The sequence below is a fragment of the Rattus rattus genome, chromosome 10 (genome assembly GCF_011064425.1).
Source record: "Rattus rattus isolate New Zealand chromosome 10, Rrattus_CSIRO_v1, whole genome shotgun sequence".
Lineage (NCBI taxonomy): Eukaryota > Metazoa > Chordata > Mammalia > Rodentia > Muridae > Rattus > Rattus rattus.
Window position 1 is genome coordinate 3,836,431 of NC_046163.1, and position 120,446 is coordinate 3,956,876.

At 45.8% G+C, this 120,446-nt stretch overlaps 3 protein-coding genes and 1 pseudogene across 4 annotated transcripts; 1 reads left to right on the forward strand and 3 right to left on the reverse strand.

The window, feature by feature from the left end:
• Nucleotides 1–21,637: 21,637 nt before the first annotated feature.
• Slc45a3 (solute carrier family 45 member 3) lies at nucleotides 21,638–30,609 on the reverse strand. Its single transcript, XM_032915400.1, has 5 exons — nucleotides 30,451–30,609; nucleotides 27,663–28,051; nucleotides 26,237–27,022; nucleotides 25,459–25,724; nucleotides 21,638–23,361 (listed from the first exon to the last, which is right to left on the reverse strand). Exons 2-5 carry the CDS (start codon nucleotides 27,865–27,867, stop codon nucleotides 22,924–22,926), a joined length of 1,695 nt encoding a protein of 564 aa, XP_032771291.1. The 5' UTR covers nucleotides 27,868–28,051; nucleotides 30,451–30,609; the 3' UTR covers nucleotides 21,638–22,923.
• A 34,880-nt stretch (nucleotides 30,610–65,489) lies between these two features.
• Nucleotides 65,490–66,896, reverse strand: LOC116911547 (annotated as a pseudogene).
• Nucleotides 66,897–71,682: 4,786 nt separating this feature from the next.
• Nucks1 (nuclear casein kinase and cyclin dependent kinase substrate 1) lies at nucleotides 71,683–100,331 on the reverse strand. 2 transcript variants are annotated; one of them, XM_032914695.1, is made up of 7 exons: nucleotides 100,066–100,331; nucleotides 89,588–89,637; nucleotides 86,807–86,912; nucleotides 84,377–84,432; nucleotides 80,831–80,983; nucleotides 77,754–77,900; nucleotides 71,683–76,742 (listed from the first exon to the last, which is right to left on the reverse strand). In XM_032914695.1, the coding sequence occupies exons 1-7, from the start codon at nucleotides 100,080–100,082 to the stop codon at nucleotides 76,543–76,545; spliced, it is 729 nt and encodes a 242-aa protein (XP_032770586.1). In that variant the 5' UTR covers nucleotides 100,083–100,331; the 3' UTR covers nucleotides 71,683–76,542. The 2 variants fall into 2 exon arrangements, with proteins under 2 accessions (XP_032770586.1, XP_032770584.1); XM_032914693.1 differs by having other exon boundaries at nucleotides 77,754–77,903; nucleotides 100,066–100,327.
• Nucleotides 100,332–104,651: 4,320 nt separating this feature from the next.
• LOC116911281 (NADH dehydrogenase [ubiquinone] 1 alpha subcomplex subunit 1-like) lies at nucleotides 104,652–105,020 on the forward strand. Its single transcript, XM_032915187.1, has one exon. The coding sequence runs from the start codon at nucleotides 104,658–104,660 to the stop codon at nucleotides 104,898–104,900; it is 243 nt and encodes an 80-aa protein (XP_032771078.1). The 5' UTR covers nucleotides 104,652–104,657; the 3' UTR covers nucleotides 104,901–105,020.
• Nucleotides 105,021–120,446: the final 15,426 nt, after the last annotated feature.

Here is a 120,446-nt window from a genome sequence, read left to right on the forward strand (position 1 = left end):
TGTGAGCTCTCCAGCTGCAGGATCTTGGCCAAATTCCACTCCATCCTGTAGAGTAGAATTTCAGCCCAACCAGGAAGCAGTTGGTTGCTCCCGTAATTTCCTTGGCACTATTGTACTCATAGGTATGCCTTGCCAAGCCAGCTCTTACTGTGGCTCATGGGGTTCATATCTGGGTGTTACTTCCCCCAGAAGCCTATACAGCACCTTCCAGTATTATGAAAGGTAGTCAACAAGAAGGAAGTGTCCTGGTCAATACCTACCCAAGGAAGAGAAGAGGGTGTCAGATCCCAGATCCCCCCAAAGCTACACTTACATGCCAGCCACCCAGGAGGGTACTGAGAAGCCAGCACAGGTTCTCTGGAAGAGCACTGTGCCCTCTTAATCACCGAGTCATCTTTCTAGCACTGCATAGCTACCATGCATAAAGGACACAAGTCACACTTGGTATAGGAGAGTAATTGAACTAGCAGCCTAAGCAGCGTAGGGCCATTAGTAAACTGTGACTGCTGAACAAACCTCTGAAGAGATGGATCGACGTCTTCTGTTTAACAGGTTGCCAGGCAGGTTGCTTTCAATAAGCTGGTTAACTTCTCTGCTCTTCTTAGTTCACACATATTATCAAAAGATGATAGTGGACAGCATCGGATTCAATGCAGGACATGGCTTCTGGATGGTACAAAGTAAACAGTAAATGGTGATGTCATTTTTACTTTATTTTTTTTATCTATCCTCCCCAACAATTGACCTCTTGGTAAAATTAATTGAGCACTCGGCATGAATGCAATCCTGTTATCCCTTTGTGAACTTTTGAAACATAATCATCACTTCCTGTGTCTCTGTCCTTCCTCTTAACACAAGGTACTAAGCCTGTGAAACCACCTTGACTAAAGGCTGTCACCTTTTCAAAACTAATTTGGAGCTGAGCATGGTAGCACGTCTGTAATCCCAGCACTCAGGAGGCAGAGGCAGGAGGACAGCAAATTGGAGGATAGCCTGGTCTACATAATGAGTTCCAGATCAGCCAGGGCCACATAGGAAATCCCTGTTTCAAAACAACAACCAAAAGGAACCCAAAACCTAATTTGGGCAAGCTAGGCATGATGGTGCATGCCTGTAATCCCAGAGGCACAGGCAGAAAGACTGCAAGGCTGAAGTAACCCTGAGCTACAGAGAGCCTTCTAGGACACTCTGGGCGACAGAGCAAGTTGTCTAAACAAACCTAAAAATGAGAAAAAAAATTCCCAAAGGACATGAAGATAGTTAAATTCAGAAACAAGTGTTACGTCTGGAGTGGCAATACACAGTTGCATGGTCAATTACTTGGGAACCTGAGGCAGGAAATGTAGTTGAAACATTGTCTCAAAATAAATTTTCTCCAAAGGAAATGTAGCTCAGTGATAAAGCTCATGTTTGACAAGTGGGAGGCCCTGAATTGTTCGTGTGTGTGTGTGTGTGTGTGTGTGTGTGTGTGTGTGTGTGTGTGTGTGTGTGTGTATGTGTGTTTTACCATCTTGATCTATAGTCTGATTTTTTGCCTACAATAATTTCTTAGAAACTAAAGGGGAAAATAAGAATTATTAAGGTGGACTGTTTGGATATACCCATTGGAAACATTCACTTATAAAGAAGTTTGATTTAAGACATTTAAAGCACCATAGAAAGAGCAGTGAAGGAGTATGGAGACCTGCAGATGTTCCTGCTGTGCCCAAACCAACAGGAAACATCTGGTTCAGCCTGGGGCCAAAAGTTGTGTCACAGCCCTTTTACACTGAGCTTATAGTACTCTCAATTACAATGTATTTTTGGAAAAAGCCTGCTTTGGGAGTTCTGACATTAGTCATAGCAATTCCGTCTACTTTTAAATTGACTTTAAAAACACACACACACACACACACACACACACACACACACACACACACACACAGTACGTGTTGACAGCAGAGAAACTGGGGAAAAGTGAATTTCCAATCAGAGAAGGAGAAGCTGGGGAACTCAATAATGTGCCTGGTTTTCCCACTCAGGAGTCTGTAAATAGAAACTCTCCACAGTTCCTCAGCAGACATGTGGGTCTGCTTTTGCTAAACCTCAGGGTAATTGGTCAACCCAAACCACTGCCGTTTGGTTATCTGTTTTGGTCATTTTCCAAGACACATGTATGTTCCACCTCACCCTCTGCTGCTCAAGGCCACCTCAATTCAAACGTGGATGTTACTAGGACATTAAATGATTGCCCCATTCCTCAGCCGTCTGTCATTGCGCACTCATCCCAACCTAGGAACCAGCCCTTCATTTACATTTCCTATCCCAGAAACACCTAGTTGGCATCATTCTCAAGATGGTGTCCCTTCCCTTGGTTCTATTTCACTGCCCTGCCCTTACCCCAATTAGTTAACTTTTTCTTGATAATGACTGACAGAAATAAACATGGAGACCGGGTGTGGTGGCACACTCCCTTTAATCCTAGCACTCAGGAAGGAGAAACAGGCGGACCTCCCTGAGTTCAAGGGCAGCCTGGTCTACAGTGATCTCCAAGCTAGCCAGTCCTACACAACTACACTCAAAAAGCAAAACAATGAAGTAGCCATTTAGTCATCTGCAATGTCTCTTTAAGTCAGAGGGGTACTGACAGCGCCAGCAGAGATGTTCAAAGCAAAATAATCTCTGCATGAGCCGCCTGTAAGATTGAAAACCAGGGGGGAGGGGGGGCTGGAGAGATGGCTCAGCGGTTAAAAGCACTGACTGCTCTCCCAGAGGTCCTGAGTTCAATTCCCAGCAGCCACATGGTGGCTCACAACCATCTGTAAAGAGATCCGATTCCCTCTTCTGGTGTGTCTGAAGACAGCTACAGTGTACTTATATATAATAAATGAATAAATCTAATGAAAGAAAGAAAGAAAGAAAGAAAGAAAGAAAGAAAGAAAGAAAGAAAGCCAGAGGGGTTGGGGATTTAGCTCAGTGGTGGAGCACTTGCCTAGCAAGCACAAGGCCCTGGGTTCGGTCCCCAGCTCTGAAGAAAAAAATAAAAAAGATTGAAAAGCAGAGATCCCTGGTCTCCTCTGGGGCTCTCTACATTCAGAGGGTGAACCTCCTGAGAGAATGTTTGCGATATCCCTTCTGGATAGCACTTTCAATCTCTTTAAAAAAATAAAAGAGACTCAAAACCAAGTGTGCAGGTTCAAAAATGCAATGCCAGTACTTGGGAGGTAGAGGCAGGAGGACCAGGAGTTCGAGGCCGGCATCAGCTAGATGGTGAGTTTGTGGTCAGCCTGGCCATCATAAGATCCTGAAAAGGGAAAGAAAAGGGAGAGAGAGGGGGAGGAAGGGAAGAGTCTCAAACCTTTCACTTATCGGTTGTGAAGGTTAGAGTGAAAGGGAAGTTAATCAAAGTGACCCCTTATTAAAGGACTGTGTAGATATTGATCTGTGTGAGTTAAAAAGAAAAGTCATTATTGGAAATAAATGCTGAGTGACTGTAAATTGAGCCTGGTGGGTGGCATCTGCCAAACTCCATAGCCAGGTCCAAAAGCTTGCCAAGTAAAACCAATAAAATGATGTTTAGAGATATCTTTCACCAACAATATTCCTCTGGGCAAAGATGTTTCCTCCTCGTTAAGATAATTCAGAAAGTATTCAGGGTTCAGAGAAAATCCCCATAGAAAGATCCTTTAACAAGGTACTTAATGGCCTCTAGACTATGAGGTAAGGCCAGACACCGTCTTCCAGCCCACAGTATGCATCATTCGCAGAGGACTTGACAAGACATGAGTTACCACAGTTACATGCCTGGGGCATAGCTATGACCTAAGCCTAATTGCTTCACAAACACCAGCTAGGAATAGAACATCCTAAGATGTGAATTTTGGTCTCTACACCCAGTCTGCTTACTTCTTCCACCACTGTTTTTAACAAAAAATAATTTTTGTTAGTCTGATAAATGCACTTTTCTGGGCTTATAAAAACTGATGTGGAGGCTTGGCGTCGTGACACATCCCTTTAATCTCAGCACTTAAGAGCCAAAGGCAGGGGTTGGGGATTTAGCTCAGTGGCAGCTTGCGAAGGCCCTGGGTTCTCCCCAGCTCCGGAAAAAAAAAAAAAAAAAAAAAAAAAAAAAAAAAAGAGCCAAAGGCAGGCGAATCTCTGAGCTTAAGGTTAGCCTGGTCTATTAAGCGAGTCTACAATAGACAGGGGGAAAATTACATAATTACACAGAAAAACCCTGCTCCCCCCCAAAAAAAAGTGGAAAGGGGAATTTATCAATCTGTTTCTAATTGTGCCTTGGAAAAGATGTTTCTTAATTGATAAAAACTCTTGAATTTTAATATTGGGTGACAGTTGAAGATTCTGGCTAGAGGGTACAACTCTTTGCAGAATTCATATTCCTCTGAATTTAAAGCTAGAGGGTTTTCCTTCTGTAAAACCTTTTGAAAGATTTATTTATTTTATTTTATGTGTGAGTGTTTTGCCTGCATGTATGTTCATGCACTGTATACAAAAAAAAGAGGACTGGATCCCCCGGGACTGGAGTAACAGATGGTGGTGAGCCACCTTGAGGGTGCTGAGAATTGAACCAAGGTCTTCTGTAAGAACAGCCAATTCCCTTAACCAGCTCCCTTCTTGTATATCTTTTTTTTTTTTTTTTTTTTTTTTTTTTCTTCTTCGAACCAGGGCCTTGCGCTAGGCAAGCGCTCTACCACTGAGCTAAATCCCCAACCCCTTCTTGTATATCTTAAGAGCATTGGCTATAAAGCTTTTTTTTTCTTCAATTAGAATTAATTTGAGGGGGTTGGGGATTTAGCTCAGTGGTAGAGCGCTTGCCTAGGAAGCGCAAGGCCCTGGGTTCGGTCCCCAGCTCCGGGAAAAAAAAAAAAAGAAACAAACAAGAATTAATTTGAGGGGCTAGAAAGACGGCTCAGCAGTTAAGAACAACTGCTTTTCTTCCAGAGGACCTGAGTTTAGTTCCCAGCATCCAAGCACACAACTGTCTGTAAATCCAGCTCTAAATTATCTGACAGCTCTGGCCTCCACAGCTACTTGTCCTCACATACACTTACCTACACACATACACACAATTCAAAATTAATCTAAATAAATAATTTTTAAAAATGAAAGTAATTAGAGGGAGCTGGAGAGATGGCTCAGTGGCAAGAGCACCGGCTGCTCTTCCAGAGGTCCTGAGTTCAAATCCCAGCAACCACATGGTGACTCACAACCATCTGTAAGGGAATCTGGTGCCCTCTTCTGGCCTGCAGACATTCATGCAGGCAGAATGCTGTATACATAATAAGTAATCTTTTTTTAAAAAAAAAAAAAAAGTAATTTGAGAGCCACCAAAATAGGACATTATGCTGTCATCACAGAAGACACTCAAAAGGACCAGTTCTTTTTTTTTCTAGGAATTTTCCTTCTTGGGCTAGTATCATGAGTGTGCTTTGCCAGAAACATAAGCAAACATGCTTGTGTCCTCCCACAATATCAGAATTCATTGAACAACAGTAAATTCACATGGTTTATGATCCACCTGTGTTGGCAGCCTGACTGAGGGGCATGCAGGGTCTTTTATTCCAATCTTAAATTACTAATACCAACCCCCGCATCACACAATAAATACATCTATATATCTGTATGCATGTGTATGGGTTACAGAATGAAGACAAGTATCAGAATGAAGAGGCTATGTCAGAGTTCAAAACCTTTCTGAAGTGGGCTGAAAGAGTCTGTGTTGGTGAGAAAACGAACCAGAGGGGCTGCTGCTGAAGCCAGGTTTGAGAGGTAAGCTATGGATTTCAGCTTTGAGGCAGAGTTAGGTGAGGGACAATGTCTTAGTCAGTGTACTATTGCTGTGAAAAGACACCGTGATCATGGCAACTCTTATTTAAAGAAAAATTTAATTGGTGCTGGCTTACAGTTTAAAAGTTGAGTGCATTAACATCGTGGCAGGAAGCATGGCGGCATACAGGCAGACATGATGCTGGAGAACTAGCCGAGAGTCCTACATCCAGATCCTCAGGCAGCTGGAAGAGAGAGACACTAGTAGAACCTTGAGCTTTTGAAATCCCAAGGCCCGCCACCCAGTGACATACTCTCTCCAAAAAGGCCACACCTACTTCAACAAGGCCACACCTCCTAATCCCTCTCAAATAGTGCCATTCCCTAATGACCAAACATTCAAATATGAGCTTGGGGGAGCAGGGAGAATTCTCATTCAAACCACCACAGACAGAAAACATCAGGTCAGGTCCAGGTCTAGACAAATGAATAGGTGGACAGATCAGCAGCCAGTTCAGCCGTGTCAACAGCACAGGACCTAGCTGAGCTGAAACTCCAGGGACAATTGGGGGAGTCCTAGATCCTTGGCATATAGAGATGATGTATTAGTCTGGGCTATGCCATCAGAGCGTCAGCTGTCCATCACTTTTAGGGTCCAGATGAGGGTGTTACATCCTTTCCTTGGTCCAGAATGACTATGACATTCCAGGACCTGGTATGGGGCTGCAGCTCTCCCTCTTTCTAAAAAGGGAGTCAAAAGTGTAGGTTTCCAGTATTCTCTCTTAGTCCTCCTGGCATGGGTAAAGGGTTCAGCTGGAGACTCAAAGCAGAGGAAGGGGCAAACACAGCTTGGAGCGGAAGAGTATTACTGGGAAGTAAGAGAGGGAGGGTCCTGAGAGAGGAAAATCATTGCCTCGCACTGCATTAAAGAAAATCTCCTGAAAGCGACGGTATTTGCAGCATTTGCTACTCTTAGCTCAGAATGCAGAACACTGCCCATCCCCCACTTCCCTTCTGTATCCATGCCAGGGAACGTAGCTTGTGACCCTGTACCCAGTAACACAGCCAGACCTTCCTTCTTCACACTTAAGGAAGGAATTCTGAATGCTAAGTTCGGTCTGTGTGTTAGTTGATTTTCTGCTGTGTGATAAAACACCGTGAGCAAGGCGCCTTAGGAAAGAGTTTACTTGGCCTTAGGGTTCTAGAGAGCTCGGGTCCGCGGTGGCGGGGAATGGCAGACACAGTGGCTGCCGCAGGATGCTAAGGGCTCACATCTTGAACTGCAAGCACAAGGCAAAGAATGTGAAATGGCACACATTTTGAATTCTCAAAGGCCATACACCAGGGACATACTTCCCTCAACAAGACCCCCTAAGTCTACCCAAACTGCACCAGCCACTGGGAACCAAGTGTTCAAGTGTCTAAGACTATGGGGACATTTATCATTCAAAGCACTGAACCCCAAAACCAACATAAAAGTTGACTCCATAAAGTTATGTGCTGTGGCATGTCCATGTCCATATGCAACACACACACACACTCACACACACACATTATAAATGCATAATTTTTTTAAAAAAGAAATTAACTTTATCATGGTGTCTCATTTCCCAATCCGGTGGTTTGAATATGCTTGGCTCAGGGAGTGGTGCTATTTGGAGGTGTGGCCTTGTTGGAGGACCTGTGTCACTGTGGGCATAGGCTTTAAGACCCTTGGCCCAGGGCTGGAGAGATGGCTCAGCGGTTAAGAGCACTGACTGTTCTTACAGAGGTCCTGAGTTCAATTCCCAGCAACCACCTGGTGGCTCACAACCATCTGAAATAAAATCCAATGCCCTCTTCTGGTGTGTCTGAAGCTACAGTGTACTCATATAAACAAAACAAAACAAAACAAAACAAAACAAAACAAAACACCTTTGTCCTAGCTCCTTGGAAGCCATTCTTTTCCTACTGGCCTTCAGATGAAGATGTAGAACTTTCAGCTCCTCTTGCGCTACACCTGCCTGGATGCTGCCATGCTCCTACCTCAATGATAATGGACAGAACCCCTGAACCTTTAAGCCAGCCCCAATTAAATGTTGTCCTTATAAGAATTGCTTTGGTCACGGTGCCTGTTCATAGCAGTAAAACCCTAACTAAAACACACTCTTACTGCATAAATAGAGCAATTATTTTTTTTCTCTGTGTAGTTCTGGATGTCCTGGAATTCACTCTGTAAACCAGGTTGACCTGGAACTCAGAGATCTGCCTGCCTCTGCCTCCCAAGAGCTGAGATTAAAGGCATGTGCCATCACGGCCTAGCCAATAGTGAAATTTTATGTTATCAATTAAAACCTTAAAAATGCTCTCATAATATACACAGAGGTTAAGGGAGCCTTCCTTTTGAAGGCTGAATACCCCAAGCCACGCTCTTACAGTGCACCTGCTAGTTCTGCCTAGATTTTTTTTCAGTACTGAGCTTGAACATGGGGTCTTAAGCATGAGCAGTAGTGCTCACCACTGAGCTATATCCCTAATCTGTTTCCTCTCTCACTAAATTGCCCATTTGGGCCTTGAACTTGGGAACTTCCCACATTAGCTCTTTAGCAGCTAAGACTACAGAGTTGAGCTCCCAGGCTCAGCTAGCTCTGTATAATTTGTTTTAAAACAGTAAAACTGTGTTGCCTTGGCTGGCCTGGAACTTGCTATGAAGACCATAACTCCCAGGCATTGCCTGCCTCTGCTTCTGGTGTGCGGCCATCACACCTGGCTTCTGCCTAAATTAAAAGCAAACAGAAACAACAGAAGCAGGCATGATTGATAAAATAGTAACTTCTCCAGCAGCAGCCTCCTAGTCCTACAAACTCCACCAGCTGAGCTGTCCCCACCTTCCAAAATGTTATTGTTTTAAAAATTAAATTTAGTTTTGTTTTATATGCATTGGTGCGAGGGTGTCAGGTCTCCTGGAACTGGAGTTACAGACAGTTGTGAGCTGACATGTAGGTGGTGGGGATTGAATCAAGGTCTTCTGGAAGAGCAGTCAGTCCTCCTAGCTGCTGAACCATCATTCTATCCCCCTAAAATATTATTTGTAGAAGGAGACAGATTCTAATGCAAGAAGTCTATTTCCAGAAATTTTCTGAATGATGCCCTGAGCCACATACAGCCACTTACTTCCTGAGATGTGTACAGTTTAATGTTCCAGGGATGGCAGGAACACAGACTAGCACCCAAAGAGAAAAGGAGGAGGTAATGGTTTACTCTGCTTCTCCCTAGCCCAGCTCCCACTATCTCAGGAGCCTCCTTCCTCCCTTTTCAAGGAAGCACCATGGAGTTTCCCTGTGCACCTTCTGAAACCCACTGCAGCAATGGCTGAGAAGATGGGTCTAGGTTGTGGTTCCCTCACCGACATGGTTCTTTATGGCTGGAGGTGTGGCTCTGTGGGAAAAAAAATTGTCTGGCATGTGTGGGGTTTGAAGTTCAGTGCTCAGAACTGAAAACGAACAATTCAAAGGGGAAAACACTTCATCCAGTTGTTTACGATTCCATAAAAAGCATGCCAGCCCATTATCACACAATAGTCCCACGAATGCGGGATCTGTGCATCCTCTGACCGGAGGAGACCAGAAGAGGGTGCCAGCTCTCCTGAAGCAGGTGGTTGTGAGACACCCAACATGGATGCTGGGAACCGAACTCAAGTCCTCTCCGTGGCTGGCAAGCACTCTTAACTGCTGAGCCATCCCTCCAGCCCCTACATATACAATCTTCATCTCCAAGGAAGGTAAGAGGTAAGTCTGCTCCAGAGCATCTGTAATTGAGGTGAGATTCGATTCTAGCTTTAGCATCTATGAGTTCTAGCTAACTTGGTGTTAGTAAGGACAGGGAGTGGCTACTATGTACTACCCAAGTCCTGTACTTCCTACACAGATAGGCTGCACAATCAGAGTTCGTCAGAGAAACAGAACTAGTAGGGAAGGTGTGTGTGTGTGTGTCTGTGTGTGTATATGGTGTGTGTGTGTGTGTGTGTGTGTGTGTGTGTGTGTATGTGTGGGTGTGTGTGTGGTGTGTGTCTGTGTGTATATGGTGTGTGTGTGTGTGTGTTGTGTATGTGTATGGTGTGTGTGTGTTTGGTATGTGTGTGTGTGGTATGTGTGTGTGGTGTGTGTCTGTGTGTGTATACGGTGTGTGTGTGTGTGTGTGTGTGTGTGTGTGTGTGTGTGTGTGTGTGTGTATGGGGTGTGTGTGTGTGTGTGTCTGTGTGTGTGTGTGTGTGTGTGTGTGTGTGTGTGTGTGTGTGTGTGTGTGTGTGTGTGTGTGTGTGTGTGTTGGTATGTGTGTGTGTGTGTGTGTGGTGTGTGTGTGTGTGTGTGTTGGTATGTGTGTGTGTGTGTGTGTGTGTGTGTGTGTGGTGTGTGTGTGGGTGTGTGTGTGTGTGTGTGTGTGTGTGTGTAGTGGTAGCCCCTGTCTGTTATCCCACTGCACTGAAGAGCCAAAGGAAGAGGATTGTTGCCATTTCCAGCCCCAGTGGCTACATAGTGAAACAATGTTTCAAAAACACCAACAAAGAGGAAGGGATGGAAGGAGGGAGGAAGAAAATTTACAATTAGAACTGAGGGCCAGTGGGGGTGGGGTGAGGTGGGGTGGTGAGGGGGTGGCTCAAGGGTTAAGCTTAGCCTTTGCTGCTCTTTCAGGAAACCCAGGGTTAGTTGCAGCACAACCAATTGTAACTTCAGTTCCAATGGATCTGGTGCCCTCTTCTGGCTCTCATGGGCACTGCATGCATGTAATACACAATATACATGCAGGCAGAAACACATAAAATAAAAATAAATAACTAAATTTTAGCTGGCAGTAGCATTACATGCCTTTAATCCCAGCACTCAGGAGGTAGAGAGAGGCAGAACTCTGAATTTGAGGCCAGCCTGATCTACAGATTAAGTTTAAGGACAGCCAGGGCTACCCAGAGAAACAATGAGGTTAGGGGGGATTGAAAGAAGTGGACCATTAGGGAGCCAGAAAGATGGCTTAGTTGTTGAATCGCTTGCCATGCTAGCACGAAGACCTGAGTCTATATTCAATTAGTGTGCACCAGTGTATGTCTCTAAACCCAGCACAGGAGAGCAGGGGGATAGACAGGCACATCCCGGAGTCAATGGTCATCTAGACTGGCCAATCAACGAATTCCACATTCCATGAGAGAGGCTTTTTCAAAAACTAAAATGGAGAGAAATAGATGAGAGAGAAAGACACACCCGTGTTGACCTCTGTCTATTTCACGTGCATAGGTACACACACACACACACACACACACACACACACACACACACACACAGACACATACATACGCACATTCAGAAAACAGATCACAAAATTATGAAGGCTGCCAAATCCTTGAATCTTTGTTTTTCCAATGCTGGAGCCTTGGGAGACCAGGGAGAGCAGCGGCATAGCGCCAGGGATGTCCCACAGCTTAAGACTCAAGACATCAATGACCAGCGCAAGGCAGTCATGCAGGAAGAAATCCTTTGTGTTCAGCTGAAGGCTCGGCCTTTGTGCTCCATTCATGCCTTTGCCTGATTGGCTGAGACTCACTCACATTAAGAAGGGCAATCTGCTGTACTTAGCTACTAGATAAATGTTAGTCTCGGCCAAAATTCCCTCATAGAAACAGAATTATCTTTTGACCAAATATCTGAGTATTTCATTCAGACACATAAAATGAATCATCATATTTGTGTGTGTGTGTGTGTGTGTGTGTGCCCCCGCACGTGCGTGCGTGCATGTTAGTGTGTTTATGGTGCAGACATGTGAGTCTGTGGTTTGGACACCACTGCCCCTGTGGGCTCAGTCAGAGGCCTAAGGAGAACATCAGTCGTCTTCCTCTGTGGCTCTCTACGGTCGGTCTCTCGCAATGCCTGAATTTCAGCTAACGGGCAAGGCTGGCGAACTAGTGAGTCCTTGTAATCCCCCTGTGCTGGGGTTACAGGCCTGCAAAGCTATGTCTGCCTTTCATGCCTGGGATCCATACTCAGGTCATCACACTTAGAGAGCACGTCCTCTTACACATTTTGTCGTCCCCAGCTCACCGTAATATTCTTAGAGGCAGGCAATGATCACTTAGGATCCTGGTTGAGAACAAGAGTGTTGCCAAATGGCTAAGTTCCTGGGACTCTGGGTAAGAAGTCAAGGCCGCCTCTGGTATCTGGCTGACCTATCCCAGCCCCTGTCCATATCCCATGATTTCTTTCTATCACTCTTCACAACTCTGAAATTTTATTTTCTATTAAAAATATAAGGCAGTTTCAGTACAGCATTACCCATATAATCCACAGACACATCTAAAATAAGCAGTTCTTTCTATAGTGTGCCGAAACAAAAGCCACAAATTCTTTTTCAAAAATGTGAAACCACTTAGCACTCCCACAGCACAATCATTTCCCCTTCCCCCTGGTTTCGCTCCTGTGGTTTGTTACCCACACTCACCCACAATTCAAAAATGTGAATGGGATATTCTAGTAGCAGATAATTCCTAAGAGTTTTGTCTGCTTTCCTGATGAGTGTGAAAAAGTCTTATGCTATCCTGCCCCGTCTCACCTGACACACACCTCTGTCCAGAGTTTCTACAAGGTATACGTCCCCTGCCTGTGGGAGCTGAGACCACGCCCACACAGCTTTTATTATGGGATATAGCTACAATTGTGCTATTTTATTGGTTACTTCTGTTAATGTCACTGTGCCTAACTTAGGAATTAAACTTCGCATATTATCTATTTGGGAAAAGAGTATATGTTATACTGGACTGGTTTGGTACTATCTGTAGTTTCAGGAATGCACTGGGCTTTTAGGACACATCTATTGTAAACAGGACAGCCGTTGTATTCCCGAACTCAGTTTAAAGGTCAGGAAAACCCACAATAAACTGTGTGTCATGCAAAGGCCAAGACAGCCTCGGCTTCAGTCTGGGCGGCTGATAGGAGTGGTCGTCTGAGGTTGCCTTCTTGTGCAGCATTTCCCCCTCCATTGTGTTTGCTCAATGGCGCATCCAGCCAAGCGCGCACATAGTAACACCGAGCTGGATGTGGGGCGGCACAGCAATGACTGAGAAGCAGGCTCCTCACCGGAAGAGCTTGGTAGGGAGCCAATGGCTGATTCCAGCTTGGGCTTTAGCATTATCTCCTCTAGGAAGTCTTCCTGGTACCGCACGCCATCTCAGCCTGGCCTAGATACCATCTATGCACGCAGCCACCTCGTCACGCATTCTGTAGCAGTGTCCGCGAACACCCATGGTCGCAGACATCCAAGAAGGTGGGGACTACATCCTCGTCTTCATCCTGTCACATAGTGGCCCCTTAAACAAATTTTTGTGTTAAAAATAGATGATTTTATCAGACAAATTTCTGCCTAATGTTCACGAACGCCACAGCAGTGTATGTGATAGACAGACAAAGAAGGGAGTAAACAACACTGGGGAACCAATAAACACAGCTTCTGGGGGGAAGAGATGAGGCAGAGGAGTTTCCACAGAAAGAGTGTCGTAAGTGCATAGGCAGGCACGTCCTACAATGAGCAGAATTTGCTTGAGTGGCAGGAAACAGCTCGTTGTGGTTAGGACAGGGTTTGAGTTAGGGAAGTAGGGGTGTGTGTGTGTGTGTGTGTGTGTGTGTGTGTGTGTGTGTGTGTGTGTGTGTGTGTGTGTGTGTGTGTGTGTGTGTGTGTGTGAAAGCGGTGGATGGAGCCATATGAGAAACATCTGGCTCGTGTGCTATGTGCAGAAGAGAGAGTCTCTAGCCAAGCATAATGGCGTGTGCCCGTGAGTCCCAGTACTAGAAAGGTATGGGCAGGATTAAAACTTCAAAGTCATCTTTGGCTGTGCACTGAACTTGGGACCAGCTTGGGTTAAGTGCTGTCTTAAAAGGCTAAAGGGGAGGAGTGAGGAGAGGGAGAAGAATAGTGTGAAGTCTCTCTCTCTCTCTTTTTTTAATTATTTATTCTTTTACGTTATGAGTGCACTGTCGCTGTCTTCAGACACACCAGAAGAGGGCATCAGATCCCATTACAGATGGTTGTGAGCCACCATGTGGTGCTGGGAATTGAACTCAGGACCTCTGGAAGAGCAGTCAGTGCTCTTAATCAGTGAGCTTTTTCTCCAGCCCAAGTGTGAAGTCTCTTCAAAGTTCTTGACTCACCGTGCTCAACCAGACACAAGAAGATCCTCGTGAGGGATATGGGTTTATAGAATCAAGGTCTTGTTATGTAGCCCAGGCTGGCCAGGCAGTTTTTAACTTTTATTTTCTGTGTATGGATATTCTGCTTGTATGTGTGTCTCTACACAATGTGTGTAACTGGTGCCTCGTGGAAGCCAGAAGAGGGCATCAGATGCCCTGGAACTAGGTTACAAATCACTGGGAGCCACCACGTGGGTGCTGGGAATCAAACCTGTGCCCTCTGGAAGAGCAGTGGGTGGTTTTAACATCTTGGCCCTCTCTTCAGTTCTACTGGGCAGGTAGTTTTACTGATACACGAGGGGCTGAGTGGACATCCACACTGTCAACGGAAGCACTCACAGTGTTCATAGCTTATTAAGTAGAGTTTTTTAAAAAATGCTCTAACCTTGTATCATAGTTTAGGTTTTGTTGCTCTGAAAAGGCACCGTGACCATGACAGCTCTTATACATAAAACACTTAACTGGGGCTGGCTCTAGGAGACCTCGAAGTCCTCCCCCACAGTGACATACCTATTCCTCCCAATAGTACCACTTCCCATGGGCCAAGCATGCCGATGTGTACATCTATGAGGGCCAAACCTAGTCAACCACAACTTGTTTTTATTTTTGTTGTTGTGAAACAAGGTTTCTCTCTGTAGCCCTGGCTGTCTTGGAACTTGCTCTCTAGACCAAGCTGGCTTTGAACTCAGAGATTTGCCTGCCTCTGCCTCTCAAGTGCTTGGGATCAAAGGCATGTGCCACCACCACCACCGGCAGGCTCAATTCCTAATTTCTACCCATATCAGGGTGCACAGCCAGTGAGAATTCTCACACAGCAAGAACAGCATCTTATGCTTCCCATTCTGGAGGTTGGGGATTTAGCTCAGTGGCAGAGCGCTTGCCTAGGAAGCGCAAAGCCCTGGGTTCGGTCCCCAGCTCCGGAAAAAAAAAAAACAAAACAAAAAAAACAAAAACCAAGATGCTTCCCATTCTGGAGCCCATCAGGTTCTCGGGGAGCAGCGATGGCTGGTGGAGGCTACTGCACTGTGGTCAGACTTTTAAAAAGTCCTGTGCCCTTAAAAAAAAAACTACCTTCTAAATTTTTAGTATTAGCTCTGTAGAAAAGTTATAAGATTTTACATCTGCTGGATGCTTGGGCTGACCTGGAATTCTCTATCCTCCTGCTTCTACCTCCCAAGAACTAGGATTTTGGGCATGTGCCTTGTGCCTGGCTCGTGGAGCCTCTAACCCATTCAGGATTTTACCCTCATGACTCTTCATGGCTGAGTCACCTAAAGGCCCATCTCCAGTGTACTGGCCTAGGTTTCAACAGATCACACTAGTCATTCACACTAGTCAGATGTCACTGCAATCAAATACCAAGAAATCTGTAGCTTGTAGTTTATGGGCTTACCCTTCCCAGAGTCCAGCTGCCTCCATGAACAGGAAGTTGACACTGACCAGCCCAGAGATCACAGAGGGTTCAGCCTACAGGAAGTGAGAACTGACTTAATTAAAGACTGAAATATGTGGGGGTTGTAAATTTGCTAAAGTCTATAGAGATGAAGTTGAGCTGAGCAACACTCCGTACACACACACACACACACACACACACACACACACACACACACACACACAGGCACACAGACACACACAGACACACATGCACACAGACACACACACACACACAGAGACAGACAGACACACACAGACACACACACACAGACACACAGACACACACACATACACACACACACACAGACAAAGAGACACAGACAGACACACACACACACACACACACAGACACACACACACACACTCACACACACACAGGCATCTGCACAAGGCCAAGTTCCAGCAAGAGCAGAACTGAGGTCAACCAGTATTGTTCCAGGTCATATCAAGCTCCCTCTAAATACACAGAGCGATCTGGTAACAGTATTGGGTATCTGAAAGTCACAGCTCCACACAGCCTTCTGTCAACAGAGACCAGACTGCCAGGTTACTGTAATCAACCCTCACCCTGAAAAACAAGGGCTTTCCCCACAGTGGTTGAAGGCGGGGGGTGCAGGGTAGGGGGGGTAACCGGAGGCTCTGCAGAGAGGGCAAAGGGCCAAAAAGGCCTGGAGTATATGGAAAACGAGACATCACGCACCCAGCACTACCCAAACCCCTTCTCCACTTCCCCAGGTAACTGTCCCATTTTGAAACTCAGGTGAGCCCAGACCCCATAGTCAAAAGAAGCTATGTCAGTTTGAAATTTCCTCCTCCACAAGAATCACTCTGTCCTCTAAACTCCCTCACCGACCGTCTGGCACTTCTCTGCAGTGGAGGAAGGTCAGCCTTTCCCTCCCCATCCCCATGAAACGCACCCATGGGGCCCAGGCCTACAAGTCACAGCGAAGGCCAGCTAGCTCATGTGTAAGACCACATCCTACCTTCTCTCCACAGCCCCCCTTCTTCCTAGCTCCTGCGTCAGTGCCCTTCCTGCTTCCCAGTGATTGGAAGTAAGTGTATGTTACATGAGGAATGTAGCTCAGATCTACAGAAGACCTCAGTCACCAACGGGAGAGGGTAACGTGTCCCCATTATTCAGAGCTTGTGTTGAAAATCTACTCTGTGACTGAGTTTCCTAAGGGTTCATTCTTCGTAAACCCCGCTGAGAAGGGAGATCTCCAGAGAGACGATAATTTTTGGCTGTAGGGGTCAGGTTCTGAGCTGATGGCCAAGCACAGCAATAACTGAATGACCAAGGTTCTTTTTTCTCTCACACTACCCTTAACACACTTGCACTCAAAGCCTCTGGACCAGGTTTCAGTTCTGTGTCAGTGTGGGAAAAATGAGGTTGATAGAATACATGTGTAAATGAAAGTTATTGGGGTGGAGAGATGGCTCAGTGGTTAAGAGCACTGACTGCTCTTCCAGAAGTCCTGAGTTCAAATCCCAGCAACCACATGGTGGCTCACAACCATGTGTAATGAGATCTGATGTCCTCTTCTGGTGTGTCTGAAGACAGCTACAGTGTACTTATATATAATAAATAAATAAATCTTATTTAAAAAAAAAAGAAAGTTATCATCTGAACGTGAATCAGAAGTTATGCTACATTTATGTTTAATGAAAGGTTTTTAAGGGGTACAGATATACCTCCAGGATATACTTCCCTAGCATATGAAAGATGCTGGGTTTAATCCCCAACATATATATATCTTGAGAGAGAAAGAGCTCAACAGTTAGGAGTACTGGCTGCTCTTCCAGAGGACCCGAGTTTGATTCCCAGCACCCTCAGAACAGAACACAGTTAGCTGAAACTCCACTTCCAAGAGCTCTGACACCATCTTCTGGCCTCTGCTGACACAACAGGCATATAGTGAACGGACATCCATGCATATGAGTCTTTTGTTTGTTTTTTGTTTGTTTGTCTTGAGGTAGGGTTTCTCTGTGTAGCCCTGGCTGCCCTGAAACTCACTCTGTAGTCCAGGCTGGCCTTGAACACAGTGATTTGCTTGTCTCTGCCTTCTGAGTGCTGGGATCAAAGGCGTGTGCCACCATACCTGGCCGACAAATACATCTTAAAAATAAAATTAAATATATATATATATTTTAGCCAGTCATGGTGGCTCCCACTTACAATCACAGAATTTTGGAGGTGGAGGCAAGAGGGTCAAAAGTTCAAGGGCAGGGCTCGATAAAATATATTGAGTCTCATATCTTATATATTTCCTTCTATATATCCAAATATTCTAAAATATAAAAAAAAAAAGGAAAAAGAAGAGAAATCAGAAATACTTTTGGTCCCAAGCATACCAGATAAAGGACACACAAACTACAATAATTTAAAGCGAATTTAATAATTTAAATAGTGTAAAGGTGTCTGATTATTAACATCCAACCAGAGAGACAGCCAGGCTGTAGCGCAGATACTACATGTTTCCCTTATGGGGTTGCAGGAATCAATCCGGCCTTCTCACAAAAACGAACATCTCTCTAGTCTGACGCAAACACCAGTTTTCAGATAGCACAAGGACAATAAGAACACGTAAGGACTAGAGACGTGGCTGCATCGTTAGTGCATTTGCTTAGTCCGCACAAAGCTCCAGTACTGGGTGAGCAGCTCTGCTGGCAAACATCTGCAATCCTAGCACTCAAAAGGTGGAAGCAAAAGGATCAAGGGGATCAGCAGTTCACGGCTGGGCTGGCGAAATGGCTTAGTCAGTGAGAATGTCTGCTGCAAAGTCTGAAGACCTGAGTTCAACTCCTAGGACCCATATGATAGAAGTACTGAGGCAATCCCGCCCCCCCCGCCCCCAACTCTCCTAGAATATAACCTCCCCCATTTACACAAAATTAATAAATGTAAAAAATAATTCCAAGTCTGAGACTGTCTCAAAAATAAATGAAAATGTGAATCGCTATGGGAACACAGACATCTCTAGCATAACCCTCCCAGTTTACTAACAGATTTCAAAGAAAAACAAAACAGAACAGAACAGTCGCTAACTACGGTTTATGAGACTTGGGAGACAGAACCCAGTGCAAAAGATGAGATTCACTTATGCCCTAACATGAAAGAAAAATATATAATTTTTCCCTAAGCTAAGGAGATGGCTCAGTAGCTAAGAGCCCTTGTTCTGCAAGCATGAGGTTCTGAGTTCAAATCCCTGGCACCCACATAAAATATCAGGCATGACTGTGTGTTTGTGTCTGTGAGTCCAGCACTGGGAAGTGAAGACAGGCAGATACCAGGAGTTCAATGGCCAGCCAGCCAGACCAGGCAAAATAGTGAGATTCAGGTTCAAGGAAAGACCCTACTTGAGCCAGGCAGTGGTGGCACTTACCTCTGGAGTCAGAGGCAAGCTGATCTCTGGAGTTTGAGGCCAGCCTGGTCTATAGAGTGAGTTCCCAAAAGAGAAATCCTGTCTCAAAAAAAAGCAAAGGGGGTTTCGGGGGGTAGCCACGAACCCCTGTCTGGAAAAATCAAATAAACAAACAAAAGACCCTACTTGAAGGCAATAAGGCAGAAAATGTGAATTCTAGTGGAAAACACCTGATGTATTGCTCTGGCCTCTCCATGTGAAACTATGGACGTTAGCACCTGTACACTAATGTGTATACATTACACACACACACACACACACACACACACACACACACACACACACACACACACACACACCAACAGCAAAAACAAAACCTGGGGCAGCAAGACATTATATACCTATGGAGGATGCAACAGAAAGGACCACCTGTGATACAGTCTTACCAAAATAAACCCTGAGTCTAATCAGCCTCTATCTTATTAGCAGTCTATGGGGCTGGGGGAGGACATTAGTCTGGGAGTATAGCACAGTGACAGAGCACTCACCAGAATACCGAAGGCCCTGGGTTCAATTCCCAGCGCCACCAAAAGAAAAAGAAAACCATCTTAAGCAGAACTGAGGAAACAGCCAGCCCAATATGGAGTGTGGGCAACACTGCAGGAAAAGCCCCATGCCTCTTAAATGGCAGGCTAAAAAGAGTAAAAAGGGGGTGAGGGGGCACCCAGGAATGTAGAAAACAATTTGGCAAAGCAACTGAAGGTAATGTTTATAAACTGGCACCTGCTTTAAACCAACTGTCGTGGTCAGTTGTGAAGAGACACCATGACCAAGGACAACATTTAATTGGGACTTCCTTACAGGTTCAGAGGTTCAGTCCATTATCATCATGAAGGAAGCATGGCGGTGTGCAGGGAGATGTGGTGCTGAAGGAGGAGCTGAGAGTTTTACATATGGGTCTGCAGGCAGCAGGAAGGAAACAACACTGGACCTGACTTGAGCTTTGGAAACCTCAAAGTCCTCCTCACCCCCACCCCCAGTGACACACTTGCTCCAACAAGGCCGCATCTCCTACTCCCTCTGAAGTAGTGACGACTAGGCATTCAAATATATGAGCCTAGACGGGCCACTCTTATTCGAACCACCGCACCAACCAACCGTAAGACCCACTCTCCTTTGGCATCTGTACCCGACCTGAATAATTAGTAACTATTCTATGCTTCGTTAGATAACACGGCTTATGGTCAAGTAATTTAAACAGTCTGTTTTTTTTTTTTTTTTTTTTTGTTCTTTTTTTTGGAGCTGGGGATTAGAACCCAGGGCCTTTCGCTTCCTAGGCAAGCGCTCTACCACTGAGCTAAATCCCCAACCCCTTAAACAGTCTGTTTTTAAGTCACGTGTGTGCATGTGTGCATGTGGGTGCCGGCAGAGGCAGAAAGAGGGTGATCAACTCCCCAAGCGCTGGAGTTACTGGAGCTTGTGGATGCTAGGCACAGAACTCTGATTCTCTGGAAGAGCAGTAAGTGCTCCTAGCCACTGAGCAAAGTCCTTTTCTTGGAGCCACATACCAAACTTTTACAAGTGAAGTAAAATGGCCTGGTATATAACTTTAAAAATAGCCCCTGTAAAGGAACTGAAACCACAGGGTTTGAGCTGTGAAGCTGGAGTCTGGTTATACCACCCGTGTTACCGTTTGACACTTTTCACAATAAAGTTAGATAACACAGAGAACTTCCTTGTAATATTTTATTGGCATTTGCATGTACCGGCTGGTGTTGTGTGACACAAGCTAGACTTACCATAGAGAAAGGAGCTTCCCCTGAGGAAACGCCTCCATGAGGTCCAGCTGAAAGGCATTTTCTCAATAGCGATCAAGGGTGGGAGGGCCTATTGTGGGTGGTACCGTCCCTGGGTTGGTGGTCTTGGGTTCTATAAGCAAGCAGGTTGAGCAAGCCCGGGGAAGCAAGCCAGTAAGTAACATCCCTCCATGGCCTCTGCATCAGCTCCTGCTTCCTGACCTGCTTGAGTTCCGGTCCTGACTTCCTTTGGTGATGAACAGCAATGTGGAGGTGTAAGCTGAATAAACCCTTTCCTCCCTAACTTGCCTCTTGGTCATGATGTTTTGTGCAGGAAATGTGTCTGTATGAGGAAGTCTGATGGGCATCAGATCACCTGGGACTGGAGTTAGTTTTGAGCTGCCTGATACAGGCCCTGGGAACCAGGCTTGGGTCCTCTTCGAGAAGAGTATGTGCTCCTAACCACTGAGCCATCTTCTCCAGCCCCATAGAAAACAGTTTCAAAAGTAAATGAGTCCTTTTGTGGGTATTAACTGTGCTGACCACTCTAAAATGTCAAGGGAAGGAGAGCCAGTCAGGGCGGAGAGCCCAGAGAGATGGCAAGGCAGGAAGGACTGGGCTTGACCAGAGGCTGCGGTTAAGAGTATGATGTGAGGGGTTGGGGATTTAGCTCAGTGGTAGAGCGCTTGCCTAGGAAGCGCAAGGCCCTGGGTTCGGTCCCCAGCTCCGAAAAAAAAAGAACCAAAAAAAAAAAAAAAAAAAAGAGTATGATGTGAAAGAACATTGTCACAGCACCATAATGCTGAAATCCCTCCTCCAAATGCCAGGCGCACTCCTAGCGACCTTGCTGTGAATGCTCCATCTTCTGTGACCCCCATTTGAAAAAGAAAACTGCGTGGCATTGCCCTTGACTCTTCCTGTCCTCTACCCTCAATCCCCTAGGCCTGCATGGTCCATGGCTCCATCTGCTGGCCACGCATGGGAACTGACGCTGCCAAAGCTAAGAGTCCCCTAGGAATGGTGTGAGGCTGGTTTTAGAATGGCTTCCTCCACCCACAGAAAAGGCAGACACATATCAAGTAAACATATACGAAGCTTTTAATTTCATCACCATAAACATTATACTCTGATTTATCACATACGGTATAAAATATTTACTCTGCTAAATAAATAAGACATAGATAACATTATTGCAATCAGCACTGAAATCCCCCCCAGACACGATGAGCTCACTGGCTCTGGCGGGGAGTACTCCTGAGTTTGTGTGAGATTTCCCCAGGCTGTGACAGATTTGCCCCAGAGGCTGAGATGGGCAGAGGCCTAAGGAAACACATTTGTGCTTAGGGTTCAACAAGCCCCACAGAGAGGTCCTGGAGCCAGTGGCTAGACTTGAAAGGGCAATCTCTTCATGGTCCGTTCCCATAGGGAGCAGCGAGCAATCAGGGAACCAATTGGGTCAAGAGAAAATTGGGATTTAGTAGGCTGTGGAGACCTTGGGTCCCATTCCACTTTCCCTCAATGGCCAGCCTTGAGTCCGGATATCTTATGGCTCTCAATCGGGAAGAATAGATTGCCCAAGGTACTGGGCGGTTTGGGGGACCACATCTATTACCCCGGAAGAGGAGTCTGGCAATATCTAGCACAGTGACCAGCTATTCCGGGGGAACCAGTTTTGGGGGATCCCACCCTACTCAACTCCTAGGCACAACGTTAAAAAGGCTGGGTATGAATTTCCTTCTCATTCGTTAATAAATAAGTTAAATATTTAAAGGCCCGTGTCAATGCAAGAGCCAACAAGCCGAGCCATTTCCTGAAACGAGTGGGGGTGGGGGGCTCAGCAGAAAGGCAGCGCTGTGGATCGCGAGGCTTCATCTTGCCCGCTAGGGTCCTTCCAACTTCCGCCCCGTGAAGCCCCGTGGAGCCCCGTGGAGCTCTGTAGAGCCCTGTAGAGGCCCATGGAGGAGAGTTTCCTACGAGAAACGCTCATGCAAGAGCCACAGCGGCAGGAACTGGACAAGGGACTTGAAGGGGAAGTTCATTCGGGCCCCCCATGCCCTTCCTCTGGTGACTCAGGCAGGAGGTTAGCCGTTCACTTGGAGCCTTGATAAAGCACCTATACAGACTGCATTTGCACCCCTGCAGAACTTCAGACCAACACCCAAGTGGGAAGCCGCCAGGAGGCCAGGCAGACTCTGAAGCCAGAGCCAAAAGCTCCAACCTGTGCAACTATACACCTCACTGCCTTAGGATGGCAGTGGAGAGCCACTCAGGGCAACAGAGACCTGAAAGAAGCCAGCTCTGCAGCCCTCTGGGGCTGAGAACCTGGGAGGCAGATCCTCTTTTTTGATGCCTCACAGAATTCTACAGTGAGTATTTGGCCAAGTCATTCTTGTCAAACACTACCTGTGTAGCAAAGTAAATGGCGACCAGACCCAAGCCTGCAGCTGATACCATATAGGCAGTGACAGAGTGGCTCAGCTGGACAATGGAGCCCATGAACAGGGACGGAGCCACCTGGGACAGTAGAAAGGCACTGTCCAGGATGGCAAGGTCCAGGCAAATGCCCCGTCCAGTAACAACCTTGGCTTCAGGTGGCTCACCCACTACCACTCGCATGGAGACATCACAGGCAGAGGCCCCACAGAGTGCAGGTGGGGGCACCAGGATGCTGCTGCCGCCAGGGCCCACGTGTCCATTGGGGAAGGGAGCTCCTGGCTTAGGGCCTAGCAAGAAGCTGGTTGTTTGGCTGTCCTCACTGCTACCACCTCCAGCGTCCCCTCGGTATTTGGGCAGGAACACCTGAGGGTGGGGACAAAAAAGGAAACAAAGGTGTGTGTATCCAGATGCAGGGATTCCCGGATCTGACAACAGGCCCTTCACTGCCTCTAACCAAGGGCTATATGAAACCAGGCAACTGGCTTTCAGGAAAAGAGAAAATCCAAAACCTGAGAGGAAAGGCTACTTGATGTGGATCTAAGCAGAACCCCTCCCCCCAGCCCTTCCAGCTCCCCCCTCAACATGGTTGGGGGAAAGGAACAAATTTGAAGCCTCTAGTCTATTCTAGCTTTTCTTAGACTATATAAGAAGTCAGTCAACATAAATCCACAGGTTGAGAAAAGTGTGGAACCCTCTCTAGAAAAGATAGGAAGAATGAAACAGACAGAAGGGAGACACAGAAAAGGGGGGGAGTGCCGAAAGGAGGCATTTGTGAGGTCTCCAGTTCCACACAGACTACCTCAACCCCCTGTACACACTTTCTTCACTGGGCCATAGGGAAGAAGACCTCCATAGAAGTCTTCACTGTCTGCCCCTCTAGGGTCCAGACCTGACTGGAGAAAACCATCTGACATGAGGTCACTGCCTTGGCCTCTGGCCAGGGAGAGCTCAATAATTGGGTCTGCAAAAGGGAGAGGCAGCAGGAAGATCTTTTTTGGTGACCTCTGCAGCCCAGCTGCCTGACCCTGAAATTTTTTCAGTTTCTTCCTGTAGGCTGCCTGAGACTAGAGAACACATTATCTGTCTGACCACCCCAACCCCAACCCCAAGCCCCAGCGGCCTGGGGTGTCTAACTGAAGGACAAGACAAGGCCTCAGCCCATACTGGTCCCTGTGCCAGGCAGTGTCTAGCACAGAAGGCTGACGGGGCTGGCTGCACCAGAGAAGCTCCCAGGCAATGCCAGAGAAACACACAACTTGTCAACTCATCCCGTAACTCAGGAAGTAGTAAAGGACAGTTGGACAGTATTCAGGTCCAAGCCTGTTCCCAGCTGATGCTATAGACCCCTTTTTCCTATCTGTCATCCAAGGAAAGACCAGTAAGGCTGCCTACCAACCAGAGATGTCCCTGAGGGCAGACCTGCTCCTCAGTACAGAGAGGAAGGTTAGTCCTGGCCTAACTGCTCAAGCCTCATCTTTGGACGGCAGTTTTTAAAGCCCCAGCCCAGAGCTCCATGAAAGCCAACAGGAGGGACCAGGTTCCCATTACCAGCCCAGTCCCCACCACCCTGCAAATTACTGCCCAACAAGCCAGCCTACTAGCTGCAGCCTGGGCCAGGTCGTTCCTAACTCTGAAAACTCTAGTAGGGAAGGGCTGTGGCCTCTCCCCTAATCTTCTGGTGGAGTTCTGAATCCAGGTCCTTAAGCTCAGTGAGGACAGTGCCGGAGACAGGGTGAGCATGCTGTTTAAGTCAGGACACCTCCCAAGGAAGAGGGCCTTCTGCAGGGACTGGTTAGCGTGGAGTGAACAAGATGCCAGCGCCCCCAACACCCCCCCAACACCCCCAACACCCCCCCAACACCCCCCAGTACCCCCCAACCCACAGTTTATTCCTCAGGTAAAGAAAGTCAGTATGTCAGGCTCAGATGTGCACTGAGTGGGATTGAGGAAAACGGTGGATGCAAAAGAGGAAAGCAGGGAGAGAAGAGGGACAGAGAGGGACACAGGATTAGAAGGTAAACTAGAAAGAGGGGCAGGAAGAAGCCTCCTCCATCTTGCAGCAAGGGGGACACAGATTGATCACATTGCCTCTCTGCAAGAATAGCTAAGGCCAGGCTATTCCCACCGCCACCTGCTGCAGCCACACGCCAGGGACCCACACTCCACCTCTGGATATAATAATGCAGCCCTGAATAAAGGACTTCCGTGGTATGCTTACTCTCCAGGATGCCTATCGAGGGCTGCCCTTCCTGCAATCATCCACTCAAGTGCTTTCTAGTTCTAAAGCCAGGAAGTCATTCCTAGAATCTAATCCACACTTCTTCAGTGGCCGTAGCCTCTGGCCCCAGCTGTCCTCTCTGGTCGGAGAAAGCCAAGTCTTTTCCAACGTCTCTTATCAGACACCACATTCTCAGCCGCCCCCCCTACCCCCCCCCCCCCGAACCTAGCCAATGGGAGTACCTGCTTCTCACGATGGTAGAGGGGGGCGAGCGTGTAAGGCAGGATCTGCAAGGCTGAGAAGGTGAACCCGGTGAGGGCAGCTGAGGCTGTCACTACGACCACGCTGTGGGACAGGCACGTGGCAGCGGCAGCCACGGGAAAGGTCATCACACTGGCCAGGTAGACTGACCGTGTGCCGAACTTCTGTACCAGCCTGTCCATGACCAGGGAGAAGAACAGGGAGATGGCACACTGCAGGAAGAGCCCCAGGCTGCCCATTCGAATGCCTGGGGGGGTAGGGAAGAAGTGGGGTAAGGACCCTACACAATCTGGGGGAGCTAGACACTAGTATCCAGGGGCATCCACTTCCCAGTCCCTCCCCACCTGCCTGCAAGACCGCATCTAGATTGCAATTAGCGAATGTGGCCCGGGGCTGTTGAAGGACAAGGTGCCAGATGTGTAAGGGAGGAGGGGGTGAGGATCACAAAATGGCCCCCACACTGGCTCTAAGACAGTTCTGTGGAATGCCGAACTAGAAGGCATGGTGAGGAAAGCAAGCAGAAGAGCAAAGGCCCCGTGGAACTGGAGTCACACAGACCTAGTAGCCCTAATGAGACAACAAAGAGGGCAGCTGTGCTCATGAACCACCGCACATAGATCCTTTTTCCTTTACTGACAGGAGGCTGGGGCCCAGAGAGTAGTCATCAGCCACAGTCCAGGCTGTGAGCATTTCCCAACCCTGGCCTGTCCTCTACAGGACAGCGGCCAACAGCGGTTCCCACTGGTGCCAAAGACTCACCTTCATCATAGTGTCTCCGGGCCTCGGTGCCTGGCTCTGCTCTGGGGACACCCTGGTACAGCCCCTCTCCCACGAAGTCCGTGTAGAACAGTGTGAAAGTCATAAGTGCCATCCAGCTGCACAGCTCGGCCACAAAGAGCCGGCGCAGGGTGCGAGGCATTCGGCAGCACAGCTGGTGCAGCCGGGGAAACAGGGTACCCAGATTCCGGAAAGCCAGGCCAGCATGGCATGGGCAGCACCGGCGTGACACGGAGGGGACCAACAACCCTTCTGCTGGCTCGGGTGGGCCAAGGACTGCCTCCTCGGCCACAAGCAGAGTGGCTGCCACACAGATGAGAAAAATGAGGGTGAGGAGGCCGAAGAGGCATTCTTCCTGAGTGCCTAGGTAGGGGGCCAGGGCGCTGGTGTCCCAGTCAATGGCAGGTAAGAGGTAGCCCAGGCAGCCCCCGAGGCTGATCATGAAGGCATAGACAGAGAAGGCTTGGCGGCAGTGGTCTGGGTCCCGGAAGAGGTCGGAGAGTAAGGCCTCCAGTGGGGTGAAGCACACCTGGCCGCAAAAGTCCAGTAGCCCCACTCCCAAGATGAGCAGGGCCAACTCCAGGGGCCTAGTATCTGAACACAGTAGCCCTGCCAGCCAGCCGGCCCTCGGGATGAGGAAGAGGCTTAGCAGGACACCCAGGGACAGAGCCCAGATAAAGGGTCTCCGGCGGCCATAGCGCCCACGCCACTGGTCACTGGCTGAGCCTAGGAGTGGAACAGAAACCAGGCCCAGCACTGGGCCAATACCTGCAAGGACAAACAGCACAAATCAGTAGCCGGACAAAGGGACAAGAGGGACACAGCAGGTCACATGGAGGCAAGCCCCCATCCAGCATTCACAGGGGCTCTGCTCCTCTCAGTGTGGGTATTATAAACAGCTTGTTTTCAGAGGAGGGAATGGCAGCCATGCCACACCTGAGAGGCGATATTTACGCAAAGACTTGGGTCTGCCACGGGTTAGAAGCAGGGTTTCTATAAGCAGCCAGACCCCAGAGCCTGCATCCTCATGAGCCATCCTTTCCCTGAGAGAGGAAAGCCACAGAGTAGCCACTGACCTCCTGTGGCTCTTGACAAGTTTGGTCGCAGTATCAGAAGCCTGTCCCATGCCCAGGAAAGAGAACCCTGCTTGGGAGACCGTGGTGAAGTCCCAGTTCTACTGCTCAGCAGATACAGCAGCTGGGTTAAATAAGACAAGCCTAGTCTTCCCGAAGCATCCTTTCCCATGTGTGTAGAGTGGATTGTCCTTAAGGGCTTCGGGGTGTAAATGAGAACTAGTAATGCCCTCCCCAAGCCCTGCCTTCTGAACCACTCCCTGGGCAAGAGAAATGCTGCCTACAGCCCAGCCCTGGGCACTAGAGCAAGGAAAAAGGAAGATGGAGTGACTCACCCAACACCATGGTCATGAACTTTTCCTCTACCCCTACTTCCAGCAGAAGGGGTGGCACATAGGTAATGCCAGCAGCCAGGCACACCTCCAGGCCGAAGGTTAGCAGGTTGACCAGCAGGAGCTGGGCTTTCCGATGCCTTAGCAGACGGCTGGCCCACAGCCTCTGGATCATGATGGACAGGGTGGTTAGGGGTCCGGGGGCCATTCACACACTCCACAGCTGTTTTGAGTCAGCCCTGCCGTGGCTTCTCCTCCTTGCTAGCACCAACCTCCGAGGGTGCAGCCAGGCTCCCATTTCGGCCAGCCCTGGAGTACCACTTCGGCATCTCATCCCAACACGTCACCATCTAGTGCCTTGCTTGATGGGGACACATCTCGTCAGTCGGACCCTAGAAGGGCAGGACAGTCACAGTCACATGACTCCAGGATTTGCTTCACATACTCTGAATCCTGCTCGTCTGCAGGCCTGTGATGTAGTCCTATGCCCCGGTGCCCCTGACCCGGAAGCTCTGTCAAGAGGCTCGTGTTAATATTTCGGTCTAGCATGATGTAATTAATAAGAAAAATTACATTTGAACCTCAGCACAGCCCAAGGCCAAGCAGAGGTCATTCACTCTCTTCCGAAGCATCTCTGCGACTGCCCCTTTTGGAGGAACTCAGGACTGGCTCTCAAGGTGGCCGGGGATACCCTCTGCCACGCCCAATTCATTTGCTCTGCTCTCCAACTTTCCAAGCGGAGCCACTCGACTCTTGCGTGACGCTATGAGTTTGGGTCCCCAGCAGCGTTTTGGCTGGGAATGGTAGTAATTCATTTAATCCCCATAATCCAAGGCCTGGAAGGTGGAAGCAAGGATCCCAGGAACGGCCAGCGGAATCGGGGAAGCCCAGCTTCAGCGGAAGATGGATTCTCAGAAAATGAGTTGGAGAGATGGCTACTGAAGGGGCCGTCTGATTACCAATCTCCGGCCTCTGCGCACATATATACATAGACGCATGAACTGAATGTATGGAAACATTAGATACACAGAGACAGACACACACACATGCACACACAAATATTTTCAGTCAGGGGCAGGGGCGGCTCAGTTGGCAAAGTGCCTGATACAAAAAAAAAACAAAACAAAACAAAAACGAACAAAACAAACAAACAAACAAAAAAACAAAAAAAAAACTTAAAAAAAAAAAAAGACCCCAGCACACGAAAAAGCCACTATGGCTGCACTTGTCTAACCCAGTGCCGGGGTGGAGGGGTGGAGTCTGGCAGATGGCTGTAACTCATTGGCCAGCCAGTCTAGCCAATGGGTGAGTTCCAAGCTCAGCCATAGGCCTGGTCTCAAAAACCAAAATCCAGTGTCAGGGAAGACATCCGGGAGTTGACTGCTGGCCTCTCCTCGTGTAGACAAATGCACAGAGCAGGTACACCACTGTGTGCACAGAACATTCTACAAAGGAAAACAAAGGGGTACTTCCTAGTCTCTCCTTCCTGGCCCCGAGCCATGACACACGGTAACCCCACACTCCAGGACAGAGACGAGAGGGAAGAAGGAAGGATACAGTTCCTTAAGTGGGGGTTCAACCTGTCACCGACACAGAGTTCCTCTTGGGGAGCCTAAGCCCAAGAATCTCTCCCTTGAGTTTTCCCTCAAGTTCACAGGAGGCAACACACACATATCACTTCCCAGTTGTCACAACCAGCTGGGACCATTCCTCAACCCCTGCCTTACACGGGACATGATCCAAGATCTCAACAGTTCTATATTAATTGGTGGCATCTGAGAGGATGCCAAGGAGCCCTGAGCTGGTGGGAAGCTGGCACTTCCTAGTTGACCTCTGGCCCCTACTCACACAAACAGGAACGTACAGCACAGCCTAGCCAGTTACTGGGTCTGCTGGGTAAGCAACCTCCAGGGCTTGCCTCCTGGAGATAGCACCGTTGCTGCCTGCTATGCAAACTGTGAGAGTAGGGACAAGGTGGGGTAGCCCTACAATTCCAGCACTTGTAATGCTGAAGCAGGAAATGATTCAAGGTCAGCCTGAACTACACAGTGAGCCTCTATGTTAAAGACGGGGCTCTGTGTAAAGTAGTGCCTAACATATATAAAGCCTTGGGTTCAATCCTGCACCACACACACACACACACACACACACACACACACACACACACACACACACACACACACACTTCAAATCAGCATCAAAGTGTTCTAAGAAACTGGGGGACGGAGGACAGGCCCTGTTAAGAAAAGCTTAGAGACTGCTAACCTCCATTTATCCCAAATGAAAAAGCAGGAGACCAAACTATACCCCCGGACACCTTCCTACTCCTCACTAATCAACCCTATGACTGGTGAAGAGGAGGAGGCCTGAGGAGGCTGCAGCTCCCTCTGAACATCTTCTTTCCTAGCTTCACTAGCTCAGGATAAAAGGCCCTTTTACCTTCCCTGCTAACACCAGGCCCCATGGGGTTCCTGTGCCCTTCCTGTCACAAAGCATGTCACGGGTGTTGAGCTGAGCCTCAGAGAGACCAGGCACTATGGGCCAACCTGAGTTAGACCTGTCCATTCCATATTGGCCCTGCCTCTGGGGCTAGAGAGATGGCTCAGCAGTTAAGAGCACTGGCTGCTCTTCCAGAGGTCCTGAGTTCAACTCCCAGCAACCACAGGTTGGCTCACTGAACCCCTCTGAGGCTCGGCTGCTGAAAAGACTAGGAAAAGTAGGACTAGAGATAAATCTAGGTACCAGAGAGCTCCCTCCCCAAAGTTCATAAAAAGGAAGATAAAATACTGACCCACACAGTCCTGGAGTGGAGTCAGACAGACCTCAGTGTTAACTGGGCTACTCTGGGGTTCAGTTTGGCTCCTCTCCCTTTCCCAGTGATCCAGAGAGAAAGCTTCCCAAGCCTTACCAGAGCAGGCTCTGGGGCAAAAGACTTCTAACCATTCTACTCTCCACCCTCAGTCTGGGAGGGACTGGGGCTCTCACCTGTGCTGGGTTTAAGGGATCAGGTCCTCCTTGAGCAAATAGAGACTTTGCCAGACCCAACCTCACCCATAAACCTGCCCTCACTCTCTAAATCCTGCATTCACCTCACCTGCCTTCCCTCCAGGCAGCTCTCCCTCAGTCTTCCAGCACTTTTGTGAGTAGGAACGGGAGCTCATAGGATACAGGATAATAGGAGCATGCGCGTTTCCCGCACCCTCCTACAACTCAGGCAGATTCTGAGCCACAGTGCTTCTCTCTACCCCATAGAGATACTCTATCTGGTATTGGGGTCTGGACCGGGGGCACACACAACCCATAGATATGAGTGGGATAGAAGGTAGGTAGGTTCCAGATCCCTGTACTTCAAGTCCTGAGCCCCCCCCTTCCCTCTTTTCATATCTACTCTGCCCTTGGAGATGCAGACACTCCTGAGAACCCAACTTTTCTGAGCCCAGAATTACACAAGGAATTTCAACCCCCCCAAAAGAACATTGTCTCCCTTCCTTCTTATCTTCAATGTCCCACTCTCAATGTCCTCCCTGCTCCCACTATGCCAACCCTATGGCAGACTCCCCGCACTGACTCCAGCTGACAGAATTACCCACAGGGCCCTTTGCCCTGGATACCAAGACAGAGGCTCGGGGCCACTCTGGCAGCAGCAGCAGCAGCAGCAGCAGCAGCAGCAGCAGCAGCAGCAGCACACCGTGCTCTCATCAAAGTTGAAGAGAGACAGATCACAGTCGCCCCTTCCAGTCTGGACTTCCCCCATCTTCTTGGAGTTAATGAACGCAGGCAAGGGGACAGGGGACTAACTCAGCCTCCTCAGAGACTTTCCCAATTCTCTTCCCCCACTACTTCTGGAGCACTTGGTCTGGCAAACAGAAGATCAACCAGTGAGCCAGCCTCAGACTGCTTACCTGGAGAGAAGGGGGGCAGGAAGAGGAGGGCAGAGGAGGGCTGACCAGGGTCATGGGAGGAAGGACAAGCATGGGTAGCCTTGCGCGTACGGAAATCCTTCTCAAGCTTCAAACTTCTCCCCTCCTCTGTTGGCCTCCATGGCTCAGCCAGAAGGCCAGAAAAACTACGTGGATGTTCTGGGGATCGGAACTAAAGCCTAGAAAGACAGGGTGGGGAGTGTCTGTGAACCTGGACTCTATACAGTTGTGTGAACTTTAAGAGGTAACACACAAACCTCAAGGCAGGCAACTCTTTGACACCCACCCAGCAAGCCTAGGGACCTGGGAAATGTGTGTGCAAAGAATGGATGCATAGCTGCGGCAGAGGGGGCTGTTTAAGGGACAGAAAGCCTGTCTTCCTCCCATCACACCTAGGAGATGCCTAGCCAGAAGCCCAGTAAGGGGCACCAGATCAACGCGACTGGCCCGGAATGTTTCCACGTCACGTCGCCCCCAGCAGGCAGCCTAGGGAAGTGAAACAGTCACAGGAACAAACTCGAACTGAACTTTGTCCAAAAACTCAAAAGACAGAGTGGAGGCCAGCACAGGAAAGTGACCCCAGTGAGCAGAGCCCTTCGCAGCTCAGTAAGGGAAGGGAGGATCAGAGGACACATAAAGAGGCCTTTGAGGGCTTTCAAAGGGGCTCCTGCCACCCCACAAGGCTGAGGTGGAGCAGGGGGAGCAGATACCCTCTGCTGACAAGAGGCCACAGGCAGCAGAGTCTGGGGACAGGCCCCGCCCCGCCACTGTCAGACAGCAATTCTATGGCCTCTTTATGCATGCCAGAGTCCCCCACACCCCGCCCAGGCACATCAAACGGCCTCAGCCCCCACCCTGACCCCGCAGGCTCTGCGACCCTGTGTCCTCCCTTCGCACTCACAAAGAGGGCTGCTTTCTCACAGGCTGGGTTCCTCTGGAAGCTAAAAAACATACTTGCCTATCCTTCAGGACACTTCTTTCCTTCGCTGTCCTTCCCAGAGAGAGAAACCTGGTAAGGGGTGTCTCGAATCAAGGCACGGCCCGAGAAAGGGGTCCCTGGCCCACTCCAGACAAAGCTAGAAAGAAAAGGCATGGGGACCCCTGCTCTTCCAGAGATAACTGGATCCAGTGCTTCGTTGCGAGCTGAGCAGACCCTCTAGGCTAGCGGCAGTAAGGATGACCCTCTGGGGTATGAGTGTTTCCTAGTGGGGCACCCCTACTACCTATACCTTTCTTCAGACCCAGGAGACCAACGCCATGAGCCTTGCCTTATAAAACCTGGCACACTGCACTACCAAAGTACAGCTAGATCCTCACGGTAGCATCTTAAGGAAACGTGGGCATACCTGAGAAAACAAACGGGAAACAAAACAACCGTTTCCTGCAGACCTTGCACAGATACCATGGAAATTCCTACCTGGGCTGCTGGGAGAGGGGGACACAGCTGGAGTATGGGGGCCACTGAGCTTCGATACCTTTCAATCTACTACTCAGCCTTTGGGTTTCTGAGGCCAATTATTTCCAAACACAGAGGGTCTCTGTTTATCCCGTCCCCGCTGGAGAAAAACTCAACAGTAACTACACAAACTACCTCACAGGCATCTTGGGACGCCCCCCCCCCACCTCACAACGCAACCTCTCCACTTTGAGGGAATCCTAACAAAGAACAGGGTTGGGTGGGCAGAGGGAAGGGGGACCCACAGCCCCACCCCAGGCAGGTTCCCTAGCTCCTGCCTCCCCCGCGGCTGGGAGGCCAGGGATTTAGAGTTCACCCTGCTGAGCTGCCTTTTCTTCCCTCAGACTGGAAGCCTTCTGCTTAGCAGCTTGTCAGAGAGAGTGAGGGGCTGCAGGCCGGGACACAAAGGGGGATTAGGGAGAAACCTCTGGGCCTGCAGAGTAATCCATCAAACTCTCCCCTGCTGCCAGCTCTGGCCCCTTCCCACTCAGTTCCCCTTCCAGCTGCTGCCGGGCCCCCCACCTCCTCCTGCTCTGGAGCCCTGTCACAACCGGGCAGCAAAGAGAATCCCAGGCCCTGGGGGGGGGGGCTGCAGGGAGGGGGCACACCAGAGACACTGGGAAAAGGGCAACGGCTCCCTCCCCCAACTCACTCGAAATGTGTGAAAACCCAACAGGTGGCAGTGGCTTGGAGGAAAGTTGCTTTTGTTGCGGTGTCTAAGAGCCCAGTGCAGCTTCGGGACAGAAACAAATGCAGGAGGCTGGGGGAAGGGGAGGGAAAGGGACAACAGGCAGTCCCTGGAGCCAGCAGTGATCTTCCCTCCCCTCTTCTCTCCAATCTAATGACAGGGACTCTGGGGCTAGCCTGAACCTCACCTTGGCCGGCCTAAGCTGAGGCTGATGTACCCTGGAGGTCTCCTGGTCTCCCGCCAGTGACAGGCAACACACATGTGCATTTTGTTTCCAGGCACCTGGGCCTCCCAACCAGACCTCATTGCTGACAACAGCTGCCACCCAAGGTCATGGTGTGTGTGCTCTCCATAACAGGACAGGCTTCTACCAGGAACCCTCTTCTACCCCTGGGGCTAGAAAACTGAATATGGCCACTTTGAACCCTGGCAGGTTCCACAGTGATCCAGCTCTTAGGGGTCAGCTGGACGGACCTGGGTCTGATGCCAGTTTGAGTCTGTTTGTAACTTGACCTACTGACCCTTAGTTTCCACACAGTTCCACTTAGTTTATAACTGGAGCTTGCCTGGGTGACTGCTCCATGCAGACCAGGCCCCCTTCCAAACAGTTTACTCTGACAGCCACTGGGTGATAGGGGTACAAGTTGTCTGCCCGTTTGTTTCACAGACGGACCTTAGTACAACCAACTTTAAGCTGCAGGTATGGCTCAGTGGTAAAGTGCTTGTCTCCCACGCAGAATGTTCTGGAATCCCATCTTTAACGCCATAAAAACCAAAACCTGACAAACCACAACTTAGAAACTACCCAGTATGTGAGGAAAAGGATATGAAGAGCCTTTGGCAGGGTTAGGTGTGGCTTTCTCCGGTCCCAACACAGTGATTGGAAAGATCAGCCCTGCCTTTCTTAACTCAGCTTCATCAGCAGCAAAGCCTCTTACCAGATCCCAGCAGCCCCCAGTGGCAAGAGGAATGCCAAGAATGTAAATTCGTTCCCAGGTGCTGGCCCCAACAGGTGAGCGGGTCAGTGCCACAGATCTGCTGCAAGGGAAGGCTATCCCACTCTTACCAGATTCTTCCACCCACAGGGACAACTAGGCCAATAGCTGACCCTACCAACCGCCCAGGGGGTATTTAACACATGCCAGGAGTTCTATTTTGTTTGTTTGTTTGCTTTTTCCTCACAAGAGGCTGCCCTGGAACTCAATGCTGTAGATCAGGCTGGCCTCAAGAGATAGAAATGCCTCTGCCTGGGAGTCCTGGGATTAAAGGCATGAACTGCCACCACCCAGTGCTTGGTAGACCTCTTAATAAAGGTCTATCATACAGAGTTGTTATTTCACATTCCTAGTTTACAAGAGGGAAATGTTAGTTTTGGAGAACTTAATACTTCCAAGGTTGAAAATCTAAAACCAGGAAATTTGCAACCTTTCAAAAATTCTGGAAAACACTTTTTTTTTTTTTTCGGAGCTGGGGACCGAACCCAGGGCCTCCTTGCTAGGCAAGCGCTCTACCACTGAGCTAAATCCCCAACCCTGGAAAACACTTTGAACTGGAAATCAGAAAGATGTAGTACAATTTCGGCCATGTTGACTGACAGCTGTGTAGCGTAGGAAAGTTACCACCCTGGGACTCAGTGTCCATACCTGTAAACTGAGAGCTAATCTCACTGATGTCTAAGGTGCACGGTTAGGTGATCTGGCACCTGTCCTGAGCCTCAGGTAGGGTGATCTCATGGACAGGTGCCCACTCCCAAGGCCACAGGGCGTTAGGGAGGTGCTTGCCACAGCCTGTCTTCACCAGTGAGCCAGGGAGATCCAGTGGGGAAGAGTTCCCCAGCCACACTTACCCCATCAGACCTGTCCACACACTGTTCAGACACCAGCTCTGTGCCAAGGTCAGAGGTCACCTGAAACTCGGCCGAGTAAGCAGGGCACTGAGGACAGAACTGCCATCTCTCCTTCTCTCTCCTGGAGCTGGACTCTGTTCCTGGCAGAAATTAGTAACTAAATTCTTTCTTGTCTTAGTCCGAAATAAAAGCAGAGTGGAAAAAAAAAAAAAACCCAGAAGTCCTCCACGAAGAAAGAAGGGACGCCTGAGAAGCAATGGGGGTCTTGCCTCAGTCTCTAGGTCACCGGGGAAGTCCCTCCCACCTTTCCAGAGCTTCTGCAAAGTGAAACTTCAACAGCCTTTCTCTCTGTGAACTTGACACCTGCCACTCAGCCAGGCCAGCCTGGGCAGCTCTTCCCATGGTGTGCACAGCCAATCGGAGTCCTCTCCTTTAGCCTGGCCCCTCTCTGAAGGTGAGGTAGAGAGGAAAGAGCCCGGGGGGGCTGAGCATTTAGGTCAAACGGCTGAGCAGGGCCCTGGGCAGTGTTCCAACAAGGTGCTGTCCCAGCTCTGGGTGGCTGGCCTGACTCCAGGGTTGCAAAGCTGATGGTCTCTTGGGTTCTGTCCAGACACTCAGTTCTGTGACCAGCCTATCTGTAATGAGAAGGCTCTGGGTCAGCCAGTTCTGCAGAAGTGTACTCTCAAAGATGAGGGACATACCTCTAAACCATAGCATTAGGGAGGCTGAGGCAGGAGGACTATGGGTTTATGATCAGACTGGACTACATGACAAGACCCTGCTTCAAAAAAGAGAACAAAAAAAAGCCAGGTATCAGTGGGACATTTCTAGTCCCAGCAGAGGGATGTGGGTCTCCATGAATTTGAGGCCAGTCTAGTCTTCATGATGAATTCTAAGCCAGCCAGGGCTACCCAGTGAGACCCTGTCTCAGAAACAAAGCAGATTGAGGACCCAGTTCAGTGGAGAGACTTCACAGAGCTTACATAAGGCCCTTGGTTTGTGTCCTAAGCCCAGAAATAACAACCGCCCAGGTGAACAAGGTGAGAAGAGACATTAACAAGCCAGTCTACCCACCCTTGGAGGAAGTCTACCTCAGCATGCAACCAAAGCACCCCTAAGGAAATGTCAAAGAGCCCCAAACCACGCCCTTCAGTACTCATCGAGCCACAACTGTTTACCATCCCCCCCACAGCAGTGAAAGTGCTGGTTACACGGTTCTGCTCGGCAGGAGAGAGTAACAGGGATACAGTACAACCCATGGGTAGCAAGGTGGTACCAGCACTAAGACGTGGCCAAGCAAGTAGGAGGCATGTCAGCGGTGGCTCGGTCAAGGCTTCCTGGGGGAAGTGGACGTACGACTGAGTCATGAAAAGGTAAGCAGGTGCTACGCAGAAAGGACACACAGGTCCTAGAGCGTGGGATTTCCAAACACATTCGCCCCTCCTACTGGCCCTTCTCCAGTGAGGGATACAGGAAAGAACATGAGAACCAAAGCCACACAACTGGGTTCTGATCTCAGATCCGGCTCGCAGATCTGTGTGTCCTAGATGGTCACACCTTCTTGGGCCCAGGACAGAGGAATTTACTGGCACTTGGCTGGTTTTTGCTTCCAGCTACTTCCCCTTCCTGAACAGCCTCTGCCCTTCACCTGAACCCGCTGCAGCTCAAGTCCCACACCTAATCCTACAGGACTCCCTGATCCCCAAGATGTCCGTGTTCTCTCTCTCTCCCTCCAAACTCTCTGCTAGGTTAAGGCGCAAAGCTAGAATCTGCATTTGGTCCTCAGTCTCTGGTTTGCCCCTTTCCCATGACACCTTTTCCGTGTGGTCCAGACAAGACAGAAGCAGAGCACAGCCCAGGCCTTGAAGTCTAGAAGGCAAGCCAATGCAGGATTCTTTTGATTGGACCAGGGAGTCCAGGAGTCAGTGAGGGACACTCCAGTTTCCGGGTGCATGGATCTCCATTAACAGGAGCTGGGACTCTACAATGGCTACATCCCTACAGTGACTACATTCTCCCAGCTCAGACAGTATTTGCTGGCTCAACGTGCTCTTGTCATTAGACACTTGAGGGCTGCTGACAGCACTCTGGGGAGAGGAACTCCTGCTAGGGGCTGGCTGGTCCATCTGGCTGGATATTTAGCCTGGCGTGGGTTTGATAACCAGTGGAACTTGAGATAGCAGTTACTTCCTACCTTTTTCGTGCTGGCTTACCCCAGCATCCCAAAGAAAGGACTTTCCAGAGTTCAAGGAACAAAAAATATCTTTTGAATATCTATCTGGTTTATGCAGGTTTTGCTGACATACACATCACATCTAATTCCCACAAACAGGACCTCTACTTTACGGACATCGAAATAAAGCCAACAGTAGAGACAAGGAGGACACCTCCAACCTTAGAATTGAAAAGGCTCCTGACAGGCTGGAGAGATGGCTCAGCAGTTAAAGAGCACTGACTGCTCTTCCAGAGGTCCTGAGTTCAATTCCCAGCAACCACTCACAACCATCCATAATGGGATCCGATGTCCCTTTCAGGTGTGTCTGAAGACGCGACGGTGTACTTACATATATGGAATAAAATAAATCTTAAAAAAAAAAAAAAAAAAAAGAAAGAAAAGGCTCCTGACACCAGCCACTCCAGAAAAGGAGGGAGAAAACACAGACCATACAGCAGAAAACGAGATTAAACAGGTAATTCTGGCCAAAGATCAGGACACTGACAGAGCTCTGTCCCTAGCCCCTGCCCCCAGGCAGCAACATTCAACACTAGACAAAGCTCAGCACTCCAGCTCTGTTGCTGCCAGTCAGGTGGCATCAGCATTGGAGATGCTGGGCCTGGTACCAACTGGTCCAGCCTGCGCACACACACTGCCCAGCAAACAGGGCCACTGGCTTGTCAAAGAAGTTAGGCTGGGAGGGCAAGGGAATCCAACTCAGTGACAGAAGGCATGCCTACAAAGCTAGGCTAGGTTTTCCTTGTGGATATCAAAGAATAACATGAAAGACCCCACCCCACCCCCACCCCCCCCCCACCCCCTGCCCCTGCCCCCCCCCCCCCCTGCCCCACCCCCACCCCCCAAGGCTGGAGAGAGAAGACAAGTGGAGTCCTCAGTGCAGGGCACCTCCCCATACTGTCTTCCTGAAATAACATGTAACCTTTCTACATGGAAGGCTCTTAACCTTTCAGGGTATATATTCACCCCTTCTCCTCGAAGTACCCTCCCCAGTATACTGTGAGTATACTCTTGGGAGGGAGGCAAGCAACGGTTTTTGCACTAATCATAAAGCATATCAGGAAGTACAGAGAGGGGAAGAGATCAAGATGTCCACCCTGAGGGGTTGGGATTTAGCTCAGTGGTAGCGCAAGGCCCTGAGTTCGGTCCCCAGCTCTGAGAGAAAAAAAAAAAAAAGATGTCCACCCTGTCTTGGTCTGTTCTTTGCACTGGACCCAGAATTCCATTGCAAATGTGTTGCTCGTGGCTATTATACACACACACACACACACACACACACACACACACACACACACACACACACACACATATATGTATGTGGTGGTGTTTCCTGCCTGGCTAGGAAACCAGTTTCTAAGTTAATCTACAGTGATCACTTCCCCTGTCACCAACTAACAGCAGCTGACATTTATCAAGCTCTCCACAGCAGCTGCTCTGCACAGAGGTTTACCTGCAGCGGTCTCCTTAATCCCCAAATCCTGGAAGGCCTGTCCTAATATGCTTGTTTACAGAGGAGAAAACAGAATCAGGAGACTGATAGCTTACTTTGGAGGAAGTGGGATTCGAGCCACTGGCTAGAACCAAGTCTCTTAGCCACTTAAACTTCCCAAAGCCCAGGAGACCTTGTCCTTAAAGAAGTAAGCCTAGGGGTTGGGGATTTAGCTCAGTGCTTGCCAAGGAAGCGCAAGGCCCGGGGTTCGGTCCCCAGCCCCAAAAAAAAAAAACCAAAAAAAAAAAAAAAAAAAAAAAAAGAAGTAAGCCTAGAACGGTCTCTTTAAAACAGAAAGAAAAGAGCAGGACCCAGAGCTAGGGAGATCAAGACAGAGTTGCAAGTTCAAGAGCAGCCAAAGCTACATAGACACTGTCTCAAAAAAAAAAAAAAAAGCAGGGGTCCCAGGGTCTTGGACCATCTGCAGGTCATCCATCCAGACACAGTAGATAAATATAATGGTTAAAACTAACATTCATTAAACATTTTCTACATTTCACACGTAAGAAAATGGGTTTTGTTTTTTGTTTATTTGTTTTAGACAGAGTCTCACAGAACTCAGGCTGGTCTGGAACTCATTAGGTAGTCAAAACTGGCCTTGAACTCCTAATCCTCTTGCTTCTGCCTCCCAAGTGTGCGGAGATTACAGGTGTAAACCACCACACTGGGCTAAAGACACAGTTGAGTTCTACATGTGTTATTTAATGAAGTTACATTTTTAGACTGTGTGTATCTTTGTTAGTGCTCGTTGAATTTGTCATAATTAACTTAAATAACAAAGCTGTGCAGAGGGTATGATCATTGTCTTCACCACCCTGGTCCCCATTTTGCAACAAGGTTGCAAAGTTAAAGCGACTTGCAGACTAGTGGGGCATGGCCGGCAGAGTGGAACAGGAAGCAGAAAAAGCCACCTTTTGGGGGCAGCCTCATCCCTGATGTAGCCTCATCCCATGAAATCAGTCTTCGGGGTTGGGGATTTAGCTCAGTGGTAGGCGCTTGCCGGAAGGCCCTTACCGGAAAAAAAAAAAAAAAAAAAAAAAAAAAAAATCAGTCTTACTTCCAGGGACCTTGGACCATTCTTCTCTACCTTCCTGCCTTTCTCTCTCCAGAGCTCTGCTTAGGTCCAGTTCTAGCTTGGGATCAGTACTCGTCTTTTCCCAAACCAGGAGCCTGCAGGGCATAATGTACTACCCCAGGACCTTGTCCAGTTCCTCTTATTCCTTCAGGGTTACTTAGTGAGCCAGGAGGGGATAAGGGGGATTTCACCCTCCACTCCAAAAATCCATAGGAAATCTTCTCTGGCCAGACACCCTAAGTGGGGTCTGTATGTCCACAGCTGTAACATTATCTTTAGACTTATCCAGTGAGTCAAACTCCATTTTCTGAGCACTTTTAGTATAGTATATGTTGCTTCCAGGACAGCCCTGGAGCTGGGGCAAGCGGGAGATAAGGGAGGAATGAGGGGATGAAATGGATCCAACCGAAAGGCCAGAGGGTTCAAATCCTGTCCCACTTACTCCCTAGGACACAGTGTTCTGTGTGGTTCCTCGGCTTTCTGTCCAGCATCTAGCTTCTGGGCCGTTCCTTCTCTTCCCAGCTCCATAGGTCAACATGTTCTCCACGCCTTAGGCACGTGGGCCCACACCGAAGCTCTGGGAATGGGATCTTGCTTCATACATTGGAGACCGAGGCTAGAAACCTCAACAGCCTCACCCTCACTCCTGAGTAAAACTTTCAGGAACCCAGCGAGTCACTCTGAGCCTCGTCTACCATGCCTATCTGCAAGACCCCAGCTGGGCTCTTCAAAATTCAGCTTAGCTAGCTAGAATAGGGTCTGTCACAGCTGAGCATCGAGTTCTCACCAGGTACCCACCGGGTCAAACTCTTCCTATCTCCAATTCACCGAGGAAGCACCGAATACTCCGCGGCCCTGGACGAGTCAAGTGTGTGTCACGAAGGAGGGGGCTGAGTCGGAGGTCAAGGAACAGAGCCGTCACAGGGTTCCTCGTCGGGGAGCGGAGACTAGGGAAGAGCTGAGCCTGCAGGCTCCGGGAGTTTTCTCCACCAGGCGTGCGGCCGCCCGCCTAGCGCTTTCTCTCACGCACCGTAGAGTACTCCCCATCCCCACCTGAGCCTCGGGACACAAGAGCCACAGCCGGAGCTGCTTTACTCTCCGCAGGTGGGTAACGGAGGCAGAGAAGGGGGGCGCAGGATCGCACATGTACACATATATTCATTATCCCAGCCTCAAGTCCACCAAAGCCTTGCTCCAATTCTCGGGTCAAGAGAACTGGGTCCCCCTTCTGTCTCCGACCAAGGCGCCCGGTTGAAGGCCCTTCCAGGGCTCCCCCAAGTGTGGACCATGAGCGCCTCTGTGACTCATCTGCCCCTTTTGGGCACAGCCCAGACAAGGGAAGAAATAAACGCAACTTTCCAAAGAAAACTCTGCGGCGGGAGGCTGCAGCAGGGGCGGCCGGCCCTCCGCCGGCCTGGCCCGGGACACCGCGGCTCCGATCCCGCCCTCCGCGCGCGGCCCGGGACAGTGGGCGCTACAGCACAGCGCTCCCGGAGGAAGCGCACTCAGCGCGGACCCGAGCGGGCGCCGTCCCTGGGCACTCGGCCGCCGGGGGCCGCGCCCTCCCCGCGAGCCTCCGCTCGCGCAGGGCCGGGACGCCACGGAGCGGCCCCATCCCGCGGAGTGCAGAACGCCACGGCCGAGCACGGCCACCCGCGCGCTGCTTTCCCGCCGGGACCAACCCCTCCCCTACCTGGCCCGGCGCGCGGCTGTCACCTGGGGCTGGCGCGTGCGAGCTCGGACCCCTGCTTCCCCAACGCGCGCCAGCGGGCAGCTTTTAAATCTCCAGGTTACTCAGTGGGGGGAGAGAGCATGCGCGCTGGGGCTGCCAGGAGGGGGGCGGGGCGAGGCGGGTCGGAGGTGGGGGGTGCTGGGAGGGGATCGAGGGGTGGGGCTGGTCCCCAAGGGAAGAAAGCGGGAGGTGGAGAAGCAGTCTCCTTTCTGGTCGCGACCGGATGGGCAGCCCCCGCGTGGCTCCTAGACTGCCCTGTCATTACCTAGGGCTGTGCACCGCCCCCTCTGCCGCTCGCCACCAAAACATTTAGGTAAAAGCTACCCGGCTCCACGGGGTACCTCCCCTCCGCTCCCCAAGCCAGTCTGCGACCATTGCCCGCGCGTGCCATTCTGGACATCCCGCTGTCCAGGCACAGCCGCAACCCAGCCGCCCTGGACCATGCCTTGAAAGAATCTGTCACATTCTGCGAGCTATTTTCCTTGCTATCAGAAAGCTACCTCAGTGCCTCTTTCCGCAACTCGAAGACAAACTCCCAATTCTTTTTTTTTTTTTTTTCCTTTTCCTTCTTCTTTTACTTGTGGGTGTGTATACGGAAGGAGAGGTGATAAATTGCCACCGAAACGTTCCAGTCAGAATTTCCAAAATGCCTCGACTAGCAGGAAACCGGTGCAGGTTGGGAGGCAGAGCATTGCAATCCGAGGCTGACCCCAGGGTGGGGATTGGGAACTTTATTGTGTCTCTTTCACCTATGGAATCTTATAAGGTGGAGAGAAATTCATTTAGGCGACTTGTTGACTTCAGTACCACAGGCTAGACATTTCTGCAGACTTCTGTGGTGACCAAGACTCAAATAATAATAAAAATGTTAGTGGAGAATGTTGTGTTGTTGATAAGTATTATGTGATGGGCTGAGGATTATTTTCATCGTCTTGGTATGAATATAAACAGACCCTTTTTTCTTTGTCCTTATTCTCCGAGCAAGATAGATATAGCAAGAGCTTACTTATATGAGCATTTACATCGTATTAAATGCGTGTGATGTCTCAGTGAGATGAAGTCCATAGGAAGATGTGTGCAGGTTTATGTACAAATACTACAGCATGCTATCTTGAGACCTTGAGATGGATCGGGTATCCATAGGGTCCTGGGACCATCTGCACTATAGGATCCCAGGAGAGGCCTTTGACAGGGAGGACCTAGCTGGCCTTAGATGGGAACTGGTCACTGTGGTGCTGGGTTGCAGTGTTAGCCCAGTGTTAACCAGCTGTGCACCTTGGAGCAAGTCCTTCCCACTTTCTGGGTCCTGTTAGAAGCAGCTAGTCTGCTGTTCCTTAAAGGCACCCCAGGTGGGAGGATAAGAAATAGAAAAAGAGATGTCATCGAAGGGAAAGCAAGAAATGGGGTAGTGGGGGAAAGAGAGCATGCGCACAGGGACAAACAGAGGACAAACATGTTGAGTCTGCATTCCGAGTCATTATGTTAAACTTGAAAACCATCGGGCATAGCCTCCTTGGGAGCACATGAATGTCCATCCCTAACTGGAAACCTGGCTTTCCGACATTTTTTACATACTTATCTGTGGTCAGTGGAGAGCCCAGGGTGGAGTTCTGGTGACTCCAAGGGAGCCCGTGTCCCCTTTGTCCCAGGAAAAAGGGCAGGAGTCATGGGGAATGCCAGGTCAGGTGGAAAATCACAGAGCCCGGAAAGAGTGGACAGTGGTATTTTCCAGGCTTGCAGGAGAGCAGTGGGAGCAAGAGTGTTGTCCCACCTCAGAGGACTGAGAGTCCTCTTGGTTGTCCCTGCCTCATTCCTTGCTAGAGGACTATATGTATTCTGTTGGGTGACATGACACAGTGAAGTGGGGGAAGGGCTCCAGAGAGGTATGAGATCCAAGAAGCCTGCCACTTGAACAATTGCCTCAAAGGCTGTTTCCAACAAAGGTACTTTCTACCCAAGCATTTAGAACTGGGGCCTGCTCTAAAATCCCTTCCTCTTCTGCAGGCTCCTGTCAAATTGATACTAGTTAACCAATGTGCCAGGGACTGTTTCTAAATGCTTAGGCCAACCCAGGTCTCACAGAAACGGGGAGGCAATTTCTACCAACTCCGCAGTCACAGTCTCCTGCAGAAACAAGGAGGCTCTCATCCAGATTGTAACTTCAGAGTTCAGAGGAATGCCTCACACCTGTGTTCCTCCCCGCCACACTGTGGCCTGCGCAAATAACTTCTCAATTCTCCACTATAAGTCAGCTATAGGAAAACCATCATGATCCCTTTCCTTCCTGTCTTCTCCCTCCCCCCACTGCTCACATGTGCACACACATACTAAAACCCTACTCCCTAGCCACTTCCCATTTATAGGAAATGGGGGATGATGTGAGGAGGAAGGCCATCCTTGGGGAACTGCTAATAGTCTGGCTGGATATTGGAGAAACCAAAGATGCTGGCAAAATGCATTAGCAGCTTCTGCCCCACCCCCTCCCCATCTTCTCCCCATTATCCTTGGGCTCAGAGCAAGCAGCCTTCTTTCTAGGAAGATGAGAGTGATGGGTGAGAGAGGTGGGCTTGGCTAAGAAAGCTGAGAAGCCATGAAAGACCTACAGTTCCTTAGATGTCTTCTTCTCTCTTCTACCCAACTGGATAATCCAAAGACTATGGACATTTCACTGTCTTTGCTTCTTCTCCTGCCTGCCTCACGGGGGGAGTGAGCAGTCTCTTGCAACAGAGTCAAACCCATGCAGGGAAATTGGAAGAAAAGATGGGCTCCTTGGGTTCTTGGGAGTTTTCTTACAACAAAATAGCCAGAGATATGGGTTTCAGAAGCATGCAAGATGGTCTGGAGAGATGGTTAAGAGCACCGACTGTTCTTCCAGAGGTCCTGAGTTCAAATCCCAGCAACCACATGGTGGCTCACAACCACCTGTAATGAGATCTGATGTCCTTGTCTGGTGTGTCTGAAGACAGCAACAGTGTATTCATACATAAAATAAATAAAGCCTTACAAGCCTGCAAGATAAGTTTATCTCATTACTCTTCATAGCAGCGAAAAGGCTAGAAACAAAGTGTAGAATAACAAGTCCGTGGTTTGACAAAGTACGGCGGGGCCACACAATGAAAAGTCCTGCTCCCAATAACAATGATAGGCCGGCAGTGGACGCCTGTAATCACAGCACTCCAGAGGCAAAAACTAGGAATCCTGCATTCGAAACAGCCTGGGCTAGAATAGTAAGATCTTATCTCAAAACACTACGGAGCAGAGGTATAGGTCAGTGACAGAAGATGTGTCTAGCATAGTCCTGGGTTCCATCCCAGCCAAGGGGGGAAAAAACTGGATAACTGTGATTGGGGAAATGTTTGTGATGTGTTGTCAAGTGAGAAGAGGTGGTTACAAAATAGCATGCCCGCACAACAAGATAGAGATTTGTAAAAACAAAAACAAAAAAATCACACACACACACACACACACACACACACACACACACACACACAAAACAAAAACAACCCCCCCCAAAACAACAGCAATAAAAAACAAACGAACAACTATGCATCTACTCTTATAATAATAGCATAGGACCTTGCAATGAAAAGGAATGTCAGTGGGAAGAGTAGCCTCTGAATAAGATCTTTGTCAAGTAAATAGCTCCCCACCAGTATTAACCTCTCAGTTTTGGTCATTTTGCTGTGGGAAACTGGTCCATCCTTGGACAGGAATTCAGTGTTATCTTTGTGATCTAGAATTAGTTAAATGTTTTAAAAGATGGTTTTAAAATTATATTTTCATAAGAAGTAATCTTTTAAAAGATGTATCTAAAAAGATGAATACTGGATTTTGTTTTATGTTTGTTCAAGATACTTGTTCGTTGTTGTTTGTTTGTTTGTTTTCCGGAGTTGAGAACTGAACCCGGGGCCTTGTGTTTGCTAGGCAAGCGCTCTACCACTAAGCTAAATCCCCAACCACTGTTTGGTTTTTTATTGTTTGAGGAATGTGTGTGTATATGTGTGTGTATGGTGTGTGTATATGTGTGTATGTGGTGTGTATATATGTGTGTCTGTATGTGTGTGTATATAGTATCTGTGTGTGTGTGTGTGTGTGTATAGTGTCTGTGTGTGTGTGTGTCTGTGTGTGTGTGTTTGATAGGGACAACAGGGACTTTTCAGTTTCTCTAAGTTGTTTTGTTCTTAAGTAGCTGGACCTGCTTGTGCATGGTTTTAATCCTAATGGGATACAAAGGCAGGCAGATCCCTGTGAGTTCAAGGCCAGGTTGGTTTACATCGAATATTCTAGGACACTTAGGGCTACATAGAGAAATCCTGTCAAAAGGAAGAAAGAAAGAAAGGAAGAAAGGAAGAAAGAAAGACAGAGAGGCTTGTGAGTGTGTGTTGTGGGTGCTCTTGGATTCGTGTGTGTGTGTGTGTGTGTGTGTGTGTGTTTCTGTGGCAGCATACATTACACTTATTCATCAGGAGACCAGAGATTGACCGACTTTCTTACCTTATTCTTTTGAGACAGAGTCTCACTGAGTCTGGAGTTCATCAATTCATTGACTGGGCTCTCTGGTCAGGGAGAGCCCCAGACTCCTGTCTCTCTGCCTACTAGCTCTGAGGTTACAGCCATACACTGCCATTCCTGGATTCTTTGTTTTGTTTTGATGTTTATTTATTGTGTGAGAGTGTGTTGAGTTTTGTTTTGGTTTGGGGTTTTTTTTTATTGTTTTTGTTTGTTTGTTTTGAGACAAAAACTTACTGTGTGGCTCAGGTTAGCCTTGAACTTGAGACTCTCTCTTTTCCTCCGTAATGTGTTTCACCAAGCCCATCTTAATAAACATGTATTCATTTATTTGCTTGTTTGATTATGGTGCATAGATCAGAGGACAACTTGCAGGAATTGGTTCTCTCCTTCCATCACGGGGGTTCGGGGGCTCAAACTCAGCATTAAGCGTGGCAGCAAATACCTTTACCCTGTAGCCATCTTGCTGGCCCAGAAAATATTATTTTTAAATAGTAAAAATAAATAAATAAATAAATAAATAAAATGAAGGGATGAGAGAAAAAAGAGAGAATTGAGTAGGCAGTACCATGGCTGCCTCTGCCACCTGTGTTCAAAGGGCTAGAGGTAGGGAGGCCAGAAGCAGGCCAGGGCTGAGCAACAGTCCTGACAAGGGCTCCATGGTGAGCGAAGAATCCAGAAGCAATTTGGAATGAAGAACCACCAGGAAGGTTGCATGGCAGCAGCTGGACCAGCCCTCCCAGCACTGAGTTTCCCAGCATGCCAAGCTTCAGGACCTTATGAGAGTAAGAGAAGAAGAAATCGAAAGCACTGACAGAACCAGATGGCTCCTCTTCCCTCCCACGAGCTCAGGGATGCTCGTGGCCTCCGAGTCTTGGGGTCACTATGCTCCACCCTGATGGCTGTCACAGGCCAGAGAGCCTTACAGCTGTTGACAAATGAGGTCTTCACCACATAGCTCGGGTCACCACAGCAGGCCTGGAAAAAGCTCCCCTTAGAGAATGTTCTGGAACCCTTCTATGAAGAACCTGTCTTTTGCATTCAGACCTCCTTGTTGAGGCTGTTGGACCCTCCTTCCCGGACCTGACCGGGGGAATCTTTGAGAATCGGGTGCCTCCCCAGCTGTAGTAGGGGCAGAGTGTAGGGGGAGAGCTAACAGAGCAAACTAACAAGATGGAGCTCAGATACTGAGTCCGTTCTGCTGCAGAAAGCTCATGGCTTTTTCATGGACACAGTTTGAGCCTAGAAAGGGCTTCAGAGGGCACACTATAGCCAGAGTCATGGGGAGTCAACCAGAACAAGCTTTGAAGAGGTCTAGAGGGAGGGAGAGGACATTTACCTGGAGGCAAGGTCCAAATGATCTCAAATAGATCTGAAGCAAGGTAGGGACACTGTGACATTGAAGCATCAAGGTGTGGGGAGGGTGGATGAACTACTGTTTCTCTCTCTCTCCCTCTCCCCATCCCCCGCCCAGCTCTGCAGGCACCACGTGGACAGCCCAAGGTGCCTCTTCCTGTGGGAGCTAAATAGGAGGCTACACTGGGATTGGTTAGACACATGGTCAAGGTGTCTAAGTCATGCCTGTGAGGTCAAAGCATAAAAATAAAGCTGTCTCTTTCCTCATGGAGGTAAGGGAATCCCACACCCGCCATCAGTCCCCAGTGTTAGCCGCTCGCCCAGCTGTGTGAGTGCCGCAGCAAGCCTCAGTGCCGGGGAGGTACTGAGTCTCTTTGTGAGTACTTGGACGCTGAGGTTCCCTGAGGTGGCTCAAACTGCCTGCGGGGCTAACTACCCCCTTTCCGAGATCGCAGAGCTCCAGCAGCTCCACTGCCCTGTAGAAATGGAAACCCTTCACCCTTGAGCCTCTGTCACCAGGAGACTGCTACAGTGAAGTAAACTGTGGGCTGCGGTATTACAGCTATCTCAATGGACATCGCAGCTGACTTTTCTTGCCCCACTAACATTTGTTTAAATAACAACAGAAAGTTGTTATTTAACACCATGGGGGCGGGGCAGGGCTGGGGGTGGGTTAGGTCACTCTGCCTGCAAGGGTCAGACGAAGGATGCTTTTAACAAGTGGAACATACTTGGGCTCAAAGCAGGCATATCCATATTGTCTTTGGTATGTACCATAATGCGGTGGAAAACCGCTAGAATAGTTTCTGCCCCATAGAGACAACAGTCAGCCTCAGGAGGCTAAAAATGGTGTCCAGAGGCAGCTCAACCTTGTGTCCCCAATTACAAACTCTGCAGACTGCACCAAACCTAGATGTAAAGATACTCCTGGCTCAGCGGGCCAATCAGGGAAGTGGGAAGAGTAGAGAGGCACTGGGTTCTTAGGATGCTGGTGAGGGGGGACAGTGACCACTTGGTCCTGTGCTGGGCTTCGCCTGGAGTTGGTTTTCACAGCTATGTCTGAAAAGGACAGGAGCCACTTTGTCGGTTGGGGAAACAGAGGACAGGCAACTTGCCTAGGACGGCAGAGCTAAGGAGAGCGAGAGCCTTGAGTGCCCTGTCCTATAGTATGGGGACTGGCTCAGAGGACCCAGTGTTAGCTCTGTACCCAGCCATGTGACAGCAGCGGCAGGCCCAGACATAGCTCACACCAGCTGAGGATCACAGAGGGATTTGGTTTGGTTGTTTTCTATGACGCAGTAGGAAGAGCAGTGGAGTCAAGCTAGGGACAGGGGGGTACGAGGAGAAGCCCTGGGCTTACATCGCACAGCAGGAACAGAAGGGTGAGAAGTCTACCACTAATCAGTGCTCCCGTGGCAACTGTTCAATCAGTGTACTAAGTGGAAGCTGAAAACCAGAGAAACGTTAGAACCACAGCAAGAAAGGTGAGGTCGGGCTGGCAGAGGGACTTCCTATGGTGTCTCAGCAACCTCTAAAATCTAACCTTGTTCTTGTGTCTACTGACCCTGGATCTAGGGTAAGGTAACCCAAGAGTAGCAGGCAGGCGAGATGAACTGGCTCCTTTGTAAGGGTCTGAGGATGCTGAGAGTTGGGATGGCTAGCAAGGGCCAGGGACTGTGTGAGCTAGGCCAGCGCTAGAATGGCTCTGGTAGTACTCACTGCTGCAGCTGGTCCCTTGTGTGTCTGTGTCCGAGGAAGCCAGCGGGGCTGATACCAAGTGAAGTGGCTATAAAGCGATTCTCACGGTGTTGAGGCAATGCTCAAGATAACGAGTGAGCAAGTCATTAATAACCAGGTTCTGAAGTAGCCTCCAGCCACAGGGTGCACACAGCTTATCTGGCATCTGGGAAGGAGCGGCAGGTATCTGGGCAGGGACGTGGGCTCCAGAAGTGCTGGTGTAGAAGCCTGAGGGCTCTGGGGCAAGAAAAGGGAGCAGGGATAGCTACCTTAGCTGAGTGAGACATGGGAAGACAGAGGCCAGAGCAGCACATGAGAGAGACCACATCAACCATCTCGGGCATGAGGGCCACGGCGGTGCTGAGACCAGGGGACACACGACAGACACTGAGTCAGATAAGGGACAGCTGTTCCTCCACCTCCCTCTTCAGCTGTCTTCCCTCCTCCTACCCCAGCTTAATCCAATGCCCATATCCTATCCAGGTACTCTACAGACCTGGTGGGGCTTGAAGACCAGGGCAAAAAGTCCGGCTGGCTCGTCTACAGCCCATGCTATAATGCTAGGAACCTGACTTTGCTGAAATAGATAGATTCTTCTTTAAGATTCAGATTTGTCCCACAGGCTAAAGGGCCAGAGCACATTGGAGTACTGGATGGAGCACTCTGCAGAAATCCTACCTTCCTGTCCCCGCCCCCTCACCTGCCGCTCTTTGCTTTGGCCCACCTATGTCATCATTGTCTGCAATGCTTGCTTCTGTGCACGGCACCAAGTTCAGATCATCTCCGTCAGCACATGCCATGGGTCCCTCACAGCCGAGAAAAGTGAGCAGAGGGTGTCTATTCTGCTTCATAGCGTGAGAACCCCGGCACCGGAGGGCAAGTGACTTGCTGAGGGACACATAGACAGAGTGCCAGCTCTGGCCTGAACTCCTGGTATTCCCCCTTGCACGGGGCTCCCCTGAATCACATGGGCATTTCTCTCTCTCTCTCTTTTTTTTTTTTTTTTTTCCGGAGCTGGGGACCGAACCCAGGGCCTTGCGCTTCCTAGGCAAGTGCTCTACCACTGAGCTAAATCCCCAACCCCATCACATGGGCATTTCAAAAACCTTCACAACCTTCTTAAGCATCAAAGATGAGAGCCCATGCCTTCACTCCCTCTCCTTCTGCCCAACCCCGGGAGGCAGAAAGAAAGCTTGTGGAAGCCAAAACCTTCCCTATCTTATTCTTAACGGCCTCTGGGCTTAAACAGGAAGCCAGGGCCCTAACAGAGATATAGGCAGGGGGACAGGGGACTGATGAGAGATGGGGAGCCCCACATGTGAGCCTGCACAGCCATGACATGTGCCAGTACAACCCGAGGTAGGCTGTCCCCAACCTTGGGGACAGAAGCCCTTCCTACTGGGGAAATACTCTTTCTACAAGCTGATGGGACCCAAGTCATGCGAGTGTGTCTTGAGGAGCAATGGTCTCCTTTGTCTACCCAGACAGTGTGAGCAGAAAGATTGTAGCTCATTTAGTGAGTGTTCCTGCCTGGGCTTCCTGGTTTTCAAAGTGGTTTTTGTGTGCAACCTGTCATTTGGTTCTTACAATGACCTTGAGAGACAGGTGTTATTATGCGGCGGAAATGTAAACTCAGAGGAGCAATGAGTGACTTGCCTGGGCCACAGAACCTCTGAGCCCAGCCTTGCCCTCTTTTCTTCAAACTAGGTCCTTCTCTAAGGAAGACACCCCGAAGTTAGGCAGGGCCATACACTATATATACATATATATGTATATGCTCCCCCAGGGCCTTTAGGAAAGGATCAGTTTTCTTCCCTGGAGGAAGCAACACTGTGGACATTCCGGCCTGTGCTCTAGACTTCCCAGGCATGGTAGAAGATCAGAGAGGAGGAAGGAGGTGTCCAGACGGTATGTGGCTGCCACACTGCTGCCCTGTGTCCTTCCCTGTGGGCGGGAAGCTAGTCTCTTCTTGCTCTCACACTGTGTTCTCCCGCTCAGGTCAGGTCGCAACTGTTGAATACATTTTGCATTTTGATTCATGTCCCTTCCCACTGTGGCTGTGAGTATGTGCCACCCTCTGCCCAGACAAGGCCACACAGCAGCTTCCCTCCATGTCTGTCACACAGGAGGATTATTATATATTCCCCCGGAGAGAGAGAGAGATAGAGGCCTGTTATTAGGAGCGGACTTCCCACCTCCGTGAAGCCACCATTTCTCCTGTCCTCTCTAAGAATAATTCAACTTACTCTCGCAGGCTGTCTCCCACACCAGCTGCAGAGCGGATGTGGAAGGGATAGTCTCTAGCAGGACAGAGGGCACACAGGGTAACTCCCTGGGGTAGGTCATCTTTGTCTCAAAGAGTTGATGTCTCAAAGAAGTGGAGCCACTTTGACTGCTGCATCTACCTGCCAGGGAGGGAGAAGGAGGAAGGTAGCAACAGACAGGTCTCTCTCAGGTATCACTGTGGAGCTCCTCCCCCCTCCTCCTTATTCTTCTATCTCCTCTACCTTTTTTTTTTTTTCTTTTTTTTTTTTTGGAGCTGGGGACCGAACTCAGGGCCTTGCACTTGCTAGGCAAGTGCTCCACCACTGAGATAAACCCCCAACCCTCCTCTACCTTCTTTTACTTTTTGGTTTTTCCAGACAAGTTTTCTCTGGGTAGCCCTGACCATCCTGGAATTCAATCTAATCGATCAAGCTAGCCTTGAACTCCTGAGATTTGCTAGCCTCTGCCTCCTGAGTGCTGGAATTAAAGGTGTGTGCCTTTCAAAGCCTGCAAAGGAGACTGGTCCCCTGGGGCCATCCTGCCCATCATTACCACCACACAAACCTCTTAGACAGGCCCTTGACTCTTTTCAGAAAACAGATATCTTAGGGTTCATAGTCTCCATAGTTTCTTGCCTCTGCTTATAACACAAAAGAAGCCACAGATGCCAGTGAAGGTGATATTGAGTCTAATGAGATGTTATCAAGAAAGTTTAAAAGTATTTTTTTTCCCCCCTTTTTCTTTTTTTAAATGCTGGGGACTGGAACCAAGGGCCTTGTCCTAGCAAAGGAAAGACTTGGACCACTGAACTAAATCCCCAACCCCAACATTCCTTTAAGTTTCATGTGTCCCCAAATAATTTCTTCCCCTAAATGCTGGAGCTGGAACCAAGGGCCTTGTCTATTTGGGGGTTGGGGACTTGGACCAGTGAACTACCCAGCAGCCCATCCTCAATTTTCTTTTATCCACTTGAAATAAAAAACCAGGGCTGGAAAAAAAAAAAAAAAGAGCATTGACTGTTCTTGCAGAAGACCTCAGCTCAGTTTGCAGAATCAACATGGTGGCTAGTAACTCCTAGTATCTTCGTCTGGCCTCCATGGGCATGAGGCGTACACATGGCAAAGAGATATGCATTCAGGCAAACTGCTCATACACACGAAATAAATAAATCTGAAAAAGAGAAAGAAAAGCAAAACAAAACTCTCTTTTCCCTGTGGACCACAGAACCCCATTAGTAGCCTGGCCTCAGCCTGTGGTTTCTGTGTTCCCCACCCTGTCACCACCTTATCAGAGTGCCTGCCCGTGGCCAGCTTCCGTTCATGAGTGGAAAGTGTGATTAAAGGCGCTGATTAAAAATATGAAGAAGAGTTTCACAGCCTGCAGCCCGAAGCTGTCCCACTCTCTTTGGATAAGCACAGGGGCTTATGTTGAAGCCAGAATGTATTGCACAGCTATTCTGTTCTTCCATATAATCCTCTTGCTCTTTCCACACTCTCATGAAAGCCCATAGTAGCAATGTCTACTGTATCAATGAGAAAAGCTAAAGTCAAAGACGCTCTACCTCTAACTAGGCTTGCAGGGCACAGGTGCACATAGACACCTAATCTTTTGGTCTTCAAGACCTATAGTCTTCCCATAACATGGGTCTTCCTCAATCCCAATGAAATCTCAGGTGCTCCCCTTGGCAACCCCACAAACTATTTCTTAGGCTCTTTTATTATCTGGGGGGGGGCACACTGGTGAAGTCCTACTGACATGGAGAATATATTCCCCCCCAAAATCCACAGACTCACTCTAACTTCAGATAGTGATGGAGAAAGTCAGATAGGAGGGGGCTTTTGGAGTAGGGCCAGAGAGAGAAAGCCCTTGGGGGTGATGTTTGTGCTGATCCTGAGAAGGTGTCCACCCCAGGGAGATCTAGGAGGAAAACAGTAGGAAAATGGAATTTTGAGTTTCAGGAAGAAAGCCAGTCAGGGCAAGAGGAAACAGACAGGGTCAGGTAAGCTGGCAGAAGCCAGATTGGGGGGTCTCATTCTTCTGTAACAGGAAGTCCTTCAAAAGGACACACAGAGGTTTGACAGGGTTTAATTTATAGTTTTAAAAGTCACTTTGGGAGTTATGTATTTGGCACGGAGAAGTGTCTATCCATTCAGTGAAAGAAAGTGCTGATGGTAATGGTGGTGGTGGTGATGGTGGTGATGGTGGTGATGGTGGTGGTGGTGGTGGTGATGGTGGTGGTGATGTGGTGGTGGTGGTGGTGGTGGTGGTGGTTGTGGTGGTGGTGGTGGTGGTGGTGGTGGTGGTGGTGGTGGTGGCAATGGTGATGGTGGTGGTGGTGATGGTTGTAGTGAGCCATATTGGATTTGGGCCTGGATAGCTCGAAGTGGCTACGTGACTCTTGGCCACACATACTCCACGAGAGCCTCTCCCATGTATTTACGGCACAGGAAGAAAAAACCAAGTAGTAAACACTGGGTGTCTCCACTGCATGACCCCTGCTGAGCCCGGCTGATGCATGTGGAACTGACACACCTGGACCACACCTGGGTGGTGGTCAATTTACTTCTGCCTTTTGCTTCCTCAGCCTTTATCCTTGAGATTTAGGCTGGTCTTCTCAGATTTTTCCCTAATTAATTCAGTAGTCGGTCTTTTGTTACTGGAAGTCATGAGCCAGGGTTTCCCACTGTGCTTTCCAGATATTTTCTACCTGGGGAACTTGGGTATATAAGTGGTGAATAAAGCTACAGGAAGCTCTCTCTTCCTCTCCTGGCTAGACACGAATAACCTGTGTGTGTGTGCTTCTTTCATCCCACAGGCTTTCGCCCGATTCTCGGTACCAGGTCGGTGCTGGCGCCGACAGATGGTGATGGTGGTGGTGGTGGTGGTGGTGGTGGTGGTGATGTACTTTGAATGAAATGGTCCCCATAGGCTCAGAAATTTTAACACTTGGTCATCAGGGAAGGGTACTATTCAAAAGATTAGGAGGTGTGGCCTTGTTGGTTGTTGGAGGAAGTGTTGTCACTGGGGATGGGCTTTGAGGTTTCCAAAGCCCGCATCAAGCCTAGAGTCTTTCTCTTGGCCAGCGAATCAGGATGTAGCTCTCAGCTACTTCTCCATTCCCTTTTCTGACTGTATACCGCCATGCTTCCCACCATAATGATCACAGGCTAAACCTCAGAAACTGTAAGCAAGTAACTACTTCCTTTCATAAGGGTTGTCTAGGTCAGGGTCTCTCTTCACAGCAATAGAACACTGCCTCAGACTGATGGCAACAGTAATGGCGTGCCCAACCAAATGGTAGATGGACCCTTTGAGTTTTATCGCTATGTGTGGATTTCTACTCTGCTTCGAGGCATCACCAGGACCCAAGGAAGTACCTACACCTGTATCTGCCCAGCAGCTCACTACTAAAGCCAGCCTATGCCCCTTGTCTGTGTTCTAGACCCAGGCCTTTCCCAGTCTGTGCCAACTAGCCTGCCTCCATTTCTATGACTGGGAGTGAGGCAGGTAGAAAATTAGCAGCTACTCTGGGGCTGTTGGGAGTCCAAAACTGTATGCTACCTCATTTATTCCTTCTGACCCTTGGTACTGAGATCTCATCTCCACATTATAGATTAGGAAACAGCATCTCAGAGAGATCGGTTGCCTCTCTAGAACACACAACTAAGAATGAGAGAGTGATTGGGGATTCAAGTGTGTCCCCAAAGCCCTGTTCTCACCTCCATCAGTGCTTCAGCCTGCTATGGGCCACCTGCACCTTGCTATGTGTATCAAATGACATTTTGTTCTCTCATAATTCTAATAACCACTCTGTGCTAAGGATAGCCCGGGCCTTAGGGCAGTCCTTTTTTTTCAAATGGGACCATTTTGGTCATTGATTTTTGTTTTTGCTTTTGTTTTAAGATTTATGTATTTTATATATGTGAGGGGTGTGTGTGTGGTGTGTGTGTGTGTTTTCAGACATCCCAGAAGAGGGCATCAGATCCCATTACAGATGGTTGTGAGCCACCATGTGGTTGCTGGGAATTGAACTCAGGACCTCTGGAAGAGCAGTCAGTGCTCTTAAAGGCTGAGCCATCTCTCCAGTCCATTTTTGGTTTTTTTTGGGGGGGGCATTTGTTTGTTTGTTTAAACCTTATTTTTCTTTCTCCTTCTCCTCACTTTCATTTATTTATTTATTTATTTATTTATTTATTGTGTGATGAAACTGTGTGTGTGTGTGTGTGCAACTTTATCTGCTCATTGTGTGCATGCGTGCCATGGAGGAAGGACACATTTGGATACTAAGAGAGGGCAATGAGATCCTTCCTAGGAAGTTATAGAGACCCTGGGTTCGATCCCCAGCTCCGAAAAAAAGAACCAAAAAAAAAAAAGCAATGAATTCCTGATGCATGCCACCTTGGTTAGCTCTGCAAAGATTGTGCTGAGAAACAAGTATCTCCAGAGTCACACGAAACATTGTGTTTAAACCTTATTTATTTGTGTGTGTGTGTGTGCATGCAGGCGCACCCATGGATGCCTGAAGAAGGCATCAGATCCCAAGAAGTTATAGACGATTGTGTGCCACCCAATCTGGGTGTTGGGATGTAAACCCAGGTCCTCTGGGCAAACAATCCCTCCAGATCCCTTGAAATACTTTAAAACAAAACTTTAGCATTGGAAGCACAGGAAAGGATGGAAGGTGGTGTGTTGGTAAAAAGTGGGAGTATGTAACTTTCAGAACTGGATTCTAGTGATGGCTGTTCACATACACACACATACACACACACACACACACACACACACACACACACCACTGGCCCTGGAATATCTGAGTAAGAATGATGGATGCATTTGTGCTGATATCCTGGGCTCTGGTATCATATTGGTCCCACGCACTGTTATCATTGGGAAAGACAGGAGTTTCCTGTTCTTCTGTATACCTTGGTATTGGGGAGTCAAAACCTGTGTCCTACGCATGCTGGGTAAGTGCTTTACTGCCATGACACAGTCCAGCTTTCTAATTATTGGTTCTCTGAGACTGGGTCTCACTATGTACCACTGACTGCCTCTGCTCCTCAAGTGCTGGGATTAAAGGTATGCACAACTTTTTTATTTTTATTTATTCATTTATTATATATAAATGCACTGTAGCTGTCTTCAGACACACCAGAAGAGGACATCAGATGTCATTACAGAGGGTTGTGAGATACCATGTGGTTGCTGGGATTTGAACTCAGGACCTCTGGAAGAGCAGTCAGTGCTCTTAACCACTGAGCCATCTCTCCAGCCCAATTTTTTTTTTTTATTTTTAAGTATGAGACTGTACAACTATCTAATTTTTTAAAATGTTTTTTGAGGCAAGGTCTGGTGTAACCCAGTCCCTGACTTCTGATCTTCCTGCCTTTATCTCCCAGGTGCTGTATTCATAGGTGTGTACAACCATGGCTAATTTAGTCAGTGCAAGGGATTGAACCTGCGGCTCTGTGTGTGTTAGCAAATACTCTATCAACTGAGCTGTACGCCCAGCCCCACAGTAATATTTTTAAATGGAAAAACAAAAAGAGGAAGCTTGGCTGGGGTTTGGTTCAGTGGTTTGTGAAAGGCCCTAAGTTCTGTCCCTAATGCTGCTTAAAAGAATTTTTAAAATTTTTAATTTAATTTAATTTATTTATTTATTTTGCAAGATTGAGAGATCTGTCCTTATGGGTTTATAATCTCTAATGTATCCTGGCTTCTTCTTCCTGGTTCTGAAGGATCTGGCCCGCTGTCCTGTTTTTCCCCAGGGAAGAAACTGCTGACTAGCCAGCAAAGGGCCAGCAAATTCATTTCCTCATTTTCCCATCCCTGTCACCTCAGCGGTTGGTATTTTATTTTTCTGCAGAACTAGAAGGGATGTCTGAAAGAGGGAAGAGTATCCTGGCTTCCTGACCCTACCTCCCAGTTCATTCTCTCCACTCCTCCCTCTCCACAGTGGTCCCCAAGGGTCACATCCTGCACTGTGCTGTAGGAGTAACCACGCTAGCAAAGCAGCAGCCCAGATGTTTCCTGTCCCCACACCTGTCCCCTCTGTCTCCTCGCCTATGGCCCCACAGAGACTGTTTTCTAAAACCACCTGCCAGGGAAGGCACTGACTAAGGAAAGCCTAGTAGCAGAGGATACCCTGCAGGCCTCTCCTGACACTCCAGCCAGTGTCACCCTGCTCCCCACTGAGTTTGTGTTGACCAGCCAAACTTAAAGTAGTCAGCTCCATGACCAGGAGCTGTCCACAGCAGTGGCAGGGGACAGCCACACTCCCAGGCAGTGAGTGACTAAAGGACTGAGAGTAAAAACCTTGACCTTTTCAGGGTCCCCCTCTAGCATATATAATCTCATCTTTCGCTTGGCTTCTCTGGAATTGCCCATCTCGGTTCTGCCCTGTGGCAGGTTTGGAAGCTTCTGTTGGCTGAAGGAAGCAGATGCTGCCCCAGGCTGGGCCGGGCTCCCTAGCAAGGGTAGGGAGGGTACGGGCAAGGGAAACAGCTTCTCTTCTTCCCCTCCCAGGATACTCATGAGGAGGGGGCATCGGGGACTTGGGTTTCTCAGCTCAGCCCTGAAACTATTTCCTTTCATTACAGAATTTGCCTGGGGAAATGGGAGAACTCTGAGGAGGAGAGAATATCATCGTTTACCTTTCTTTGTAGGGTTCAGAACACAGTCTCTCAAGAGGAAGGTCCCTGAGGCCTCGTTTGAGGGATTCTCTGGTCTCCTGTCTCTCGCCCTTTCTGCTGAGACAAGCTTCACACACCAGACTTTCTCCCCTCCCTCAAGGTGGGTCATAGACGCTGAGGCCCTTTCCCCGAAGCCTCTGAACTCTAAATTCCTCTTTCTGTATAAGAGTTGGCCATGAGGGGTTGGGATTTGGCTCAGTGGTAGGCGCTTGCCTAGCAAGCACAAGGCCCTGGGTTGGTCCCCAGCTCGGAAAAAAAAAAAAAAAAAAAAAAAAAAAAAAAAAAAAGAGTTGACCATGAAGGGAGTTTTTTCAAGATCTCTCTCTCTCTCTCTCTCTCTCTCTCTCTCTCTCTCTCTCTCTCTCTCTCTCTCTTCCTCTCTCTCTCTCTCTCTCTCCAGCAGAGTTCCACCCCACAATTTACAGCCTTGCCCAGTCCTCCTCAGTGTCACTCCGTCATGCCATTAGTATGGGTATGGTACTGTTCCTTCTTCAACTCCCCACAAACATGGAGAGTTTCCCCTGGGTCTTTGGGTCTTCAATCTGAAGGTTCGCATGTCACCTAAAGCTTTGATTATAAAAGTCTGTTTTCCTTCACTGAGGTGCCTTTTGTTTTAACGAAGGGTGAGGACAGGAGACTGAGAGTGCACTGTGTCAGGATGCAGACATGAGTGGGTCTCAATAGGATAAATGGCCTGGGTAGCTGGGTGGGCTGCAATGGCCAATATGGAAAGGGAAGGTCAAATGTTGGGGTTCTTCACATCAGTCCGCTCTACCCTTGACCCTTAGAAGAGGCCTCAGAAACAAAGGCATCAAATCAAGTCACTAGGAGGAAATCCCAGGAAACAATTAGGTTGATAGTTTTCAACTCAAGGCAGTTTGTCTCTTGGGGCACATTTGTATGTCTGGAGACATTTTTTTTTTATTATTATACCATGGTGAAGGGGTGTTGTTAGCATGTATTGAGTGAAGGTCAAACATGCTGCTAAAACATCCTTCAGCCCACAGAATTGGCCCCCAGCAGATAGTCAAGTTTGGGAAGCTCTGATCTAGATAAACCAATACTTCTGAGGTTTCAGTTCTGAATGTCTCTCTCTCTTTCCAAGAAGAGGAATGAGTCAGGCTAGATTTCTCAAGCATTTGGGAAGCTGAGGCAGGAAGGAGAATTAAGAGTTTGATATTTGGGGTTGGGGATTTACCCCAGTGGTAGAGCGCTTGCCTAGCAAGAACAAGGCCCTGGGTTCGGTCCCCAGCTCCGAAAAAAAAAAAAGAAAAGAAAAAAAAAAAAAGAGTTTGGTATTCTGCAAGCTCTACAGGAAGCCAGAGAGGTGTGTAAGATTGTACCGGTGGGCTATCTCATGTGTAGCCTGCTCCACAAGACTCAGGCAGACTCAGCCAGGGTCCAGCAGAAGAGAAGAGCTTCTGGGATTCTCATAGGAGCCATCTGCTCCTCCCACCCCCACCCCAGCACCCGAGAGTGAGGACCAGGTGCTCATAACAACGTGTTCCTTATCAGACTAGCTAGGGGATACTAGTTATCTGCCATGCCCACCTGCTTACCACCCATGGTCCCCAAACAGGAAGATCTTGACCTGCCAAGAGAAGACTGGGAGGCAGGCCTGGCTTGTACCCTTTCCTAGATTCTAGGACCTTCCAACAAAGGCCCCTCTCTGGATCACTCCACATGCATAAAGACACACAGAAGCACCTTGTTTACCAGGCGGTTCTCAGGATAAGAACAAACGGACAAACAGTACCGAAGGCAAGGCTTGCAGGGGGCCCACAGAGGGAAGGCACACTGAGCGGAAGGCTGTGTGAGTCCCAGCTGGCACTCCCTTTGCTTATTCACCTCGATGACGCCATCCTTCCACCCTTAGAGAAAACAGTCAGAGATAATTTCCCTGTGCAACAGGAATGGACGGCACGGTGGTTCAGCTGCTGCGCCTTCTGCTCAGGGTCATTATCCTCTCATGCTCCAGAGAAAAACCTTCTGCAGACCTTCGCAAGGTGTTTCACGCGTGTTCCTCACAGCAACAAAAACTGGGACCCACGAAGGCTAAGGATCTCACTGAGGCCCTAGCTGGTTAGTGGAGAAGCAAAATTCAAACCCAAGCCCTTAATTTTTCCTCTAGATGCTACTACAGCAACGTTCTTTTCCTTTAGCTCTCGGTCACCTGGCGCTTCTGCCAGAAGCTACTCTGTGACACATGCGAAGGGAACCAAATTGCAATCGATCCCAGTTGACTTTAGTCAATAAATATTTCCCCAGTGTTGGGGTATCAGGCTGGATGTGATGTGGGTGGGGAGCACGTTGTTTAACCTTTCCTAGATTCCAGTTTCTTCCTCTGTTAAGGACAGTCGTGTTACCTTGTTCCATGAAACTGTATGTGTGCTGTATGCCACTCCTGAATATGATCACCTAATAGTATCTGTTCAGTTGTCTTTCTAGACTGGGGAAAATAATCTAAGCAAGGCCCAACTCTGTAGGAAGTCTAACAGCAGGCGGGATTCTTGGTGAGTCAGTGCATATGTGCACGCACACAGAGGTTCAGGTGGGTGTCCCTGTGCACACACATATGGAACCCAGAGTAAGATATAGGATATAGGGTGTCTTATTTTTTTCTTTTTTTTTTTTTCGAAAAACAAGTTGTATAGCCCTGGCTGACCTGGAACTTGCTCCGTAGACCAGGCTGGCCTTGAACTCAGAGATCTGCCTGCCTCTGCCTTCTGAGCACTGGTGGTGCACCAGGTGACATCGAGTCTCTCCTGTTGCTCTCAGCTTTACTGCCATGAGATGGGGTTGCAGTGAACCAGAAGTTTACTCTTCGGTGAGGTTGGCCATCAGCAGTCGAGCTCACTGGATCCATCTGCCTCTGAGACCCAGTGCTGGGGCTAAAGGTATATTTGGTTTATTTTGTTTTTTCATTTTGTTTTATATACAGGCTCAAACTTAGGTCTTTGTGCTTGCAAAGCAAATGCTCCTACCTATGCAGCAATCTTCTCGGCCCCCTCTTTTAAGACTTATTTATTAAGACCTGGAGTCAGTTCTCTCCTTTTTTCTGTAGCTATCTTCAGACACACCAGAAGAGGACATCAGATCTCATTACAGATGGTTGTGAGCCACCATGTGGTTGCTGGGATTTGAACTCAGGACCTCTGGAAGAGCAGTCGGTGCTCCTAACCACTGAGCCATCTCTCCAGCCCCAGTCCTCTCCTGTTGCCTTATGAATTTCATGTGGAATTGAACTAGGTGGTCAGACCTGACAGCAAGCAGCTTTATCCACTGAGATAGCTTGCCAGCTGTTTTAGGTGTTTTGTTTTTTTCTTGTTTTGTTTTTGTTTTTTGCTTGCTGAGGACAAACTAAACAACAATCTTGCTGCTATTAGACTTCCCACAGATTCGGGCCTTGTTTGGATTATTCAGGAGTGGCCTACAGCGCACATACAGTTTCATGGAACAAGGTAACATGGCTGTCCTTAAAGACTCTCATTCTGTAGTCCAGGCTAACCTCACTGAAACACACTGCCCTCAAACTTATAGCTTCTGCCTCAGCCTCTGGGGTGGTGGGGTTACAATTACAAGCCAGCCACCGTGCCCACTTAGCAGACAGGATTCTTGAATCCCAGGGTAAAAGGTGTGTAGTGGGGCCACGGAGGAAAAATAGGTCACTTCTGTCCCTGGTGATGCCAACAGGGGGATGAAATATCCAGGAAAGAAGAAACTAATTCCTTCCAGGCCAGAGAGATGTCTCCATGGGTAAAGGCACTTGATGTGTGAGCCTGAAGACCTGAGGTCAATCCTCAGAACTCAGGGAAAATAGGAGGAGAGAGCCAACTCATAAAGCTGTCCTCTGGGCTCTACGTGTGTGTGTGCACATGCACGTGCACGAAGACAGACACAGACACACACAGACACAGACACACACAGACACAGACACACACAGACACACACACAGACACACACAGACACACACACAGACACACACACACACACACATACACACACACAGACACACACACACACACACACACACACACACACACACACACACACACACACACACACACACACACACACACACACACACACACAGACACACACACACAGACACACACACACACACACACACACACACACACACACACAGACACACACACACACACACACACACACACACACACACACACACACACACAGACACACACACATACACACACAGACACATACACACACAGACACACACACACACACACACACACACACACAGACTCACACAGACACACACACAGACACACAGACACACACACACACACAGACACACACACAGACACACACACACACACACACAGACTCACACAGACACACACACAGACTCACACAGACACACACATACACACACACACACACTATTTACCAGGAATGGTAAGCGAGGATGCAGTGGTAAGAGATTTCACTGGTGCTGTTAACCAAGCCATCAGCCTCGTGACAGTGACATCGTAACTGCCTGTGTCTGTAATCTCACTCTAAAGGCAGTGGGGGTGGGGAAGAGAAACCGGAGGAAGATAGGGGAGGAAGCAATGAAACTTAGTTCAGCTGATCCTTGGGTATATTGGAAGTGGCCATCAGAATCAACAGGAGGGCTTGTTTAACTTGAACTTCTAGGTCCTATGCCCAGTTTGGGTTTTAGCAGGTCAAGGTGGTACCGAGGACTTTACAGTTCAGACAAGTTCCCAGCAAAGACTGAGGCTACTAGCGTGTTTGGGCCGATATGTACTTTTTTTTTTTTGGAGAAGCCCTGAGCCAAATCCAACCCGAATAAAGTACTTTTATGGGCAGCCAGAGTATCAATTTGCAGAGTCCTTCCTTAAACCTGTACTCTCCAACTGCTGTGCTCTGCCTCTGGGGTTAGAAAAGGGAGATGAATATGCTTAAACTCCAAACTTCACCCCAAACTGGGCGTGGTGGCACATACCCCAAATTCTAGCACTGGGGAGGCTGAGGCAACTTGGGCTACTGTCTCAAAAACAAACAAGACATTAAAACCCGAGAATCAGTTCTACAAGAACTGGGCAGAGCTAAGCCTGGAGGAAGAACACTATTCCTAGTTTTCAGGGGTTTTCCCCCCCAGTACTTCTCTTAATGGGAACAAAAATACGGTTCTCACGACCTTAAACGCTGACACTTGTCCAAAATGTCTAGTGAGGGGAAGCATGTGTCATGCACATTAACGGAACTCAGTGATAGCAACTGAGCAGAGAAAACTGAAAATTTGACCAAAGCCAAAATGAACAGCCAGATAACACAAGAGGAACTTAGGACTCCTGGGAGTTTTCTATCTAAAAAACTGAAGCGATGCTTCCATGATAACAGGTTCCTGACCAACTGAGTATTTATACAGGCTGACCACTGCCCAACAGACATAAATCACACTCTTTACTATCTGTTGAAACTGGCTCTTTGTTCCCTGCAGATTGAAGAACTCGTGGGGGAGGAAGGCGTCCATCTTGTAGCTTGTTCCTGGGTTCAGCAGCCAAAATATCATTAGTTATAAAGGGGCTCATGATTAGGCCCTGGAAAAAAACATTTCTAGCGTGGCTTTAGCATTTGAGAGCATGGGACATCACATTTTATCAGCTAAGTGGTTCTGCTGGGGATGGTGAGTCTGCTTTTGTGCCTTCCTTTCTGCTTAAATTCCAAATGCAAAGCACACCAAAATAGGTTCGTTTCACGAACCAAAATATGCGGCATTTTTCTCCATTGCTGGGGATGGAAGCCATGACCCCATTCAACACAATGACCGCTAGGCTCTAGGCCCTAACCTTGAGCGAGTATTTCTCATCTGTTTTGCAGGCCCACATTAATATTTCTCTAATTTGAATATGTCACATAACTAGGAATACAGTTTGGAATCACTGGGAAAAAAAATTCCCTTTTCCTACAGGAAACTGAAAAGATGGACATCAATAATTCTGTGTACTGGGCTGCAGAGATGGCTCAGCGGTTAAGAGCACCCGACTGCTCTTCCAGAGGTCATGAGTTCAATTCCCAGCAACCACATGGTGGCTCACAACCATCTGTAATAGGATCTGATGCCCTCTTCTGGTGTGTCTGAAGACAGCGACAGTGTATTTATATAGAATAAATGAATGAACTCCACCTTGGTAGTACAGGTGACTTGGATGCTACTGTCACTGTCTTTCCCTGTAAAAACCACTTATTATTGTGGGCCCATTAAAGGTTACCTGTCTGTAAGTATACTTGACAATGCTAAAAGGCTTCGGTGTGGCCGGAATGGGGCTCTAGACTCCGGGGTACCTTGCCTGGAGATAACGTTGCTGCTTTTCTGTGAAGCGGGTGAGTCTGCTGTGCCAACAACAACACTGTGCAGACACAGCCTGCTTTCCAGCCTCCCTCGGACTGCGAGGTCCTTTGAAGTGGAAAAACGGTCCCAGGCCCGGTCCCATTTTTTTTTTTTTTTTTTTAGATTATTTGAAATACAACTTTATTCTGATTCTAAACGAAAAGAACGGGAATGGCGGTAACAAACAAGATTTTACCACTGAATATTGTGATGCGACTACAGCAGTCTTTGAAATTCAGGAAGGAAACGACTCTGTTCCAAACAACTAAATATGCAAGTCCAAAAAGAAAAAAAAAAATGAAGGTATGTTTAACTGCCACATTCACTCCGAAGCCCATTCGTCTCCTTCAGCCTCCCAATGAAGTACACGGTCTGCTTAGCTAAATAAGATGGCGCACGCGCTGCACCGCTGACGTCACAGGGCAGTTGCCTATAAAAACCAGACTTCTGACGCAGGGCTCCAGCTTCACTTTCTCACAGGCCATCATCCTCATACGGGAGAGCAGTCGTCTGAGACACCTCTAAATCATACTCGTACCGTGCTGCCAAAGCTGGGTCCACGACCACCTCAGGTGGGGCAAGAGCAGGCATGGCAACCCACTCCAAGTTAGGATCTCCAATGAGCTTTCTGGCAAGCCAGAGGGGAAAAAGGCTTTTCAAAGTTGTAGTTACTTTTGCCAGAAATGTCATAGCACTGAAGATTCTAATTTAGGTGGAAGACAATAGATTTTGCCTTCATTTTCCTGTCTTTAATATCCACTTTGTTGCCACACAATACAATGGGGGATGTTTTCACACATGCGTACCAGATCTCTATGCCAGTTAAGATACGTTCTTGTAAGTAACTCTTGATGTTACGTCAAACATAACAATGGCACACTGGGCTTGGATGTAGCAGCCATTGCGCAGGCCCCCCGAACTTCTCCTGGCCTGCTGTGTCCCACATGTTGAACTTGAAGGGCCTCTATTGGTATGGAAGATGAGGTTTGCACCTCCATGCCCAGGGTGGCTAGATTCTTCTTCTCAAACTTGCCCATCAAGTGGCACTTCATGAATGTCATCTTCCCCGTGCCGCTGTTGCCCACCAGGATGAGGTTGAACTGGACCTGCGGGTCTCCATCGTGGCGATCCTGCGCGAGAGAGCGGCTTCCAGAAGGGTCTCCGCGCCTGTCCAATTGAAGCTGCAGTCCCTTATAGCCTCATCGTAGAAGAGGGCAGGGGAGTTGAGGGGTGGAGAGGCTCGTGACTTGCTCAAGATCTTCCTGTAAATTGATCTTCTGACTTATCAAGATCAGCCCCAAGGCTTCTCTGAAGTCACTGGGTCAGGGTGGGACCATGTGTTGGGGTGTGGGAAATCAAACCTCTTGTGCTACACTGAGTACTCTGGGAGACTCCACTGCCCCCATACCTTCTCGTTTTCTGAGCTGCTCAGGTCAGTTTTCTGAGATAATATAATTGTCTCTATCGAGCTTTAGTTCTAAGCCATAAAATACTGGACACGTCAACGTTCAGGGACCTAAATGGCTTAGACTCATTCCTGTCAAGAACTCTGACGCACTGTTGTTGTTGTGTGTATGCAGTCGGTGTGTTAGAATACAGTTGCCGTAATTTCCGTCAATAAAAAGTGCCTGCCAATTTTGAGGAATGGGCCTTCTAGGAACTGTCGTTTCCACTGCATTGCTAGTGCGTCCCCACTCAGGCTGAATTTTCCCAGAGCAAATACCTACTTCAGACTGCTTAACAGTGTTGACTTCTAAAGCAGGCTGAGTAGACCGGAGGGCAAGTACATGTTATTGCTCCATGGGAGTGGGTGGGAAGGGAATCAAGGAATACTGGGTGCCAGAGATGACCTGCTTTGCCGATGGCCCAACACTGACCCATTGTGCAAGGTCTAGGACAATAACCCACATTCTTGAACTAGATACTGTCTATATCCTGCATACCTAAAGGCAGACCAGCATTCACAATAGAGCTTTGGAATCTAAGTTCTGCATTGTTCCAGGTTTACAAGGAAATGCTGTTTGTCTTGTATTCGGGCCAATTGTGTGGCTCTCTTCAGGACAGCTGGCTCCCTATCCACCTCCAGGGGACTGGCTCATATCTAAATAACGTATTTGTCTCAGAAAAATCTAAGCCTATGGAAAAGAACTGTTCGTTCACAACAAGGGAAGGAAAAAGAAATAGTGGCAAATTAGGCCAGATGTAGGAGGCAGAGATAAAACACGGAGCTTGTAGCTGGAATGAGCCATGTAGTAGATATGACGCAGTAGATATGACGTTAGAGTACCAATTCCCAGGTACCTAAACAGGATGTCAGGGCTGGGCCTGGTGGTGCACACTTCTGATCTCAGCACCCGGGAGGCAGATCTGAGGCCAGCCCAGTCTACAGAGTCCAAGGCCAACTAAGGCTACATAGTGAGATGTCTCAAAAAACAAAACAAACAGAATGTCAGCTGAAGCCTTGAAAATATTAAGTGTCTTACAAAAGAGCTTTGTTATGTCACCATTTTTAATTACTTTGGAGTAAAACCACAGATTTTTTTTTTTTGTGTGTGTGTTTCAGTTAAATTAGTGAGCTGCAGAGTTAGGAGCCACTGTCTGCATTTAGTAAAGACCAGTGTTTCAAAATCTACTTTTGGTTAGTTGTTACGCTAAACATATTAGGCTTTTTGTGGGTAAGAATCACCTCTCACTATGTATCTAGTCCTCTAGGAATTATTTTCTCCTAAAACTTAAACCATCCTTTTTCTTGGACCAATGACTTTACTTACCCGCCCTAGTCTTATGTAGAAAGGAACACATATAAACTACCTATTCCTGTCCAAGAAGAAAAAATACAACTAGACATACACAGAACACTCTACCCCAACCAACAAAGCCCTTCAGTGTGTGTGTGTGTGTGTGTATGAGAGTGTGTGTGTGTAAGAGAGTGTGTGTGTGTGAGTGTGTATGAGAGTATGAGAGTGTGAGAATGTGTGTGTGAGAGTGTATGTGTGAAAGAGACAGAGGAGGGGGGTGGAATATGAACACAGATGTTTCCAAAGCCCAAAGGCATTGGATCCCTTGGAGCAAGAGTTACCAACAGGCAGTTATGAGAGAACTTGGGTCCTCTATAAGAGCAACGTGTTTTTAATCATTGAGCCATTTCTCCAGCTCTTTTTTTTTTTTTTTTCTTTTTTGGAGCTGGGGACCGAACCCAGGGCCTTACTGAGCTAAATCCAACCCTAAAGTGTGTAGCCCAGGCTGGCCTCGAACTCGTGATCCTCCTGCCTCTGCCTCCTTCAGCAAATCCTACTAGCGTGCGCCACCACAACCGGCTTCTCCAGCTCTTAAAGAGCTGTCTTTCTTATGTTTGAACAGAAAAGGCATATATATGTGTACACACACACACACACACACACACACACACACACAGTTAAAACATTATCAAACACACATGTACACACACTTCCTTGCTCTGTTCCTTAGTAAATCATCACTGTGACCTGCTCAGAGCACTAAGTCAAGGCAAACAATCATTTCCAACATTTCGTTACCATGCTTAAAGTAACTATTTGCTTTACTAGGCTGGAAACTCTGGCTACACCCTCTGGCTCCCTGTCCCCAGAATTAGCACAGCTTGCATTCCACAATATTTGTCCAGGACTTCACTATCGAAACAGGGAGCACACCCCAGAGTACAGATTTCTCTTGGCAGTGGCCCAGACAGAGCATGTCAAAATGGGTAGCTGTCCACTGGGCTGAGAGAATGGAGGGAAAGAGAAACACGCCCTATCAAGAGTAAGGAGTGGCCAGCCACTCCACAGTCTAAAGAACAAGGCTCTGTATTTGCTGGGTGAATACTTGTCCGGACTAAAACCTTCAAAGTGAAGGGCAACTGCAAAAGTCAACACCTGTCTCCAAACAAGAGTTACCACTGAGTTTTGAAACCACAATGCCCATATTCATTTTAGGACGTTGTCTGCAACACTTCAGAATCCTAAGAGGGGAACGGTACGAGAGAACACGTGTAAGAATCAGGAGATCCGACTTCCCATTTAAAACCCAGATGATTACTGCTGCATGCTCCAGTGGACATACCAATCACAGTCGGTAACGCAGAAGTGACAGGCTGTGCCGAGGATGAGACACAGTATCTGAAAATGAGCAGAAGTCTGGCTGGTGAACACTGCCCTCTATTGGCAGAGGGTGACGGCTTAAAGTCAAGCTGATTGTTTTTAATACATATCCTATTTGAGACATATAGCTCTGGATGTCTAGGGACTTGTGTGTAAATTGGATTGGTCTCAAACCTAGAGGTCCACTTGCCTTTGCTTCTCATGTGCTGGTGTTAAAGGCAAGTGCCATTATGCCCGGCCCTTAATAACTATCTATAGACATAATCCTGCCCTCTCATTAAATCTTTAATATATATTTTTTGGACTGGTTCAAATGTCTGAGGTATATGGAAATGGCAGAGAACAGCAACAGAAGGGCTGAGGATGCAGTTTAAAGGTGGAGCTTTTACTTATGTGTAGGGCCCTAGGTTTAATTCATAGCACTGTGGGCAGAGTGTTGGTAGGGGGTTGAGGGGGGAAGGCAGGGAAGTTTGAGCGTTTCTAATGATGGTAGGACACACCCATATGTCCCCTGTACACAAAGCCTCACACCGTCTTCTGATTATAGCTACAGATGGTTATTGATGAGCCAGGCGTAATGGCACAGCATCTGAAAAATGATCCAGAAGGCAGGCATGCCGCTCGCTTAGTGTTGGCAAACACTGCCCTCTGTTGGCAGAGGATGACTGCTGTGAAGTCAAGCTGTTTCTTAGAGACAGTCTTATTGTGTAGCTCTGGATGTCTAGGAACCTGACCTCAGCAGGCACAAGGCATGAATATGGTGCACAGACATACATGCAAGCATGCATACTCATAAGGCACAATAGATAAATCTTGAAAAAATTTCTACCGAAACCAACTTTAAACTGGTGCATATGGGCTGGGGAGATGGCTCAGCGGTTAAGAACACTGACTGCGCTTCCAGAGGTCCTGAGTTCAAATCCCAGCAACCACATGGTGGCTCACAACCATCTGTAATGAGATCCGATGCCCTCTTCTGGTGTGTCTGAAGACAGCTACAGTGCACTTATATATAATAAATAAGTAAATTGTTAAAAAGATAAAAATAAACTGGTGCTACAACTCCATTAAGAATACAAAGTTTAGGGGCTGGAGAGATGGCTCTGTTAAAACACAGTGACTGTTCTTCCAGAGGTCATGAGTTCAATTGTTAAAAGATAAAAACCACATGGTGGTTCACAACCATCTGTAAAGAGATCTGATGCCTCTTCTGGTGTATCTGAAGAACAGCTACAGTGTACCTTATATATAATAAATAAATAAATCGAAAAAAAAAAAAAAAAAAAAAAAAAAAAAAAAAGAATACAAAGTTTAGGGGCTGGGATTTAGCTCAGCGGTAGGCGCTTAAGGGGAAGCACAAGGCCCTGGGTTGGTCCCAGCTCAAAAAAAAGAACCAAAAAAAAAAAAAAAAAAAAAAAAGAATACAAAGTTTAGGGGTTGGGGTTTGGCTCAGTGGTAGGCGCTTGCCTAGAAAGTGCAAGGCCCTGGGTTCCGGGTCCCCAGCTCAAAAAAAAAAAAAAAAAAAAAAAAAAATACAAAGGTGGGGGGTGGGGGATTTAGCCCCGAGGTAAAGGGTTTGCCTAGCAACCCCAGGCCCCCAGCTCCAAGGAGAAAAAAAAAAAAAAAAAAAAAAGAATACAAAGTTTGCTGGGTGTGATGGTGCCTACCTTTCATCCCAGACTTATGAGGCAACTTTGATTGAGGGCAGCCTGCAAGTTTGAGAGTTCCAGCCAGGGCTGCCCAGAGAAACCTGGTCTTAAAAACAAAACAAAACAAAAATCCAACAGCAGAATACAAAGTTTGAGAGGCATGGTGGTATATACCTTTTAATCCAAGTACTCAGGAAGTAGAGGCAGTGGATCTTTGTAAGTTCAAGGCCAGCCTGGCTTAAATAGTGATTTTCAGGACAACAGGTGCTATGTAGAGATCCTGTCTTAAAACAAACCAAGCAAACAAAAAACCTTAATGGCCACAGATGATAACAGTGTTACAGCAAATATTTGGCTATTTTGGCAATCAAGGAAGAGAAAACGTTGGCGGGGGTGGGGGGTGGGGGGTGGTGGTGGTGTTGTTCCTAAACAGCTAGTCTCAGTTAAGTCCCAAAGAGGGATCATCCACCACATTCCCAATCTAAGAATAACATACCACAGAAAGGACTGGTTCTTTACCCTTGGGAAGGGTACTTTTCCTTCAGAAAGTGATTCTGGCTTCAGTAGGGGTCTGGTACTGAGACTGTTACAAGGTTAGTGTAGTTTCAGCAAGTACTTGACACTATGTGTCCTGTAAGCGTAAAAAGCACTTTCCTTATACAACTGGCTGTTCAACTTCAACTGCCCTTCTCACTTTCCAGCTCTGCAGATGAGAAAAACTGCAGAGAGCTCACACACTCAATCCCACTTCATCCATCAAAAACTTTAGTCAACCTATTGTCCCGATTCAGTGTTCCTTTTCCAACTGGTGGAGTCAGACAGTGATGGGCTGAGGTAGCCGCTGCACATTGGTCAGTGGATTTGCTCTGAACACCCCAAGAAGCACACAAAGCACACATCTGGGTTACAAAAGCCCTTTTATAAAGCCATTTTTAAACAAAACAAACCAAAAGGTTTACAAAAGAAAAGGATACAGAAAAAGAGTAACTTGCTTCATATGTCCCCAAGAGGAAAAAAAGGGGGGGACAATACCAACATGCTCAACAAAAAGGGGTTCTTTTCCTTATTTCTTAGTACAAAATACAAGCAAAGGACACGCATACTTAAAACAGAGTTCAGGAGCCGACAGCAGTCCTGGAAATCCTTCAGTCGGAGCAAGGCAGGAGTTTGTTGTTTATGCAAATGTGTTCAGACCGGGATAGGTAAATGTACGAAATGAAGCATCACGTCAGACCGTCACATGAGTCCACCAATGCATGTTGCATCTATAAATCATGAACATGGTCAACAAAACCATGTCCAACTCGGTTTCATTTAAATTAAAGAAAAAAAAAAAAACCTTAAAGTGGTTACATTCCAACTTTAGCTTCCTTAGTACCAGGCTGCAGATTTCAGCACTGCTAAGGTATTGCAAGAACGCCCAGCACTCTGCTGTTTAATCATGTATCAAGCCACACTGCAGTATGACGAAAACAATGCCAGGTTCTCAGCCCATGGCCTCAGACAGGCTAGCTTTCTTACTCTTTCTGCTCAGAACATGAAAGATTAAAGACTAAAACCGAGGAACCCTAGGAGTCTTTAGAACTGGCGAATTAAATCTAAAAGATGAATCAAGGCAAACTGATCGTGGCGGCTGAGCAACCTGGTGACGTCTTAAGCCTTGCAGGAATGAAGCATGTAAGGTTTGCTGCAATATGTTCATGGTACACGGACTATGTAGAGCTTTTGTTTACAAATCTTGTAACAAATACTTCCAGAGAAGGGGGAAAAAAATCACTAACTTCTAGAAGACAACGGTTGAATTGCCAGACATTTACAAACACGCACTCACACATACCCACATCACACTTCAGGGTTTTATACATGTTATTTTTAGGGCATAACTGAGTACTATACTTCCCCAACCCTCCATAAAAAGCAAAACCAAAAACAACCAAGAAAAAAAAAAAAAAAAAAAAAAAAAAAAAGCCCCCCAAAACTAGGGGAAAAAAATGACCCCCAAATCAATTCATCCTCCCCATAATCTAGAAAAACCCCTCACCCAATATACAAAGTGTCTGCACAACTGTGATGCCCTACAGTCACAGAGCATGCTCAGATGTCGCCAGTTCATTCTTCATTGGCATGGCAACAGGCAGGCATATGGGACCCTCCTAGTGTTTAGTACAATCACACTACTGTGAATTAGGCTTTGAACAAAAGTATAACCTATGGATTTGATATTCAGAATCATGTATTTTCTAAGACAAAAGGGAAAGGAGGTTCAAATAGCAACGTGGCTATTGACAGCTTGGCATCACAATGCTCAAAAAAACAAAAACCCCACAATCCCCATCTTCAAGTAACTCAGCAGCTTCCTCCAGAGAGAAAATAACAATATTCTACCCTCAAGAGCAACCAGTGGCTTTAACTTTCCCTCCCCTTTGGCAAGAAGCGTGTACTGTGTTTCTGACCTCCATCCCCACACCATGAAGTACCTAGCCTGCGCCTCTTCCTACCCAGTCACAGGTGGCAATGCTCTGGTGTGGCTTCTGGTGCTAGCAGTAGAGAACTGTCCAAACAGGCACTGATTCCACAGCAGCAAGCTTTCTGCTGCTTCTATTCTCGTCTGCTCTGGCAGGGGCCCCTAAACCTGAGTTTTGTTTACACTACTTCCCTTTCCAACCTGCCACCTACATGTTTGTGGACATAAAAATAAACAAAGCCCATTTTGAAGTGTCACCTGTCATGGTGGCATTAATCCTAGCAGTGTGAGGGGGAGGGGGAGGAGGACTCCCAGCCGGACTACAAACTAAAACCAGAACTCAAGATCAATTGACCATTAATCAAAGTCCTTCTAGATTATAACCTCAAATTCCACTGATTTTTATATGGAAGAAAATGCTATCTGAACTAGTACCATATATAAGCATTGAAGACAGAAGAAAAATCAGTTATTTTGAAAAAACAAAACAATGAGTTTAAGATCAGCCACGTAGCAAGTTTGAGGCCAGCCTGGGGTACACAAAATACTGGGGTTTTGGTAAGATGTTTGTGGGGGATTTTCTCACTACTCTAGAAAAGAAAAAAAGTTCATCCTACCATTAGTTTTCCTTTCTAAGGTTACTATGGAGAGGGAGGTACTGAAAGCAGGTAAGTGATTCAGCAGATATTTAAAATACACCCTTTGGGCCCTCTCTCCCAAATCCCATCAGTGGTGGATGGCTAAAAGCAGCAGTAAATTGCCACTGGGTAACACAGAGGCTACCATTTCTGGCAGGAGGAGACAAAGGCTTTAACCAGAGTCTGGAGAACGAGAATGTAGTGTTAGCTGAGCCACTGCATCTATTAAAGAGGTAAACCTAGCTGAGCTTCCGTAACAGACAAGACCTTCAAACAAACATCCCGTTCCTGAGCACTGCAAACTAAGACAGTGAATACATTGCCACTTCACTATAGGCACAGTAGAGAAAAAAAGACGAAAGAAAGAGGACGGAGAGTAAGCCATGGAGGTGTCAAGGGCCAGTCATTATGAACACACGGACATATCCTCGTGTCGTTACTACACCTAACTGCTGAGCACCTGTTTCCAGTTGAGCACGTTAAGTCTTCCTTATTTGCATGCATGATTTGAAGGGAAGACCAGAGTGTTATAAACCACTAAAAAAAAGTGAAAACAAAGGTCACTTAGAGCCTGTGTGCTCACTTGAGACACCATTAACCCAACCGACCTGTAATTAGAAAATATATCTTCAATCTAATGAATTGGTTTTAAGAGGGATTCTAAACAAGAAGTCCAATCGACACACCTTTTACACAAGTAACCTAGAAGATAGTATTATTTCTCAATTATAGGTAGATAAAAATCAGAGATGTTAATGCAGATTATTAAAGACACTTAAAAAAATTGAGGCTTAAGTTGAAAGAGACCCTACCCACAAATTTTCATAAAACATAACCTAAGAAAAGCCCAAATGTCACTAGGAATGTAGACTGAATTATAAACCTCTAAAAGGGAGATGCCTGGTGGAGATGGTGAGTCTCTTCTTTAAGGACGGGTTCCTGAGCAAGCCCACCACAGCAAACAGAAGAATCTGTAATACCCACTACACAGCTCACAACTATATATATAACCCATTACAGAATACAATAATCCAACTGCTTGTGTTCAAGTTTCTATTTTTGGCCATGTTAATACTCATTTATTAGCAGGATTAGGGTTAAAATAACTGCCACTAGGTGTTTTATTTATTTATTCATTTATTTATTTTAAAGCAGATCTAAGAATGTTCTTTAAAGTGTCTTAAAAACCAGAGTAAAAATATTTCTTAAATAACCCTTTGTCCTACGAACACCTATTAAGAAAATGACATTGTCTGAGACAAACAGGTCACTTAAAAAACACAAAAGCAGAATACTGAGGAAGCAAATTTAGCTCAAGTGCAGAAAAATATACAGAAATTACTCCACCAAATCTTTAATTTAGTAGCATTAGGAGCCCTAATCTCTGCGTCTATTGGCGAACGGGGCCTGAATGTGGAGGAGCAAAGCTCTGATCTGTCCTTGCCGCTCTGCTAAGGTTCTAGAGTGTTATCAATGGCACATAGGTGCCCTACAACAGCTCACTCATCCCGCTGAGGCTCAGGCTCTTGTTTTAAAAAGAAACATGAATGGAAAGGAGGGGTCAGATGGACTAAGAAGCAAACGACTCCAGAGAATGGAAGCAGCAGCAGAAGTTGTGAGATTATTATCCTGTTACTATGAAGGAAAGATTTAAACATCAAAAGGAAAAAAGCTGTTTCTATCTCCAAATAAAAACAGCATGGTTCATGGGCCCTTATTTCAATTATTTGTATTCATAAAGGATAAACCTCAATCCTTTATATCCAAGCTTCACACTAACTCAAACTTTATTCGCTTAAAACTTTGATATCGTCAAGTCTATGAAGAAATAAATGCACTGGGAGGTGTAGACTCATCTTGTCATTGAAATTCAAAGAAATCTTTTTAATTTTTGACCATTGGTAAAACTTTACCAGAAAACAGGATGTACTTTAAAAACTTGAATCAATGAAAACATGAATGAAATATGAAATTAAGACTCATTCTGGTGGCCCAGTAAGAAAAGACAGAAGCCCATTATCAAGACAGAACCGGTGGACCGGTCTCTGAGAACGGCGAGTACTGAGTTCCAGGACGGCCTCCCTCCACACCCGGGAGTAACTGCGTACTGAGTTAGCAACCCAGAATTCATGTTCGCCTCCCAACTGCCTCACCGGACAAATTTAGAGTCATGATTCTTTTTGACATTTACAGTTTAGACATATAAGCTCATGTTAAATGACAACTGGTCTGTCAAAAGTACAGGAGAAGAAAAAGCAACTGTTTAATTAAAACCTTTCTAGATTTTTGTTTTTGATTATTGTTCAAGTTGCTAGCAAAAAGCAGCTTCCATAGCGCCCACCTCAAATCTTACTGCTGTGCGGCCGTGGCATTCCTCCCTGCTATTAACACATGAAATGGTCAATCCAGTGATTGATTGACATGGCTTTCGTGGGGGTGGGGGGAGACTAGCAGAGAAAAGACTGAGACAAAATGGCAACTTAAACACATCAGCATACAATGGTTTTGAGAAAGATAGATGGTAGAGAGAAAAACATTATTCTAGACAAATGAAATAGCACTGAAAGCCCATGAGTCAAGCCACAGCCCAAACCGTGTCCTACATAGGTTTCCTTTTTTGTTTTGTTTTTTAATAAAACCTCTCCCCAAATATCACTTTTAATCTTCTCCAGATGCCGCTTCATCTTCAGATCCTTCATCTCCAGACTTCTCGAGTGGGGGGCTTGCAGATGTCTTCTTTTCTGGAGGGCTTTCTGCTTCCTCGTCCTCTTCTTTGGGAGAAGGAGTTTTTTCCTTTGATGTCTTTGAAGCCGTGGGGCGACCCACTTTCCCCTTGCCTTTCACTGGACTTGGTGTCACTGAAACATGGAAAGTAACAATTTGGGGAACAGAAAAAAAAATGCCTTAAAAAAAAAATCAGCTACAAAATTAAAAGTCTTTACTCCTAACGAGGATAATGTAATAGTCTGAGCAGAAACTAGGGCTATCAAACTAGTTTTGGAGCTCCATCACCCTCTAAAGTATGGAGGGATGAGTAAGATCTCATAAGAAGAAACATATTAATTATATTTGCTAGAATAAAACGCTAGGCAAATCCAGATTTCTGACTTAACAAACTAGCTCCAACCAGGAAAATACCTGGCAAAAGCTTTGAGGACCTGGAAGATAAAACTTTACTCCCAAGGTTGGTTTTGTCCACATCAGTATCCTTTTATCCTGACAGAACAGAGGATGAGAACAGAGAGCAGAGCCTTCCCCAGCTGTTAGGACTACTGATCCCAGAGCAGCCAATGCTTCCTGCACAGAATAAGAACCACTGCTCTGAAATGACTATTCCTACATATAGTCCAAGCCACAAATTCTTTGCATTTAAAAAAAGAAAAAGTAACATTTTTATTTTATATACAATGGTGTTTGCCTGCATTCCTGTTTTGTGTGAGGGTGTCAGAACTGGAATTACAGACAATTATGAGCGGCCACGTAGATGCTAGCAATTGAACCCAAGTCACCTGGAAGAGCAGCCAATGCTCTTAACCACTGAGCTATCCTATCCCTTCAGCCCATTTGCTTTTTTTTTTCAAGATTGTATTATTTTAATTATATGCATATGTGTGTGCCTGTGCATGCAGTAGGTGCCTAAGTCAGCTGGAGTCACAGCTGACTGTGGATCTGATCTTGGGTCCTCTGGGAGCTCTCAATCACTGAGCCCTCCAGTCCTCACTCCAGCCCTCCCCAGTCTTGAAGGGACCAAAAGCACATGTATAGGACGGAACCCCTTTGGATTTCTTGTATTTCTACCAAATACAAGGCCGATGCTGAGGCAACAGTTTAGTTCTTGAAAAATATGATTTTCCTCTCACAGGCCTCACCTGTAGCCTTTAGTCTGGGTTTGGGCATTTTCTTTTCTTTCCTCTCAGGTTTGGACTTCTTAACCATCTTTTTGTTTTTCTTTTTTGAACTGCCATAATCACTATCATCGTCGTCCTCCATTAGGAAATCTTCGTCGCTGCCAGAATCTTCTGAGAGGAAAGAAGAATTTCAACGTCCAACTTAAATGTACAAATCCTTCCAAGTGAACAAAGGGAAAGAGAGCTGAGAATGCTGGAGGAGCTAAGCACTACTGCGTCAGTAAGGAGCAGCGCACCACGGCTGGCGCTGCCCCTGCCCACTGCAGGATGGGCACAGTATGGACCTTACATATGCTACATGACTGACTTATTCTAACTACTCTGTTTTTAAACTCATGAACAACTCTTTTGAAGAACTTGTGGAAAATGGAATGTATAAGACACAAGGTCTGGTCCCAGCATCCAAGAGGCTGAAGTCAGGGGACGGCAAATTTGAACCCAGCTCTAGCCACTCAGTGAGAACCAACAAGGTTGGGGGATGAACAGTTAAGAGGTACAGCACTTGCCTATACTCACTGTGAAGGGCCCTATATTTTGAACCCTAGGACTAAAATATACAAGCCTGGAACCCTTAAATACCAAGTAACTCATGTATACTGTCCAAGCTAACCTGAACTGATCTGGTGGTTTTTTAATACCAATTGTGAACGACGAAACAAGAACACTCTATATAAAGCAGGACTCGTCATAATCTGCACAACCCGTGTGTGGGGTGGTGGGGGGAACCTAAACTATGTAACTTTTTGGCAAGTTGAAGTGGTCTATAATTCTCTGCCACACCAAGATGCAAACTGTAAACACAGAACCCATTATTAATTCATTCAGTGTTAAAACACAAATGTCTTAGAATTGAAACTATGGTAAAAAATGGAAAACCTAGGTGGATAAACATTTAAGGCATCAGATGAAGTTTTGAATAATGATAATGAAGAACTCAGCCATAGTCTAAGGAACAACCCAAACTGAATAGCAACATGACCCTAACTCAGATTACCTACTACTCTCAATTCACCTCTCGGTAAAGGGAAGACCTCAGTGGCCCTACAGGGTTGAATATATAATCTGTATGCATAAAGCCCAATGTTAAACTAGAGCATTTTCAAGGGTTTCTTTAAGCTTAAAAAGGAGAATTGTTATTCTGAATTTCTCTGAAAGGAGTATTGGCTCTTAGCCTGCTTAACCATCATGGAAAGTAAAACTTATCACAGAGTGTGTCCAGTTATTAGCCTTCAATGACTTCATTCCTCTTGTGTGGTAGAGAGAGAGCTACAGATTTAAAGAAAGATAGTTTGGATGTTAATATAGTATTAAAGAGGAGAAAGTCAACCTCTGTGAGTTTTATTCCTAGAAAGTGTGGATATAGACGGTGATGTTAGGACAGTGGTTTTCAATAATGCTGTGAACCTTTAATACAATTCCTCATATTGTCGTGATGCCCATCATAAAATTATTTGGTTGCACTCTATAACTCAGTCTGGAAGTTCCTCAGAAAATTGGATATTCCACTACCTGAAGACCCAGCTATACCTCTCCTGTGCATATTCTGAAAAGATGTTCCAACATACAACAAAGACACATGCTCCACTATGTTCATAGCAGCCTTGTATATAATAGCCAGAAGCTGGAAAGAACCCAGATGCCCTTCAACAGAGGAATGGATACAGAAAATGTGGTACATCTACACAATGGAATATTACTCAGCTATCAAAAACAATGACTTTATGAAATTCATAGGCAAATGGATTGAACTAGAAAATATCATCCTGAGTGAGGTAACCCAATCACAGAAAAACACACATGGTATGCACTCACTGGTAAGTGGATATTAGCCCAAAAGCTTGAATTACCCAAGATGCAATCCACAGACCACATGAAGCTGAAGAAGGATGATTAAAGCGGGGATGTTTCACTCCTTCTTAAAAGGGGGAACAAAAAAAAAATATTCACAGGAGGGGATATAGAGGCAAAGTTTGGAGCAGAGCCTGAAGGAATGGCCATTCAGAGCCTGCCCCAAATGGGTATGCAGCCCATATATATACAGCTACCAAAACTAGACAATACTGATGAAGCTCAGAAGTGCATGCTGACAGGAACCACATATAGCTGTCTCCTGAGAGACACAGCCAGAACATGTCAAATACAGAGGCAAATGCTAGCACCGAACCACTGAACTAAGAACGGGACCCCCGTTGGAGGAATTAGAGAAAGGATTGAAAGAACTGAAGGGGCTTGGAACACCATAAGAACAATACCAACCAACCAGAGCTCCCAAGGACAAAACCACTACCCAAAGAGTACACATGGACAGACCCATGGCTCCAGCTGCACATGTAGCAGAGGATAGCCTTGTTGGGAACCAATGGAAGGAGAAGCCCTTGCTCCTGCAAAAGGCTGGACCCCCCCCACCAATGGAGGTGGGGGGGGAATGTCTGGAGTGGGAGTGGGGGGGTGGGCGGGGAAGGGGCTTATGTCGGGAAAGGGAATAACATTTTGAAATGTAAATAAAAAATATCCAATAAAAGAAAATATAAAAAAAAGAAAAAAATGGAAAACCATAAAATTCTCTGATTATGTAAAAAATAAATATCAATGTACAGTCATTTCCTTTTATAAATTCAGGATTTACTAGATCTATCTATTGCCAAATTCTACTAATCTGAAAAAAAAAAAAAAAAAAAAAAAAAGCTTTTCTTTTTCACTTATATAAGTATACATGCATCCCCTGGAGGAGCAGCTGAGTCATCTCCCTATCCCCATAGTTTTAGCTTTTTCATTTCGTTTTGTTTCAAGACAGGCATGTGCCACTACACCCAGATGCACAGTTTTATTTTTTAACAAGTAGCATCTACTTAATGTAAGGAACTGGATACAAACATTTACCTAAAAAAATACCAAACTAAAACCAGGGGCAGTGCTGCAGGTTCATCGGTAGGTACAGTTCCAGGCCGTCCTAGCTACACAGTAAGTTGAGGGCAGTATGGGCTACAGGAGAGCCCGTCTAAACCAACCAATAGCGGACAGTAGGCAACTTCACGTACTCTCCTGGAATGGCGCCTCATCATCTTCTTCCGGCTCCTCCTCGCTGCCCACATCTTCCAAGAGCATCTCTCTCTGCTTAGAAGCTGCTTTCGATGCTGCCTGCCGCTGCTGGCGTACATTTTTATGGTCATCTTTTTCATCTTCACTGTCTTCTGCAATATAAAAGGTACTGTGACACAACAATCAAAGAATTTTGCTCTGCAGATACAGAATATAAGAGAATTTCAAAAAGGAATGAAATCTACCATTAAAAAAATCCACTTAGAGAATGAAGAATTTAAGACCTATTTGTACTTCAGAGACTGACTTAAAAAAAAGAATATTGAAACTATAGAGCTAATGTTAAAAAATCAACTTAAAAATAAATGTTTTTTTTTTTTTTGGTTCTTTTTTTCGGAGCTGGGGACCGAACCCAGGGCCTTGCGCTTCCTAGGCAAGCGCTCTACCACTGAGCTAAATCCCCAACCCCAAAAATAAATGTTAATCGTGATATATAAAGACCTGAGTGTGCCTGTGCCATCATGCCTGGGCTAGGCATGTACTTAAAAAAATCATCAACACAGTTCCTCTAACACTTTAAATTTATAACTGTTTAATCCCAAAATTATCAATTACATGGAATCTGTGTTTACAGATTTTTGAAGCTAAAGTCAAAAAGCTACTTTAAAAGAGAAGGCTGGACTGGAGAGATGGCTCAATGGTTAAGAGCGCTGACTGCTCTTTCAGAGGTCCTGAGTTCATTTCCCAGCAACCACATGGTGGCTCACAACCATCTGTAATAGGATCTGATTCCCTCTTCTGGTGTGTCTGAAGACAGCGACAGTGTATTCATATACATTAAATAAATAAATCTTCTTTTAAAAAAAAAAAGCTCTATCCAAAATATAAAACACAAAAACAACACTAAACTACTAATCCTTACAACTGGGTGATCTCTTCAACTTAGAAACAGGCAAAGGGAAATCTTTAACACATTAGACGGGACAGCTAAAGCTGTGTGGACAAGCGTGTAAAAATTACTCATATACCGCAATGAGTTAACTCATGCTTCATCAATAATATTTAGTAAGGCAGGCTGCTAACCTACTAGTTCTGGACTAAACTTCATTCATTCACTCACTCATTTATTCATTTGGGGTTTTTTCAAGACAGGGTTTCTCTTTGTAGCTCTCTGGCTGTCCTCAAACTCACAGAGATCAACCTGCCTCTGTTTCTGGAGCTCTGGGATCAAAGGTGCATGCCACCATGGCCAGGCAGCTAAGCTTATCTTACTAGTCTCTACTTAACAGCTCTGTCCGAAACTTTTAGACTTTCCTACTCTATTAAGGTTTAGCTATCAGTTTTTCTCCTTAAAAAACCAGGGTGCTGAAGAGCTGGCTATTCAAGTTACGGTATGTTGCTCTTAAAGAGGACCGAGGTTCAGTTCTCACCACCCACTTGATGGCTCATAACCACCTCTCTGTGAACCCAAGGCATGTACAGATTACATAAACATGCATGCAGGAAGAACACTCACACATATTAAAAAATAAAGACATAGTACCTTTTATTTATTCATTCTATGAAAAACACATACAATGCATCTGATCATACCTATCTTCCACCACTCTACTCCAACTCCATAAAGTCGAGAGTAACTCCCAACATGCACCCATTCTAATTTTGTGTGTGTGTGTGTGTGTGTGTGTGTGTGTGTGTGTGTGTTTGTGTTTAAATAAGCCCGTTAAGTCCAATTAGTGTTGTCAATATGTGAATGGGTATGAGGCCTTCCACCAGTGGGCACTTTCTGGCAGCTGCTGACTGTCAGAGAGTGCCTAAGCGGTGGTTGAGCTTTGTGAGGCTCTCCCCTGCATGGTCAATGTTTAACCATTTCTAGTACCAAGAATCTCATCTAGAGACAATTACAGAATAAAGCTGACTAATGCAAACCCTAAACGGAATCAACTTGGGAGGAATTGTGCTTAATACAAGTACAGCACACTCAAAAACTCAATAAAGCTAAGAAATTCAAGCTAGTGTTCACAAGGCAAATGAATGTCAAAAGCATAATACATTATCTTTGGGTACAACCTAAGTAGTAAGGAAGGCAAAACACCTCAGCCGAGAAAACTGAGCTAGCAGAATGTTGTTTATCTTTTGTATTTTTGTTGAAGAGCAGTCAAGAAAAAGGACATCCAGGAAGACAAAGGAGAAGCATACTGGTCAAAATTAAAGTATCAACTCTCAATCCTCAGAGTTAAACACCAACAGTAGGACTGACCAGGCTTTCCTCAAACGCAGAGAGCTACCTGATGAGTTATTTTTATTTCAATTATGTACACATGTGATTTTGTGCATGTGAACACAACTGGTTGAGGAGGCCTGAGACATCTCATTTCCTCAGAGGTGGAGTTACAGAAAATTGTAAGCCACCAGATGTGGGAGAACCTTGGTCAGTTTGTACTTTGCAGCAATCTAGAATGCTGACATTTTAGGCATATTCCACCATATCTGATTCACATTAATTCTTTTAACTTTTTATACATTTTTCCATATGGCTATTGTTTTTAGTTTGCTATAATTTCTTTATTCATATACAAGTTGAGCATCAGCTGGGCATGGTGGCATACACCTTTAATCCTAGCACTCAAAAGCAGATGTGGGTTGAGTTGAAGGCTAGCCTGGTCTATACAATGAATTCCACGGCAGCCAGGGTCATGTATATAGGGAGATGCTATCTCAAACAACAAAAGAAAATATTTTTTTTGCCTTTATTTAAAAAAAAAAAAAAAAAAGTACATTGGTGTTTTGTCTGCATGTATGTTCACGTGAGGGTGTAGAGTGCCCTGGAATTGGAGTTATGGACAGTAGTGAGCCAACGTGTAGGAACTGGAAAATGAATTTGGGTTCCCTAGAAAAGCAGCTAGTGCTCTTAACCACTAAGCCATTTCCCTGCCCCCCCCCATAAAAAGGTTTTTAATCTCAATTTTGCATGAAAATAACCTATACTTAAAACAAACAAACAAACAAACAAACAAACAAACAAACAAAAAAACCCCAAAACAACCCAAACCAAAATCATCAATCAGGATGGAGAATAAATTTTTACCTTTGTGAAAATAGAAATGTTTTTTATAAATCCAGTATTTGGAAGAATCTGACATATAAAACTGCTTGTTAATAAATGATTAACTATTTCTTGTAGAGAAAAACTCTGTGTACTGTCCGGATGCAACACCTGTCAATTAAAGCTGATTGGCCTGTCGTGAGGCAGTAAATAGAAGGTGGAACAACCAACAGGAGAAGGATTGTAGGACAGAGCCAGGTGTGGGAGAACTGGCCTCTGGAAAACCCTAGGGAGCAGAAGCTGGGCGCCTGAGGAAAGGTAGCCCACCACATGGCAGAACTTAGAATAGATGGGTTATGAGACAGTCAAAAACACAAGCCAAAGCTTACGGCCGAAATGTTTGTAAATACATTTTAAACCTCAGAGTTGTTATTCTGGGAGCCTGGGGCCAAGAGGAAAACAGTCCATTGCAATTCCTACTGCAATAACTATGGTTTACCTGCTGAGTGAGAATCATCCTTCTTGGTCTTCACATCTTTTTCTTCTGAGTCTTCACTATAAAGCAAAAGGAAAAAAATGCTTAAAAGTCTTAGATCAAAGTTTGAATGATCACTGTGCATGGTGGCTACACTTGTAATCCCACCATAAGGATGCTCAGACAGGAGGACTGACACCAGCTCAGACCCACCCTAGACTACATAGTGTGTTTTAGCCTGTACTAAAAACAGGACCCTGGGTAGTGGTGCATGCCTTTAATCTCAGCACCTGGGAGGGAGAGACAGATTTCTGTGCATTCAATGATAGACTAGTGTAGAAATAAGACTTTTGCTTTAAAAAAGTTAAGGCCTTGTCTTGAGGGGAAAAATGCAATCACATGTCTGATACCAGAATTAAAAAGTACACTGAAAAGTACCCCTTTCACATAAAAAGTGTTCAAACAGGTGCATGGACCTGCTTCAGAATCATTGTTCCTTACAGGGATGCTAGTGAATGGGTGTAATTTTACTCACCACGGAAAAACAAAGTCCCAACAATGAAAGAAAGCTTACAAATCTAACTTAAGATCAAGTGTATGATTTCCTCTTGTGATTTCAATGAGCAAAGTCAAGACAATGCTTTATTTTTAAACAGAAATGAATAGGAAACAAAGCATTGGTTTGAAGGTTTAAGATCAATCCAAAGGCTAGCCTGAGCTACTGCCTGGCCCTCACCAAAAAACAACCAACCAAACAACAAAACAAAGAAAATCTCAGGCTAGATATCATGACAAACTGTAAATGTTTCATATTTAGAAGAAAAATAAATGAATACAGTAGTCATTTCTAAGCTGGGCTATTGAAAACTGTGTAAGAGTAGAGGGGTGGTATCAGCACTCAGGAGGCAGAGGCAGACAGATTTCCTCCGAGAGTTCAAGGCCAGCCTGATCTATACAATGAGTTCCAGAATAGCCAAGACTACACGGAGAAACCTTGTCTCAAAAAACAAAAACAAAACAATTTACTCTTAACAAGATCTGTCTCCCTGTGGCATATTATTTTCTTAAAACCACATTTCTGAAATTCTCTACTAAAAACATTAGAAGTTAGGTATATAAAAAACAAAACCTGGGCTGGAGAGATGGCTCAGCGGTTAAGAGCACTGACTGCTCTTCCAGAGGTCCTGAGTTCAATCCCCAGCAATCACATGGTGGCTCACAACCATCTACAATGAGATCTGATCCCCTCTTCTGGTGTATCTGAAGACAGCTACAGTGTACTCACATATATAAAATAAATCTTAAAAAAAAAACAAAAACAAAAACCTACTCAGGAAATGAATAATCAGTGATTTTAATAGTCTAAGATTCTTAATTTTGTTTTAAAATTCATTTCAGGCATGTGTGTTTTGTCTGCATACCAAATGTGTCATTCTCCAGACGTTTTTTCTTTTTAAAGACTTTTACAATGCTCAAGAAATATTATTTCCTTTTTTAGAACTACTTATCCGTATGTAAGAGGAGCAGTTGGGAGTGCTATAGTCTGACAGTTTGAGTTCCCGCGGGTATAGTGTCAAAGTCTGCTGTTCTAATTCCTTGGTGACCCCCTGCTTCAATTAACAAACTCTTAACCTTGTATGTTTGGAGCACATGTAAGGTCCAGGCTCCACTGTTAACACTACCGTGAGAAAAGAACAACAAATTAGGGAAAGGCATTGTCAAAAGTGATTGCCTGAGTAAGAATGACTTGTTTTAAGAATAAAATCTCTCGGGCTGGAGAGATGGCTCAGTGGTTGAGAGCACAGATCACTCTTCCAGAGGTCCTGAGTTCAATTCCCAGCAACCACATGGTGGCTCACAACCATCTGTAAAGAGATCCGATGCCCTCTTCTGGTGTGTCTGAAGACAGCTACAGTGTACTTATATATAATAAATAAATAAATCTTAAAAAAAAAAAAAAGAATAAAATCTCTCAATAGGACACAAAGCTTAGAACTGCACAATATTTAGTTATAATTCTGCTATTGATCTAACTGAAGAGGACTACAAGGAAATGTGAACACCAACCTTAATAACAAATCAGAACTTCAAACTTCCTTTTGACTCCCGCTCTTAGTTCCAGTGAGAAGCACTCTTGGAGCTTACTTTTTTTTTTTTTTTTTTTTTTCTCTTTCTTTTCTTTTTTTTCGGAGCTGGGGACTGAACCCAGGGCCTTGCACTTTCTAGGCAAACGCTCCACCCCTGAGCTAAATCCCCAACCCCTGGAGCTTACTTCTGATCCGTAACTGATCAAATTGTTTCTGGAGAGAAGGCTGACCTCCGTGCCTGAAGCACAGCTCCATAACATGGAACAGACTGCACATGGAAGCCTCACCCACTTGAAGCTCACAGACTGTCTTTACCTCAGACTTCTGACAAAGTAAGTAGGAAGATGCTAACACTGATGCCTCCTACCTGTCTTCTTGTGAATTTTTGCCAGATCGCCTCTTATTTTTAGCCTCTCGGGGAGATGACCGAATCTTCTTAGCAGGAGGGCCTGAATCTCTTCCATAATCTTCGTCTGAACAAGAAAAAAATTTCATATTCAGTTAATTGTGTTTATGTGCTGAAATCACACATTACTCCTCATGCTTTTTAAATAAATGGGAACAGATTTCTCCCACAGTTCCTTTAATTTAAGGGGGAGGGAAACGTGGGGAGATAGTTCAGTGGTTAATAGCACATATGCTCTACCACAAGACCTGGGTTTGATTCTCAGCACCCACATAGTGGCTCACAACACTAGTTCCAGAGGATCTGATGTCCTCTCTTCTGACCTCTGCAGGCAACAGACATACATGCAGGCAAAACACACGAACAAAAAGTATTTTAAAAAATTGGGGCTAGAAGCATTTATTACCTAACATGCAGAAGGCTGAATTCTATTTCTATTACCATAAAAGTAAATAATTTAAAAAGGGAAAGCAAGCAAGACAGATCAGCAGGCAATAGCACGTGACTGTTCTAGATTCCCAGAAGCCACGGTAGAACTCATTCCCTAAAGTTTTCCTGATTTCAACATGTGGCTACATACATATACTTCACAAGCAAGCAACACACAACTAAAAATAAACAGAATCCACACCCAGTCTCACCTATTTTAATTCCACTTTACATAGTGTCTAGTCCTTACATTAACCTCTCATACATCCACACCATAGCTGTCATTTTATAACACTCCCAATTGGGTCAGGATTTCCCCATGTTTTAACAACTTCCTATTTATTTGAAAATTATAGCAATATGGTTTTATCATAAACATCTTTAAAAAAACCCTAAAATTCCACAATCTTTTTTTTCAGGGTTTCTCTGTATAGCAGTGGTCATCCTCGAATTCAGAGATCCACCTGCCTCTGCCGGGATTGCTGGGATTAAAGGTGTGCGCCACAATGCCTGGCTTCAAATTCTACAATCTTAATACAATATTCACAATATTGTAATCAAGTACATCACTCTAACTGAAGTAGTAAGTATATCACGTACTCTGGACGCATCTAACTTTAGGAAAACAGCTCCAATTTCAAAAGCCTAAGACGCCCTCACCATAGCTGCCGATTACTCCTAAGCTGTTGCTCCACTGCCAGTAACATACGATGGTGAGAATCGAGGAGACTGGCACGTCAGAAATCCCTAAATTCCCTATTAGGATGTAACCATTTTTAGAGTTTAATCCTCCCCATTAATAGCAATACTTATTTTAATTGTGTGTGTGTAGGGTGTACGTGGTTTATGTATACATGAGCACAGGATATTGACATGAACTCAGGTCCTCCGCTTCTTAAAAATAACAAAAAAAGGAAGAGGAGGAGACAAACAGTCCTAAGTGAGAGGAGGGCAGTGCCCCAAATTCTACAGCAAGACACTTAGCCATATTAAAAAAACAAAAACAGGGGCTGGAGAGATGGCTCAGTGGTTAAGAGTACCGACTGCTCTTCCAGAGGTCCTGAGTTCAAATCCCAGCAACCACATGGTGGCTCACAACCATCTGTAATGGGATCCGATGCCCTCTTCTGGTGTGTCTGAAGACAGCTATAGTGTACTTACATATAAAAAAAAAAAAAAAAAAAGCAAAAAAACCACAAACCACCATCTATTTTTATGTGTATGGGTATGCCTGACAGGTCATATGGGTAGAAGACAGAGGACAACTTGTAGGAGTCGTTCTCTCCTTCCACTGTTGAGTATTCTGGGGAGTAACTTTAGCTGTCAGGCTGGGCACCAAGCATGTCTGCCTGCTGAACCATACTGCAGGTTCAACTACATTATTAAAAGATGATGAGGGGTTGGGGATTTAGCTCAGTGGTAGAGTGCTTGCCTAGCAACGCAAGGCCCTGGGTTCAGTCCCCAGCTCGAAAAAAAAAAAAGAAAAGAAAAAAAAAAAAAAAAAAAAAGACGATGAAATCGAGAAGAGTTCAAAACAGCTACATGCTAACTAAGGGACATTGAAGATCAACTCTACTTCAGTTCCCTTAACAAGAGATGCCACGACTACGATGCTCTTAAAAGATAACTTATTAGGACCAGGCGTGGTGGTCCATGCCTTTAATCCCAGCACTTGGTAAGAAGAGGAAGTGGACCTCTGTGAGACCGAGGCCAGCCTGGTCTACAGAATAAGTTCCAGGATAGCCAGGGCATAGAGAAACATTGTCAACCCATCCCCAACCAAAGCCTTATGAAACATGAACATTTAGAACAATTTCTGATATGTTTCAGAGACAAAATTATGTGTCGAGTTTAATTTTTCTGTATGTCTTCCAAGCCTTCTCAAGGGGTACATTATCTTTATAAAGTAAAATTAAGATCACTGAGCTTCCAGTGACCACAGTTCAATTCCCAGTTTACCCAGCAGTGGGTATTTCACACAAACAAAAACTCTATCAGTTAATGAACATTTAACCTTTGGATCCTAAACCAGATAAGGAAAAAAAAAAACACCAAAAAACCCAGGTGTTTATTTCAATGATTTACAAGAAAAAGCTACAGGCCAGGGACAGTGGAACACACCTGCAATCTAGCAATTGTGAGGCTTGAGTTCAAGGACAGCCTAGGTCACATAGCAGACCTTATCTCAGAGAGAAATGGGCAAGTCCATTTTCTTTGACGCGTACCCTTGGGTAACTTTAAATAACAGGGACTACTAATACCAGGACATGAAGCACATGTCTTGTAGAAACATACTTACAGAGAAAAACATACCTGCATCATCTGATTCCTGAAACTGTGAGTAATCAACGACCTTCCTATTTCTGCAAAGAAACAAATTCAGATTACTTAAAAAAAAAAAAAAAAAAAGAACGAAAAAGAAAAAAGAAAGGGGGCTGGAGAGATGGCTCAGCAGTTAAGAGCATTGACTGCTCTTCTAGAGGACCTGAGTTCAAATCCCAGCAACCACATGGTAGCTCACAACATCTGTAATGGGATCTGATGCCTTGTGTGTCGGAAGACAGCAATAGTGTATTCATAACATAAAATAAATAAATTTTAAAAAGAAAGAAAAGAAAAAAAGTACAGCTTCTAAGAAACCAGAAAACACAGTTTAGTTTCATAAACAGAATAGTTTTAGGCCAGATGTAATCATGCATGTCTTTAATTCCGTTCTTGGGAGAGAGAGGTGGGTAGAGACCCTGCCGCAAACAAACAAACAAAACCTGCCCCCCAAATTCCCAGACTTACACTACTCACCCAAGGGATAACTTAAACACTGTTCTTCTCAAGCTTTGCTCACCATGTGCACTCATCAGACATAGACTATTGCATCCACAGGCTGCATTTCTAAGTAGTATTTTACCAACCCATTCCCATATATTATGTAGACATGGTTGTCCTGGAACTTGCTTATATAGACCAGGCTGTCCTCCAACTCAGAGATTCTCTTCCTTCTGCCTCTCCAGTGCTAGGATTAATGGTATGAGCCACATGCATGGCTGTTACTTTATTCTTACTGTTAAAGGAGGCTTCAAACAAAAGTATTTTATACATATGTGTATGTTAATCTATGTATGTGCATGTGTACCATGTGTTTTGGTACCCATGGAGTGAAGAAGGTCTCAGATCTGAAGCTAGAGCTGCAAGTGGTTATAAGATTGCCTAATGGTGCTTGCTTCTTGTTTTGAGAGGATCTTACTATGCAGCAAAAACTGACTTAAACTCAGGACCTCCTGCTATATTTCAGATGTGTACTACCTACCACACACAACCAATGGAATGGCCTTCAGCTTTGTTCTGTGAACTCAGGAGATGATTTTGAAGTAGAGGAAATGTGCACAGGTCACATACAGCATTTCATATAAGGAATGTGAAAGAAAGGTGTTTGGACACTTGCTGTATTAGGGCTAAAAAGAACCTTTTAAATGAACTTGGTTTTGTGAAACTGGAACTGAGAAAATCTACTATGATCAAAATTTAACACTTAGGAGGATTACTTAAGTACGAGAGCATGAGACGTTCTGTTCTATCTATTCCTAGCCAAAACAAACAGAAGTCTAATCAAAATCCTACTAGGGAGCCAGAAATGGAGGCATACACCTGTCATCCAAGCCCCAGGAAGGTCAGGAGTCTGAGGTGGCCTGGGCTGGGCTACAGAAAGCCCGAGTCTCAAACTTCTTTTTAAATGCCAAGTGGAACTAACTCTCTAGTTAAACAAGAACTACCAGAAACGTGAGCAAATACAGAATTTGAACACAGCACAGATGACCAAACTAGACTGAGTCAGAGCTCTGCCATAAACTAGTTCTATGTCCTTGAGTAAGGGATTTCCCTCACTGATCAGTTTTTCGATTGTAAAATCAGGAATACAAACTACTCTAGTGTGTTGCTGGAGACAAAGCTGGGTGATCGGTGTGGCTCCTGGTCAGTTCCATTCCTAGCAGGCGGCCATCAATTCTTGTAAATCTATCTCAGAGACTTTTACCAACTCCTCTCGACTCCACATGTACATTCTTACACATAATTAACAATACATATATATGCACTGAGTTTTGAGACAGAGTCTCACTATATAGTTCAAGCCTTGGCCTACCTCTGGATTAAAGACATGTGCTCCCACACCCAGTAAAAATAGATCTTAAAACAAAGTGATTCAAGATTGTCCTGGGATAAGTGGTAGGTAAACAATGACTAGTAAAAATCAGCTGTTATCACTTCTATCTCCTTTCTTTTATGTGAATTTGTTTCCAGCTTTTTGGCATTTTCAAGGTTCCTTGTAGGTTGAGAAGAGTAGTCATTTTATTTCTTAATCAGAGTACAGAAGAGGGCAACAGATCCCTGTAAACTGAGTTATGAATACGTGTGAGCCGCACTGCCACATAGATCCTGGGAACTGAGCTCGAGTCATCGGAAGAGCTCTTAACTGCAGTAGCCCCAGACAGTACTTTAGAGCCATCAAATGGATTATAGCAATTTCCATCATTTAAGTCAACGGGAGTTCATCCAAGTAAGTCTAAAAAACTCTGTACTAGAAAGAAAATCTCCAACATAAGGAAACATGAATGCCCCAGTTTTGGGGTGGCAGAAACAGGAGGATTACGTTATTGTGTATGAAGTCAGCTTTAGCTATCCAGAGAGATTTTGCTCTAAATACAAAGGAAAGAATATACTTTTGGGGCCAGAGTATATCTAATTCAGCAGTGGAAAGTTTTATTAGTGCCCAAATACACTAGGCACAGGGAACGCTTGCTTACTATGCAAACTATTTGGTCCCAAACATGGGTAAGGGGAAGTAATTTAAAGGTGACGGGATTTTAAAAGTGAGGCACGATAGTACAAACTTATAATCTCAGCACTTGGGAGGTAAAGGCAGGAGGATCAGGTCAACATCTTCCAGCTACACAGGCAAGTTCAAAGCCAGCCTGCGCTACACAAGATGTTGTCTAACAGCCCCACCCAAAGCAACAGAACTTTCCTATGACCTGAACTCAATCTCTAGGACCAGCCTGGGGTAAAACGAGAATGCCTCCCACAGTTGTCCTCCAGCATCCACGTGCACTAGGTGCATAGTACAGACCCACACACGGTAATTTTAAAAAGCAAAACAAAACCCAAAAATGCTAGGCTTAAATACCAGGAATTTCATTTTTGTCTGCTGTAAGAAAAAGATATTCTCGCTGAAGAATGGAGTACAGTGTCTTAGAATTAGAAATTACCATGTTTTAAAATTATTTCACTTGAGGCTTCAGAGCTAGCTCCGTGGTTGAGAGCACTGGCTTCTCTTTCAGAGGTCATGAGTTTAATTCTCAGCAACCATGGCTCTCAACCATCTGTAATGAGATCTGATGCCCTCTTCTGATGTGTCTGAAGACAGCTACAATGTACTTATGTACATTAAATAAATAAATCTTAAAAGAGAAACTGAGGCCATGGAACTTAGCTTGTTTTGTTTTGAGACTAGCTCTCACTATGTAGTTCTGACTAGCCTGGCACTCTGTGGAGCAGACTGGCACTAAGGCTGTGTATCACCATGCCAATCGCAGAGTTTAGCGTAACAAGTCTGCACATCTGTCTTAAACCTAAGTAGGATACCTGAAGTAACACTGGAAATTCACTGTCAAACGAAAGCCCTAACTATCTGTGCTTATACTGTACACCACAGAGCACAGCCATTAAGAAAAATTAAATCCAAGAAAAATTTTAAGCATCTAAGTTGCTCACAAACACTTGTAACTCCAGTTCCAGGACTGAACACTTTTTGCACAAGACACTCAAATGGCACTCCCCTACACACACCCATTAGCTAATTTCATTCACTGGTTGATAGTCAACATCTCCTTTCTCAGATGAATGAAATTCTGCAGAGCAAGGCTTTTCAATTATAGGCCACAGACCTCTGTTACTGGGCCTTGGAATCGACTTTTTGGTACAACACATATAGCATTTTAAAATAGCAAACTGACTAACAGAGAAAAACTGCCCCCTAACATCTAAGTTCACAAAAAGCTGATTATCATTACATATATTTCTGACTGGAATTCTACCAAAGTTCAAGAGCCAATTAGAGATAAAAGTAGACTGACTGCAGAGACACTTTGGAATTTTGGGGTTTATTTTTAGAAGAAAAATTGTTGATAACCTACGGCCACAAAGTGTTATTTGTTTGTGTGAGTAAATGCCGCAAGTGTGCAGGAACTTGGGGAAGAGACCAGAAGAAAGTCTAGGGCAGCAGGGTCCTCTGGGAAAGCAAGCGCTCTCAATCACTGAGCCCTCTCTTCAACTCTTCCTCTTCTATTTTGGCCTAAGTTTGTTTTTGAGCCCAGGTTGGTCTGAAGTCAGTGAGCTTTCCACTTTAAGCCTCCTATGTGCTGGGATTATAGGAGCAGACCATCAATTGTGGTTCAAATATTTTTTTTTGTTTGAGAGAGCAAGCATCTTAACTTTGTAGCCAAGCTGGGTTCCATAAAAACTGCTTAAAGTTTAAACATTGTTAGGAAGGTGTGGCTGTGTACCCTTTAAGTCCCAGCATGTGGGGGGTAGAGGTAGGTGTGAGTTCTGAGGCCAGCCTGGTCTACATAGCAAATTCCAGGACAACCAGGGCTGCCTAAAACAACAACAAAACCCCAAACAAACTACTACTAGATATGGATAGTGATAGGGAGACATGGTAATTTTCACAGATTCACTGCATTCTAAATAATCTTATCCAACCTTAGAATCTTGTCAACAAAATCCCAAAAGAAAATTAAGAACCACTTTATGATCTCCAGGGTAGCTTACAGTAAGAATTTCACTCATTAAACGGTTCTTTCATAGAGAGCCCAAACCTGCCTCTACTTTCTACTGACTAGTTCATATGTTCTACCTACTGCAATTACCATGTTTAACTATCCCTTAACATTTTGTTAACCTCATTTTTTTCCTTCAAAGTAAATACTATGCTTTTGTTTTGTTGGTTGGTTTTGTCTTTCTGAGACAGTCTCTGTATTGTAACTTGTTATGTATGTAGACAAGGCTGAACTCAAAACTATCTGCCCACCTGTCTCCCCCAGCTAGGACCTAAGTGTGTGCCACCATGCCCAATCCCTAAAGTATGGTTTAAAAACTCGCCCACCACAGATTCCAAGTGCCCTCTTCACACTCCAAATACATGATGAAGCAGAGTCTGCCCAGTAATACCCACAAGGAAAAGTAACGACTCTACGCTGTTAAACACAAACCACAATCTCAGCTCCTTGTTCCTTCCCACTGAGGAGCCCACACTGCAATTCTACCGACTCCCCTCACACTAGCACTTCTTTGTATTCTGTTTCTTCACACTTGCTAGCTTGTGCAAATGTCATCAGCCTGCCACCGGGCCTCACCAATGTCATCAAGAATAAAATAGATCCCCTTCCCTAAAACATGATGACAGGCCAAGAACAGGAAGATTACAACACTGTCCATCTGAGACGTCATTCTCTCTAGATTTCTCTACCTTCCAAGATCCTAGTATGAAACTGAAAACCCTTGTTAAACTACAGCACTTTCACAGATTTCTTTTGCTCTAATTGATTTCCTTTCTGTGATGCTTAAGTAGAATTTAGGGCTTCATGCATGCTAGTCAAGTACTCTACCAGAAAGTTATGTCTGTCTCATTAAAAAAAACCAAGAAAGCAAAGAGTTTATTTAAATCAGCAAACTTTTTAGTGCATAAAATTAATTATCTATTTCAAAGTAAAATCAGGGCTTGCCTGACATGCACAAAGCTCTGGGTTCAAACCTAAGCACTATATACAAATCAGGCCTGGCGTCAAGGGTGTGTAGTCCCAGGAGGAAGTAGAAGAGTCAGTCAGAAACCCAAGGCCACCCTCAGCTACACACTGTTATAAACCAGCTGGCTTTACACGAGCCTGTCACAAACAGTCAAATTCACATTTTAAGAGCACACATTTGTGTGCAAAGGTATATATAACTCAGTAGCAGAAAACTTGACATTATGTCTTATAATTTACATCTAAAAAATTTGTCTCATGGACTGGAGAGATGGCTTAGCATTTAAAAGCACCTACTATTCTAGAGGTCTTAAGTTCAATTCCCTGCAACCACTTGGTGGCTCATACACATCTGTAATTGGATCTGATGCCCTCTTCTGGTAAGTCTAAAGAGTGACAGTGTACTCGCATAAAATAAATAAATCTTGTATGAAGCTAGGAGGGGTGGTACATGTCTCTAATCTCAGCACTTGGAAGGCAGAGGCAGGAGGATCTCTGTGACTTCAAGGCAAGGTGTAGGGTCAGTCAGGGCTACAAAGTGAGTTCCAGGATAGCCAAGGCTACAGAGAAACCCTCCTCCCTCTCTCTCTCTCAAAAAAGAAAAAAAAAAAAAAAAAAAAAAAAAGAGATGACATAGTGGTCATAGTGTTGCCTGCCTTTATCTTAACAGGTGAAAGTGGCTCACTAGGCTGACCAGTCTCTGGAGGAGGGGTTCAATAATGTAGGCTTTTATAAAGTGAAGTCCACTCCTTATTCAGTTTTTGTAAATTTTTGAATTCTGTATAAGGGTCTTCCTTATTTTGGGCTTTTTTGAAACAATCTCATTATACAGGCAAGACAGGCCTTGTACTTTCCATATTTCTGCTTCAGGCTCCTAAGTGCTAGGACGATAAGCTATACTGTCACATCGAGATTTATAAAATACCCGAGGCTTTAAAAATTAAAGTCTACAGGTGAGAATTTCTTTTAAAGTCATACAGGCTCATAGGCACATATACGTCTGGAAGTAAAGAAAAAAATACAAGGAAAACAGGCTCATCTCTACGCACAACGAGATACTAAATATAAGCATGTTCCTGTATTTATTTCTGAAATTCTAAGATATCTCCAATTTTTAAATTTCCCCTTAAGCTGGGATTTCTTTTTTGTTTTGTTTTGTGAGTCAGGGTTTCTCCATGTAGACCTATAGAGATCTACCTACCTCTGCCTCCAGAGTACTGGGATTAAAGGCATTCACCACCACTGCCCAGTGAACTAAGGACTTCTTAAAATTACATTTTTTTGCTAAGAATATTAAATATCAGAATTTAGGCTCAATTTTCCTCGACCACAATCCAAAAAAAAAAAAAAAACAACCCTTAATTTTAATCACAACTGCAAACAAAAGTAAATTCCTATCAATTGATAGGAGCCGATGCTTTCATATTTAAATATTGGCAAGGAGTGTGTGTGTGTGTGTGTGTGTGTGTGTGTGTGTGTGTGTGTGTGTGTGTGTGCGCGCGCGCGCGCGCGCGCGCGGTGGAGGGAGAGGTGCTAGCATTTGGAGGTAAGAGCGGGAAGATCAGGGTTTCAGGTTATCTTCATCTACACAGCAAGTCTAAGATTGGCTTGGCGCTGTATAAGACCCCAGCTCAAAAAGCAAGCAAATAAAAAACCCACAAAACTCAAAAAACAAACAATACACTCACAGAGTGTCATGCCTCAGGAGTTAGGAGTGTCTGCTTCACAATCATGCAGACAAGAAGTTTGGACGCCAGCACGTAATGGACTGTGTCCCAGGGCATGTCCTACCCGAGCAATGAGAGCACACGAGGTGTCTTCTTCTGGCCTCTACACACACGTAATCTCAGAGGCTAAAGGCACTTGTGCCAAGACTATGGTCAGTCCCCAGGACCAACAAGAACAGAAGTGACTTCCATAGATTGTCCTGACCTTAAAGACAGTTGGCAGGCAGTGCACAGGCACATACATACAGAAAAGAAAATGTAATTTCATTAAAAAAAAAAAAACTAACCAGTTTTAAAAAGTAAACCAAGTACAATGAATCAGTTCCAGAGAGCTTGACTAAGTGCTGATCTGAATGCTTCCCACTGAGCAGAGTGTACTTACTGCTCGGATCAGGAAGCCTAGGTGACAGAGTCTTTGCATCTTTTCCTTCCTTTTTTAAGAAAGGCATGATCTCAGTGTCTAGCCCTACCTAGCCAAGAACTCAGCCACCTGCTGAAGTGCTGAGATTAAGGGCGTGTGTCACAGTGCTGCCCAGTCCTCATCTTTTACAAACAACGACTTCTTTCCTTCTTTTCAAGGCTTGAGAGTCACAAAAGCACTCTGAAGCTTTCTACAAGGTGACATATGCTATGTGCTTTAATCAACACTGGCAACATACTAGTCATCAAGCAAAAATGAAGTGGTCCCCGTGGAGGTGGAAAAACGAGCAGGACTCTGTTAACTATAAAATCTAGGTTCTGGGGCTGGAGAGATGGCTCAGCAGCTAAGAGCACTGACTGCTCTTCCAGAGGTTCTGAGTTCAATTCCCAGCAACCACATGGTGGCTCACAACCATCTGTAATGAGATCCGATGCCCTCTTCTGGTGTGTCTGAAGACAGCTACAGTGTACTCATAGATAATAAATAAATATTTAAAAAAAAAAAGAATTCTAGGTTCTGTAAGTCACTTGTATAGATGATATCTACTACCATAAATCTTGCCACATAATTTTTTTTATTCCCTTTGAAAAAGAAAAGCAGTAAAAAAAATCCAACAAAAAAAAAATCCTTTTGGGCCAGGTGTCATTAGGAATGCCCTTAATTCCAGCACTCAGGAGGAAGAGAAGAGGCAGGCAGATAGATTTGTTTGATGCCAGCCTGGTCTAAAGAGGGAGCTCCAGGTAGCCAGGGCTCTTACACAGAGAAAATTTGCCTCAAAAAGGGAACAAAAAACTCTTTTAGAAAAGAATAGTATTATTTTGTGGATAAGGTGACTTTTGACGAGCTCCCAAGTCACCAGGAGTTGTTTAGCATTAGAAGCATTGCGCAGGTCCACACCCTATCTGCAAGTACACAGTGAATGGGAAAGACAAGTTTTCATTCCAGTAATCTTTACTTAATTTAACTTTCAATAGCCACCCAGTGGGACAGTTGATTACAAAGTTAAATGAGCTGGGAGTAGTAGTGTCTCACCTTTTTTGTAAGGCTGAGGCAGGCAGATCTGCTTTTCAAACCAGCCTGGTTTACCAGAGTTCCATGCTAGCCTCAGCTATATAGTGAAGCACCCTCCCCCAAAATTAAATTAAAAAATATTTTTAGCAAAAGGAAAACACAAAACAAAACAAAAAGCAAGCAAGCAAGCAAACAAACAAACAAACAAACAAAAAAAAACCCCCACAACCTAGGTTCTAGTCCCAACAAGTGTAAAAAGAGACCTCACTTTTTTTTTTTCTCCAGGTCTCCGTTAAGTTGCCAGCCCCACCCCACTCCAGCCCTGAGTTTACCTCACTTTTTTCCTAACCCCTGGACCATGTCATGCAATTAACCTGAATCTAAGACCTAAAATAATTGAGCTGCAGATACAAATTCAGACAAATTAAGTCAATTTTCTAAAATCTCAAACAGGAATTACTTCCAAGCCCAACGAAAATCTTAATAGCGTCTGTTTCCTAACCTAAGTATTCTGAGTCGGCAGGACAGTTTGGTTAGTTTTATGTCCCCAAAGAACTCACTATGGCCTGCAACTGTCATACTGACTACTTCCCAAACAGCAGCAAAGCCTTCACATAAGACATGGTAATTTGGAGGTGCGGTTGAAGCAGAATGGAAAAAAGCAAGCGGGTAGGTAACTCATCCTCCGCAGTTCCACCTCACGAGTGGGAGGAGTATGCAGTCCCAAACTACCACCAGTAGGAGATTATCTTGTCAAGGAGAGTGAGGCACAAAACCGTTGCCAGATCCAAAGCTCTCCTTGGTATTAAGATACCGAAACTTGAAACGAAGGAGAATTGATAACTGTAGAAACACTTAACAACTAAAGGCAATGGGGCCAGGTAAAAGCTCCTTTACAAGTAACAAGTATTGACTTTGGTCGGTCTCTGTCCCTCTCTCTTGTCTCTCAGGCCTCAACAGATTGGACTAAACCACACCCTCCAACCAAGGCACATTCCATACAACAGCTCTGCAGGACCTAAAGGGAAGCCCACCAGAGTGAGAGGAAACTGAAAACTTCGTGAAGCCATGTGAATAAAGTTCGATCGCTAGCGGATCGTAGTCCATTCACGATAAACGTCACACAGGGAAAGAGAGGGTTACAGAAGTAGAAAGACGTGTACTGTGGGGTGAGGGGGAACGAGAACCACACGGGATTTGGGTCGCGCGGTTAACGCGCACGTCCCCGGAGGAAGGGCATTTATTTGCAAGCGGTGGAAAGAGACAACCTGGGGTTAATGCATTCAGAACTCCCAGGTGGGGAGAAACTGTGGCCTTTATTTTTCGGGGCTCAGTGTCAAAACTCACTTTTGCCCCAAGGGAAAAAGAAAGCGTGGGTCCCGCCCAGGCCGGGCTAGGAGGCGGGGCCTACCGCGACCCCGAGGATGGAGGCGGGGCCGGGCGGAGGGGCACAGGCAACTCGCTCGCGGAGACGCTAAGCTACCCGCAAACCTGGAGAGGACCGGGTTCGGCGGGTTCGTCCCCAGGTCGGGCGCAGGCTCCCGCAGGGCCTAGGAGTGCGGCCTACGGTGTGCCTGGTGCTCGCTGCGCCCACGCCAGGGCCATGGCGAAGGTCCGGGCGGCCGTGGAGCCGACCCGGACCCTGTTGGGTGGAGGCGGCGCGTGCGCGCCGCCGCCACCCCGCGCGCCACCGAGCACCCACGCGCAAGGGCGCGCGGACCCGGAGAGAAGGCCGCGCGTGCTAGTCAGGAGCACGACTCCAGGCCCGTTGCCCAGGTCCTTCGCCACTCACCCCAGCCCGTCCAGCCCGCCCCGGGCCTTGGACTCCGCACTGACCTGACAGGCCGAGACATGTTCGTTGTCGAGGCGCGACCAAGTCGAGGAGACGAGGACCAGGACCCCCCTCCCCGCGCACTCGGCGCCCCACCCCCCCGCTCCGGCCGGCGGGGCCGCTGCTGCCAAGCCCCGAGCTGCTGGCTTCTCAGAGTCCGCGGCTGCTTGTTTCGGGTCCCTGGATCTGACGAGCCCCCCGCTCCCCCGTCTCTTCAAAATGGATGAATCAAACCAGCCGAAAATGCGCCAAAGCCGCGGTGCAACCAAACCCCGTAGGGTTTGTGCGCTCCGCCCCAGTACGCCCGCTTATTGGCGATTTCTGTCAGATGCGCCCTAGTCATTAGTCCATTTGAATCATCACGCCTCTCAGCTCCGCCCGGCTCCCTGATAGGCCCCGCCTCCTCCATGGGGTCCTGTTAGTCAAGATGCGCTGAGAGCGCACGGCCGCAAAACAAAAATGGTCGCCGATTGCCCGCCCCCTGGCTTCCACGCCAGAGCTGCAGATTCGTCTTGGGTTATATCTTGGACCCCCTGCCAAATAACCGGATTAATATAGAGTTCACCGCGGACTAGGTATTTCTGTAATGGATTTAATTTCTCCTGGCTTGGTTATTTTGCAAATCAGCTAAGTGCAAGACTCGTGGGATAGGCTGCAGATTCGTCACTCAAGAGACTACTTCAGAATTGGAGGGAAATTTCTTAGGTTCAAAATTTTGACCTTAATCTAAAAATCCTGTACTCTGGCTTCAGCGTTAACCTCCCAGGGTTCAGTCACGCTGAAGTTCAGAGTCGCAAGGAATGTCTTCTATCCAATCTGATCTTTGAGAGCTACTTCACTCTCATTAAAATCCCAATTTCCGACATTAGCATTTCAAAGAGAAAGGGGCGAATGATGATTAAGAGGGAGAGTGGTAACAAAACATTGCTTCAAATTTCTAAGTCCGCCACTTAGTACTTGAATAGATTTCCCTCTCTGCCCCTCAGTTTTACGATAAGTAGAGTAGGATACAACATTACCTTATTATTAGTACTAAACAAGGTGCTATGTTGAAAGGCCTTTAGCCTGGGGTTAAGTGCTAGGTTCAGTTTTTAATAGAAGATAAAAGTGGTTCTGGCTGCCTCAAGACTAAATACCTAAATCAGAAGTAGAGCTCTGTATCCTTATATTAGTACCTAGGATTTACTTCATGTTATAGTTTGAATTATATGTTCCCTAGGGACCCATATGCCAAAGATTTAGTAGCCAGCCTGTGATAGTGTTTATGAGGCAGGACCTAGTAGAAATTAGGACATTAGGAGTGAGTACTTTAACATGATGTTGGGACCTTGACGCCCCTCTGTTTCTCTTTGCTTGCAGCCTGTAGCTACAATATGATCAGCTTTACTTGGCTGACATGTTTTTCACCATGATGTTCTTCCTCTCTACAGACCAAGCAGCCTTCGTTGGAAATATATGAAACTGTAGAAAAATAAGTCTACTCTTATAAGTCGATATTTCGAGTCTTAGGGATGGAAAACTAACACACTTTATTATATTGTAAATTGGTTCCAATACTTGCCTGAGCCAGTGTTCTACTTGAAGGGTGGGGATGTTGCTGAGCCGAGAGTAATTGTCCAGCACACAGTGAGTTCAGTCTTCATCACCTCCTGAAACCGAACAAGATGGCACAGACCTACCTGTAAAGCCCTCGGTCAGATAGACATTCAAGGTCATCCGTGACTGCATAGGGAGTTTGAGGACAGTTTGGACTGCGAGTCCCTGAGTCAGCAGCAAAACCAAGTGAAGACATAGTCCTCAAGCAACCAACCACATCACTGTCTGCTTCCTGGAAGTCTCCCAATGTAAAATTCTACTTATCTAAGGGAAGAGAAAGCATAACACAGAAGAGAAGGATTTCAAAAGTCATTCTTGAGTCTTTCCATTCAACATCGTTTCCTCATCACTTAAAATGCTTTATATATAAAAAACAGCTGGGCAGTGGTGGCAAATGACTTTAGCCCTGACAGTCAGGAGGCAGAGATGGGTGACTCTCTGAGTTCAAGGCCAGCATGGTCTACAGCGCAAGTTCCAGAACAGTGAGGGCTACAAAGAGAATCCCTGTCTTGACACCCCTGCCCCTCCCCCAAAAAGAAAAAAATCTACATAAAATGTACCATCTTAGCCATTTACACTTCCGTGTCATTAAGTACATGTTGTTGTATGACTACCAAATCCATCTGTAGAATTTTTTTTTTACACTTCTCTGGTGCGTGTGCACAGGTGCATGTGTGGGTACCATAGCAAGAATGTAGAGACCAGAGGAAAACTCAAGAGAAGTGGGTTCTCTCCCTACATGGGTTCAAGAGATCAAAGCAAATGCTTGTTCCTGCTGAGGTGGGAGGACCATCTGATCGAGGAGTTCAAAACTAACCTGAGGAACATAAGTGTGATGGCTCAGGAAGTGAAGACTCTTACTGCCAAGTCTGCTAACCCACATCCCATTTCCAGCTGGAACAACTAGCTTCACAGGACTGAGCAACTACGAGATCCTTGGACTTCCCATCCATAGCTGCCCATTGTTGGGTTAGTTTGACAGACTAACCCTCGATCTAGACATTCCATAAGTTTTGTGACTGAGATGGCAGGACTGGTGGATCTCCCCAAACCCTAACGAGAACACAACCCATTTCCTTCAAAGGCTGTGCTGTAATACCTAGGACCTTTTTTCTTTTCTTTCTTCTTCTTTTTTAAACCAGACAAAGAATTTTATTAATCTTTTTTCAAACTTGATTCCCAGACTGCTTCAGCTGAGAAGAATGAACTGTGTATAACCATTGACCAAAAGGAGCTACAGTGTCCAAGGGGCTTGAACATAAAATTATTAAAGATGTAGGTCTTATCAGATTCCTATAACTTTTTTAAAAAGCAGTCGTGACATGAAATAGCAGCCCCAGTAACTTCTCCAAGTTTCATCTTTCTCAAAAAATTACCTCAACCCTGGGTTCAGTCCCCTAACTCCGAAGAAAAGAAAAAAAAAATGCCTCAAATCAGTTTGCTCCATTTTTAAAAAAGAAAGTTTATTTTTTATATTATTTATTTAATGTACATGAGTACACTGTAGCTGTCTTCAGACACACCAGAAGAGGGCATCAGGTCCCATGACAGATGGTTGTGAGCCACCATGTGGTTGCTGGGAATTGAACTCAGGACCTCTGGAAGAGCAGTCAGCGCTCTTAATTACTGAGCCATCCCTCCATCCCAGTTTGCTCCATTTTTGAGAGCCTCATCAAAATTCTACATAGGACCTGCAGCTTCATCCTTCGCCTCCCCAGTGGCCATTCCTGAGATGTCTGAACAAAGCTACTGCCACTCTTCAGCCAGTCAGACTGTCTGCACCAAGCTGGCATAGGATGCTGGGAAGTATTTCTGCAAGCTTCTCTGCTGTACCCTGGCCTGTAATGTGAAGGTGATTGCTGTCAGAGACGTCTGAACTTTAGAGTTGTCAAAGCGGATCACTGTTCCTCTTCAATACCGGAGATATTGTTTATGCCCAGCTTCTTTAAAGAGAATCAAAGTTCTAGTTCTTTATCATCTGCTGTGGCTGTTCCAGGAACCACCTTCTGGCTGTAAATGGCTTCTTTCTGGCTGTAAATGGCTTCTTTCCCGCCAACTTGTGCCTGCAGTTCGATGAGTTTTTCCTCGGTCATGATTATTTCTTTTCATTTTGCTGGAGCAGAAAAGGGGCTTTGAGGGGGACTAGGGTTTGTGTTCAGGTGTCTCTGGCAGACTGGCTGAGATTAAGTGTATACACATGGGGATCCAAGAAGGCAGCTAGTGGGAGGTGGGGAGTCCTGAAAGCTTTTAAACAAGTTTTTTGAGTGCTCTGTGCAAGGCCTATCTAGTTCTGTTTTCCTTCTAGCTCTAGTTCTCTAGTTCAGTTTCTTCTTCTTCCTCCTCCCCTCCTGCGTTATAGAGTTTCCTTTAACGAGTCTCTGCCTCATTAAAACCATCTAAATAACTTTGTATTTTTATGTATAGGCACTTTGTCTGAATATGTGTGTGTGTACTTGGTGCCTGAGGAGGCCAAGAAAGGGCATACAACACTAGAAACTAGTTATAGACAATTATAAGCTGCCTTGTAAGTACTGGCAATCAAACCTAGAACCTTTGGAAGAGCAGCCAGTATTTTTATTATTATTATTATTTTACAGTGTGTATGAGTACACTGTAGCTGTCTTAAGACACACCAGAAGAGGGCATCAGATCCCATTACAGATGGCGGTGAGCCACCATGTGGTTGCTGGGAATTGAACTCAGGACCTCTGGAAGAGCAGTCAGCGCTCTTAATTACTGAGCCATCTCTCCAGCCCAGCAGCCAGTATTTTTTTTTAAAGATTTATTTATGCATATGAGTACACTGTAGCTGTCTTCAGACACAGCAGAAGAGGGCATCAGATCCCATTACAGATGTGGTTGCTGGGAATTGAACAGCAAGACCTCTGGAAGAGCAGTCAGTGCTCTTAACCACTGAGCCATCTCTCCAGCCCCAAGCAGCCAGTATTTTTAATCACCAATCAATTTCTCCACAAGAAACTAAATGAAGGAAGAGCCAGTGATGGGTTGGAGTGTGAGTAACGGTGAGGAGATGTGGTTCGAGAGTCTCCCTGGCCTCGCCATTATGGCGGTGTGCCTGGTCATCCCCGGGTTGTCCACTGCGTACATCCACAAGTTCACCAACGCGGGCAAGGAAAAGAGAGTTGCTCGAGTTCATTACCAATGGTATTTGATGGAACGGGATAGACACATCTCTGGTGTCGATAGCTACTATGTGTCCAAGGGCCTGGAGAACGTTGACTAAGGAAGCATTTTCCTGGCTGATGAAAAAAATTACTCAGCTATGGTCATCTGTTCCTGTTAGAAGGCTATGCAGCATATTATATACTATGCGCATGTTATGAAATGCATAATAAAAAGTAAAGAAATCTAAAAAAAACCTAAATGAATAAATAAAATCTTACTTCCAATCTGCTGACTTTCTGCAACTCTGGATGACTCCATGGTACTGCAGAGATCTGTCTCCGGTTAACCCCTGTACAGCCTGAGGCTGAGATACAACAAGGCTATGTGTCTCCGTCCTTTCAAGTTGTTTTTTTTTTTGCTTCCCTTTTTCCTCCTCCTCCTCCTCCTGGGGCTCGGGTATCCCAGGTCAGCCTTGAACTTGCTGTGTAGCTGAGGATTATTTGAACATGCCATCTTCCTGCCTCTGATTTCCAAATGCTGGCATGGTAAGATGGTACGTATGTGCCACCACGCCTGGTGTATGCAGTGCTGGGAATTAAACGCAGGACTTTGTCCACGATAGGCAAGTACTCTGCCGACCGAGCCAGGTATCCAGCCCTCAAGCATTCTGGTTCTATCTTTGTTGTTGCTGATTTCCCACCCTAGACCTCTCGTCATCTTTGCTTTGACGAATGTGAAGAACTAAGCTTAGATGACCATCTGTTGCTAAGACGATAAAGATGTACAACTTGACATTTATTTTAAGCCGAATTAAAAAAAAAAAAAGGGCCAAAGACGAGTGCTTGTGGTTTTACTAGAACCAGTAAAACCTATAGAAGACTCACCCGTGAGGTACTGAACCAGTAAAACCTATAGAAGACTCACCGGTGAGGTACTGAAGGTTTGCAGCTTTATGTATCTAAACCGCTAACAAATTCTGTGAACATTGCGGAGCGAGAGAGGCCCTGAGGTATAACAAAAGCACACAGAGCTTGTAAACAAGAATACTTGTCTTGGGGCTGGAGAAATGGCTTGGCAGGTAAGAACATTTGCTGCTCTTCCAGAGGGATTCAAACACCCTCTTCTGGCATCCCTGGGTACCTACACACACATATATACCACCTCCCCCATATATGTAAAACACTAATTCAATAAATCTAAAAAAAAATTTTTTTTTCTTGGAATAAACCTAACCAAGAAAGTGAAAGTTCTTGTCTTAGTTAGGGTCACTATTACTCTGGTGCAACATCAAAAGTGACTTGGAGAGGGAAGAGTTTATTTGGCTTATGCTCACATCATTGTTTATTCTAGAAGGAACTCAGGGGCAGGAACTCAAATAGGGCAGATCCTAGAAACCTACAAGGCTATGGAGACTTGTTGCCTGCTCAGCCTGCTTTCTTTTCTTTTTTTTTTTTTTTGGTTCTTTTTTTCGGAGCTGGGGACCGAACCCAGGGCCTTGCGCTTCCTAGGCAAGCGCTCTACCACTGAGCTAAATCCCCAACCCCTCAGCCTGCTTTCTTATAGAACCCAGGACGACCAGCCTAGGAGTGGCACCACCCACAATGGACTGTGCCCTCCCACATTTTATCACTCATTAAGAAAATGTCCAATAGCCTTTCCTGAAGCTTTGTCTTAAGGAGGCATTTTCTCAATTAGGATTCCCTTCTCATATAATCACAGCCTGTGCCAAGCTTACAGAAAATTGGCTAACAGATCTATGAAAACTTTTTGTATGTTTTGTTTTTTCAAGACAGTTTTGTTGTTGTTTTGTTTCTGTGTAGTCCTGGCTGTCCTGGAACTCACTCTGTAGACCAGGCTCACAGAGATCCACCTGTACGCTGGGATTAAAGGCATGCGCCACCACTGCCTGGCCTACAATGAAAACTTAAAACAATGAGGAAGGAAATTGAAGAAGACATCAAAAGATGGAGAGACCTCCCATCCACATGAATTAGCAGGACTGATATTGTGAAAATGGCCATCTTACCAAAGGTATCAACAGATTCAATATAATCCTATTCAAAATTCTAAAAATTCTGCCCAAGAAATTAGTAATAGTAATGATGATGATGATGATGATGATGATGATGATGATGATAAACCTTAAAATTCACGTGAAAAGCTCCACAAAGCCAAAAATATCTTATACAATGAAAGCATTGCTGGAGGCACCATCATTCCTAATTTCAAGTTAAATTACAGAGCCACAGTGGCAATGACAGCATTGTACTGGCACACAATCAGGAACAGTGACCAAGGAAAAGGAACTGAAGACCCAGATGTAGGTAAACCCAAGCACCTATCTGATTGATTTTTGTTCTCAATGCCAAAAACATTGGAGAAAAGATAGCACCTTTAGCAAATGGTGTTGGAAAAACTGGCTATCTACATGTAGAAGAATGGAATAACCCCTTTCTCTCACCTCACACACAAATTAATTCCAAACAGATCAGAGATCTCAGTGTTAGACCTAAAACTTCTAGAAGAAAGGAGACCACTTCAGGCTCAATCAGGAACTTTCTGAGTAGGATTCCAGTTGTTAAGGAACAGGATCAACATTCAACACGTGGGGCTGTAGACAGGAAGGAGCTGGTGTCAGTCACCCAACAGAATAAGAACCAATCAACTTCTCAGTGACTGTCTAGAATAGCAAAAAACAAACAAACAAAGCAGGAAAACTAAACACCGGAAAACAGGTAACCCTTAATCCCAGAGGCAGGTGGATCTCTTGAGTTTTTGGTCTATTTGGCACAGAGAAACCGTATCTCAAACCACCCACCCCCACACACACACACACACTCACATCATTGTTTATTCTAGAAGAATGATTTTTAAAAGTTGAAGCTGTCAGGCAGGAACTCTTCCTCAGAAATAAAATTAAGGCAACAAAAGACAGTGGCAGGAGATGCCTTAGAGGTTAGGAGGGCTATCACACAGGGCCCAAGTTCCATTCCCAGCACTCAGAACGGCTCATAACCACCTATAACTCTAGGTCCAGAAGATCTGTTTCTTCTGGGCAGGTACCCATATAAGACAAATGCACACACACACACACACACACACACACACACACACACACACACAAACACACACATTGGAATGTTTTCCTTTTTTTTAAGAAAAATCCCCACAACCTTGGAAGGCTGTAGGGGGAAATACAAGCCCTTTTAGAATTTAAAACTATTATTTACTTATTTCAACAGTATACCCAAAGGACTCTGTTTCCTACTGCAGAAACACACGCTCATCCACGTCCATAGCTATCCACGATAGCCACGTGAAAACAACCTCGATATCCCACACACAGTGGAATTCTTCCGAGGAAGGTCATAGCGAGGGTTGCCTTACATTTAAGATGTGTGAAAAGCTCATATGGAAACCTACAACTTTATACTATTCATATTTTTTCATTAAAGAGTTGAGTTGGAGTTACCCTACACAGAGGATTATGTTGCCCCCAGAAGCTATGGGTTCTCAAAAAAAAAAAAAAAAAAAGACCTGTGCCAAGTGAGGAGTACTTCCCCTCAAGTCGTTGGTCAGAAGTATCCCAGAGACCTCCAAAACAAGACAACCAGAACTTGATGGCAAGACCCAAGACACCACACTCATTGGTTACAGACAGAAAAATCAAGTTGGTACTGACCAACAAGTGCCCTCCCTGATGGGCAGCTTTCACAGCATTAGAAGGCACTGTGTAGGCTGCTATAGGAGAAATGCCAGCTTCCAGAAAGTCCTGTGAACTTAAATAATGAACCATCTTGACAAGATGTAGCTGGGCCAATAGTGGCATGGACATTTTTAAAAGAATTTTGCTCAGAGGAGGAACCAAAGAACTCATGATTGGTACTGTTACTCCTATTATTCTGTTAAATGGACATAGTATCAAAATGCACTTGTGTCTCTATTCAGGGATTCACGCAGCTCTCAGATCTGACCAGAGAAGTTCCTTTGTGTAGTGGACAACGGTTATCACAGAGGCTACAGTTAGTCAGAGTTCAGGTAATTAGTGAATGCTCAGCTACAAATGGGGTGTCTGTATCACCCTCCCCACAAGGCTCGGGTCTGTTGCAGAAGAGAGGATGAAAGGTTTTAAGAACCAGAAGCCAGGGAGTACTGGAATGAACCATGTCTTCTGGGCATGAAAATCCACTGCACTCGCAAACTCAGATAAGGTCACCTGCTTAAGGCCTGCAAACGTCAAGCCAGTCAACACACTCTTGTATTGAGGTTTCGTGAGTCCTCCCCATTCCTAACAGAACTCACTGTGCATGGTTGATGACTTCTCTGGGAGGGAAAGTCATTTTCTTTTAAGGGTGTTTTTTTATCATTCTTCAGAACGGTCCATATCCAGGAGCACATGAGCAACACAAACTGGATTCAATGGGTCATTTTAAAAAAATGACATGATCCCAGCCACTACCTAAAGACTATACATGGACTGACCCTGGACTTGACCTCATGTGCAAGAATATCTTTAAGAGCACCAGTGGAAGGGAAGCCCTGGGTCCTGCTAAGACTGAAAGTGAACTAGAGTTCAATGGGACAGGGTGGGAGGAACACCCATAAGGAAGGGGAAGGGATGTTTTGAAACCGGAAGGGAATAAACTTGAAATGTATTTATTCTAAAAAAAAAAAAAATGAAAAGATGGCTCAGCAGTTAAGAGCACTGAATTTTCCAGAGAACCCAAGTTCAATTCCCAGGACCCACATGGCAGCTTACAACTGTCTGTAACTCTAAGATCTGACATTCTCACACAAAGAGGCAGGCAAACCACCAATGCACATAAAATAAAAATAGTTTTTTATAATATTTTAAAATATGTATTTACTGATTTTATGTGTAAGTACGCTGTCTTCATGCACATCAGAAGAGGGCATCAGATTGAGAAGGCTAAGCTGATTCCATGACAGACTTCAAACTGGCAGTTAAGGAGATTAGGCCTAAAAACTGGATTAAGTCTAAGTCCAGGGAAGCCCAGACAAGTCAATTACTACTACTAAAAAAAAAAAAAAAAAAAGCCAGGTTCCAGCCTTCACTCCCAGGTAATGAAATGTCCCAACCCCCTGGCCTGAAGGGAGGACAATGGTTAGCAGCAGTTTCCAGACTTCCCCTGCTACTTCCTCAGCAACAGTTTCCAGACCTCCCCAGCAAGTTTCCAACCTCCACACCCTGGTAATGGAATGTCTGTAGAAAAGGACTCAACCGATTAACATAGAGGTCACCTACCCCAGAATTCCCCAATGTGCTTTAAATCAGGTCTGCAAGCTCACTTGGGTGTCTCTCTATTCTGGTAATGGGAGACCCCAGCATGCTGGACTTCTGCAGAATAAAACACTCTTTGTGTAGTCCAGGGTACTATTTGAGTTCAGTGAATCATGGACTCTTACAAGATCTCATTACAGAGGGTTGACAGCCATTATATAGTTGCTGGGAACTGAACTCTGGAAGATCAGCCAGTGTTCTTAACCATTGAGCCATCTCTCCAGCCCCCTAAACATAAATTGTTTTTAAAAAAAAGTTTAGAGGTAGGGTAGGGAGGTGGGAAGGATCCGCAAGCAATTATGAGTGGATACAATTAAAATACATTGTAAGACATTCTTTAAAAGTTGTTTTGTTTTTTGGGTTTTTTGTTTTCATTTTTTTTCCTCTGGAGCTGGGGACCTCACCCAGGGCCTTGCGCTTGCTAGGCAAGTGCTCTACCACCGAGCTAAATCCCCAAACCTGTTTTCATTTTTTTTTTTTTGAAGATTTATTTATTTATTATATGTACACTGTAGCTGTCTTCAGATACACCAGAAGAGGGCATCAGATCTCTTTACAGATGGTTGCAAGCCACCACGTGGTTGCTAGGAATTGAACTCAGGACCTCTGGAAGAGCAGTCGGCACTCTTAACCACTAAGCCATCTCTCCAGCCCTTCATGTTTTGTTTTAAGAGACAGTTTCTCTGTGTAACCTTGGCTGGCCTGGAACTCCGAGATCTTCTGGCCTTTGCCTCCAGCCAAGTGTTGGGATTAAAGGCATTCACCACCACCACCACCTGATGAAATTCTCCACAGTTAAAAAAAATTATTGTATTAAAAAAAAAATACCTGACTGAGCTTTGTGGTGCACTACCTAGATGATGATCACAAATTTCAAACACATTGGGCAGTGCCTTCATCAGCAAAGGGAAGATAACAATATTGGTTCTTCCCCACTTCACAAGGTTAGCAGAATAACAAAAGATAAAGACAGGGGCTCTTTTTTTTTTTTTCTTTTCTATTTTTCGGAGCTGGGGACCGAACCCAGGGCCTTGCGCTTGCTAGGCAAGCGCTCTACCACTGAGCTAAATCCCCAAACCCCAAGACAGGGGCTCTTACGGATGTAGTTTATGTCTATGAAGCACTGTGTACATTGGACGGCATCCCATCGTTTTTACTAAAGAAAAGAAAACCCCCTCAAAGTCCAACAGCAGCTCTATTCCTCCGGCAGAAATCACCAAGGGAACAGTTAACACCACCTGTCCATAGGTCGGATAAAGGTGAGTGGGAGGTGCGAACACGCGCATGCGCATAGCTGGCTTGCAGCGCTCTCAATGTTCGAGATGCTGTTCCTCTTTCCCTGAGACCTCTTAACAATCCCTAAGGCATTCGCTCCAGCTGTGAGCCTTATGGGTGTGTTTCTAGTAACCTGTGCTGCCTCCCTCGAACCTGTGCTCCTGTCCAGGATCATACTGTCTAAAACACACACATTTCCACTTGGGTATCCAGAAACTCCAGAAGCTCAGCTTGCCTATGCCAGACAAATTGTCTTCCTTACTCACATTCTTCTCTTGGTGCCCCCAATTCTGTCGTTTATACCACCAGACTTATTGAGATATAATCGACCAGTAAAAACTGTAAATACTTAAGTAGGCCATAATGTTCAGGAGACGTCATGAAATGATCACAAGTCAAATTGATATGCCTGTCGCCTTGTGTGTGGTGTGGTGAGAATATTTAAGACTTGTTCTCCTATAACATTTCATGAAGACAATCCACTGCTATTAACTGCAGTCATTATGTTGTATCCTACTAGGTCTATAAAATGTCTCTAACCATTTTATAACCGAAAAGTGCTACCTTCTACCATCTTCCCATGTCCCCTACCACGGGAACTTTTCTACTGTTTCCTATGACTTCAACATTTTCAAGATTTCACACAGAAGTGAACTATTTGTTTTTGTGTACCTGATTTGTTTCACATTGTATAATGTCATCCATGTTGTTGTAAATGGCAAGATCTCTTTTATTTTTTTTTAATTCTTTTTATTAATTTTTACTTATATGAGTACACTGTAGCTGTCTTCAGACACACCAGAAGAGGGCATCAGATCCATTACAGATGGTTGTGAGCCACCATGTGGTTGCTGGGAATTGAACTCAGGACCTCTGGAAGAACAATCAGTGCTCTTAACCACTGAGCCATCTCTCCAGCCCGATCTCTTTTATTTTTATTTATTTATTTATTTATTTATTTATTTATTTATTTATTTATTTTCTATTTTTCGGAGCTGGGGACCGAACCCAGAGCCTTGCGCTTGCTAGGCAAGCGCTCTACTACTGAGCTAAATCCCCAACCTCGGCAAGATCTCTTTTAAAGGATGGATAATGTTCCATTACTATGGATGTCACATCTTCTTTATCCACTAACCATCAATAGACATCTAACCCGATTCTACACCTTGGCTACTGTGAGAAGGGCCGTAATGAATATAGGTCACAGTCATCGCTCTGTTTCCTTGCTTGTTTCATTTGTGTATGTGTCAAATAACAAAGTTTACATTTTAAAACTATATTATTTACTTATTTATTGCTTCATATGTGTATGCAAACATCCTGCCTGTGCCAGGGTATCCGTGTGGAGGTTAGAGGATAACCCATCACGTGGGTCCTTGGGAACAGAACTCAGGCAATCTTCCCCAGGCTTGGAGGCAAGTGCCTTCCTTCACTTGCTGAACCATCTCTCTGGCCCTAATTTTTAAAAGAATTTTTAAAGGACTGTTGATAGTGTTACCCTAATGGCTGTATCCGTTTATATTTCCACTAACACTACGTAAGAAACCCCAGGTTTCCCAAGTCTTCTTCACCACTTACTATCTTTTGACATTTTGATGCTAGCCATTGTAAGGTAGAGGTGATATTCCACTGTGATTGGATTTGCATTTTCTTTAATTTTTTTTTTTTTTAAGATTTATTTATTTATTTTACGTACAGCATTCTGCCTGCATATGTGACTGCAGGCCAGAAGAGGGCACCAGATCTCATTACAGATGGTTGTGAGCCACCATGTGGTTGCTGGGAATTGAACTCATGACCTCTGGAAGAGCAGTCAGTGCTCTTAACCGCTGAGCCATCTCTCCAGCCCCTAATTTTTTTTTTTTTTTAACTGGGCATGGTAGCACACAACTTTAATCCCAGCATGCAGAAAGGGCAGGCAGTTTTCTGTGAGTTTGAAGCCAGCCTGGTCTACAAAGTGAGTTCTGGGACAGCTAAGGTTGAGAAACTTTGTCTTGAAAAATCAAAAGAATTTTTTTTTAGATTTATTTTATGTGAGTGCATAAATTTATTTTATATGTGTATGAGTGCATGTGTGTATGTGCATCATGTATGTGTCTGGTGCCCAGAAAAGTCAGAAGAAGGTGTTGGATCCCCTGGAACGGCAGTTCCAGATAGCTGTGAGCCTACATGTGGGTGCTGGGAACTGAACTCAGGTCATCTGCAAACGCAGCAAGTGCTCCTAACTGCCAAACTATCTCCTTACTCCCATTAACATTTTCTTGATGATTAGTGAGGCTGAACACCTTAAATAATTGTTCAGCTTGTGGTAGAAAAGTGAGAGAGAGTTGGGACTGTGGAAGAATGTGTCTGTGAGGGAGAGGCTGAGGGGGAGGCTGACCCACTCTAGCAACCCCACTCTCTTGGTGGTAATTAACCCAGTCCCAGGAGATATAACCCAGCCTCCAGAGAAAGACATTTGTCTATTTATGGGGAGGGGGCATCTCTATGAATTAATGGTCTCCACTAGGCCTCACCTCTTAACAGTCCTTTCACCTCAGTACATCTGGGATCAAGGTTCTAGAATTTTGCGGGGGGGTATTTCCAAGTCAGTGTCTGACTTTTCCATTTCCCTAGTCCATGCTTACACCACTGTAACAGAACCGCCCCCGCCCCCCATGCTTCTGCGATCTGTGGTAGGTACAACAGGCAGCATTCCATTTTAAAGACGCAGTCCACGTATCACTCCGCGGTAAATCCAGACAGGTTCAGTAACAGAGTCTAAACTCTCTGGGTTTTTGTTTTTTGTTTTTTTTGTTTTTGCACATGGGTTTAATGAGAGAAGAAGAGGAGGGAAGAGGGGGTTGGGGATTTAGCTCAGTGGTAGAGCGATTGCCTAGCAAGTGCAAGGCCCTGGGTTCGGTCCCCAGCTCCGAAAAAAAAAAAAAAAAAAAAAAAAAAAAGAAGAGGAGGGGAGAGGAAAGGCTGGGGCTGGCTATGGGCAGGTGGAGGGGATGGGGATGAATAGAGAGAAGGAACAGGGCAAGGGGCAAGAGAGAAGAGCAAGAGCGAGTAGTCTAAACTCGCTAACCCAGAATTTTAGCGACGGCAAGCAGATTCATCATGAACAAACATGTGATCGCTCTGCGTACAATCCATGGACTGTGGAAGGAACACTTTTGCGACACACACACACGAGGATTGATTGGTATACTAAACATGCCAGGAACTTTAAGGATCACTAAGAGCCAGGGACATTGGCTTGCTCCTGTAAGCTCATCTCTTGGGATGCCGGGACAGGAGGATTGTAACGTATTTGAGGGTCGGTTGGGCTACAGAGTGAGCTCCAGCCAAACTGTGCTACAAAAACCTGCCCCGGGGTTGGGGATTTAGCTCAGTGGTAGAGCGCTTGCCTAGGAAGCGCAAGGCCCTGGGTTCGGTCCCCAGCTCCGAAAAAAAAGAACCCAAAAAAACAAACAAACAAACAAACAAACAAAAAACCTGCCCCAAATATCTCTAAGGAGGGGTTGAGGGTGCAGACCAGTTGTAGACTGCTTAACCTGTGGGAAGCCCTAATTCAAAGGTGTTCTCTCAGCTCTCTTCTGGTGGGGGGAGAGGGGGAGAGAGAGGAGAGAGAGAGAGAGAGAGAGAGAGAGAGAGAGAGAGAGAGAGAGAGAGAGAGAGAGAATGAATTCATCAAGAAAAGAAAATAAGCAAACAATGAAAACCAAGCAGTATAGAGATAGATGTCTCCATGATTACTACATTTATGCGTATTGGCTGATCCTGAGATGGAGGGGCACGGGACTGACTTTGCTTATTCAAGTGGTTCCTCGGCAACCACAAGGGTCCTTGAATGTAGAAAAGGAGGCAGAAAGGTTGGAGCGATGAGCTGTGAGGAAAAAATTATCCACTCTTTCTGGATTTGAAGAAGAATGGAGGAATGAGCAGCCCTAGAAGCTAGAAAATGCAAAAACCCGTAAACAAAGCCGTATATATGCGTATATCACGTATGTATATGCATGTATATTATGTATACGTACACGTGTATATGTATATAATGTTTTGTTTCCTATAAAAGCCACCAGAAGAATGCAGCCTGGCCCATACCTTGATGTAAGCCTGATAGCCTTCAGCCAACCAAAACCGTGGGATAATACATTAGTCACTTTGACATTTTAGACATTTTAAGGAAGTGATGATTGTGGCTTCTTTGTTTCAGTAAGAAGAAAAAAAAAACCCTGTAGTCCAAATGCTTCTGTGTGTGTTCCCCAAGTCTGTGTGTGTGTGTGTGTGTGTGTGTGTGTGTTACAGAGAATTAAACCGAGGACCTTGCATAAACACTCTTCCACTCTCATTTTTTTTAAGTTCTTAGGCTTCTTTTCAAAGATCCTCAAACCCAACTCCCATCTTTTTAAGGTTTATTATTTGTTTCTGTGTTATTGAGACAAGATCTCAACAGTAAGTCCATGCAATCCTGAAACTCACTTTGTACCCCAGGTTGGTCTTGGACTTGAAGCCATCTTCCTGCCACAGTCTCTCAAGTCTGGGACAAGTCTTGAGACAGCTTTGCTAACTTGTGAAGGATAATCGTGAATTCACTCTGCAGACCAGGGATCTTTCTGCCTCAGTTTGCCAAATCGCTGGGATTACCGGCTGTTTGGTTTCACCTCTGGCAAGGGCTGAGGTGCATATTTTACATATCAAAGCAGACCTGGCCTGCAGGTTCTCTCAGCATCCCTCAGTCCTTACCTGCTTACCCTGCCCCCAATCCTTACTTTTCCAGCCCAGGGCCTTCCTCCCAAGGTCTTCCTTTTATAATCCAGACATATTGGGCTCCCTACTCTAATCCGTGTCTTCTCTCTATCTTTTTCTTCCCTCCCATTCCTCCTGTCTCCATGGTGACTTCCCTGGCCTAGGTCCTTGGGACCAGTGAGCAACCTGAGAGCAGCTTCCTCAGAATCTGACTTGAATTAGCTCCTTTCACCGGTGGAGAAATAACTTATCACTGGCTTGTATCATCAGCCCTAGCTTTGACATGACATATGCAAGTCCTTTATTTGATCCTGCTGCTAACTTCACCTTCCTGTCTCTACTCCTGCTACGGTCTGTGTCCCTCTGAAGGTCACATCTTGAAATTTCCAGTGATGGTATTAAGAGGTGGAGCCTTGAGAGGTGACTAGGTCACCGGGGTAGAGCCCTGTGACAGAGACGAGTGCCCTTTAAAAGTGGCTGAAGGGATTAGGGAGATGGCCCACTGGGAAAGCATTTGGTGCTTCGGAATGTCCAGAACCAACCTAGAAGTTGAGCACAGTAGTATTTATCTGTAATCCCAATGCTCCCCGGGAGAGATGGGAAATAGAAACCAGAGAATCCTTGAAAGCTGGTTAAGTTCTGTCCCAGTGACAGACAATAAAGAGACCCTATTTCAACAAGGCAGAAGGCAAGGACTAACACCCAAGGTTGTCCTTTGTTTGTTTGCCACACACAGGCCATGGTACACAGTCCCCCCCATACACACACACAGACACACACACAGACACACACGCACACACACACACGCACACACACGCACACACACACACACACACACGCACGCGCACACACAGTTACTACGTCACAAGTAATTGATTGACCTAAACAATGTGGTAATCATCTTTCTAACCTAATTAGTACTGCCCTACACAGAAACCCTTGATATGGACTATAAACCCAACCCCGGTATAAGACTTCTAAACTCCCTTGTCTCCCAACCCGAAATCCTAACCTAGCTCTTTCTGAATTTTTATTCATCTCAACTCCTGCCTTGAAAACTGTCTTGCTGGATGGGAGAGGTTCACCTGCAATCTCAGCTCCTGGGAGGTGGAAGCAGAAACACTGTGGTCAGTTCAATGTGAACGGAGGCTTTAGAACTTTTAAGCAGTATGGTTTGTTTTACTTTTCCTCCCTTCTTCTACTGCTCAGTGTTACATGGTAAGTGCTCTACCACTGAGGTACACCTCCAGGCCCATCTCCACTTTTCTGTAGTGAGTAGCTTTACAGCCCTCTTTTAAATTTTTATTTAGGTCTTTTATCCCACTCATTTGTTCACATAACCAAGGTTTAATGTCTGACACATGCTCTGTAGTTGTAAGATGCAAAGTCATTAAGATATGTGCCCTGGGCTGGAGAGATGGCTCAGTGGTTAAGGGCACTGACTGCTCTTCCAGACGTCCTGAGTTCAAATCCCAGCAACCACATGGTGGCTCACAACCATCTGTAATGAGATCTGGTGCCCTCTTCTGGTGTGTCTGAAGACAGCTACAGTGTACTCATACATAATAAATAAATCTTTAAAAACAAAACAAAACAAAAAAAATGTGCCCTTCTTCCTGGGTGTGGTAACACATGCCTGTAATCCCAGCACTCAAGATTACAAGTTTCAGACCAACCTGGGTCACATAGTGAGTTCTAGGTCAGGCTGAATGACATAGCAGACTCTGTCTCAGAAAAAGATGACTCAGAGGTACTGGAGAGATGGCTCAGTGGTTAAGAGCACTGACTGCTCTTCCAGAGAGGAAACAACAGAGTATTTGATGAGCACTGTTGGGATAATCAGCTGTTGGGGGAGAAAGGATCTCATTTTACTGAATAGCATTAGAGCTCAGTCTGAAGCACAAACCGAGGCACAGGGTTTGATCTTTAGTATCACAAAAGGAACCAATGAGCCTCGATTTCCTCATTTATCTCTTTCCTTCAGTCACTGTGAAACAACAACAACAACAACAAAAACGGTCTGGGTGAGGTGCTTAGGAGCCTGTGTGACTTATAGCCACACCCAGTTTACCTTTAGCTCCCGCCAGCAACAGTTGCAAAGCAGTTACTATCTCTGAACTTGCCAACAAGCAAATGAAACTCTGCTATTCACTACACGTGATGTCTCTCAGGACAACTGGCCACTGAAATATTGCACAAAATGCCTGTAGTACTTGCTATGCAGGCTGCAGCTGGCTTGTCCCAAATTTCATAGCTTGTCTCTATCTTTCACACGGACGTGCCCTTAAAAGCAATATATCTATCACAGACCAAGAGCTTCAAACCCCAAAGGACTTAGTTCTGTTTCTCTAAATGTCTGCGCTTAATTTCCAAAGACGTTTTTTTTTAGGCCAAATGTTTCCCAGAAACCTAAGTGACAGAGTAGAGCCAGGGAACGGGTAGACGTGCAGTTATGTCTTGGCTCAATTACAAATGCAACCAGCTGCCTTGCAGTCAGTCAAATTTTTGAAACATTTGTTCCCTCAAACATAAAATAGAAAGAAGAATTGCTGGTTTTCTTATTTCAAGGGCAGTTTAAGAGGCTCACACACCTTGTAGATCTGAGTGACAAAAGTGGGTATCGGTACCCAGTTCTGATTCCTATCATGATAAATCACTAACTCTTCCGACCTTCCCCTTTCCGTCCTCCTCACTATCTCCATCCCATGTAATTAGCTCTTGACTTGAATGTGAATTAAACTGAAATCGAGTGTGGAATTATCGGAATACTACAGGTTCACCAGCCATTATAAAAAACATGTGGATAATTAATTTCATGTCAACTTGGCTTAGTCAGAGTCCAGGTATTCGGCCAAATGCTATTCTGGCGTTTCCATGAGTGCTTTGATGAGATCACCATTTAAATCAGTAGACTGTGTAAAGCAGACAGCCCTGCCGAAGGTGGGAAGACCTCAGCCAATCAGCTGAAGGCCCGAGTAGAACAAAAGGCTGTTTTCTCTCAAATATGAGAGAGTTCTGTTTGACAGCCTTCAACGAGACTGGACTAATTAATGGCTCTCCTAGCTTTTGGACTCGCCGGCATTCACAATCATGTGAATCAGGTCCTTATAAAGAGGTATGCACGCCATTATTATGCTGAAACTCTTCAGATGGTTCTGCAAACTGTAGCAGTTCCTTTTAAACAGTTGTAACTAGACACATTCTGCACTTTCTTCTTTTTATGTTTGAATTCAAAAACATGGGGAGTTCTAACGCATGGTTTTCTTTCTTTTTTTTTTTTTTTTTCCGGAGCTGAGGACTGAACCCATGGCCTTGCGCTTGTTAGGCAAGCGCTCTACCACTGAGCTAAATCCCCAACCAACACATGGTTTTCTATTCCCACCTGAAGCCTTAGGAGGTATTTTGGGATGGTGATGGTGGTGGTGATGACTATTACTACTGAGATAGGGCCCTTTCTTATAACCCGGGCTGGCCCAGCATTTGCAATCCTTCCTTGGATTCTTAATGTTGTTACAGGTTTGTGATATGGTGCTAGGCTCTGTTTAACAATGAATAATTTATATAGCTGAAAAAAATCTTCAACCCTAGAGGGGTGAGGTGAAAAAGGTGGGATGAAAAGAATGACAGGTAAAAAAAAAAATGCCTCATGGGCTGGACATGGTGGCATATGACTTGAATTTTGGAGGAGGCAGAAGGCAGGAGGCAGAGGCAGTCAGGTCTCTGAGTTTGGGTCCAGTCTACATAGTGAGTTTCAGCTAGAGCTACAAAGTAAAAAGAAAAGCCTTAGATGGGACGGGGCGGTGTGGCAGAGATACAAAACAGACTGGGTAAAGAACAAAGTTAATCTGGAGACGATGCATACACCTGTGATTTTAGCACTCAGGATGTTGAGGAAGGCAGATTACTCGGAGTCTGAGGCCATTATGGGCTGTATAGAAAATTCCACGCCAAGCTGTGCTACAGATTGAGATTCTGACCCAAAACAACCACAGTCAAAACAGGGAGGGGAGAAGTTAAAAATGAGGAATCCAATTATACCTTAAACAGCCACTTATGGAAGCCTAGTGGGACAATTCTGGCTGCTTAGTAAAGATAAAGAACCAATCTTCAATTAAATGCTGATGACCTTGTCTGTCTGGTGACTAGGTTTCCCTTGCCTAGACATATTATTCTGTTCAAAGAACAAAGCCAAGGCTTCCCTGTACTCAGCCATTTATCGTTTTGTTTGTTTGTTTGTTTGTTTAGAACACAGGGTAGAGTATTCTTACCTTTTCTTATTGGTCAAAGATTAGCTGAGTGGATGGAGGGCCTTTACTCTAAAGAATGTATCTTTATAAATAGGAAGTCTTTTTT

Coding starts and splice junctions, on each gene's coding strand:
- Slc45a3 (XM_032915400.1), bottom strand. CDS start 27,867: ATGGCCCCCGGACCCCTAACCACCCTGTCCATCATGATCCAGAGGCTG. Junction 27,023..27,662: donor GTTCATGACCATGGTGTTGG/GTGAGTCACTCC, acceptor TTGTCCTTGCAG/GTATTGGCCCAGTGCTGGGC. Junction 25,725..26,236: donor CCGGAGACACTATGATGAAG/GTGAGTCTTTGG, acceptor CTACCCCCCCAG/GCATTCGAATGGGCAGCCTG.
- Nucks1 (XM_032914693.1), bottom strand. Junction 86,913..89,587: donor TCAGGAATCAGATGATGCAG/GTATGTTTTTCT, acceptor TTTCTTGTTCAG/ACGAAGATTATGGAAGAGAT. Junction 76,743..77,753: donor ACCCAGACTAAAGGCTACAG/GTGAGGCCTGTG, acceptor TCCATGTTTCAG/TGACACCAAGTCCAGTGAAA.
- LOC116911281 (XM_032915187.1), top strand. CDS start 104,658: ATGGGTTGGAGTGTGAGTAACGGTGAGGAGATGTGGTTCGAGAGTCTC.